This window comes from Strigops habroptila, chromosome 8 (assembly GCF_004027225.2).
Source record: "Strigops habroptila isolate Jane chromosome 8, bStrHab1.2.pri, whole genome shotgun sequence".
NCBI lineage: Eukaryota > Metazoa > Chordata > Aves > Psittaciformes > Psittacidae > Strigops > Strigops habroptila.
The window spans coordinates 27,124,464-27,268,642 of NC_044284.2; the positions used below are offsets into that span (position 1 = coordinate 27,124,464).

The window sequence follows — 144,179 nt, forward strand, 5'->3', positions numbered from 1 at the left end:
GAGAGGGGAACTGAACTCACAGGCGCCTTTTTTGTGACTTACTCTAAAACTAAAATTAACTGTGGACAACTGCAGTCAGCTGACTGCACAATTTAAAACTGATCCCAAGTTGCACTCTGTTCCATGACTCTTCAAGAGGTTAGTTACAGCCAAGGTGTATTTCAAGCCCCGACGCCTTCCCCTGACCATACTTCTAATATACTCAAAATAAGTAAAGCCTTATAAAAGGTGTGATCAAGATAACTGAGCTCTGGGCTACTTAAGATCTCCTTGAGCAGACTAAGTAAATTTATTTTCTGACTGCTTTATGGCCCCTGAATGGCACAAAGCAGGCAGCCTGTGTTCCTTTTGTCTCTGGGAATATGTGATCGATTCTCACGCACAGCTTCATTTTCATATGCAGCCTCAGGGGCAGGCTCCTTTTACTCAGTTCAAAAGGCTCACTGATTTTCCCAGTTTTTGGTGATGGAGTGAGAGAAATATTCAAGTGAGGATGGTGGAAGAATTTTTTTTACTGGGATATAGAGAGTTTATTAAGACTTCTCCCATTTTTAAAATTATAATGTTTGTATTTTGTGGCCAATGCTTGAAATTTGCTTGAAATGGGTCTATTGATAAGTAAAGATGAAGCATTCATACCTCTAGGGCTGAAATGGGATATGTTTTCTATGAGTGGCAGGAAAAGGAAGAGACTCAGACTTTCTCTAAAGAGCCGGCACAGAATACTGAAGTAGGATTGCTTATGTTCACTGGATATAGCCGTAATTTTCCTCCAAAAAAAATACAAAAGCACAGAAAGAAATACAAAAGTATTTAAAAAAAAAGAAAAATCAGAAGTCAACTGTTAGGGACAGTCATAGAAGAAGACCTTAAAAACATTCTGTGTCAGGTAATAGGATAAGCTGCTTTGAGATACTTAGATATCTACGCTCCACTGAATTGTACTCAAGAAAGTCTGAGTTCATAAGAACTGGATGCAGTAAGGAAAGTGATAATTCCCATATGCAACTCCTACTCAAGGATGTTTTAAGTGATATCTATTCTTCTTGTGTGTCTGCAGTGACAAACTCATTTCCTTTTGTTTGTTCTCCATCTTCTTATGGGCAATATGTCTAGTGAGATGCAAATGGCATGGTTTTTACTAAAATAGCTGCATGGGTTGGTACTTTCAGCTGTCAGAACTGTCTCTCCTTCCTTCCCACTTTGTGAAATACACATGCCACAGCACCATCTGCTTCACCATCGCGCAGATTTGCCACATAGGAGCTGTATTTTAATGGAAAAAATCAACTGACTACAAGAGAATTTTATGACTTTGTTTTAATTTCCTTTTATATCTCCTTTCTTCCCCCCTCCCTGCTCCCACATCCGTCCTAGGTCTCCTGAGGCACCAGACTGTGAAGCTGACACCAGATGTGGGAATGAGTTTCAAACAGCTGCGGGCTTCCCTACTGCTGCTTCCAGCTATCAAGGATTCATTTCTGCATGTGCATATGGAAAAAGCTGGTGATAGCAAGACAATACTGAATTCAGTTTTCTTCCCTGCAAGCTCCACTGCTTTCAGTATTCTCACAACTCACAAAATTTGCCACAATCACATTGCCACATGCCCTGTTTAGAGAGGGCAGAACAACTGGCAGCTGCCTTCAGCTGACGTAAAAGAAGCGAACAAAGGGTAAGAGAACACATAGAAGGAATGGAATGTATTTACACAGATCCCTCTGCAGGAGGTTGTTTATCAGATGTTATGAACTGATTTATTTATAACTAATGACATCTCCAAAAACATTGTTCTCTGCTGACCTTTACACTTAAATTGAAAGTCATGAGACCTACTCTGCCAAGTAAGCAATATAATTTTAAATTAAAATACAGGGGGAAAAAGCTTCTTGCTGTATTGTGAATCCATTATTTACTACTGTATCTCCTGCTTTTTTACCTTACTGTCTTTGCTGGTCACTATGGATAGTGATATTCTCCAGAATAACCAGTAAACCTGATTTAATATGGGAGCTGAGGACACCTAGCCCGTAATCTGACCAGTTGCTTATACTGTCAGCTCCTTATACAGGGGTTCTGTCTCTCAGTGGCCTGTGCAATGCCAATCCATTAGTAATGTTTCACAAATAAGGAATGGGTATTTGCACTTTTGCCGGCTGGTGTAGTTAGTCTTTGCTTCCCACAAAAACACAGCAAGCAATTGCCAGCCTATTTCAACCCGCTGCATCCAGTCTCTGCTGACTGTCAAACCCATTTGCACCAACATGTTAGAGCTCAGCTTACAGAACCGAGATGTTTCCATTCAGAGAGGATTGTGCCCTTTCTTTGATCCCCAGCTCTGCTCTCCCAAACAGCTTCCAGCAGCCAAGCGTAATGAGGTTCAGCAGTACGGAAAATGCTGGCACACTGGAATCATCCATGCCCCAAACAGTCAGCAAATGCACCTCACGCTGCCGTCAAGCCCCACGCTGTGGGACTGCACATGCACGTTTTGCAATTGGCTCATCATGGTCAGCGACGTCTGTCATCGCTTTCAAACTGGGATGCTTCAGGAGTCATGGTGTCCTGTCACCTTTTCCTCTCACAGTGCTAACTGGCCTCTGCACTCTCCAAGTGCACAACAGAGACACAAAACATGCTGGTGAATCTTGTTTGTTGCTGCCCATTGGAGACCTGTGCAGTAAATGGAAAGTGATGCTGTTTGCTGGAGGGATGATACAGTATTTCACATGCCTGCTGTGTCCCACGCTCTTGCTGGAGGAGATGAAGGGCTTGCTCCCTTCCTTGATGCACAGTCAATATTGCTGCTGCAGTTCCTACAGCTGTGCATCTCTGGCTTTGCAGGTACTGGGGTTCTCAGAGAGGCCAGGGCCACTGTGGCTTGTCTTGGCCTGCTACAGAAAAAGGGCATCAACCACACTCCGCTCTGTCTCCAGAAGTGAAAGCATAAAGAAGCAATCCTTCCTCTGTAGAATCTCATAACATTTCTAATATAAAGTGAAGAAATGTACCTCAGGATAGGCAGATTAACTGAGCAGAAACACCTTAATGTTAAAATTAATCCCATGCTTTAGAAGTAAAACCAGATAACTGCATACAGATAAAAGAGTTTCTGCTTTCTGCTCCCGGCTGTAATAGAAAAAGTAAAGTATTCAAGAGATAATGTCACAGCTAGGCTAAGCATTAACTAACAGCACTTTCTGTGTAATAAATACATGTTATGCTATATACCATGGATTTGATAATGGAACAAGAGATGTCTGATGCACTTATATGAGAGGAACTGGGCTACCAGCCAATATTTGAGTTCTACTAGTTATGTTCCCAATCAGAAGCAACAGGAATTAATTCCTGAATTGATCCATGTGAGGATAGAAAAGCAAAACGTAGCTTAATGTACAGAATATGTTGGCTGCATGCATTTTCATTGATCTTCTATTGCTTTTCTTTATCTGGCCTTTCTAGATCTGAAAATTTATAAAAGTCTTGAATCACAAAGCTCTTTGGAAGTGAAGCAAGCTCTATTTACAACTGAACTCTTACACAACAGATGGAAGACCCCTCTCTGCCACTGCCTTTGAGCCTGGCGCCCTTTAAAGTGCTCCCTTCAGCAGGGGTTGGTTCAGCCAGTACATATGAAACAGTAGAACCACACTGAAAAAAACTAAATGCCCATATACTTTTTTTCTGTAATGATTATGGCATGAAAGATACTACTTGGAAGACTTTAAGATATTTTCCTTTATGTTCATAAGTTTTCCAACTGAAACTAACAGTAACCAGCACTCTGAAGAAAATCTGCATTGCTGAGGTGTGAGGAGCAGTCTAAGAAACGCAAGATATGCAGCTGAAGCAGTGGCAGTAAATGTTGGCTTGTGTAAAATACAGTTTTGGGAGACCACACAGCATTCCCTTACAGTGAGTTTTAATTCAAAAGTTGAGAAGATGTAAGGAAGTTCAAGGGCTTGTCCAGCAGATTTGATGGCACGTAATAAAGGCCTCTAACCACAATAAAATGGGTTCTTAAATGTTTGAGAAGTCTCACACTGACAAACATCAAGTCAAGAGTGGCAATACAAATAAAGCGAGTAAGAACCTCTCTGAAGAAATGAGAAAAACCTGCTATATTACTTCCTTAATGTTTAACCAATCACTGACGTTTGTTTTACAGTTTTAATAAAAAATAATTTTTTCGCTGAAACACTTGAAAATTGCAACAGTTTTTGGTAACAAACTGTTTCCCTGGCCGTCTTTTAAATACAAAGCATTTGAAAGAACACCAAATAATTCTGCATTAAATTTATATAGGTGAAATGTCGCACATGGATGTGACAACTGATTCCAGTCTCTTCCATGAGATGCAGATTTCTTAATGATGCACAGAGACACACTAGATCATTTAAACACATCTAAATCTTTGTCTAATACATCGCTTTCTGTTAGAATCAGCGGCAGAATTACAGCTAAAATGACTGTTTTGTGTACTCAGAGCTCTCCCTTTCTCTAGCCTTTTGAAGTGAGAAGAATATCAATAAATATCCTTCATTGGAAGCACAGTCAGTGACTGAACTCTGCATATGAAGAGAGGCAGGAGATCAACAAATATTACATTTATATTAGCAATATGGAAGAGGGTTTCAACATGTAAGTCGCAATGAGACAAACTATGGATAACTTTGCCCTTTGTTTTCAAAATGGGTTTTGTTTTCTCTCACTGTCAAATGGTATTTTATAGAGGTCCTCTAGTGTTATATCTGGAATAAAGAAAATATGGCTGAAAGAATTTAATTTATCTTTAAAATAAAACCCAGTATGTCATTCAGACAGGAAAGCAAGCCAGGGATGAATGTTTGATATAAAAATTTATGAAACATGAAATGGGCTTTAATAGTAAGTCTGTGGAATCTTGAAACAATAGGTCTCTCTGGAGTGACAGAGTCCTATTTTTATGGTGCTTTGATAGGTGGGAAGGTCATAAAAGTGTTGTGTGTGAGGAAAGAATTAAAAATGTAATTGAACATGGTTCATAAATCCATGAAGATTCAAAAGCTACACTCTGGGTACTGATTCCTGCTGGGAAATGTTTCTATTTAGTTACATTGTAAAGGTGAATAGTAAATACAATCTTGCATCTGAAAATCTCTGGTTTCTTTTTCTTCTAAGAGATGACTTACCACTGACCTTATGTTATCCGTCATTTCATGATTATGTCTGCATTTTCCAGTAAAAACTGTTCTTCCCTTTTTTGATTAAATTAGGTTGTGAGCTCAGATTTTGATTTATATGGAGTGGCAATGCCTCATTCTTCCAGGATTAAAAATGTCCTCATTTAAGATCAGAACATCAGATGAAAGCCTTTCACAATTTTGAAAGGAATCCGTCTTTTTAGGCCAGTCACTACATCTCCGTTATTAATCATAAAGATGGATATGTATAAAAGAAGATATTTTTACATCTATACTAAAATTCTGAGAATTCTACATTGACAAATGGCTATTAATAAGAGAGGGATATAAAGAGAAAATCAAAGAGAAATGTTAAAAATGAGACCTTCTGGCTCAAAGACCCACTGCTTTTGCAGTTTCCAGCTATAAAGGGGCACTGGAGGAGCTAAGGCAGATCAAAGATTAAAACTCAAGAATCCCACTTCTTATTAATTTATTGTTTAGCAAATCAATGCACCATATTTAACAAAGCATCCACCTTTTAGATAAGATAGCATCCCTCTGGTAGTGCTTGATTACATTGAAAATGAAGCCACAGAACAAAAAACTCTTTGGTAATCCATACATGAGTTATTGCAACAGTATGGAGAAGTTTTCAGAAGATGACAATAAGACCTAAGAAATTTCATGTGAAACAGTATTTTATAGGAATCCTGTTAAAGCTGACATGCAGAAATTTCACAACAGAAGAAATACCCAATTAACATTATTGTATCAGTAGTACAATAGGTACTGTTCTGCCACTTATATGCATGCGTGTGGACACAGTGTGTAATAACAACTACAAAGACTTGTTTTGCATTGCTTTAAATTATAAACTGTGAATATATTTATTTTCCTTTTTTTCCTCATGTATTTCTAGAATAGTCCTAATTATCCTTCAGAATTTATTTTTGTCAGTGGTGATTTGGGAATTACACAGAAAATAAATTCCCATTTCTTATGCCATAGTCCTAGAGAGACTAGGACACATGTAAAAGAAGTATCTAAATAAAGAGAATTCACATGGAGGAAGGGTCTGAACCCCTGCCAAAATGGTATGAATAAAGAAGCAGCATCGCCTATTATTTTGGCAGTGCGGAAAAGCAGAAAACTTGTTTTCTAATAGAAAACAGGTTGAAAAATACATAAAATAGGTATGAAATCCATAAAGGTTGAGAAAAATCTGCCTCAAATTCTCATAATCTATCAATTTCATTACTCAGAAATTACAGGGATAAAATATAAGATGGATCCACTTTTCTGATAGGTGCTATTGCAAAGTATAGATGGCCAGAGCAAACTTAAAAAAGCTGTCTGAAGGGTTCAAAGTCATGTGGCCTGGAGAACAGTGAACTGTAACATAGTTAAACAAAGTACGTACTTCTGTGTATTTTAGCCTTCTGATTTTATAAAGCTTCTTATGTAGAAAAATTGGATGAAAAGTAAATGCAGTCAGAGAAACGAATGCACACAGATAAGACACAAATTTTATGTATTTGGGTTCTTTGTAGACAATTCAAGCTTTATTTGGAAATGTTAAGGTTTTCTTGTAAAATAATAAACTTCTGGTTCTCTGGCTAGGGAAATTAATTTTGAACATAATTGCTGCATTCCATGCAGTTCCCACTGTCTGACTCTCACACTTGCAGATCACTTTCACATAGATCATTATTCTTCAATCCAAGACTAAAAAATTTCTCTCCACCCTGATTAGCCTTTTCCCCTTCATGTGCCACAGAAGAAACCAGGTTTGATGAAGAGTTATAGGCAAAGGTGAAGGGTCTCTGCTTGGGGTCCAGACCTAGTTTTAATGAGATAATATGAATGTCTTAAAGCAGAAACTGTTTTATCTGCTATTTCTCACTTCTAAAATGCAGGATTAATTCTAACATTTCTGCTCAATCCATCTGCCCGTCCTGAGGTGCATTTATTAGTTACAGGGCAGCAACAAACAAGATTCACCAGCATGTTTTGTGTCTCTGTTGTGCACTTGCAGAGTGCAGAGTCCAGTTAGCATTGTGAGAGGAAAAGGTGACAGGACACCATGACTCCTGAAGCACCCCAGTTTGAAAGCGATGACAGGCGTCGCTGACCATGAGCCAACTGTGAAACATGCGTCCACAGTCCCACAGCGTGGGGCTTGATGGCAGCGTGAGGTGCATTTGCTGTCTGTTTGGGGCACAGATGACACCAGCATACAGGCATTTTCCGTACTGCCGAACCTTGTTATGCTTGGCTGCTGGAAGCTGTTTGGAAGAGCAGAGCTGGGGATCAAAGAAAGGGCACAATCCTCTCTGGATGGAAACATCTCGGTTCTGTAAGCCGAGCTCTAACATGTTGGTGTAAATGAGTTTGACAGTCAGCAGAGGCAGGATGCAGCAGGTTGAAATAGCCTGGCGACTGCTTGCTGTGTTTTTGTGGGAAGCAATGACTAATTACACCAGCCGGCAAAAGTGCAAATCCCTGTTCCTTATTTTTGGAGCATTGCTGACAGGCCACTTTTCTCTCTGTCAAATAGGTTACATTCCAGGATACTGAAGCTGCAGGGTTTTCTGTTTTCTTCCAGTCTTTCCTTGACTTATCCCTAGTCCCACTTTCACAGTAGTGTGAGGATGTTCACTTCTCTAGTTCCTAGGAGTCATCAATTAAAAAAACAAATGATTTCCCAAGTCTTCAGTTTTCTGCTCCTCTTACAGTAGATTAAATTTCACTGAAAGTCATCTGCCCTGTGAAAGGCACTCACAAGTCAGCCTGGGCTAAAATCTTAGCAGAAGATAAACTAGCAATCTTTCCATTATTATGCATAATCTCTGCCACCCTTTCCCTTCATGGAATATTTTTCTCCCTCATAGTTATTAAGCACCAGAGATTGAAACAGAATTTTAAAAATGTACTGATAAAAGAAAATTTAGTTCAAGTTAAATTAGAAATAGTTTCATTTGGATTGCATTGACAGACTTCTTTGAAAGAAGTTTTAGATAAAGCACATATAGGCAGACTGATGTGGCCTTTTGGAGAAAAAAGATGTATTTTTTTGTGGATTATTCAGTTTTCCAGTGCTTTTCCCCTGCATTGTTTTCACTTTTTACACCATGTATTCAAATCCAAGCAGAATTTTACCAACTGGGATTTCACTGAAAGAGAGTAGGTACCCAAATGATGGTGCCCCTTCTACTCCAGTACCTACAGCTCAAAGCTATTTGGATATCTAAAACCTCTTCAAGACAATTGGGAGTGATGCATTAAATAACTTGGTAAGTCTAATTTTGGTTTCTCATCCTGCCACATTGTTCATATCCACAATTGTGGCCATGCGCTATGTTCCCCTGAAGGCCCATTCACTTGAGCACAGTTATGCACTCCAAGGAACAAACACCTCTGCCTTGGGTTTGATGAGGCAAGGAAGGATCCGTGCTAAAATAGCAATAGTATCCTACAAAAATAAATAAAGAAAAAATGCTGAAAAATGAGACAGTTGCAAATTTTTTTCCAGCAAAATACCTCCGGCTAGACAGAAAGAAAAGAGAGCATTTCTTAACAGACACATTTGAATGCCATATACTTCTTAAAGCAATTACAGAAAAGACTGAAATACTTCTTAGTACTATAATTCCTCTGGAGATCCTTCTGTCAAAAGGATACACTAAGTGTTGTCAAATTTGCCTTTTCAAAGGATCACTTATGCAAGGCAGGATTTATTTCATTCCTCAGAACACACAATTAATTATCTGATAGAAAATGTAGGATTAGATTTTGCAGGGAATTTTCGCTTATAGTTGATTTACTCACCAAGTGTACGGCGTGCTGAAAAGAAATACAGCGGAACAGAGGGCACCGGTTACCTGAAGGGACTCAGCTCTGACGGCGGGGGCCGCAGGCTGGTCAGGACACACGGCTGCACGCTCCACCTGAGGTGGGAGACACAGTGAGCCCTTGAGGGAAGAGGCTCGTCTGAGTAACACCACTTATAGTTTGGAAGATGTGGAATAACATATAAGCACAACCCCCCCAGCTGTTCACATAGCTGCAAGAGAAGCGGAGAGGGACTGGGCTGGAAGGGTCGTGAGGAGAGTGGATGCAGCAAACAACTGTCAACATCATGTAAGAGGAATGTCTGAGGTCCGTGTGACTGTAATTACCCTGACACTGTCGCGGCCACGGTCTGTCCCCTCGCCCTATGCCCACACTGAACTTGGCCTCTCACCATATGCCCACAACCTGCGCTGCCCGTTGCCCCCATTTAGCCTGCGTGGGACTACCGACCCCAGCAGCCCTTTGCGGTGCCCTCCCGCCGCGTCTGGCGGTCCTTGCCGCCGGGGCTGCTGGGGCTTGTAGGCAGCTGCCGCCTCAGGGGGGCCCGGCGCCGCACCCGCGCCGCATGGAGAGCCGGGGTCCACCGGCCGGGTCACTTTGTGGGGCAGGCGCTGCGGGCGGCCCAGGGCGGGGAGAGCGGCGCGAGGCTGCAGCACAGGGCGAGGCCGGGCCGGCAGCCGCGGGCAGCCCGGCGGGGCCAGCGAGGGGCCAGCAAGGAGGCTGAGGAGACGACGAGGGGCCGGCGGGGGGCTGAGGGTGTTGGAAGCGCGGGGAGGGCCGCCAGCGCGGGGGGCTCGTGTGGGGTCCGGCTGTGGCGAGTGGCGGGACAGGTGCCGAGATTTCACACAGCGGCCCTTCTCCTCTTGTCTGCAATGAAAAGATGAGATCTGAGTGAATGTTTCTAGTTGGGTTTTGTTTTGTGGTGGCGGTGTTTGGTTGTTTAATTTTATTTTTATTTTTTTCCTTTAGTTCGTTTCATGGCAGTGAGCACTTTGTGACTCCTGCTTGCCCCTCACAAGGTAAGGACCCGTGAGGGGCTCCTGCCTGGCAGGGACACTGCGTCCCTCACCAGCCCACTGGCAGGGCTTTTTTCTCAGAGCAAGGCCAGGTCTCCTGATGACATAGAATCAGAGAATGAGTCACAGAATCATGGAATCATTGGAACGGACCTTAAAGATCATCCAGTTCCAACCCCCCTACCACAGGCAGGGACACCTTCCACCAGATCACATCTTCAAGCCCCGTCCAACCTGGCCTCGAACGCTGCCAGGGATGGACATATGGTGGATGATGGCTGATGAAGAGATGTACTCTGCTGAAAGACTGAATTCAGCTCTGAGCACTTTTTTTGCGGGTGGTACAAGCTTTAGATGCCACAACTGAAATTAAAGTTAAAGAGGATGTGAGTGAGAATTCATTACTCTTGCCCAGGAAGGAATTCCCATTTTGGTAACTACCTGCGTTAATTATAACAAGAGAGAGACAATCACTGAGCTCATCCTTTCATCTTGCATATTTTCTTAAAATAACAAGAAAAATTCAATTTCTTGTCTTTCCTCCTGAAAACCAGCTCCTTGGACCTCACCCTATGCTAATTTATCTTACAGACAAATCTTCTGTACAGTGTACCAGTTCTGGTGGATTCTTAGTGTGTGTTAAGCGTATGTTGACCTAGATGGGAGAGAGAACCAAGCATACAGTTATTATCCTTTTGATGCTCTGCAAGTGGAATGTTCTTTTGCATATTCCAAACCCAGTGCACTATTTCCTGTGGTTTCAGCCTAAGATGGGGAAGGGTTTAATGCTGCAATGATTTAGAATTAGTTGTTGCCCACTAAAGAGCCCTTTTTGTCTTTTTTGCAACTGGGCTAAGTCACAAAGTCTTTGGGAATCCCTCAGTGCCTGTGAAAGAATCAGGCAGCTGAGTATCTTCCTGGAAAAGGGATGAAGCATTACTGGAGCACATCAGGACTGCAGCTGTTGCCATCCTGAGCATATATATAGAAACCCTCTATTCACTACACACACGTGGGAGACAACTGTATTTGCTGGCAGCACAACTGAAGTTTGCAGTAGCTTTTTGTCATCTCTCGAGACTCTGTTGCTGCAGGAGTACTGGGGAGTCAGCTTGAGAATTCTTAATTAAAGGTGGAATTTCATTGAAGTATGTAGTTCAAGTGTTTACTCAGACTGTTCTCCAGAGGTGCATGTACTTCTGATCTGAATGAGGAGGGGATATGGCAGTGCAGGAGGACGTAATGTCACTGACCAGTGCTAATGGAAAGTCCACAGTTCCCATCCTGTCCCACTCCACTGTAGTGTCACTCTTAGCAGGGCGTTCTGATGTAATTTTCTGTATACCTGACAAATAGGCTAAGGACAGGAAGTTCAATTTTAGAATAGTTTACCAAATAGATAATCTGGTTGGGAAAATGCACTTTTTTTCCAGGTCCTGTGTTAATAAATTATTCTATAGTGTTTGACAGAGCTGTATTTGTTATGACTGTCATTGTGCATGTGATTTGCTGTTTGTGTGTAAAAATGCCTAAAGAACCACAGCTATTTCTCCACTAAAAGCCAAATGCCAAATTAAATTTCTTCTCCTTACTCCTGTAGTCAGTTCTTTGTATAATGTGCTGAAGGTCTTCAAGATAGCTAGGGTTGTATCGCCCCTGCTTTAAAGTAAAACTACAAGCCGATCCCAGAAATTAGAGAACAGGAGAATCTTGGTCTTAGGAAAACTGCCAGTGTAATCAGCTCCTAGTCCCAGGCTGGACATTCAGCTCTGTAATCACAGTTGTGGGTTTTTATCTGTACAGTTCCAGATTTTAAACTCCTTTTAGGCAGCTTTTCCTTCTCAGTTATATTTGTTTCACACCTTGAACAACATCAGTTACATGTTGAGGGATACGGCAGCATGGGCAACACTGAAAAAAACCTGATAAACACTGTGGACAGCTTAGAGAAACAAGGAGAAAGCAGAGTTTAGCTGTTCAGTGCAGGAACATATAGTTCCCTTTCTTGTCCTAAATTACCTTTCCTTGTTTCAGAAGTCCGCTAGGTGAAGGAATATGTGGTGAATTTGAACCACACTTCATGTGTGAGACAAGCCTTTGACTTGCGTGAGGGACGAGGCATGCAAGAACTGTCCCACAAAAGCACATTCTATATACTGCTAGGACAGTGATGGGCAGGAGAAGCTTGCTTTGCTGGAGTTTCCTGCGCATCAGTGGTAGCCAAATAAAAAATCATGTTACTGAGCTATGTAGTAAGATAAACAGCAATTGTCTGGGTTCACTGCTTTCACAACTGATGTGCTTAACTGTCCAGCTTTTACGAAACACTCAGTTTGCGACGTATTGAATGGTATGATATCATCTTAGTTTGTCCCTAATCCTTCTGGGCCAAGTACGTGTATTCCTTGTGCTTTTGGAGATCACTAGCCTCCATAATTTTCACTTAATTATCTGTCCTGATGTAGAATTTAAGAAGTTCCTGAACTGGTCTAGCCAGGTGTGGGGAATCATGCTGGGAAATCGTATGACTCTTGCAGGCTACAATGTAATAAAGAAAATATGTTATTTGCATTACAAGTGGGAGCAAGTCAAGCTCCTATAAGCTGGGGCCAAGATACATTCCTCATCAAGATACATTCCTTGAGTTGCTACGTGGTGTCATACAGCCTGATTCCAGGCGTGATACCGCTCCAGATAAACCTGTCGTCTGGTGCCAGAAGTTGTGGAGCCACATGCCAGACATTTTACGTCACGCAGAGCAGAACCTTTCTAAGAATTGGCCTGTTCTACACTACAGGGCAATGTTTCTCCTTTCCAGGAACGATAGTATATGTTCTGGTGCAGCTTGATTGTATTGGCAAGCCAAGCTGACAACTCGCTATATGAGCCATCCCATATTGCTGAGTTTCTTTCCCTGTGCTGTGAAGCTGGTGCTCAGGTGCCTTGAGGACAAAGGATGATGCTCAGAGGCTGCAGGTGTTCATAGGAGGAGGCTGGCACCTCTGCTGGTGGACATGAAACTTACCTTGTGGTGAAGTTTCATAGCAGGTTAAGCTCACCTTCGCCTGGGCTGCTGTGCCCTGCCCAACTTCCCTGCCCAGCTTCCCACCATCTCCCTGCCCTTGTCCTGTGTTTCCATCCTGTCCCTTCCTCCAGTGCCTGCAGTTGTGTGGTCAGGTTTTGTGCAGACTGAAGATGCTGGCACATCTATGACCTGCCAGGCCTGAACTAGTTCCCTGGTGTGTTCTCCTTGCCAGCATGAGGGAGAGAGCAGGAAGAGGTTGCTGAGCTAAGGACCACATTATGGACTTGAAGCTGCAGCCAGAAGAGCTTGTACTAATGCACACACAGATGCTGGCTGTCACAGAGAGCTGCCTCACCAGGATGTTAATAATTCATCGGTGATGTTGCTTTTTTCCAAGAGGTGCTGGAGCCAAAAGGGATCAAACAAACTGAAGTATACTGTTACGACAAAACAAACTTGTCTGTTCCTTGCTTTGTGTGGATAGATGGATGGAAGTAGATTGGAAAGCTGTCCTGATCACCTAAACTTTCTGCTTTGATTATCTTCCAGCTTGTAAATTTTAAGTAGACGGATAAATGACTTGGCACAGTGTGTAGGTGTGAGGTGGAGATATTTCAGGCATTTTTAGCTTGATCTTTTAAGGAAACGTGGCTTATTTTCTTCCATTACCTTTCTCTATACACACCATGCTTTTTAACCCATGACCAATTTCAGTTAAGTTGGAAAAAGAAGTCCTTAAAGTACCTATTTGAGAAGATCTCAAAGGTACAAATTTTGTCAAAAGAGATGATCAGGAAGAGAAAAAGTAGGATTATTACATAGTCCTTACTAGACAGCAAAGAAGCCACACAGACAACAGCCATTCTGAAGCAAATGCAGAGCAAATGCCTCAGCAGGGGTTTGCACCTTACTAGACATCAGCGGATCCCATTATAAGGCATGAAATAATAGGAAAAAAACCCCACATTACTTCTGCTTCTGGAGCTAATTGTCTAAATTCTGTATAAAACAGAAGTGGTGGCTTTTCCATATGGAGAACCTCACAGAACTTAGAAAAGGGAGGCTGGTGATTTCCTTTAGCACAGCGGTAATTTGAATGTTTCTGGTTGCTGTCTCACTGTGTGACTTTCATATGGTTGTGTTCGAATTTGTTCGTCTGGAAACCACAGTTGGAAGCAGTAAAAAGAGGTTTTGAAATTTAATTTTGTGTGCAACACCATCAAGAGATCTGAAAACAAGGGACCAGCCCTTCTGGGACAGAATGCTACCCAGGAGATTCTCTTTCCTGCTCTTCAGAGTAAGTTCTATGCATCTGCAGTCATCCATCACAGTGCCTTACCAAATGTTGCAGTATGATTTTGTCTGGTTTTGTTGTTGGTCTATTTTGTTTTGTTTCTATCTTGAAGACTATTTCTGTTTCTTCTATATGTGGGGAAAAGAATCTTAAAGCACATAGGCTAAAACTGCCTTAAAAGCCAGGCATTTCAAGTAAATTTTGTATTCTGAGTGAAGCTATACACATATGATTACAACTTCTGAAAGGTATTTGTGAGTTCTTATTTCCCCTTGGGGTAGAAGCTGGGAAAAGCAGCAGGAGTGGCTGCTCACAAAGCGAGGAGGAGAGAATGCCTGGGGGCTTTACATACCATGATCCAAGATCTGCTTACAGCACCACACTGGGAACGGATTCTGCCTACCCCAACATTTTATTGCTGTGAAACTGCCTGTTCTTCTGCACTACGACAGTGGCACTCAGCTGTCAGGTAAAAACTTTTTGAAACTGTTAAGAACTACATCAAACCCAACAAGTCTCTTTCTGTGTTGTTTCAACTCAGGGAATTTGCTATTGGAAGAACTAGTGGATAATTACTGAAAAGAATGAAAACTTCTGTATGGTTTTGCACTTGAGAATGGCAGAAGTACCGATCTGAGTTTTCCTGGCTCTTACATGTATGTTTTTTGGAGAGAATTCAGAGAGCATGGGGGTGACAGCCCTGCCTTCAGCTGCCCTGGTAATCAGTGCTCTGCCAGTGCATCTTGATAAAGGATTCAGAAGAGGCTGATCCACCTCACAGGAAGGGTGAGTAATGTGAAGCAGGGATGCCTGTGGAGTGGGGCGGGTATTGCAGTAGTCAAATGTTTCTCCTGTGTACACATGGATTTTCACCACATTTTCATGAAAAAAAACAACCCAACCAACCAACCTGAAAATCAACTTGTCCCTCCCCAGCCCGCCATACTCCACTGAAATATGGAGTTGGTTGAAAGTAGAAACTCTTGAGATAAGAATCCTGCAGCAGTACTTCAGGGCAATTACATTTCACGTTTGATGAGTCCATTCTCTAGACCACAAACAAGGTTATATCTTCCCTGATGTAGTAGTTTGTTCAGCCTGGGAGATACACTCCTCCTGTGGCAGATCTCATGGGGCGTGGGGCATGGGGCTATATTGACTACTGCTGCCGGGGCAGTGGTTTACCATTTCTGAATTTTCTATGAAAAGTGGACAGTTTTTAGACAGAAAACTTTATTTTGTTGAAAAGCAGGGGTGTGGAGAGGGTAGGAAGTTACTGATAGATCAGCAGTTACTAATAGATCAGCAGTTACTAATGGATCAGCTCAGGCTGTGTTTTGTAAGGAAGGGAAGAAGGAAGGTGAGACTCAGATGCCTTAGACATTGCTTGTGGCATAGTCTCCGAAAATGAAGCTGATTCATATTTGGAAATTATTTGACTGCAGGCAGATAGTTTAGGACATAATGTATTATGCAGATTTCTACCTCATTTACCTGTCCAATTAGACCATTAAAATGCCTCAAGCATTTGTGGCTTGGCTTTATTTTGTAGCATTTTTAAGAAAAATTCACAATCTTTTCCTTGCAGAAATCTTGTCCATGTGTTCTCTCCACCCTGGGGTTTCTGGGTGAAGACAACTGAGGTGTTCATACAGGGCTGGGATATACCGATACAAAGAATACTGGGAACTGCTTGGAATTGGTATTAATCAAAGGTTGCAGGAGGTGGTGGCTCCACCAGAGACTTGCCTGTGACGTATTAATTGAGCTACATTTTTGTGGCTACGTAACTTGTATTTTTGCATGGACATTAAATTGCACCTTGTAGGAACCTTGGCAGCCTGCATCGTAAAGTCTCACAGAAGCAGAGATGCTTTTTGAGATGCAAAATTAGGGAAGGCACGGACTGTAAACATGTTTTGCTGATTGTCCTGAACAGTATTTCAGCCTTGTATGTTCCTCCCAACCTGCAGTTATTAAACTTTGACTTTGTACAAGTTATCAAATTAATGCTGTCGTGAGAGTGTGGTACCTAGCCAGACGATGCCTGTCCTGGTTGCATAATGCAGAGAATTTTGACCAGAGTTTTAGCAACAGTGAAGAAGGGCGGGGCATGGAGGATACACACTGTAATTGAAGATCAAAGCTAATTGTTTCTGCTTCTTAATCTGTACCTGAGCTGTTCAGCTGCAAAAGGCAGAAGTGTTAGGAAGCATCTCTCACCTGGACGTTTTGTCATCAGGGAGAAGTAAAGAGGTAAGTTCCACTTTCTGCAAAATCAATTTTTGGTAAGAAAAGTCTTTCTTCAAAGATATTTGGCAATGCATTTGATGATAAGAGGCTTAGGTATAACCTAGGTTTAGTAAAAGCTGCAGGTAATGTACAGAAATGTGATGGATATAGTAAGGATATTGCTAAAAGTAGTTAATAGCAATTCTTAACTACAGAAGCATTATCTATTTTATCTCACCTGTCAGGCAGAAAAGAGTTGGGGAAGCTTGTAGAAGTAAAATGGAAAAGGTGAGGTAAAATTTTTCTAAAAACATTAGGAAGGGGCTTTTGTTAGGATAAAATCCCACTCTTGATGTATGAAGTTGTATTTAATTTATGTAGGAATAATTTCTTTTTCAGAGACCTTGACACCACCAGAAGTTCTTAACTTTTCTATTAAAAAGTGAGGAATCAGTTTTTGGGTTGTCACCTCTTATTTACCAAATGACAGGAAGCACCAGTAACTGAAATAGTCCTGTTTTCTCTTTACCTCTCCAGTTCTGTGTTCTGGTAACTATACAGTGTAATGCTTAGTAATTATCAACATTAATTTGAACACTAAGCTTTAAAATAAATCTCTGTTGCAGAAGCAGCAGGAGAATCTGTATATAGTTTCCTTTTATTGTAGTTCTGTCTGTGTGGCGTTCTGCATACTCACAGTTTGCATTCTGGCAGCACCTGAAACATAAGATAAAATTCAGCCTGCAGTAGGAGAAATCAGATTTCTAGCCAAGTTCTATGTCAAAATCCATGAGTGGTGAAGGAGAGAGGGTTTGAAATGCTTTTTGAATTAAGTCTTAAATAATCCAGTGCAAGGCAAAGTTATGAAAGTAGAGTTTGGCTCAGAGAACAGAATTGCAACAATTATTGAGTAACTGATTTCTGGAAAAAAGAAATACTGTGGAGCCTCCTTGGTAAATAAAAGTGCCAGTGGTTTAACTGACATGTTCAGAACTGAATATAGGAAAGGAAAATGGAATACAAACAAAGCCTTTTATGGGATGGGGTAGAAGAATGACTCATGTTAGTCTGTTACTATCTGACCATGTTTTATGCTTCAAAATGCATCTGCAGTCTTGGAATTTTACATCTGCTGTGGTTTTAAAACATAATTTACTAAAAATGGTCAGTATGAGCAAACTGAGTAGCATGGAGTTGCTGCACATATGATGTTTTTATGGGTTTTTTTGCCTTTTTTTTTAAGTTTTCTATTTTTATTATCCATTATTTTAATAGGAACGGCTTTCAGAAGTGGCACAAAGTTGAAGATGGATATTAAGAACATGAAGAACTACCTCTATTGGCTGTTCTGCCAGTTCGAACTAATTACCTGCAGCTATCTCATGGAGCCCTGGGAAAAAGTGCTTTTCTACACTTTCAACATTACCATGTTATTCATGGTGTTATACACCGCTTACATCTATGTCCCCATCCACATCAGCACGGCTTTTCAATTCTGCCTGCACTTGTTTGGAAACCAACATGAAAATACTGTTTCTATCGTGAAGTAACATTGGCAACCCAACCCTGAGTTTTGGATCAAAGAAGTGTTTTTCTTAACACTCCACTTTTTTGTTAAGAAACAGGTTCAGGGTGTGCGCAAACACTATTTTATTCTGCAGTAGCTCTTAATGTTCTTCTGTATTCTGGGACCCTGACAGCAAATTATTTTGCCAAAACAATTTCAATCACTCCTCAATTTATTGTTTGACTGACTGCTTCTTAAGGAGCTTTCAATTTTAAAGACTGTCTGGAGTTATGAAGCTGGGTTTCCTACAGAACCGACTGTGCTATATATCTTGTTATTCCAGGAAGAGCTGCTTGGATATGGAGAATTTTCATCTTGAGAAATTACAAGGCATACATTTGTTCTTGTTTGCTGTAGCTTTGCTGACAGGAAAGATGTGTACACAAAAGTTATTGCACAACACTATAGGACTATAAGCTGCTTCTCTAAGCTTGGTATGTATGTATTTATAGAATGATTTTATTATTTATTTCATTTCCTCAGTTATTTAGGACAATGGATTACTTGAATGTTTCATGATCATTGTGCAAATAGTGCAGTTGATCTATTAAAAACGTGGGGTTCACTTCCATGAAAATTTATAGTAAAATTCTGATATTCATGGACTTTATTAAAAAAGATCATTTTTGTTTTACTTTGAGAAGACTGATAAAGCACACACATCCTACACAGAACATGAAACTACACATTTGGTTGTGGTAGGGACATTTTAGTTGAAAAACAATAAAACCCCTACCCAAAATATGTCTTTCCTTTTTGCCTAAATCACTTATGCCCCCTCTTTTACCTTCTTTTAGACTCTACATGTTGAATAGTGTCTGAAACATGAATTCTTGAGACTGCACACTTTGTAAATAACATGCTGGACACCCTGTAATTGGGTTGTTTTCAACATCCGTGTTTTTTAAGCTTCAATCTTAGAAACACAAGATGCCTGTGCTGTCAGATGTGGAATGGAGCTGGCTGGGGATGAAGAACAATAAGAACTGGTGTTCTGTGTCATCCCAGCAGAAGAATAGAGTACTAGCATGGTGCGTACGGGGTGATGTAATCTCAACTTTGCTCCCACCCACAATGAAGTGAGTTTTCTTATAGCTTTTGAGCATTGAGATGCTCCTGGAACATCCTCTCCTTCAAGAGACTAGGATGTTATTACTGAGTGGCAGTCAAATGACTTATGAAATGAGATTTGGTCATAGAAGGCGATAAAACGAAGTGAAGACATTAGATATGTTATTTGTCATCTCTGCAAGGTCAGTTACTTTCCCCATTTATAATTAGGGGAAAATAAGATAGGATACAAAAATAGTTTATTTGGGGAAAATGAGGGCAGCTGCGCTTAACTTTACAACTCTTTTGACAGTACTCAAGTAATTTCTAAGTTTGTAAAAAATCTTCTGTTGAATGCTTTAGGTAAGAATCCAATTGTATGTTTTATTAAATAAATGTAATGGCTAAAGTAGTAAATATCTTACATTTGCTGATAGCGGCTTTCATATTCAGTACCTGTATTGCATTTACTGATGTTTAGGAACAGAAGAAGAAAACGTGTTATTTGAGTTATGTTAATTATTAGACTACTTACGAAGACAGTAATTTTGTTTCAAATCTGTCAGTCTATAATATAGATAACTAAATACTGCATTTTGCATTATATGTGCAGAAGAGGCGTGCACAAACTGCTTTGTATGCCTGTGAAGAAAGCTCGGTGGATAAGCAGACCACCACATACATGGACACACTGAATTACAGCTGAAGACTGTACACATACATCCAAAGTATTTCTTGACATTAACTCTCTCATCAGGCTGGAGAAGTAGGAACTCTTCCCCTGGGTGTGTTTTTGTTTACTGCCACCCTTTCCCCACCTCTCTCGGCACAAACCCATTTGGTGTTTGTTGTGGTTGCCCGAAGAACCTGCTGCCTCTTCTGTAATACCTGGCGTAGGATCCTGCTGGTTGAGCTGTGTGGTGTGCGTGCAGCAGCCCTTCCGCACGGACTGGCTCCTGGGTGTCTGCTGGTGACAGTCACTCCAGCTCTCCATGCTCTTCCACAGCAGAAAGATCCCAGCCCAGCTGTGAGAATAGAAGAAAGGCAGGAAAGCAACAAAAAGCCAACAAGGAACCAAGGGGCTGAAAAAAACAACCCTTCGGCTACTTGATTAATGTTACTCATCATGATCTTCTCCCTGCCTGTCACCCAGATTCTCATCTACAGAATAGGGTTTAAAATATTACGTTCAAACTCCACCTTGCAATTTCAGTTTCGAAACACAAACCTGCTTAGGCAGGTTCCCTACTGGAAGCTGCAGTCTGCCTAGCAGCCCGAGGTACAGAATTGTTAGAAGGTGGTTGTGGCTCCAGATTTGCTGAAGTCAGGCCTGTGCATGCTCATCTGGCAATGTAAATTTGATCAAGGTCAGACACGGTGTAATTTGGTGTCTATCAAAATCGCCATGCACTTCATATGTTTATCCCAGCTGTGTGAGACCAAATGCTGTCTGCCATGGAGCAGAGACTACTGTAACAGCCTGCTTCAGTATTTTTCAAGATTGTTTTCATTCAGCAGAATTTCTGCCTTCGAAGATTGTGTTCAATCAGCAGAGCTTGTACTGGCTCAGCCCTTAGTGGCCGCGTATCTTTTCCAAACCTGATGGAAAGTGTTGCAAAACTAGATTTACTAATGCATGGATGAAGCAGAAAGTGTTACAAGAGAAGTAGGAAATGCCCCTGTGGTACTATACCTTAAAAAGGAAGGTGTGGATGATGTGGAGCACCATCCAGATCACTGCTTCAATGACTTTTTAAAAGACTTTTTAAAAGGAATGTCATATTTAAATTGTACAACTTACCAACGCTGGATCAGCAAGAGTTGAAACTAAAGAACAAATAATAAACATCTGCTAAAATAAAGCTGCTCGTGCTGTTCCCTAGGAACTCTTTGATCTTTACAGCTGTAATACACAATGGCAGATTCACGGCATCCCCATTATGAAGATTTATTATTGTAGGACTTCTACAGCTGATCTCTTATTAAACTATAACTGTATTTTATTGATCCAAATAGTTTGCCTTCCTCAAGGCAATGAAGATGATGATTTTGTTCACACAAAACGTTACTCTGCTACTGACTACTGACAGTTTTTAGAGACCTCAGATAAGTTCATGCTCCTTGTTTTTACTTTTATTGCTTTGCCACTGTGATGTATACATTTTGTCTCTGCTACTATTTACATCTGAGTGTAATTGGAGTTCTTATCTGAGCTATTAATTATCTGACTTGAAAATCCTGTCTCTAAGATGAACTTGTCAGCACTTCAGAGCCTCTGAATCCTGCAGAAGATCCTCCTTTTCATCTTGCATAAATTTGTTTAGAACAATATTGAGTTTACAGCAGATCAGTTTCCTTTTAAAAAGCTGACCTTAAATTATTCGGGCCTGCTTGGCTGAAACTTTCTGCCTAACTTGTCTGTTTAGCTGAAACTACTTCATGCAACAGCTTGGTCTTCTTTGTTACAGAAAAATAGTTCTTCCTACAGTGGTGACATTTCCAGTGTGCAGTGTAAACACCATATAGAATAGTACTTATGTAGAAATTTGCCTAGATATTTTTCAGGCTACCTCTGTGTCTGCAGTGTTGGAACCTGCACGCCAACCTTAGGCTGAGGCTTCCATTAGGGAACCTTAAAGTGCCTGAACACTTCCTCTCCTCAGGGGATCCAGGGCTTCTATTCCGGATTATTTTCAATATGATCATTTGCCTTTCAAAGAAAAGTCTAAAACAAACCTAGGACTTCAAGCGACTTTCAGGGCTTTTTCTTCTGCTGCGTTCATACCAGCTTAAATATGTCAAGCTTTCATATATTAGCATAAATTAACTTCAGCAGAGGTATGGGTTAAAAATTGCAGCCCTTTATATCGCAGATCCACCCTACAAAAAGGTATGAATTAACAAAGACCTACATTAACAATAAAGGAATTAATCATAATTGTTACAACCCATGCAGCACGAAGCTTCATCATGCCAAGTGGTATACAAAACAACATGCCAAGTAATTTACATATTAAATAGTTTCCTTCTATTTCACAAAACTTGTCACTGAGCACAGGTTATTCTAAAATAATCTTCCAAGTCTTTTCAGTCCTTTGCACATCTGAAACATTTTCTTAGTTGATACGAAAAGGAACACTAGTTGTGGATTTGTGTCATACATAATTGTTTCATTTTAGAAAGCTGAATATTCAAATTACATGAAGGCACTTCTCTTTCTTTATGATTATGCTTTGTTTTCCACCATGGAACTGACATCCTGAGAAGTTTTAAACTTCACCTCCCATTTCTTACATGTCTTAACTAGGTTCCCATCCTAAGCTGATAATGAAGGTGAAGTACAGAAAACATCAGTAATTTCCGAAGGCAAATAATATTCTTTGCTACGTGGTTATGTTCTGGAACGAGCCGTAGGAAACATTGCCAAAACCCCTCTGAAACCCAACACGTGAGTCGCGCCCCTACGTTTAATTGTTCTGGGAGAATGCAGCTAAAATAAGCGGCCCTGGCAACATGTAAGTAGAGACAAATCTGCTGGCAGAAGGAGTAGGTTGCTAGGAATAAGTCCTTTAACATCAAGATCAAAGCTTTGTCTTATTTTTCCTTAGGTTAGTGTTATTTTAAATTTAAATGAAAATATTAGGAACTACATCGGCATCAAGAAGTTTTTCTGAGTTTTGTAGCCATCTTTAGAGTAGCTGAGCAGACGGCGTTTGGTGCCATTAACGTGAGGGAATACTGACATCAGGTGGACCACCACGTTAATCGCAGGCACGTCTCAATTTTTCTATGGCAACTTCTATGGAAGAATGGGCAAGCACCTGCTGCTGCACATGCAGCCTGACCCAAATGAGACCTGCACCTCTTGCCAGGACGTGGCAGCCTTCCAAGCAATGTGGATTTGGCCATTTGGCCTAGAACGATACTTACAACACACCCGACACTTTGTGTTACATCTTGAGCATGTTGCAGTTACAGCAAGAAAACTGAGTTTTTCTAACAGTACCTGCCCGCATCAGACTCAGCAATTTGACGTGAGAGGAGGTAGAATTGATACGGGAACTAATCTACAGTTTGGGCCAGAGAGAGATCACATCTACAGGTGCACTGGTCTGAGAGGATGAGCACTGTTTTACATGTGTAGATTTTCCCAAAATACATTCCCTGTTTGAAAATGGTCTGATCAGCTCACTATCTCCTTCCTCCCCTCCACTGTAACTGCAGCACTCTGACAGGAGAGAGGACGGAACCTGGGACTGTTTAGCCTGGGGAAGAGACAGCTCAGCAGGATCAGTCTGTCTTTGTACCCGAGAGGAGACGGTAAAGACAATGGAGCCAGGCTCTTCGCAGTGGTATCCAGTGAAAGCACAACCCCCAACCCCCCCAGCCAAAATCCACCCACCCAACAGAAACAACCTCTGTATTAGCCTAACTTCTTTAAGGAAAAATTAATGACAATATTCCCCTGTAATTCCCTATATTTAAGCTACTTCTAAGAGTAAAAGAGACTAACATTGATTCTACTAGAAATCACAAGCAGTTTGATAATGATTAGCGCGTACTCCTCAGCTTGCGATTCCCCAGAATTGGCACAGAAGCAGTCCTTCTAGTACAAAGATGAGCTTTCTGGCATGATTTTAACAGTATTTACAGTAAATATTTTACCTGAGTAATTTCCATCTGAACTGTATTTGGGAACCTCTGTAGTTAGGTAAGAGATTTTATGAACAGATTTTAAAAAGCAGTTAAAGGTGAAATCCTTATCCTTAGGATTTTCATCATCAATAGATAAGAAGACTTCTTTTTTTTTTTTCTATTAAATAAATAAATATCAAAAAGTAGTGCTTGCATACCCCAACCACCCCTTCTTGGGTATTTGTTTCCCCTCCATCAGACATATTTTGTGCTGTTAGATTTGACTTATGCTACATAACATTCTCCACCATTTTCTGTGAGCAAAACTTTCAGTTGTTACAAAGTTCTGGACAGCTTCTTATTTTTGATGTAAGAACTTTGAGTTTCAATACAATGATCTAAATGGAGTGCTCAGGGGAGCTACTGCACACACTGTTCACTAAGGCAACCGAACCCCTGAAGTGATTCACCATTAAGCAAAATGGGAATTCAGCACTAAAACCCCACAAAGTTTAGATCCAGTCTTGCATTTTCTGTCTCCTTTCTTCTCCCCAGTAGTTCCCCCAGGAGGATGGGGTGAGGTTAAGAAAAGGGAAACTCCATTAGCTTAAGTAACTACATCTTCCTGGCCAGGGGAGTTGGTCTGATGGGGCTGAGAGGCTGACAAAGAATTCCTTGGTTTCTCGCTATAAAAGCCTTGCTTCTGGAAGAACAAAATGTTGGCTGTTTTGAAGGACAAAACTTCTCTGCTGAAACAGAATCTCACCAGCTGGCTGTGCTTCTTTTTCTTAAATACTTTAAAAAGCATTATTTCTTTTCAGTCTCATGACTAGCTTACTGCATGTGGCGAGTACACTTCAGGTTTAACCATCATGTAACTACTTCAGACAACCCTTTTACATCTGCATCCTATTCATAAATTACTATATGTACTGCTACCACTTGGTAGTCGCTATCACACAGACCCTGTGCCAAATCTGGAACACACACGTGCATATATTCACATTTCAAAAGCAACCCCCCCATCCTCCCCAAGAAAACTAGTGGGACATTATGCTTTAACTCTTCCGATTCAAAATTCATCAAAATCTGGATGAAAATTCATCATTAAGTACTTATTACTGAAAAGCTGTGGCTCAAGAGAGATTTTCAGAAAGAGGCACAGGGTAAGTGGCAGCCTTTTATCAATTGTGAGTTAAGTAGCTTTTGTCAAATTACTCGCCCACCCGGTAGAAGGTTTGTTCTGGCAAATATTTCATTTGCTGGAACACCATTTAGGACTCTTTTGGCTCCAAACCATTTAAATGTTAAAGGGATACTGTAAACTCGAGAACCCTAAATTAGAGTTATCTTTGGTTTCAAGCACACACAGCTTACCCGCTCATTGGAGAGCTGTTACTATGTGCTACCAGCCAGCAAACAAAATGCACAAAAAGCCAAGCAATATTCTTAGATTTATGACTTGTTTGCCTAGCAGCTACAGCAGAAGATTGTTCCAGACAAGACTTGCTGAAAGATGCTTGAAACCTAATACAGACTGGCAACGGACCCTGGCGGGGGAAAGAGGGGGTAGAAGAGGGACATCTCCAATAACAAACAGGATGACAGACAAGACAGCAATACATCTGAAATTAGAGACACACTATAGAAGAAAAACATTGGAGAGGAAGGAAAAGGCTTAGATCAAACCACCACAGTTTAAAAAGAGCTTTTATTACTCCCTCTTCACCTGCCAACAACAGGAAGCTATTGCCAAACTACAGAACATAAAGGCTTCATCATTTTTACCTCTGTCAGAAAAATCACAACTCAAACTGCATCTCATCTGGATACAGAACACATCCATTGCCCACAAGTTACAAATGAAAGTTCTTCAGATTTGGCCCAATGGTCACTAGAATTGAGTTTATCTGTATCTCCCCAGCACTACTAGCAGGTGTAGCTACTGTAAAATATGTGTAATAAAACATTTAGTGCAGTGATAATTCAGGTTATGCGGCTGCATTCTCATGTACGTCTTTTAAGCATGGTTTTACGCCTTTCCTATACTGAACTAAATTTCTGTCATGAGACAAATTGTACCTTTAATTCCCAGAAGCTTTATGGATTTTTCTTTACTGTTCTACACAATAAAAAAACATGACAAAGCTCCCAAGAGTGGAAGCATAAGAACTTAGTGTGACACAAATACCCAGTAAAAGATGGCACTGCTAACACTGCCAACAGACAGCTTAGAGATTCACTCCATTAAAACTGCCTCTGCAAATTCCCAGTTTGCCCCCTTTACAAGTGGCAACAGAATAAAAAAGAAGCATGAGTAACAGGTAACTAAACCTAGCTCCATCTTTTACAATCAAAAATATCTTTGCCTTCGATGGCATACTGCCTGAGCTCAGTAAGCCTGAAGTCCTACGGATTCACATCTGCTGGGAATCTGACACTTAAACTAAATGATAAGGCAAGAATCTTGCTCACGTGGTAGGAAGCTGAACACAGAGGACTCCTTGATTATTTCTTTTCTTTGAGGCCTTAGAAGGATGTGAAGTATGGTGAAATAGAGAACGTTGCTCCAGCCACTTCCTCTGGCAATACTATAGGGAAATAGCATTGTTTTCAACCCTCCTATTACAAGCAGAGACAAACCGCAAGCGTTCTCACTTCAGCTATACAGATCCTTGATAGAGGAATTATTAATACCGTTTGACGAATCCTACCCATCTATATTTTTTTCAATTTTACATTATTAGTATTTCCCTCCTTTACACACACCAGTTATTTCAGAACATTTTTTTCCTGAAGTTAAAAAAAATGCAGTGGCAAAACTACTCTATGCTGTGCTTCTGTATTTACACAGAGTTAAATCAAATCTGTATTCACATAAACTGTTAGTAAAGTTTTCATTGAACCACTTCTGTGCAGTAACAGGAATTAGAACAAGATGGATTTAAGAATGTAATGTCCTCCTACACCACTTATGTCTTCTTTGGGCTTACAGCAGAGCGAAATTTGATTATAAAGTTAACTAAAAAATGATGGACCAAAAATATTTGTGGAGCTTTTTAATAGTTCATACCCGATGTATTAATTAGACATTATGCATATTGCTTTAATCGACTCATACAGGCATGGAATATAGTACAACATTCATTACACTCAACAGAAGTTTCCAATTTCTCTCATCAAGGGCTGCATCTTCTAGCAATCTACGGGGAAGTTTTTTGTGTGTACACAACACGTATCTTTGGAGTTCCTTTACCAAAGGAACAGAAGCTACATTCTTGAGCTTCCCCAACACACTATTGTATAGAAAAAAATCAGTATCATAACAGACTTCAACCATCGTGCCAGAAAGACTAAGACAGGAAAAATCCTTCCCATGTGAAGAAATTAAGGCAATAAACAGTAGGTAAGTATCCTACCTACAAATCTGGCAAGCAAGAACGAAATCTCTCCCTCTGGACATCCTTCTTTATCAGTTGTCTTCAGCACAAGACAACTGATTACTCCCAATGGATAACTCTGATGTTAGTCAGTTGGCCTTTACACTGCTGAAGTTTCAAGGACAGAGCTCTCTCGGAAGGGAAGAACACGTGAAGCTTATACTGCAATGCCTGCACCAGAAATTTAACTTAAATTGCTGATTCTCTAGAAGATTATACATAAAATATTAATTTAGGTCCATTACTTAGGGGTATAGCAGTAGTTATCACATCACTTTGCATGTTCATGTGATCAGTTTATATGTTTTGGGTACTTTTTCCTCAGCAATGGAATATTTATTGCATTGACTAATGCACTATTCTTATTCTGTCATCATATTTGCTCCCTCCCCACCAGTGGCATCCTCGAAGATATGGAGATCCTCTAGCATTTCAGCCAGACTGATTCGTGGAGGACCATCCTCATCTGTGTCACTCTCCACTGGAACATCTGCATCTAAAAACGCACAGAAAAAACCCCAACAAACAGATAAGCAAAGAAAATACCAATCCCAAGGAAGAGGAACTAAAAATGTAACCCCCAAAACCACCAAAATAAACAATCAACAAACAAATCCCTCCTAAAAAATGACAATCCCATGGCAATTGCACTCATGGAAGATACGGTATTATGTATCAAATCCTCCACCCAGCAGAGCTTTTGGGTGTGGGAGAAAATATGCTTTTCTCTCTCATGTAAAGGCAAGCAAACAAAACCCATCAACATCTATACAGCGCCTGTGAAATACACTGAATAACTGAACCTGTTATGCTACAGCATTTTTCTAGGCACGAGGAGTTCAAATAACCCTGAATGCAGAACTTCAGTAAAAATATTTTGACTCAAACTGTCATGATTTCATTACATGCAATTCAGTGGTTATAAAGGCCTTACTTCTGTAGATGTTGACATTCTTCCTTATGGCTTCATCTTCTTCAAGATCTTCAAGGAAATCTTGGTATTGTCTGTAAAAGATGCTTAACCTATTTACTCACTTTTCCTTTACGCAAATCTATAAAACAAAATTAAATCAAAGAAACAAAGCCCCCAGGAAGGACTGCAATCCACAGTCCTTCAGACATGCTGAAGCGTTCCCACGTTTCCAACTCATTCTTTCTACCTTTTTTTTTTATTATCACCTATTAGTTCAAATAATCTAATTTGCCTGTCCCCATTTAACTCTAATTTTTTTAACCAGTTGAACATTATTTAGGATCTGCTGTTGCTGTATCAGCTTTGTCACTGAAAAAAAACAGTGAAAAGCATATTTTCAGGTAAGAGTCCCTTTAGCTAGACAGACACCAACTGTAAGGTATAGACACAATGCTTCTGGTATTATTCACTTGTCTCACGATTTAAGCTTTTCTGCGAGAAAAACCCATAAAAGTAGCTTTTATATTTTCCAACAGTAAACCTGAAAAACTTGCAGTGTTATCTTTAAGATTGCAGGATTCAATCCGTTTCCACACCCCCTGGCCTGTTGTCCTCAGCATCCTCAGTTACCCGAGAATTGAGCAGTCAAGAGAGGATAAGCCTAAGTAAGGAGTGTATATTTAAAGCACTTCCTGCCTTATGTAGATATATGTAACATAGAGATACTGCTCTTCCAAGAACACTGGTATCAACCTCTCCTATGAGCCACCATCTTGCTCAGACAGAACCAGCACCTTTTGCTTGTGCCCCCTTGATAATCAGCACATCAACTTAGGCACTACACTGCACTTATCCTCAGTGGAAACTGAGAAGTGTTATTTCTAGGCTTCTAGATTTCTATGTGCAGTATCCTAAGTAGAAGGGACTGAAAAGCTTCACGGCAGATACTGAACCTTTCATCATCTGTATTCACGCCTTCTCTGTCCCTTTCCAGCTCTTTCAGCTTCCAGTTTCTGCGACGCTGGCGTTTGGTACGGTCATAGCTCTTCTTTATTAACACCTACAGTAAAAACCAGCACATATTTACACACTCTTGCCTTCAATGCTGCTGATGACACACTTTCAAAATCCAAACCAAGTCTAGACTTGGGCAACTGTAAAATCTGCCGAACAAATATCACAGTCAGTCTGGCACTGAGAAATTTCACACAGAATTTATACAGCATTTGTCAATTCAAAAGTTTCCAAACATTTTAGATTATGTCCTGAAGAGAAAGACACACACTTGAGTTGTAATACAGTTTTCATCATACAGTGCATGGTTATTTGAACAAGAACAACAAAGAGTAAGGTAAGTTAATGTATTATCTAACTACTAAAGCATTTAAGTGGTGAAAAAACAAGTCTCAAAATTAGATGCTATTCGCATTTCAATATTAATATCCCCTCTTTTTTTTTAAATATTAATATCTCCCACTCACTACAAAAATAATGAGTGTTCATTATAAAACCATACTTCCCAATGCCCTGGGTAATGCAGAGAACTTTGTACAGATAAAGAAAACGGTCTTACCACATCAGGAATATTGTGTGGGTTCATCTTATTGGCAAACTCATCATTTAAGTTGCAGTTTGCTAAGTCGAACCTAAAATAAAAATACTTATTTTATCCTGCCCTTTTCTGTAAGTCTACAAAATCCAACTCAATGCATCATATCCCAGGCTCTTGAACCTAAACTTCAATATCCACTGAGGTTCTGCTGGGTTCACAACAGCTCCAAAAACATTAATGTTTAAGCTTCTTTGAGAATCGTGTGACCTGCCTAATTGTCGTGGTTTGAGCCCAGCCGGTAACTCAGAACCACACAGCCGCTCGCTCACTCCCCCCCCCCCTTCTTCCTCCCCCCGCTCCCAGAGGGATGGGGAGGAGAATGGGAAGAATGTAACTCCCACGGGTTGAGATAAGAGCAGTCCCGCAACTAAGGTATAACACAAAACCACTACTGCTACCACCAACGATAATAACGATTAGTGAAATAACAAGGGGAGAGGATACAATTGCTCACCACCCGCCGACCGATACCCAGCCCGACCCGAGCAGTGATCTGGGCCTTCCGGGTAACTCCCCCCGGTTTATATACTGGGCATGACGTGCTGTGGTATGGAATACCCCTTTGGCTAGTTTGGGTCAGGTGTCCTGTCTCTGCTTCCTCCCCGCTTCCCCTCCTCCCTGGCAAAGCATGAGACTGAGAAAGTCCTTGGTTGGAATAAACATTACTTAGCAACAACTAAAAACATCGGTGTTATCAGCGTTGTTCCCAGGCTGAAAGTTAAAAAACACAGCACTGCACCAGCTACTAAGCAGGAGAAAAATGACTGCTATAGCTGAACCCAGGACACTAATCTTACAAAAATTTAGCATTGCTGTACAAAACAACTACTATCTAACAAAAAGATCTCGCCTGGTGTTTTAAAAGTTCCTCCCATATATTTGTGTCTAAACTGATATTCCAATCTGCACTCTAAATTCAATACTTCAGCTCTCTCGTTACTAACAACCCTTTTGACAAGATGATTTCCGCTAGAAACAAGTATTTCTCATATTAGGATCATCTTTTCATGGCCAAGATGGAAGATTCTATCTCTTTTGCTGATTTAGAGATCAGAACAGTTCAAAACTTTCTTGATAATATACAAGCCCATAGAGAATCCAGAGAATTCAGTCAGTAAATAATCATTTAATAAAAACCAAGAAACAGAACAGACCCCAAGACAAGGTCGCCGGGATTCAGAATGTGCCCCAAGTGAGTACAGCAGAAATACTGATGATCCGTATTCAACTCCGAGGTTTTTCGTACCCAGGCTTCAGCCAGCGTGTGCTTGAGGAAGGAAAAATAAAACACCCTTGTAATCAAACACAGCTTAACTGGCTGTGCTGTTAGAACATTTGCACTGCTGTATTACTGTTTTACATTACATTTGTAATTAAACTTGTATTTCTACATCAAGCACCAAATGCATTGGTTGCTACTTCTCATTTTTCATCTTCACAAAAACAAGGTAATGGACATGCCAACTACTTTTCACAAGAATTCCACAAAGGCTATTTCTACAACTAGACATTTGTTTTGTGGTGTTGGGTTTTTTTTTTTCCCTTCGTAACTTTCAACCTCATACAACTTTTGACCCAGAAGAAAATGTCTAGTACCAATTCATTAACTCTGATTAGAAAGAAAAGCTTCTACACTTCAACAGAAACAATTTAATAATTGAAGAGTTGCAAATATAAAACAATTTCAGTAATAAGAGTAACAAACAAAGTTTAAACTCTTCAACAGAAAGGAATTTCTGAAAGTGGAATTCACACAATGCCTGTGCAATTTCCAAACCAAACACTGTCCACATCTTCCCAAGAAGAGGTTTTGCCAGTGGCAAGACAGAAAAGCATACATCTGACTGCAAGGCTGAATGATTCAAAACAGAAATTCAGCTGAGTAGGGGAGAGAGGGGAGAAGGCAGCCTAAAACACAATCAGAGAGGAACTCTTTTTACCTTGTTGGATCTTGCTCCTGCACCTGCACCTTTTTTCTTTTCTTGAACCCGATTGATATCCATAATGATAAATTCCTCCAGTTGTTTGGGCTGGAACAAGCTATTGAAAGGATGGCGCCAGTAGGTATTCCCATCAATTTCAGCAACTGAAGAAAACAAACCAACGTGGGCAATTAATGACAATGGACAGAAATTCTTGCAAAGAAATTAAAAGGAACCATTAGGCAAAATTAAGGCAACTGCCAAATGTATTTTGTTCAAGTTTGCTATTGTAACTCAAGTGTTTAGGACACAACCCATATTGCAAACGTGAGCAGTTGAGCTGTGACAGGCAAATCATGTCTGAAGCACAGACCTTCTCATTCACAAGAATCTTCCTCCTGGATGTAATCCCTATTAGAGGCATTTTACTGGTAGAGCTTACCAGCATATACCAAAGCAGAGTGCTTCTGGTACTGAAGCAGCTAGAATCATAATCCAGAGAAAAACTAGATGCTATCTAATTTTAGAGGAATACACCTGACAAATCCAAGTACGTAGAAGAGGCAAGAACATCCGTGAACTTAACACTGAGCCTGCCCGTTTTACATAGGATACTATGGAAATCAAGTTTAGAGAACTATGTCTTAGTTTGCTATTAAATTTCTACATCAGTGATTGTACAGATAAATGTACAACATTAAGATCTTAAACATAAGACTGCATGAAATCAACAGAAAAATAAAAATAATTGTGCCAGCAGAAAAATCAGATGCTGCTGCAGTGCAGAAAAGAACCTGTAACTTACTCTGCAGAGTGCTAGGATCGATGAGGTGAATGGTACTTGTAACTCTAATGCACACACAGATCTGGCTCATGTTCCCAAGGCTCTGTGCCAGTTTTGGTGACAGACATACAACACTGTCCTGCATACAAACAGAAAATAATTTACACTCAGATTTCCTTGGGTTTTAATCAAGTATTTAGAGAAAACCAAAAGAGATTTTTAAACTTTCTATTTTCAGTTCTCCACCCAATAACTTCCTCAAAATAGTGCTATCTCCCCTTCCCATGCTTTGTAGCAAATAGACCGCTTCCCATCCTCCCAAATACACAATAAATCAGGCCTCCATCACCAAAACTAAACTCCACCCACTCCATACAGTACCCTGAAGACGAAACAGAGAACGCTACCTTGCATATTGGAACTATTTCCACGGAGAAAGTGCTTTTGTAATTGTAGACATTACTATGAATATCATGCGAGATCAAACGTTGAGATGATTTTGACCTACAAGACAAAAACAGAGCCTTCAGGCAGCAAGAAGGACATTACTTGAAAGAGGAGGCAATCAGCACTAAGTATGGCAATGAAAGTATAGAGCTACACTACAAATGCAAAAATTAAGGAAATCGAAAAATGCATGAGGGCTAGTTTGAAAATGCCTAAGGGGAAAACATAGGACTTCTATAGAAGGGATTTTGTCTGTTTTAACTAGAATGCAGGTTTTTTTACACTTTCACACACAAAATTCTTTAAAAATGAAGGATAAAAGACATTTCCCAAAAGCTTGAGTACTCAAAGCAATCAAGGAGAATGATATACCTAGATGGAACCGTACACTGAAGAAAGTCTACCATCTTCTGGGCCTGTTGCTTTGAAGAATAATAGAAATCCAGGCCATCTTAAAGAAAAGAAAGCTTGATGAACATTTCAAGTACTATGTTTTTTTCCAAATACAATACATAGGCTAAATAATCTGCTGCTTACCTGTACATAGCTACTAGCACAAGCACTCTTCCAATATAAAACAGGTTAGTCTGTTCTACCTCTAGACTAACAAGCTCCTTCACTTACCATGGATTTCTTTGATGCGAAGTGTGTTTTGATGAAGCCTGTGTTTTAAAATCAGCTGCTCCAAGTAGTAGAAAGTCTTCTTGTGCAGAGTCTAAAACCAAAAATAAAATTATTAAGGTTATTTATGAACTTTCTAGTGTAAATGCAGTGTCTCTGAATAAGTGTTTATATGAAGGGGTCATATAGAGAAAGAACAGTCCAAAGCCTATTCCAAGTAACCAAAAAGGTTTCAGAGATTTGCTCTAATTATATCAAATAATTCAGAGCTTTCGTTTCTCATTTTTGTGTAACTGGTTGCTAGAGATAGTATTTTCTTTAAAGAAAATGTAAATATTTATAAGCAATTTGTCCCACTAACGCTACCTTAAAATACAGGATATTTAGTACTTCACAAAAGAACCTCCTGCCAGCCATCATTTAAAAAGAATACACTAATAATACTGGACAGCAGAGAGAAAGTTTTTCTAAACTAGTATCTGTAAGAAAAACAAAAAAACCCAATTTGAACACAAAATGTATCACTCTGGCAGTGTGCAAGTGAGAGTCCATCTTTTTCTGAGAAAATCATCCAAATATTTGTCTGCTTAATTGTTCTGCCACGAATAAATGAAAACTCAGTTTGCCTCTACCTTTTGTCTGACTTGCACTACAGCTTTCCAGAAATCCTTAGCTTCAATCCTATGACAGTCTTCACACATTTGAGACTGAACTATATATTCCACCACAAATACTTGCTGAAGAACTGCTCCATTTATCACCTGCAAAACATAAGTTGAAAAGGTTTCTTCATTAGCCCCTGTTTATCATAAAAGCCACACAGAGGACACTGTACTCCGGTTACCTCTTTCTGAACAGTCAGTTTCAGCTTTAGCCTCTTAGAATGTGGTTCAGTCCAAATAAAGCCTGCATCAATCAGCCGGACCTGCCAGTGGGAAAGAACAAGAACTCGGCTACTGCCCACATGTTAAAAATGCGCAGCTCTAACTAGCACGAAACACAAGCTTACAGTTTATAGATCCTCAACCAAGCAATGAAGTGAATAACCTTAACTAAAACCATACGTATCAGTACACCCAACCTAATTAATAATGCTTAGTTAGGACACAGTCTAATCTACCTAAACTAATGGCAATGCAATCTCAAACTGTCATACCAGAGTAACTGAATACACTATTCAACACTATTGCTGGATGCCATGTAATGATGAACTGGGATAGTACAATAGTTTCCTCAGGACCTAAAAGCCAATTTCATCTCTAAAACTAAGAACATGCAAATTTACTGAAGCAAAAGACATTTTATATATTTAAGCACTAACCTGATAGCAAGCAGCTCAATAAGGCGATCTAATTCAAACCTTGATTACTGTGGTAACAAAACAATTTTTTTGCCTAAAACACTATCTCATATTTTTTTCCTCTGGTAAGATTCTGAACCTAAGAGATACTTTATTCAACTTAAACACATGACTTCAATTTAATTTATATACACACCAGTGCAACCCTCCTTCATGTTGTCATAAACTGGTAAGAATTGTATAAACAATTTTAAAAATGTGTAAAAAGAAAACTGTAAAATTAAGGTGCATTAAAAACACATTAGTTTCCTTCAGTTAATTATGCTCAACTAACAACAGTAACAATTGTGCAGTACACTGTATGCTCTGAAGTCACAGAATTGCACTGCAAGAGCCTCCTCAGTACACTCGGAGATTTTTTGTAAGAGCCTGTCCTTACTGCATCCTCACAAATTCTAGCATACAGCTATTTGAGATGAGATTGTCACTCTCTATGTTTAACATAAATCAGTTGATCGGCTCTATGCAGCTACAAACAGCTGCTCCATAAGGACTGAACCCTGCATAAGCTAGTGGGACCACTTTATGCAATACCAACCAAAAGACACGCCATGAAATACGAACAGGATTAGCAACTAACCTTGCTCAGCGAAGCTTTGATTTTTTTAAGACACAAAGCAAGAAGCTCTCTTGATTCTAAGGTACACTGGATCCAGGTTCCTGGAGGCTGAAGATACCTATGACACATTTGGTATATGATGTATAATGAAACATTTTACAGCACGCTAAAGCTGCTTCGGTAAATTAAATCAATCAAAAGATAAGCACATACTTCCCAGGCTTTCAACTTTAATATCAACTATGCAGCTACAATTTTTGCCTCCCTAAGCATTAGGATTCACACATTCCAAGTACATCCACACTTTTACTGCCATCCTTAACACTTTTTTTCCTTTCAAAGACCATAAATGTACTAATTTAAATGCTCTACGCCCTATATACTCACACCTTTCTACTTCCACAGGAAAAGAAATACAAGAAGTGCAGAGAAATCATGAGTCCTGACAAACGAACATATGCACCGGAAAAGGGTGCGAGACGCTGCCCCACTTCCCGGCCGCGCCGAGGGCCGGTTCCGCTCAGGCGGGGCCCAGCTGCCCACCTTTCGCACTGCTTGCAGAAGTGGAGGGTGCTCTGCTTGGGGATGCCCTCGGTGATGTCCACCTGGGCCCGCAGACACCCCACGCACATGTTGGCCGGGTTGGGCGGAACGGGCATGCCGCACTGGCAGCAGAGGCTGGAAGAGACGGAAAAAAAGTCAATCACAAACAGCATCTCAGCGGTGACAGCCACGGGAACCCTCGGCGGCAACCGAAGGTACGCGGAGGAGTTTTAATTTATTTTTTCTTCTATGGTTTTTTCCCCCTAAAGAAAAGCGACGGCCCAGGAGAGCCGCCACCTCCGTGCCCCGGTTCTTGGACACCCAGGCACCCCCCGCAGCAACCGGTCGCCGCCGCCGCCGCTTACATGTTGCCCTGGGTGGGGGCCGCCGGCCCCGCCATGTACTCCATGTCTGCGGCGGCACACGTGGCCCCGGCTTCCGGGCGTGAGGGGAAGGGGAGGAGCGCGGCGGCCCCGAGGGTGGCGGTAAAATGGCGGCTACTCGGGGTGGGTCGTGGTGTGTGAATGCGGCTTGGGAATGACAGCGTAATCACCGCGGCTTGGAAACATTAACTCATTTTTTTGTGAAAATCGTGGGCTTTAATCTATCCACCTTCTTTCCCCGCCGGGCGAGCCTGTGCTGTTCTTGCGACAAATGGCAGCGGTGGGCTACAAGCCTGACCCCGGCGTACAACCTTGTATTCTTCCAAAGGCCAACAGATTTATGTTGTAGTTATGGTTATTTTTTTATGGAAGTGTACTACATACGTTTATTAGCATGGGGACTAATCTGGCAGGTGTTGCACATCCGCAAATCCTGATGAAATTGGTGGGAGTGTGCTATCAGCAGTGCACCAGGAGGTGATCCTTTTCAACAGAAATTAAAGGCTGCTGCTAAACTAGCTTCAGTAAATACTGCTCTGAAGCAGTTTCATTATTGTTTTGATCTGTTTGTCAACTATGGCTGAACATCTCCAAATACTTCTCTGAGTGCATTTCATACAACTGAATGTCTCCACATAAGTGCATTTTAAAAAGAATTTCCAACTTTGGTGGAAAGAGTAAGAATAGGGATGTTTGGCATTAAATTCATATTACTTCTAGTATTGATTTTGAAAAGACGCTGGTTTCAGAATTAACTAGCTACCTTTTGCATCTGCTGGCAACTTCTCATCCCATTATAGGAACGGGAGTTCCTAAACTTCTCCCTTTGTTTAGTCTGAGCAATGAGATCATCTTTTTTTCTGATAACATAGATTATAGATCATACACAGTGGATTATGTGTTTCAAGCCTTGATGAATCACTCGATCTTAGATTTCTTTGATTTATGCAATACACTTCCTGTGAATTGCAGGCTGTCACCTGGCGAGTCTCACATTGCAAGAGGGGTAGGACAAAACTTGTGTTTATGGGAGTCAGATTGCCTGAGATGTCACTGGGAGAAGAATTTAATCCTAATAATACTTTAAATATTTCCACTGCAGGATTATTTTCAACTGCAGTTTTCTCCGGCTTATTTTGATGCTAATATGTTAAACCTTACCTCAGCTCAAGGCATAGCCACCGCCTACTGCCAGTTAGTATCAGAGCTACGTTCTTTCTAGTCACCAAGGTACTTTGTATTGCGTCTGCGAGCTCTCATTGCCATGTGGCTTCCACCTATCCAAGTATAATTTGTATGTTTTAAACTGTCGAAGTATTGTTAACAGTCTTAGCACCACTTCTGAAAGGTTTTACATCTTTGTACACAATAAATAAGATAAAAAGCACACCACGGAATTCCCTGCAAATTTCAGAAATGGTGGATTTCAGAACCTGTTCCATTGACTTTGACCACGTGATGGGGACTGAAAGATTTCACCATCTCTTTCTAAGGAAGATTCAGCATGCAAAGAAAAGCCAGTATTTGTGTAGTTGTTGAATGGGCAGATTTAAACTGGTCATCCTTGGCCAATAACGGTCATTTGCCGCTGTGAGCAGCTCCACAGAGGAGCCTTCAGCACCGGAGCGAGGGGCAACGCCGCGTCCCGGAGCCCCAGCTCCGAGCGCCGAGAACGCCCCAGGGAGCCCCGAGCTCTCGCCAGGCCATGCCCAGGAGCCGTAGCTCTGCTGCCGCACGCAGGGACTCACCGCGGGCGGCGCCAGGAGGGAGGCACCGCCCGAGCGGGGAGAACCCGCCCTGGGGGAGCGAGGTTTGTTGGTTGCGTGGAAGACAGCTTGCTCTTGCAAGTGATAGAGGAGCCGACAAGGAGAGCGGCCATGCTTGACCTTGTGCTCACCAACAGGGAGGGACGGGTGGGGAATGTGACGCTCCAGGGCAGCCTTGGCTGTAGCGATCCTGAGATGGTTGAGTTGGAGATCCTCAGGACAGTGAGAAGGGCATGCAGCAAGCTCACTGCCCTGGACTTCAAGAGAGCAGACTTTGCCCTCTTCAGGAACCTGCTCAGTAAGGTTCCATGGGATAAAGCTCTAGAGGGGCCCAAGACTGCTGATCAATATTCAAGGATCACCTGCTCCAAGCTCAAGAGCGTTGCGTCACAACAAGAAGGAAATGGGGTAAGAAGGCCAGGAGGCCTCCATGGATGGATAAGGAGCTGCTGAGGAAACTTACAGGGGAAAAAAGAAGCTTATAAAAGGTGGAAGTGAGGACAGGCGGCCTGGGAAGAATACAGGGATGTTGTCTGGGAAGCTAGAGACCAGGTCAGGAAAGCTAAGGCCCAGTTAGAATTGAGTCTGGCAAGGGGTGTGAAAGATAACAAGGGCTTCTATAGGCATGTAGCAAACAAAAGACAGACTAGGGATAATGTGGGCCCTCTCCGGAAGCTAACAGGAGAACTGGCTACCCTGGATTTAGAGAAGGCTGAGGTTCTCAGTGACTTCTTTGCCTCAGTCTTCACTGACAAGTGCTCTGACCACACCACCCAAGTCTTGGAAGGCAGATGCAGGGACGGTGAGAATGAAGACCTTAGGCCCACTGTAGGAGAGGATCAGATTCGAGACCATCTTAAGAACCTGAATGTGCACAAGTCCATGGGACCTGATGAAATCCATCTGCGGGTCCTGAAGGAGCTGGTGAATGAAGTTGCTAAACCACTGTCCATCATATTTGAAAAATTGTGGCAGTCAGGTGAAGTTCCCGATGACTGGAAAAAGGGAAATATAGCCCCCATTTTCAAGAAGGGAAAAACAGAAGACGCAGGGAACTACAGACCAGTCAGTCTCACCTCTGTGCCTGGTAAAATTTTGGTGCAGGTTCTCCTGGAAAGCATGCTAAGGCATATGAAAAACAATGAGGAGGTTGGTGACAGCCAACATGGCTTCACTAAGGGGAAATCCTGCCTGACCAATTTGGTGGCCTCCTATGATGGGGCTACAGAACTGATGGACAGGGGCAGAGCAGTTGATGTCATCTACCTGGACTTGTGCAGAGTGTTTGACACTGTCCCGCATGACATCCTTGTCTCTAAGCTGGAGAGACATCAATTTGATAGATGGACCACTTGGTGGATAAAGAACTGGCTGGATGGCTGTATGCAAAGAGTTGTGGTCAATGGCCCAATGTCCAGGTGGAGACCAGTAACGAGTGGTGTCCCCCAGGGGTCAGTATTGGGACTGATCTTGTTCAACATCTTTGTAGGTGACATGGACAGTGGGATTGAGCGCGCCCTCAGCAAGTTTGCCGACGACACCAAGCTGTGTGGTTCAGTTGATATGCTGGAGGGAAGGGATGCCATCCAGAGGGACCTTGACATGCTTGAGAGGTGGGCCAATGCCAACCTCATGAAGTTCAACTGAGCCAAGTACAAGGCTCTACACCCGGGTTGGGGCAATCCCAGGCACAGCTACAGGTTGGGCGGAGAAGAGATTCAGAGCAGCCCTGCAGAAAAGGACTTGGGGGTGTTGGTTGATGAGAAGCTTAACATGAGCCTGCAGTGTGTGCTTGCAGCCCAGAAAGCCAACTGTATCCTGGGCTGCATCAAAAGAAGCGTGACCAGCAGGTCAAAGGAGGTGATCCTGCCCCTCTACTCTGCTCTCGTGAGACCTCACTTGGGAGTATTGTGCACAGTTCTGGTGTCCTTAACATAAAAAGGACATGGAGCTGTTGGAGCGAGTCCAGAGGAGGGCCATGAGGATGATAAGAGGGCTGGAGCACCTCCTGTATGAAGACAGGCTGAGAAAGTTGGGGCTGTTCAGCCTGGAGAAGGGAAGGCTGCGTGGAGACCTCATAGCAGCCTTCCAGTATCTGAAGGGGGTCTACAAGGGTGCTGGGGAGGGACTCTTCATGAGGGACTGTAGTGATAGGACAAGAGATAATGGGTTCAAACTTAAAGGGGAAGTTTAGGTTGCCCAAGGAAGTGGTAAATGCTCCATCCCTGGCAGTGTTCAAGGCCAGGTTGGATGGAGTCTTAAATTACATGGTCTAGTGTGTGGTGTCCCTGCCCATGGCAGGGGGTTTGGAACTAGATGATCTTAAGGTCCTTTCCGACCCTAACTATTCTATGATTCTATGATATTTCCTCTAAATGAGTAGCATTTTTATGTTGGCTTCTGGGTAAAACCTTAGTTGCTGTAGGCTGGCACTAGCCAGAGGTCTGACATCTTAGGAACTCTTTTATATTGCATATCCTTTAAGAGAGAGTCAGATTTGATTAGGTGTGAGTATTAATCCTGCAGGCTATTGATTTCTTCTGTGTGATCACCACATGTCTATGGTAATGCCTGTAGAAAAAATGATGGATATGGGTTTATTTTTCAGCCCTGTCAAGCTGCATCAGCTTCATTTGTGGTGGTCCAGATCAGTCTTTTAAATTAATATGCTACATTGGGAAGATCGCTGTGTATTTTTGTAATTGTATGCTTGCTACTGTCTTACTGATGCTGCAGCCAGACTCGAAGGAGCAAGGCCTGGTGTGCCTTCAAACCAGACGTGACTGTCCCTCACTGCCCTACCAGCTGCAAAGGGACTGTATAAGGGCCACAGAAGGAGATCCTGGTTGGAAGAAAACAGTGCATAAGTACATTTTTGGGATTCTTCACTGTTCTTTATATATGTTGGGCAGTCACACTTGTAGCAGGCAATATGAAACTGTAGTGTGGAAACAGAAATACTGGGTTCAGGAGTGTTCCAGCTGTGATCTGGTATAAGTGACTGGGAGAACACAAAACAGAAAAATAACTATGAATGTGCCCAGTTGCTGTTTTAAACAGGCCAAAGAAAGGTGAAGGGGCTGGATTTCAAGCTGGTCTGGATATGCTGCTACATGTGTTCTCTTGTCTTAATTCTCACTCATTCTCACTGAAACAGCCATGCAGTGCTTCATGGCATATATAATACAGAAGTAAGAAAGGGGCAATAACTGCTTACTTTCCTGGAAAAAGAGGAATTATACTTCTAATGTGGGCTGAGGCTTTAAATATTTTTTTTTTTCTTTCCTTGCAAATGTCTGTGGAGCTGTTATCTAAAGTGCAAGATGGTAACTCCTTAGGACATTTCAGTTTTCACAGCTCCATTTAATTTCCCTTTTCACCCAGGAGTTATAAGACTGTGTACAGGCAGTGCCGTGAATTTAAAGATGGCTTTGTAAATTCTGGCAGCTTGGGTGATAAAGCTGTCAGGTCTCCACCACCAGCTACTCCAGTGCTAATGATGGAGAGTGGAAAGGGTGAGGGTGAAAAATGTTGTTGCCTCTTCTGTGACTGCTGCTGTCTAAAACTGTATTGGCATTTCAATGTATGACTGGTTGCATGGAGTTCTTAATTACTCCTTAGGACTCCCTAAGGTCAGAAGCATGGCAAGCAATGCGTGTAAGATTTTACATTCTTTCTTCACAGAGTTTGGGGATGGAGAGTGATTTAAATGCTTTGTCACTTTTTTCCATTTAGAAAATTTACAGGCTAGCATAAGAGTGTCTGGGAAATAAATACTCAGTATGAAAAGTATGTACTTGATAATCCTCTGCGTCTGTGTCAGAGCTCACTTGTTCAAATAGAGGAGATCCCGTGTTATTGTGGCATCACTTGAATGTTGCAGCAGTTGCAAAAGGGTAAGCAAAAAGCCTGGTTCTTCAGTGGCTCAGGTCCTACAAGCTCCTCTGTACTGTACATCTTGTCTTTGTACACCTCTGTTTTGAAAAATGTTGAGGTCCATATAGTTCCTCCAAAGGTTGAGCCCGCAGACAAAGGTTCTACAGTGAGGTTTTAAATAACTCAGTTTCTTCTAATTTGAGTTACAGAATCAGAAAATATGAACTAATGAAAAGTAATTTTTTTGCATATTGCTGTTCCATAGGCAAGCTCCTGACCCTGTTGTTGCACCAGGAATGGTCCTTGGCACTGATCACTAAGCCAGTAGAAATCTAAGTGGAAGAGAACCAGTAGTTTTTGCTGTCAGTGAGCTGTTTAGTGAATTGAGACATCTGCCTGAATCTTACCTCCTAGTGAAAGACATGTCAGTTTGCACTGATTTCTTACCTTTCCCTCTTCTGTTTTCAATGAGTATTCAGTATTATATTTATTCTATATAGTGGTTTTCTGCTCTTACTGTTTATTCTTTAGGGTCTATATAATCTGTGACCATAAGCACACTACTTCGTCTTATGCTGTATTATGTTTAATATCTATTCATTAGGCTATCCAAATATTTGACTGTGCACACTGACATTTGAATTATATGAATGACACTGAACTCATATGCAAGTCGAGTTTATCTTAAGATTTGCAGTAAATTTTGTATCCAATCTTTAAATGTACTGTTTAGTCTCCAAGTTAACTAAAAAATACTGAAGTCACAGCATTAAAAGCATCTGTGATATGTAAAGGAAAGCAAGCACACCATTTTAAAACAGTTTTAATAGAAGTTTTCTCAAATTCCTATATGTGGATAATGGGCCCTTGAGTAAATATCTGTATGTAGCTTGCATGAAAGTTCAAGTGCCAAGGCAAGAAAAGCCAGGAAAGCATTTGTGGAGCTCTGCCAGCAGAACAACTGGCTTACAGCAGCTTAATTTTCAGTAGAAACATCAATAAATAGAAGAAGCATTAAACGATAAATTCGTGGGAAAGATTTTCCTGTGATTAATTTATCAGACACCTGAGGTCACTATTCGCTCATGTAAACTGAATCCAGGAAAGGAGGTGGCAAAGCTAGCAGAGGAGCTCCTGGGACCTAGTGTGACGTTCCAACAGAGGGGTTTTGTTCTAGTCTGGACTACTGTTTTCATTAGCTGTTTTAATTTAAAGGTAAAACTCTCAAGAATTCAAGAACAAAAGCAAACACCGTGTTTTTCAATTTCTTTTTTTTTAATATTCCCTGTAAAATAAATTTGGGATTCAGAGCAGTGTGCACAGCTTCTAGTACATTCAGCACCACCAAGTCAAATATTAATAAAAATACCCTAATTTAACTGTAGAATTATATTAACTATATTCAGATGGATACATGGGAGGAGTTATGTAATAACAGTGAAACATCTGTATGATCTTTACTGATGTCAAATTCAGTTTTTAAGAGGATCATGGTGACACCTAGCCTGTATTTTTAGTTATCAAGGTCCTGAGCACGTATATGTTCCTGGCAATTTTACCCTTCTTCCTATTGCATCAAGTGATAATTTGGAGGAACGAAGTTGTTTCTATTCAGAGAGCAGACAAGTGTAGTCAGTACAACAGAAGTGTAGTCAGTACTCAGAGTGGGGAAATAGAGGTAGGGCTGCAGCCAAGTGAACTGTTGAAGGATACAAGGTGGAAGCAGCAGCTCCCTGTGCCAGCGGTTCTTGAAGCTGTAGGAGATACTCATATGCAGGAACAGATTGTGCCTTGCCTGTGTGTGGGGTGCTAACTCCCAGCTTCCAGATTCAGTGGGAGCCAGGATCTGGCTCCAAGCAGGGACCAGGCAGCAGCTTTGCTGACCAGGAGGTGTCTTCCCCCATATGCAGTCTGAAGCAGGGACTTATGCCTGCCCTGCAGGCACAACTACTCCTGAGTCCTGAGCCCTAGGAGGGATATCCTCACATTCCCTCCATAGATGATTGCTCTTCTCTGCTGTTCATCCCATCCAGCTTTGCGTTCGCAACCACAGGTTCATCTGCACCCCAGACCCCCATTTAAATGGTTTTAATCAGACATTCCCAAGTAGCCTGTTCCTTTAGGAAAGAAGGGCTCTTGTGGCCTTTTATGGGTTGGAGCTGTAAAGTTGCAAACTAATAGCTTCAGCAACACAGGCCATGCAGAGCTGTGCTTCAGCAGAGGTACTGCTGTTTCAACTCGTCTTCTGTGGTGTCAGGGAGCAGTATGAATTGGAGGAGTAATATTGTCTAATTCCACTGGGACATGACACTTCTAGGAGCTGCTTTCTGTGAGATAATCAGCACTAAATTTACTGGGATAATGCTCCAATTATTTTCCAGTTCTTGCCTATGTCTTCAGTTCCTTGTGATGAATCCAATTAGCAATCCAATTTATAGGATGAGCCACAAACATTATTACTGCTGAACTTCAGAGGCAGGAACAAAGAGAGCTGAAAAGAAACTTCTTTAAAATAGCTTTGCAACAGAGATCAGCATATTGTGACACTGCTTTGAGCTGATCAATAGATAAAATCTGTGTGTTGCATCATCAGGTTTTAATGGGCTTTGTCACAGCACATATATGGTTTAGTTTCCTTTTAAGTAGGTAAGGTGTTGCATGAAACATGCATATAAGGTGTATTTGATCCAGTGCAGGGCGTACTTCTTGAATAACATTTGAAAGAGCAGCAGCTTGTGTGCAGGCTGTGCAAGGGGCACCAGAGTGAGGGGTAAATGCTGCTGTTTGTCAGCAGAGGAGGATAATTCTCTATCTTGCTGTATGTTGAAGCAGCTGGAGTAGCTGGATGCTCAGTGCGCCAGAGGCAGAGGTGCTGGTTTTGTGCAAACCCAGTCCTGCTGCTGCTGTCAGAGGTACAGTGGATGCATGCAGCAATTTTGCACTGAAGGGCATCCTCTGCTTTCTAAATTTCTGGAGCCTTTTTAAGAATCCCCACTATGTCCTGGGGTTAGCAACAAGTGAATTTTTCTTAGTAGCCATTAAAAACCAAAATAACTCAAATGATAGTTACTTGAATTGAGCTACTTGAAAAAGGAGAAATTCTAGATTCATGAAATAAGATCTTCTCCTGGGTATTACAAGGGAAAATCCTCCTTGTGCTAACTTCTGTTCTTCAGCAGCTCCTGTCACCCATTTTGTGTTTATCAAACATCACAGCTTACTGTTTCTTGATAACCACAAACCCCAAAGGTTATAGTTAATCATCAGGACAACCCGAGCAGCTCAGCCTTTATGCTGCCCAATCAACATGCTATATTGCTAGAGGAAATATTTTGGTAATTAATTCTCCATTGCTTTTTTATACTTAGCCATTCTTCTGAGATTGCAAAATGTTCTTCTTTTAAAGAGGGGTGGCAGTTTTAGTGTGGTACCTGCTTGAGAAGCCTGTGCAGAAAGTACAGCCAATTCCCACAGATAAATTCAATTTAGCAATCACTTTTATTACATTTTTTGTGGCTTAGCATAAAAGATGGTGACAGGTTTTGATACTCAGTTCAGCCTCCTTTACCTGGGTTGGGGAAGAGCCATGGCAAAGATTTAATTTTAAGGAAAAGCATGGACAGGAGCTGGGAAGTGTTGCTTTAGTACTGGTATGTTTGTTACCTGTACCAGGATGCACTAGACCTGAACCTCAGACTAAGAAATAATTGTTTTAAAAAGGTAAATATTTGCTCATCAGAACATGATAGGAATCTTAAAGACTATGGTACAGTAGCTGTTTGCTTTCCACTTGCCTTTTGTAATCTTCCGCATTTCAGCTAGAAACATCTCATCCTATTAGTTGGCTAAAGGAAACCCGGTGAGAGGGTATGTTGTGCTCAGAGATGTGAGGCTGACAGGAAAGGGTTCATGCCACTGTGAAACCTGGATATTGGCATCAGTAAAATGAATATATTTTTGTAGAATTTATATTTTCAGATATTGGAATTTTGAGTTCCTGTATGAGAGAGTATGTGAAACACGATATGCAGCTAAAAATATATTGCACATTGTGGCTGTTAAAAACCTGTACATAAAAATAATGGATGGTGTTGACAGTTCCTAGACTTGCCTCCAGTTGGCTGGAGACAAAACCAGGCAGAGGAAAAGCCAAAAAATGGTTCAGTGAACTTGTTCTAGAACCAAACCTGTATCCCTTGTCCTTTGGCTGGGATGTGCACTGCTCCTCCTCACTGTATTGCTGCTCTTGAGGGTAAAAACAGAGGACAGTACATAAAGGGGGCCTACAAAAAAAAAAAACTGGAGAGGGACTTTTTACAAGGACATGTAGTGATATGAAGAGGAGGAATGGCTTTAAACTGAAAAAGGGGAGATTTAGATTAGATATTAGGAAGAAGTTATTTACTGTGAGGGTGGTGAGGCACTGGAACAGGTTGCCCAGAGGAGTTGTGGATGATCTGGATGGAGCTTTGAGCAGCCTGGTTTAGTGGCAGGTGTCTCTGCCTGTGGCAGGGGGTTGGAACTAGATGGTCTTTAAGGTCCCTTCCAACCCAAACCATTCTATGATTCTATGACGGGAGTATGGTGGAGGCAGAAGTTATGTGTTTCGATGTGGATGGAAGAGCCAAAGATTGATAGTTTATAAGGGAGAAGGAGAAGTAAAGAAAGGAGATGACTTTGTTGGTGGAAACGGGAGGTAAAACAAATCGAAACAATGATCCAGCTTTGCATTGGGCCATGTGGAGCCAACTGGAAAGGGTAGGAAGGGAAGATGATATAAAACTACACTGCTGGATGAATTGCCTTGCACCAGACTGGAGCGGCCTGAGATCTGCTGTATGGCTTGCCTTCCCTAGAGTGCAGCAGAGGGGAGGTGGTGAGTGGCTTTGTTTTTGTACAGACTTGATGCCTTCTTCAGTAAGCAGTGATAATGTTGCAGCAGTCAGTATGCCAACCTTGTATCACTGAAATAATCCTCTGAGGCAAGGCTGGACTGCAAAATAGTCCAATTCAAAAGAACATGAGTACTAATCTGCATAATTGTAGCTAATTTGTGCCAGAGAATGTGGACTGACACATGAAAATTGCATGAACAGCCAGGAAAGGAAAACATGGAAGGAGGAGAGTGGGAACATTCTGCTAACCCAGGGCTCTGCCAGACCACTTGAACATAGCAGCATTAAGGGTCTTACCAGTGGTATCCTGGGACAGTGCTGAAGTAGCAGGTTTGATAAATGTAACGGCAGGTAGCTCTTTCTTCTTTATTTTTTTTTTTTTTCCCCCCACTTGTGACAGTCCTCTGTGATGGTATATGCATTTTATAATTATTCATCAAGATAAATTCTCAGGAAGAAGTGTTGCAACTTCAGTGGGTTGAATTTTTCTTTCCACCACTCCCATCATGCTGGCACAGGCACGACATGCAGATCTGACACATAGCTATTAAAAGATGTCTGTGCAGGTATTGCTCAGTTATAAAATTGCAAAACCGGAACTTATTGTACGTGTGATAGACTTTTAATGTAAAGGCACTGAGTGTGGGCTGCTCTTTGTGAGTGGAAACTTCCAAAGCTGAAATGAATGCTTGCAGCTCTTGATTTATTTATGCAGTATGTGCATTTATATAAAAGACTAGTGATGCTAGTTTTGCTATTGAAGATTTCTTGGAGAAACAGGCCATGTACCCAGGGCTGCTGCAGTAAGATGCTTATTTCGTGCCCAAGTCTTGTGTTCTTGTAACAACATTTGAATGGAGTGGATTTTAGAAAGCACAGTAATTCTGAATAGGAAGCTGAGATTGAACTGGGTACAGGGCTCTGAGGTGTTTTGGTGCTACCAAAATATAGCTGTGATAAGGAGGAGCTTTTGGGTACCAAAATACTGGAATTATTGGATAGCACGAGTCAAATCTAGCCAGATGTGAAAGTCTTTAATACAGGAAACACTTTGCATTTCTTCAGCTTTTTCCACACCAAGTGTGAGACAGAATGGACAGCTGAACACAGCACTTGATGTAGGTATGCACCCTTTGATAGTGGTCTAATTCTACTTGATTTCATGAAGTTGTGCTTTTTATTCTCATGTAAGGAGAAATATTGGAAAGGGAAGTCAAAAGTATTTGTCTGCGATGTGGAGAGGGCTTCTTGGGGTCTGAGTATTTTTTACCTTGAGTTAATATCTGGTACATTCTGTACTTCCCTCTGGCAAGGCACCAGGATGTATGGAGTTGGTTGTGTCTACTTGGTTTGCACCATCTTTTTTCCAGCTGTTACTTCATAAATCACTCAATCTCTGTGCATTTGGCAGATAATTAGTGTGCATTAGGTACCAGGCTTCTCTCGTTTTGCAATTTGTGGCTGTGGAGTATGCAAAGAACTGATAGAAGCTCTTTCCTTTGCCAGCCTGATGGGTGAGGCCGTTTGCTGTGCCTTGTCACCCTGTCTTTTAATGACATTGCTGCAACCTTCTTACAGCCTTCTCCAGCATTAGGGTGCTTTGTTCTGAGCCTGGCCTCAGTTGTTTTGGGTCAAATACTCCATGATGTACATTTTACCTGCATTTTCTCTTCCTGTTCTTTTCTTTTGGATTTTTTTTTTTTTTTTAAGAAAACCCCAAACCTCATAAAATTCATGGCATGTAATAGATCCTTGAATATGACCTTGGAATAATGAGATATTTCTGAGCTACTCCATGATTATGAAGCAAAGATAGGAGCTGTCAGAAAAAATAACTGAAACAGCACCCTAGTTGACAATATGTCTATTCCTGATGCGGCTACAATTTACCTTCGTTTTCTCCTCTCTGCCCTCTTTGCTCAGTCATTGTAAGCAAAGCAGAATCTGGTTTGTTTGGGTTTTTTTCATACAGGTTTGCTAGATTTACTCTCTTCTCCATTGTGTACCTATTTCCATTCTCCTCTTTGTCCTGGTTCTTGGCTTTTTTCTCTTGCCTGAGCATGTCTCAACAGCAGGATGCGTATTTTGATGCAAAGGGTCCTCATGCATCTTTTTAATTTCACTTTTAAACCTAGACTAATGTCTTGGTAATCAAGGGGGGCTATAGTTTATATTAGGCTACATGAAGCAATTTTTACAGCCTATTTCTAGTTTTGAGCTTCTTACTCTAATCTAAAGGAGGCCTCAGTTATTTCAGTAAGAACTCCAGGACAGCCCCACTTTGGGGCTACTGAAACACCAGAATCAGCAGAGTTTATCACCTCTTAGCTGTCCTGATGTAGCAACTACTGAAAGCAGCCTCTGAAATAAGGGTGGAGTAGACACCCATGATGAGAAGTGTGAACTCTCAGAGTTAATTCTTACCTCCACCTGTGAATCATGGCCTTACAGCCAGGGAGTTTCCATGTAAGTTGCCTGGAGATACTTTCGTAACTTGGGCTCCTCAAATTCTGGCAAAATATTGCTTACTCTAAGGAATAAATATATTAAGGACAAAATTGATTATGCTTTGAACCAAGGTGTCATTATTTAGTTCAGGCTGTTCAGTTTAGTTCAGTTTTCATTCCTGTGTGTAAGATTAGAGAGTAAAAAGATGCCTGTTTCATTACAGCTCTCACTGCTGGAGTCGTGGGATGAGCTCTGTGCTGTCGTCGTGTGCTCAGATTCCAGCCTTTGGAGGACCTCTGGAATGTTGCAGGTGTCTGACCTCCCTTGTCAGCTCACAAGCGCTCAGTACACTGAATTTTCAGTTTCCTGAGGTTTGAGGTAGTTTATTTTACCAGAACATTTTGGTAATTTCACCTCCCTTGATTCCCTTGCAACAAGTATGCAACAGGGATGCATGCTGGGTGAAGTTTGCTTTGGCTGTAGGAGCTGATGATCTGTACATTAGAAGGGGTCTACCTTTTCGACTGATTCCCCAGTTTTTCAGTTTCTGATCAGACTTGGCGTGGAAGGGAGTGCTGATGTGATCTGACCGATGCACTTCAGGGCTTGTGCTGGAAAATTCTCCAGACAACTGGAGAGATTAGTGCAAGCTAAGAAACACCAAGTAATTCAGCTGGCAAAAGAGACAGATTTGGGGTTTAATTGTGATTTTGTGTCCCTGTCAGCTGACAGACCATCACACTGTCTTTCTGGAAATAATGAGGAGCTCACCTGGTTTTGGAAGTTTAGTAGGAGAGGATGTAGGAATCTCACTGAGATGGTAGGACAAAGTGGTGCATCCTTTTTTGTGCAGTGTGCTGGATGCTGGTCTTGGGGTATAGAATGGGGCTCTGTTTTTCTCCTCCCAGCAGCAAAGGTCACTTTCCAAAGAGGGTGAGTTGGGTTCAGCAGCAGCTCTTTCGTGGACTGGCAATTGCTGCTGGCAAGGCTGTGGGGCAGGGAGAAATGAGAAGCTGATGTCTCCTGCTGTCCTGTGAGCCTGTTGCCACATGCTCTTGTCTCTGAAGAAAGTAACCAATACTCCAGAAGGGAGAGGAGAGTCCATCTTTGTCATGGTTTATCACTAAATTCTGTTGTCAGTACCTCAATGCACACAGGGAGTCCAGATAAATGAATTTTTATCTTTTCTTGGCTAGGAAATTGTCTGGAGTTACCATAAAAAAATGAGCTCCATGCAAAAATCAGTTTGTGGTAGGATATCAGTAACTTGCTGATAGAGCTGCAGTTTGGTATTTTAGGAGTAAATAATTAAAATGACTTGGGTAGGGACCTACTTGTACACTGTGAGAGGACAGCACTGCCTTTAGAATCAATCATAGAATCAACTGAGTTGGAAAAGACCTTTAGGATCATCGAGTCCAACCATTACCCCAGGACTTTCAAGGCAATCACTAAACCATGTCACTAAGGGCAAACTCATCTCTCCTCAAGATCTCCCTCATGGCTGTCTCGCGTAATCTCCACTCACAGCCACCCCTCATCGGCGCCTCATAGTGGCCCACACTGTATAGCTGCTGCCCCTACCCCTCATGGCCACCCCTTATATCCCCTCAAGATCTCCCTTCATGGTCACCCCTCACGCTCCATGGCTGCCTGTGCTCTCCCCTCATGATCTCCCCTCACGATCTTCCCTCATGACTGCCCCTCACCCCTCATTACTGCCCCTGCTCTCTCCTCATGATCTCCTCTCACCCCTCATGGCTGCCCCTCACCCCTCAGTACTGCCCCTGCTCTCTCCTCATGATCTCCTCTCACCCCTCATGGCTGCCCTTCCTCTCGTGATCTTCCTTCATGGCTGCCTTTCCTCTCATGATCTTCCCTCATGGCTGCCCCCCTCACGATCTCCCCACACAGCCGCCTCTCCTCTCCCCTCACGATCTTCCCTCATGGCTGCCCCTCCTCTCCCCTCATGATCTTCCCTCGTGGCCACCCCTGCTGTCGCCTCATCATCTCCCCTCACAGCCGTGCTGCGCTTCCTTCATGATTTTCCCTGGTGGCCACCCCTGGATGTTGATAATTTTGTGTGATTATAAGAAAGTTATTACGAGTTCAGTAATATTTAATTTGAACATTAGCCTTTTCTGCTTTAGTTTTAAAATGCTCGGCTTGGCATGCTGCCACTTGGCCGCATCTTCACCCCAGGGTGCAGTAATCCATCTGCAAGAATCGGCCCAATTTCAGCACACGCATTCTGGTGCTGTGCAAGTGTGATTTGCAGTTTGTATAGTTCTGCTGACTGATACTACACCCAGCTGTACTTTTATGAGGGCTTTTTTTTCTTTTTTTTGGTTTGATTTTGGTGTTTGTTTTTGTTTTTTTTTTTTGTCTTTTTCTGGGTATGTTGGGGGTTTTTGGGGGGGTTTTTTGTTGGGTTTTTTTTTTCCTTAGCTTCCAAATAATTAGTAAAATTAAACTCTAGAAATGGAATGTTGCTGTGGTAAGAGTGAAGGGAGACAGGCACTATGTAGGGTATTCACAGCCCTTCTTGATACATGCTGTGTGTGTGCTGGGCAGGGCTAATTCTGTGTGTACAAGAAGATCAGGACAACATCTGTCCTTTACCACGGGGATCAGAGTGATTTCTGTTACATACCATTTTCATTTGTAGGCAAGTTTCAAAGAGGCATCTCCATGGAGGCATGTTTCTCATGTGTTGTAGTTTTTGCATGCTATTGATTAGTGATACCTGGTTACTGTTTTGGATGGTTTATCTAAAACAGGGCCTTTATAAAAATGATTATTTAAAAAATGTTAATGACATTTTTCACTTGAAAAAACCTTTAGGGACTTCTTGTCTTTAACCATAACTATATGAATCATTGTAAGTGGAAAAAAAAGATGTAACTTTTTTCACTGAATTTGCATTCAAAGCCAGAATCTTAAATTATAGCTAAATAACAGCAATAGTAAAATTTCAGAAAAAAAAGCGCTTGAACATCCTTAATATTTCAAAACTTCATAAAGAGGGGGTCTCATTTTTCAGGGAATTCCACGTAGATGAAATCAGACACTCAGATGATGGCCTGTCTCTACAGGTGGCTGGTTTGAATCCAGATGCTTTGAAGATGTGTAGGAAGGATAGGCAATGACAGCACCCCCCAACAACCGCGTTGGGCTATTTTGCTAGTCTTCTCTGGAAAGACCAAGAGAAAGAATGGAAATAGAGCTTTCTCTTTCTTCTATTAAGTAAGCAGTCAGGCAGGAGCCATGGTAAGGCTCTCTGGGGCTATGAAAAGGACTGGGGATATCACACTTCAAATGAGTTAGTGCTACATTTAGTCACTGCTCATGTAAGCTGAGTTTAGCTGGCAGCTGCTCATCAGAGACGTGTCTGTCCTACTGACAACCCTCCAAGTTATAAACTGCAGCTACCCTATTTCAAGCTCTGTGTTTTAGATCATGTGATAAAAGGAGTGCACCAAAATAACTTAGAAATAAGCCTGGTAGATGTACAGTCACTGGAGGTGATCCTGATCCCTCAGTTTCCTGTGCAATACCACTGCTAAGGAAGAGGTCCCTGGGAAAGTTTTTTTAATAGTCTTGGGTAAAGGCTGCCTGGAGGGGCTTCAGGAAGAAGCTTCTGGAGGTTCGTGGTCTGGACATGTGCATGTGTAGTCACCCTCAGTAACGGATCTGGGAGGTGATCCATGAAATTGGCCAGGAAACCTTTACAGCAGGAGAAATGCTAGCTTTGATTAAACAAAATTAAGAAAATTAATTTTAGGGAAGGGAGGTATGGTGCTGGCCAGCTGAGCCCAAAAATTTCCTGGCACATAATTTAATGATGCATTTGTACTTTCAGGGTGAATACAGCTGGAACTGGTTCATCTCCCTTTCTGCTTTTGTTTCATTTATCACTGTTGGATTATTGGTTCTGTTTACTCTTAACATAGTCCTTTCATTTGCTTTTTTGGGTGTAAAAACTTCCAGCTGCTGTGCTCAGCCTGAACTACAATTAGCATAGGGTAATGATGGAACAATTAACTACAATTAACATGGAGTAATAATGAAGCAGGGGAAAAGAGTGCCCTGCCAAGGTGCTTTATAAAGAGCCCAACACTATACTTTTCACAACGGAGTTGTTGCCCATATGCTGTACATTCTGAGCCATCTCCTGGTGTTACTGGCAGCTCTTTGAAATGTGACCTTGCTCCTGCAGCTTGTTGCTATTACATTAGTTTGGTGGTGCTTCTACATTAGTGTGCAGATGTAATCTGATGGAAACCTTTTTCCATCATGTATGAATAGCTTCATCTACAGGGAAAAGGATTTCAAAATTGGAGCAGAGTTTCCTAAGCAGTGGTGTGGTCTCAAGCTTAGAAAGTGGTATCCCACCTCCTTTCTCTTTTAGCCTGGGAAAAAATGTTTCTGTTCACTGCTGTGTGCCAAAAAATGCTTTGAAATCTCTTGCTGGAACCTACTAATTTTGAATATCAAGTAGCTAGAGTTATTTCAGCTTTTCTAGTAGAAAGGAGAAGTGAAAAGGCTTGGAAAAATCTCAAAAGTTTTTTTGGCAGAGAGAGGTTATTTTCAGCTGTCTCTTTCCTTCCTCTTGCCCCAGAACTTTACAATTTAGTAAAGAAGCTGAAGAATGCACACAAAGTGTTTTCACTTAAGTAAGGCTGCAGGGACCCTCCCAAAGAGAAACTGTGGCTGTTTTCCTCCATCTTCCGAGCACCTCCTGCAAAGTTAAACAAAGATAACAGGAATAATAAGGAAGAGAAGCACTTTACAGGAATCCCACCGTGAGAGGTCAGTGGAAATTCCCTCTTCCTGAACAAAGCTGTTTGCTTTAAGTTAAATGTTTAAATAGCAACATTACATTGGGGTGTGTGCTCCCTGAGACAGGAGAACCCAGCCCTTGCATACCTGTAAGAAAGTGTTTTTCCTTGTACTCCTAAAAACAGGTCAGTTGTGTTTGATGCTATTGTGAACAAATAACCTTTCTGATAAATTAAAAAATAAGATGTTACTGGAAACAGGATTGATGAGAAGATGCCATGGCGTTTACATCATTGTGTTATCTAGTTAAAAGTAGACTCTTTTGAGGATAGGCTATTGGGAAGTATTTTTGGTTCAAGCACCAACTTGCTACGTAAGTATTTTCATGTTTTCACCTCCAACACTTGGGTTGTTACTTTTAGTCTATTTTATACACTGCTTTCATAGAAATTTTCACAGGTATTTGACATTTTTCATCTCCTCCAATGCTCTTTTATTACTGTGTGATTACAGCTTTGTACCTCATATTTGCAGGTTAACAACTGTGATTAAACTGATAGGACAGCTAAGTCTTTGGCTCCCATTTGAGCCTAAATCACCCGATTCTTGTGCCACCAGCACACACATGTATTTGGTGCTTTAATTTGACGCACATCAGTAGCTGTCTGCAAGAGAATTCAGGTGCATCCATGCTCTGCTTGTACTGGCAATATGAACAGGTGGCTCAGGTGTGAGCTGGAACCTGAACACAACTAGCAAGTATGATATGATGAATGTGGCCTCTTGCAAGCGGAGACCTGTGCATCTCCAAGAGTTGCCTTCAGGACCTTTATTTTTCTTCCTCCCCCAGCACCAGAGAGAGGGCAGGTCTTGGGCTGGAGCACTAATGAGGATGAACATGGCAGTCCACACATGGATCATTTAAGGGGCTCAGAAACCTTGCCCCAAAACATTGGCAACAAAATAGCCTGTCTGCCGTGGTGTCAGCCTGGCCCACACATATCCACAGAAATACCAAAGGGTATTTATGAACAAATAGGAAATACAGGAGGAGCCGAGTCTTGCATGGAAACGTTGTTTCTGAAGAATAAAACTTTTATTTTTTTCTTAAAAAAACTGCATACACATGTTCAGATCTGTTCAACCTTCAAAACATGTCTTAGTTTCCAAACAAACTGTGTTCTTTTAAGCATGCAGGACCCCACTGCAGCTTGATAAAGAAGTTCAGAGGGTTTTTTTAATCCTGTAACTGTGCAAACATCATTTGAAAGCTATTTACATTTTTCACCTCTCACTTCTACTAACAGTAGCATCAGCTGTTAGATACATGCACTGTATAGCTATAACTTATGATTTGGCATTCACTTTTGATGTAGGTGTAGAGTGAAAACCAAATAAATCTTCCATTGTTCAAGAAACTCCCCACAGGCAATTATATGAAATCTGATTTCTTCTTTATAAAGGAGAACTCTTTAAGCACTCAGACTTCCCTGCAGTTATTAAAATATTACTTCCACTCTCTTTTCTGGATTGTCTTCCTCCGGCATAAACATGCACTTTGCTTGCCTTGGTGAATGGGAGCAGAAAGAAAAGATGTCTCAGTTTTTTATCAAAGGTGGCAGAAGTTTACTGAATCAGAGCCAGTTCTGTTTCTTTCTGTCAATTTCAGTAAACTGCAAGATTACCTATAGTATGTTTATTTTACTATCTTATAGAATCCTAAAATGGTTTGGGTTGGAAGGGACCATAAAGATCATGTAGTTCCAACCACCCTGCCATGGGCAGGGACGCCTTCCACTCACTAGACCAGGTTGCTCAAAGCCCCACCCAATGCAGCAACTTAAATGCAAAAAGACAGATTCAAGTTCATACTCCTGTTACTTTCTCTCTTCTGATTTCTTCTCCCATCTGTTAGAAACCAGAAGTCAATAACCAGTCAGATATTAGTACTGAAATCATACTGTATTATACTCATCTCCTTGTACTCTCTAACCTGGGTCAAAGAAGATGTGCGATGTTTTGCCACTGCACTCTCTCGGCAGAACTTCTGCGTGTATAATGAGCATAGTACCGCTCCTCACAGCCATCATAAACAGTCTTTGCTGTTTCATGCATGCCAGTGTGATCAAATCAGGGTGCTGAAAGGGGGAGCTGGTTGAATATTAAGTAAACATGGCATTCCAGGTGATATGTTTCATTATCACGTAGCAAAAGCTGGCCTGTGTTTCTTTTAATGGGGACTGTGCAGCCAGTAGTGCATTATTCTGATTTTCAGCTATAGTAATTAAGCAAGCCATGTTTTATAAGAGAAAATATTTTCATCACTGCAAAACTGCTTCAGAGTACACAAAACTGAAGAAGACACTGCATTTCACAAGTTGCAAGAGCTGCTAATCACTACTCAGGCAAGTTCAGTTCACAATGGAAACTGTGCTTTCAGGCTGGCCTCCAAATAGCTGGGAGAAGAACGCAAAAGCCAAGCGGACATGGATAGGAATGAAGACGTAAGCTGTGTACACCACCATAGCAAAAACAGTCACAGTGATGGTGTGGAACATGGACCGCTCCCAGGGCTCCAGCACGTAGCTGCAGGTGATCAACAGGTACTGGTAGTACAGCCAGTAGATGTAGTCCTTCACATGCTTAATATCCATCTTCAGCTTCCAGCGATTTTGAGAAGATGACCTGTAATGATAAAGAAGTCTGGATTACAGCTGCAGTGGAACAGAAGACCTGGAACTAAAAAATGATGCTGTGACCATCATTTCAGGTTTGATACCACATGTAATTGTTACATAAAGTTCAAACAGAAATAATGCATCGCTGCCATCACCAACCAGCCTTTACTTTGCTGGAGCAGAAGAAAACAGTCTTGAGGTCTAACAACTGCTGCTTGCAGTCATTGAACCTGTATCAGTTGGGCACTCCCAACTCTGAGCGTGTTGTGCTGTTCATTCTGCAATAGGAATTAAAACCACATTAGCTGATAAAGGCACAGGGTTCACGTGGAATTTAGGGAGATATGCTTTTAAAAGGGAAGACTTTGGGTCAGTGTCAATAAATGAGGATGGCAGACTCATATGCTCTGGAATAAAGATGAGATTAAAAGAACTGCTCTGTAAAAACTCCGCTTCTGATAATTTCTATTATTCTGCAATTTTTGGGAATAAGACAAGCTATGAAAGGGAAGGGAAAAAAGTAATCTCAAATAGCATAAGAAGTTGCATTTTTTTTAGCTCATTCCAAAGAAATAACATACATGACATATTAAATGAGTATTTAATGGAATTTACAAGTGTAGGAAAGATTTTCCTTTCAGGTAGTACCTTTATGCATTCATTATTCCTGTCTCCACACAGAAAGGAGAATGGCTGAGCAAGTATTAACTAAGAAATGGATTTTGCCTTCCACTGCTTTTTATTAAAATTGTTTTTCAGTATTTTAAATAATCTTTAAATTCAGGCTAAAAACATCTACTTGGAGAAAACACAGAGAGAATGATAAGCAATGGTATGAGGCTTCACAGAGGGACTCCTTTATTTTGGGGGTTGAGTTTAAGGACATGCATGCCGACCAGGTCAGCTCACAGTAAAAGGGAATACAGCAGATTTTAGCCCTGCTGGAAAACCTTCTGATGTATCATTTTGTTCTACACTTCTGTTACCTAAAATGCCAGGAACAGAGATGCTTGGACATGTCATGTCCCTCCAGTCTTGTGTTCATAGTGAGTTTTGAGTAAAGAAAAATTTTCTGTCCCTCAAAGCAACAAATGCTAGCACTGGAAAACTTGCAGCCCGTGTTTAAAATAATGATGGGACACTGATATAGGCCAAATATATTAGAATATTCAGTAGTTTACCTCCTCTGAAGGCTGTACAGTATATTCTGGTGGTATGTGAGTATTTACTGAAGGGAAGACAAATAACCAGTAAAAAGGATCCCTGATTTGTCTTGTAATAGCTTTACTTTGGTTACTGATGTGTAAAATATGTCTGGTGGATGCACTTGTTAAGTGCACTCACCTTGACGGATCGTATTTCTCCATGTTTCTTCCTTTAGGCCACTGGTAGTGCCAGTTCAACACTCCCACATAGCATGGCAAATAGAGCGCAAATAGAGCATCCTGCCAGCCTAGCTTACACCTCGCCACCTGGGGATGCTGTAAGGCAGATTTTTTTTTGCCCTTTCTTCTTTGGGAAGGCAACAATTGCAAGCTCATCCTAAGCGTGGCAGAGAGTCCAACCGAACTGGCACTCCAAGTGCCCGTCCAATGCTGTTGATAAGGGAGCTGACTGTTTTTGTTCTTTCTCTTTCATTCATGTGCTGACTCCTTCCCAGTATTTCTCCTTCCATCCCTCGGCTTCCTGTCCAGACCTCCTTACATCTGTTCCTCAGTTACTCTTCAACTCTGAGCACCTCCATGAACACAACCTCTTTTCTGGCAACAAGTGCAGTGAAGCTGTAAGCACTGTGCATTAAGAAACCGAGGAGAGACTTTTTAGCAGGGCCGGTTGCAGTAGGACAAGGTAATGATTTTAAACTAAAAGAGGGGAGAGTCAGGCTGGACATGAGGAAAAAAATTTTTACAGGAGTGGTAAAATACTGGAACAGGTTACCCAGAGAGGTGGCAGATGTCCCATTCCTGGAGACATTCAAGGCCAGGCTGGACGTGGTTCTGGGCAACCTGATCCAGTTGAAGATGTCCCTGCTCATTGCAGGGGGATTGGATTAGATAGCCTTTGAAGGTCACTTCCAACCCAAACTGTTCTATGAAAAGGAGGGAGGGTTGTTTTGGTTAGTGGTTTTTTATGCAGAAAAATTTCTGTACTTGCCTGATCACCCACCCAGCCTTTACTTTCCAGCAGCCCCTCTTCTGTGTCCTCCAACCATCAGTACCTTCCCCAGTATATCTTTTTTTCCCTCCTTCTCCCAAAGCAGTGCATTTCCTTCAGTTCCATCTTCCCCATATCTCCTGGACTACACGTCCTGGACAGGGAGGCTGCCAGCCATGCTTTTTGGGGGAAGATCGCTTCTATTTTACATCTCACAGTGACTTTCTTTGCTGTGAACAGCTTTACTTTGATGGCTTGCGAGAAGGGTCACAACTGTTTTCTGTCCTATTATGAATGGAAGATGACTCCTTTCAGATAATTTATTTAAGGAAGAACTCAAGATAGGCCTCAAAGCCTTGTAAATATTGCAAAGCCTTTAATAAAAATGGCACAGCTGGCAAACTGTGACTCACTGGGAGCCAAATGTCTCCATCTATACATTCTGCAAAAAGAGCAACATTTTTCAATAAAGAGGTTAAGCCCTTTCCTGTATAATTGAAAAGAAAACAATAAGCGTCCTCTTATGCTATCTAGGATTATGGTATTTATACTGGGATTATACCTGTGCTAGTTAAACTCACACCTGTTAAGCCGCATGGAGAAACCGTGAGACTGGAGTGCTTGCTGTGGGTGTTTAAGGCTATGAGGAGTTTATCAGAGCACTGCTGCAGTGCTTTTGAGGGAAGAGATTCCAGGTTAACGGCGCTTTCTGCCCATAGCAGCACATACACTTGTGTATCTCAGTACAGAACTGGTATAAAGAACAGCAAAACACAGGAAAAAAATTCCCCAGGCTGATTTTTCTGGTATTAGACCAATCTACCAGGCTGCAGACTCACCACTATCACTTACTAGATATTGCTGTCTTGGAGGGATACATGAATGAAGTATGAAGTTGTCAAAACCAGGACAGAAGTCATTATAATAAGGAGCAGACCTTTTGATTTATACTAAAGACCTTGTTACACTTTTTCCAACCTGGGGACTGCATTTCCATTCAGCTCAGTTACGAAGTCCTAGCAGCCAACTGAAGAACCATGCCTCTTTGGTTCTTCTAGTTCACAACACAGGGGTATAACCCCATTCCCAGGTACTCAGACACACCTGCAATGCGACTCCCTGGACTACCAGCAAGAATGCAAGCCTTCTTAATGCAGAGGTTGCACAGTCTCCAAATGAATGATAGAGGTTGAGATAAGTAAAAGACAAACAGTAAAATTACAGTCTTTGTCCTCACCACTAACAACTTTCACTGCATTTAATCTACCCAGAGACTTTCTACGTCAGCAGGACTGTCCTGGAAATGCAGCAAACACGAGAGATGTCTCAGCATAATGCAATTCTAGATGCATAATTTATAAAAGGAAAACATAGAAGGGAAAGAAAGCTATCTTAAGCCAGCTGCTCAGGGAAAGAGATATAAGAATCCACTGTTACTGTGATAGACACCTTTTCTGAAGGTACCCCATTTGCATTAAGTCAGGGCCAGTTTTAACCCTCAGCAATAGCCCAAAGCTCCCCACCTCAGAAGGTCTCGGGCAGCCTTGCCACCCAGGCCAATCGCCTTGTAGCAATAATCAAAGGGAATGGCAGCTCACTAGGCAAACAAACTTTCGAGGCTAAAAATTCTGTATTTTAAACAGGACTTGTCCTAGAGAGGCTTCCACTTAAATTTTTAAGTGCTACTGGGTTTTATTACATTAACACTGCAATCAGCTGGCACTCTGAGTTGAAAGGGTCCTGCCTTATTAGCTCATCAGTTCCCAATATTCCAGAACAGGAGAAAATTTGCTGTTATGCAGTTTTTAACTGAGCACTCATTTATCTACAAATTAGAACTTAAACATTTGGTTGTGTTGTGTAAGCACCTTTCTGTTGAGAGGCCATGGGACTGTTACAACCAGCTATGAATAAAATGAATAGAATTTAGCTTCTAAAGCCATTAAGCAACATTCAGATCATTTTCGGCAATTTCACCTCCAAGCAAAAAAAGCAAGAAGAGAAACCTGTAAAGCAGCTTTTATTGTTTTAAGTGGCAACCTGATTTTCTTGCTTGTTGACACATGTCTCTGATTAAGGCAGCTGAAAAGATAACTCATCATCAAAAGAAATTCCAAGTTTCATTTAAGAGCATGCCTAATCTTAAAGATTTCTTATTAATAACATTAGTTACAAGTGTTAGAGCTAGTGTTTAGAGTTGTAACCCAAAGTGTTAGGTCCTGTACTATATAATTTTTGATTTGAGCAACAGGGGTTTGGGGGACTTTGTTCATACTAGCAGTCTGCAGCTCTTACTGGTGTCTGGCCAGTGCCTGGCAAAAGGCACCTGCTGGGAAATTCCTGCGGAAAGAGACATTCTTGCAGGGGAACTGGAATAGACTGGTTTCCAAAGAATGCTTGAAAACTACCTTGCATCCTCAGCAGGAGCATTTTGTTGACTTACGCATACAAAGAAAAAGGGTTTTCAAGATGTACTCAGGTCTAGGTGAGTTTAGATAAAGTGGGGAAAAAGCAAACCCTGGAGCTTGAGATAGCTCCATAATCATTAAACAGGTGGTCTCTGAGGCTTTGAATGTAAAGTAGAGCCAAATGTTATAAACAAGGTAGGAAGGAAAAACAAGCAAACAATCCATCCCCGAAATATTTAATTGGCCATCTGCTGATTGCTGTGATAGCATGGAAGCAAGAGTTGGTGGGTTTTGCAGAATCCTAAGGGATTACACTCATGCTGGAGCTTAAGTAAAATCCTGCCACAAGCCCCTGAGGCTTGTATTTGGTCTCACATGCAGGATACCTACAACCTGCAGTCTCCAAATGGCAGGTGTGACAAGGCAAAACACAAAGTTGTCTGATATGTAAATAATTTCAGCTATTAGGAGTGAGCAGTCATCCCCCTTGGGTATTGAAATATATATCCTTTCTGCAAATTATTTATCTGTAATTGTTCTTACTTACTTGTAATATTATTGTGCTGAATGGGTTTGTTCTGCTGTTACTCAGGCAGACTACCCTGACTTATCCAAAGCACCAGTCTTGTCCCTCTTAATGCTAACATAACATTGGGATGAACCCATAGATGTTATGTAGACAGACATTTCTGTAAGTGCAAATAGAACAAAGAGATTCACATTCCCAGTCCATCATGCATTTGCTTTAATATGTTTTATTCAGTGAGCACCAAGCATGGTGCCTAAGGAATGAAATACAGGTCTTGTGGACCAGTAATTGGGAAGAACTTTAGATGAGGCAGCTGTTAAAATTGTGCAGAGAATCCAAACACCAGCATTTCCCTGAGACACCGTCTCAGTCTGTTCCTCTGTTGCATCTGTGCTGCTCAGATTCCCCATATGCAGCATGGCCCATGGCCGTATAGCATCATCTCAGTTTAGAAAGCTGCCTGTTACCCACTGACAAGCAGAACCCTCAGGTTACTGTAGTACTTACACATGGATGTTTAAATGTGCCCTAAAGCTTGTTTTCACAGGGAGGTAATGCCAGATAGTGTGAATAAGAACAGCAACAATAATCCCAGCGTAGCTCCCACTACGGACAAGTATGCACCATTAAAATCTGTATGTAAAGACACTTTTAATAAAGAACTTCTCAGCTCTAATTCTGGAGTAAAAATGCACAGCAGCAGTGATGCCATCTCTGGTTTCTCTTCCTCAGCATTCATCTTCCTAAATCAGCACCTCATCACATGCTGGCCGTACATTACTGCCAGCTGCTGTGCTACAGAATTGTAAACTCTTCTTACATCTGTGTTTTTGCTGCCATCCATGCAACACCAGAATGAAGTTCAGAGCTGGTAAAAGTTGATTGCTGTACATGACTCAGACATTTTGGATGTGGGTGAAAGTGGCTTAGCTGCAGCTATGTTGTTTTGTTTTTGTTTAAAATCTTCCAGGAGTGGAAACTGCAAGGCAGAAAAGGCAATGGCATATTCAGCCACATTTCTGCTTTACCTTGCACAGAGAATGAACTCTAGCATCTTCCTCATCTGTAAACACTAACCCTCCTTCCTGCCAACCTTAGTGGTAGCACACGGGTGATATTTTTTTTCTTTTAGATGGCAAAAAGTTACATAATGCATACAAAACCTAGGAGTCTAGCAAACACCTTTCACTGCTGACATAAGTACTTCCTTTTACCTTTGGTAGCATCAAACAAGGCAGGAAAACACTCACCAAGTGGCACTACAGGAGAGGCAATGCCTCACCTGCACAAGATCTGACCCAGACTTCCTTGTCTCCAGCTCTGGACACAAACCTAATCCTCATGTGCATGTCATATGTGTGCTCCTTCAACAGCTTGTCAACAACACTGTGGTCCCAAGCATTGGTTTGGTGCTATAATTTAGCTGCATCTGTAACTGGAGCAAGCGAATTCTTGTCAGGTTACCTCTCCACCTGGATTGCAGCATACCCCAGGTGATTTCTGAAATACTGTTTGCTCTTTTAATTAAGTACACAGATTGAGCATATGATGACCTACAACAATGTGAGGAGTAATATTAAATGATATATGAACTGCTGATCCTCAAGAAAAGAGAGGATTATCTGCAGCACTTGTAGGGATCCCATTTGGAGAGAGGCTCCCAACCATTCAAGCAACAGCACAACAGTTGAAAGCAGTTAATGTTTAGACTGATTTAATGCCTTAATTACTCCCTGAAAATGGTAAGCTGCTCCTAGCAAAAGACAAGTCGGGAAAAAAAAAACCCCAAAAAACAAAAACCCCAAACAAAACAACCAAATACAAACAAAAAACCAAAACCCAACCCCCCCTAACTTCGAAGCCTGGCCGATTTGTTGGTTCACTCTCCTTTACTTGGGCACAGATGAAGATGATGCAACTTCTCTATAGCAAAAACATTCTTGGAGCAGCTCTGTCCCATTTTCTTCCAAGGCCAGATTAATTTTTCAAAGAATTTTCTGTTCTTTCCTCCTCTGAAGTTTCCTCAGTCATTTTCTTACATAACTAGCTGCTTCTTACAGTTTATGTACGAACCCCTTCCTTTCCAGCTTTCTCTGGGCTGCGCATGTTCTGGGATCTCTGTCCTCCTCCTGTGACAGGACTTCCATGTTAGAGCAGAACCGGCCCTTGGCGATAAGCTCTGCCAGAGAGGGCCAGTAAATTGTCAAGTTGACATCTCAGGGCAAGCTTTCCCTGTGTTTTCATTGTAAGCCTAGTTTATTAACATGGTTTTGTACAAAGTAAGCTTCCAAATGAGAGCTCAGATTTGTGACTAGAGACCAGCAGCAGGTTTAAATTGCAGATACTGAAAAATTGAGAGTTCTCAAACTCTTCCAGGAGGTATCCTAGGGCATTTTGGCTTTGCTCTTGGTGACAAGCCCCAGTTCCTGTGGAGCTTTTCAGGTTTGGGATACGGGCTAGATCCTTCAAGGGGATTTAAGAGATTTTAAAGTTTAGAAGGTTGTGTAAACACATCACACTATAAACAAAATAGCTAAGATGTTTGGGCTTTACAAAAGGATTTACTTTCAAATGTAGTTCTCTTTTATTCAGACTTCTTTGGTTTGCTCTGAGTAATCTCTGAAGCAGCTGAAAATACTAGCCAGTCTTGGGTTATATGTAATATGAGAAGGTGAATACTGTCATAGTTATGACAGGCATTAGTGGAAAACAGGCACCAAACTCTTGTGCAAGTGCATCTCTTTTGAGATCTAATGAAAGGAAGCAGTGTTTGCACCATGCTGCATACTGATCTAAAAGGGGAAAAGAAAAATGAAGCAAGATATCTGCAACAGATAAATAGTAAAAATGGAGATTCACATTTTTCACAGGAAGTTCCTTCACAGACTCCTTCATCCCTATGAGCAAACAGTTTTGAACACAAAACTATTGATTTAGCAGAATACTCCTTCAAATGTGGGAAAAGCAAAGCCACTCCTTAGTTTTTGGAGGAGAGAACACAAGAAATACACCTGTCAGGGAGTGGGGCAAGACAAGGCTCTTCAAGGTTGCAACATTCTGCTGTGCCAATTTCTCCTGAAAAGCAGTAGGGGCTGGGTGATGTTATGCTTAACTAAAGCAGACAGCTCAGGTGAGGGGAAAGGAGGTGGTCTCCAGAGCAACCTGCTGACATTTTATTTCAGGTGCTTTGCACACGAGGCCACAGGAGCTGTGGAAGCAGAGGAGCAAGCACCAGCTACACCAGGCAGGGCAGGTTCCCCTCCACAAGGGTCACCTGTCAGCCCAACCACATAGGCTCGTCTCCTCCTGGGACACTGGTTTGGTAAATTCTTAGTTGGCTTCATACGAGGAGCATGGCTGGGCTTGAGGTATACAACTAAAAAGCTCACTAAAAATTGGACTGGCAGAGCAAGGAGCACCTGAGCCTTGGTCCTGTGCACTTCATCACATGTCCTGGATGCTTTCTGGACACAGGGATGATGGAGTAAGCATTCCCATGACCCTGAGTGGCTTCCCAGGCACCCTTTCACTCACCATATTGCCCATTACTGGTGGAACAACATACATGCTCTATGCAGAGCTTCCCTGTATTTCTCTGCTGAAACTGCGTCATGTAGAAGTCACTTCAAGGACTCACAGAATTTCTCCTAAGACATAGTTATTTGTGCCATACTCATGATATTCATGAGCCAAAGATAAATGAGCATCCCAATTCCTAAAGCATTTTAAAATACACAGTCTGAGAAGTACCATGCATGCTGATTAAGTGGAGTAGTAGCTTTTACTACAGGGATTCTCCTCTATACTATCCCAACTGCACTTATAGAACAGGGAGGTACTCCTGCACCTACTTCACACTTAAGGATTACTGGAAGCAACCATTAACTCTAAGAAAACCACTGCAAACATGAGTATTGCCATCACACTAGTATGAGTAGGACCTTCACCTTCCCTCCTCCACCACCACCACCACTCCTCACCCATTTCAACCTCTTTACTTCTGGGTGTTCAACTTGTTTTCAGTGAGCTCCTGCTAAGGCAAACCACCTTCCTGATCGCTGTATTGCCAATGCCACCGGGACTGCAGCTCTACAGCAACAAGTCCAGAGAGACCTTGCTGAAGGCTGTAGGTCCTTCTGCACCACCAGCTACCTTAAGGAAGGCACGCAGATTGACTCCTCGAGGCTTTAATGCTGCCGCCTCTGCTCGAAGGCCTCTCCTCCACTGCTCCTTACCGAGCTGCTCCTCCTGAACGGCCGATGGCAGCGCAGGTTACACGGTTCCGCTCGGCCAAGGTCACCGGCCCCTTGGTTTGGGAAGCCCTGGGAAGAACGGAGCCTCTGCCGCGATGCCCTTGGGCGGGCGGAGCATGGGCTGACCGCCGGCACCGGACTAACCGGGGCCGCGCTCTGCGGGACACCACTCAGAGCATCACCGTTCCCCGCGCCCCGCCGCGCTTAAATACCTACCGCGCTGCTCCGCCCCGCTCCGCGCCGCTCCGAGTCCCGCCGGCCGCGGCCGCACCGGGGGCCGGTCCCTGCCGCCCCGCCCCGCTCCGCCCCGCCCCACTGCCGCAGCAGCTGCGCGGAGCCAGGATGGGGAAAGCGTTTACCGGGACTTTACCGGGTTGGCGGCCGCGGGGCCGTGCTGTGCCGTACCTCCCCGCCGTCCTGCGGCTATCGGCGGCATCATCCTAAAGATGCAGTTGCGTAACGCGCTTCGTGTCCCCGCTGCGGCGACCCGGACACCAGCTGCACCAGCCCTCCCCGGGATACCGCCTCGTAGTCACTGCCCGTGCTTTGTCTCATACGCATTCTTTGTAATATATAAGCTTGTAGTTCAGTTTATAACAGTGGGTTCATGAAGGGGTGCCTGGGAGTGCAGGAAGGTGCCTGGGAGCTCGCCAGCTCGAATGGACTGAGAGGGAGAGACCTGAGCATCGCAATGTGCCATGGCACGGCTGTGAGAAACCACTGGCATGGGCCTGTAAGAAAGGTGATAATGTATCAGATGAGGTGTTCCCAGAAAAGAGATACGGATGGACAAGTACTTACAAGACTTTATCTGGAAACCTGTGATGACTACTGAAATCCTACATGACTGCTCCTGCTAACCACAAGGCTTTGGTTTTCTTAGTTTATTCTGCTCCTGGTATATAAAAGCATGATTTATTGTCCTGCTCACTGCCAAAGAGCTACTTAAAACTTAACTTTGCAGTATAAGTGAGAAATAAAGCTAACAGAAATGCTTTGTTCAGTGTATTCCCCTTGGGCAGCAGGATACCAGGATCTCATTCATGAAGCGGAGCAATTGCAGATACCGATCTTCACAGGCTGATTCTATTTCTTAGGCTTAAAAACTGTTACTATATGACACTAATTAAGTGATAAACAAATGGCATTAAGAAAGGCTGGGTTTTGTCTTGTGTTCTTTTGTTTAAGATTATGGTTTTTGCTGCTGGGCTATGGCTTCAGCTTTGGGGCCAGCGGGGTAGCACTGCTGGAGATGAAGGATCCCTGGATTGCTTCTGGTGACTTCTCCAAAATGAGTTTTGCCAGTGTAGTGTCTGTGCCCAAAACCTCGCACTGGTACTGTACCAAAAGGAACAGCTTGTGGAGAATGACCAAATTCCTTGCTGAGTACATGGGCATAAGCCAGCATTCAGTTTAAATGGACACATCAAATGAATCTTAAAGAGTGTCCTGGCTCTGAGCACAGCATGACAGGCTCAGTGAAACATCTGCATTTTCACTGGAGCAGGGGGGCTCCAGGCATTGCCGTGTGGGCTCATGCACGCTGTTTGGATGTGCTGCCAGCCTAGGTCTGGATTTCAGCAGTGCTGGGAACTGCTGGTTGTCCTGCTCCGCCCTGAGCTGTTGAAAGAGCAGCAAAGCAGCTGCTTTACAAAGCCTTTCTGTAAAAACTGCCTAAGCCAGGCACACTTGGGCATTGGGACTTAGATGTTGAGCAGGAGCTACAGAGAAACTCCCGTTGTCTTTGAGGGCAAAAATCCTCAACTTCAGTTTTCTGCACTTGAAAATGAGGGTGTTGTGAATATGGTCCAGCTGCGGGTGGGACCAGGGCTGTTCCTGGTTCCAGGTCCCTGTCTTGTTCAGCAGCAGGCAGCTCCCACAGCTAAAGGTTGTCTAAAGTCACTCACTCGAGTGTCATTAGGAAGGAACATCCCCAAAGCATATGGGAGCCTGTGAGTGTAGTGTGGTGTGCCTGTCCTCAGCCATGGCACTGAGACACCCGGAGGGGCCCTCCTCCTGCCTGGCCCTCTGGGGTACATCCCCTTCCATCGCAGAGGGATGAGCTGAGCTACGGGAGTCATCTGCTGAAAAATAAGTTTATTTTGCTGGTGTCTCTCTGTGCCGCAGAGGTGAGAGCAAATAGCCAGGAGCAGCATGAGTATGTGGCTGATGAAGCAGCCCTCTGAGGGTTTGACCACAGCCTGTTTGGCTGTAGGCACCAAGGTCTGTTTGGCTTATGGCTGTGCTCACACTGAAGAAGCCACATGCACTCACCCCCCAAAGGCAGCAGGTACCACATTGAGCCCAGAGACTGGAGCTAGCCACAGGGTTGTTGTTCTTACTATTACAAGATCTGCTTTTTACAACTAGGTGAGAACTGTGAGACAAAGAGCTGGTGCTGGTAAATTGCCTACTTTTCTGTGCAACAAACTGCCTCTCAAAGATGTGCCTTTGCTGGTAAGCTGAAGTTTGCACATTTTCTATAGCTGTGCAGTGGTTTGTTCAGCTCATTGTTTCACCCTGCCAGAGGTGACTGTCACCACAGCTCTGCCTGCAGAGCTGGTCACAGCTGTGCTCCCCAGTCTGCCTCTGGGTTGGTGGGGACCTCCCTGCAGAGAGGGGTGGTTTGTCCTGAGCGTGTGGCCATGGGAGCTGAGGTCACCTCCAGCGCAGTGGGCACACGGTATTGCTGCGCTGGTATCAGCTGGTGTCTTCTGAACCACAGAAGACCATAAAGGAATGCAAACTGTTTCAAGGGCTAGATGTAACTGCTGTTATTAAAGGTGTTCTTTTAATATTTGAGCACATTTTAATGATGCTTTAAAAATGCTCTTTCCTCAATTAATATCTTTAAAAGACACTTACACAAACAAAGCTGCACAGGCGGCAAAGGGGCAATCAGGATGTGACACTTTTGTTCCCAGCTCATACAGAGAAAACAGTGCCTCTTTCTTCTGCTGCTATTTTTATGGATGTTGACTGCAGAACTGATGCTTGCTTAGTTTTTTATCTTAAAAAATACTTATGCAGAGGTTTTGTTTTATACTTACAAATATTTGTGCCCCTCTCTAGCTCGAAGTAGAGCTCCCATTGGTCCCGGAAGATTACAGGAGCCCGCACTCTCCCTGTGCATGCAGCTTAGCTTGGTAAATTACCTGGTGCCTGAGTGGATGGTGCCTGAAATGGTAAGAGTGTTTTTGCCAGTGACAGAGCAACGGGTGGGTGTCACTTACACCAATCCCATACAAATACTTGCAAAAGCATTCTTGGTTATCAGAGCACTTGCTCCACACAACAGCTTCAGCTGTTAGGCTGTTTTTCTAAGAGGAGTTTACCAATAGCTTTCCCACAGTCTTATTATCCCCCCGATGATCTGTAACTGTCTTGCTTCACTCGGTTCCGCTGATGGTTGCATTAGAATCGTGGAATCATAGACTTGTTTAGGTTGGAAAAGATGTTTAAGAACATCGAGTGCAACCGTTAATCAAGCACTGCCAAGTCCACCACTAAATCATGTCCCTAAGTGCCACATCTACATGTATTCTAAATACCTCCAGGGATGATGACTCCACCACTTCCTTGGGCAGCCTGTTTCAGTGCTTGCCAATCCTTTCAGTGAAGAAATGTTTCCTAATATCCAACCTAAACCTTCCCTGGTGCAGCTTGAGGCCATTACCTACCTTGAGGTCCTATAACTTGTTACTTGGGAGAAGAGACCAACCCTTATTTCACTGCAATCTCCTTTCAGGTAGTTGTAGAGAGTGAGAAGATCCCCCCTGAGCCTTCTGTTCTCCAGGCTAAACAACCCCAGTTTCCTCAGCCGCTCACCATAAGACTTGTGCTTCAGACCGTTCACCCATTAGATGCCAATTTATGTAAGATGAAGGTTCAGTGTGTATCTGAATGACACACACCATCTTATCAAATGGAGAATGATTTGCCTTATGATGAATTATGGATTTGACTATAATCAAATGTTGTCTGCCTTAAGAGAAGACAGGGCTTTAGGGACCCTGCCAAGCCCTGCTGGTGTTTCAAGGACTTGTGTTTCCAGGGTAGGAACCTCACCAAGAAGGATGGTCAGAACTGCCTCCTGATTGAATTCAGGGTTAATAACTCTTTCGTGAGAAGTAGGACAGGATTTATTCTAAAGGAGGCCGTGGTTTGATTTATCATGCATTGCTGCTGAGAAAGGGAAGGCTCTTTCCCCTCACCTGCTGTTTCTCCCTGAGCTGCCTGCTCCGGGTGGTGTTCTCCACTCACTGACCTAGGAGAAGCCCACTGGCTTGCACCTTGGAAGAAATGAAAAGCAAAGCAATAAAACAGGAACAAAAGGAAAGTGAGCAAAAAAAAAAAAAAGGGAAACAAAAACTCAACTTCTCTACTAGACTAGCTGTAGCAGCCAGGGTTTGAAAGGAGCCTCCCAGTGCCTGAAAACCAGGCCTATACAATAAAAGATGAGTAACGCAGATAAGCTAGACCTAGCTGTCCCCTTCCTTGGGGTTGCCGGCCTTTTCCTCCTAACTGTTTGAACCTCAGGTTTCTCTAAGAGTCTTGTGCTCTTCATTGTAAAAATCATGCCAAAGTTATTACTTGTATGAAGTATATAAAAACAAGGGAGTTTGTTTCCTTGTCTCCCCAGGGCTGGTGCTCTGGATGATCTGCTCCCTTCCTTGTTTTACCACTAGGGATTTGTGTTAATCATTACTGGGGATTTGAGTGTTGGCTTTTGCTCCTGCAGGAAACATCCCCCTTGAGACATGAATAAAATCACTTACCTGCCATAAAGGCTAGCATAACATTTATAAAGTCAAAACTGTAGTCTTTGAATATTTCACGAGTCTTTAGGCTCTGTCACACCCTGCTGCGGATATACTTGCCAAGAGGCAAGTTTCTTTCCAGCTCGGGTCAGCGGGTGCCTGGATTGCACATCAGGGCAGGCTTCGCTGTCCAGGTGTGTTTTCTCCCATTTCCTTCTGCTAGCTCCTGCAGCTTGCCTTTGCCCCTGTGGCCTGCATGGATGCTGAACTCGGGCAGGATCTTAGGTGACTTCCATAGCAGTTCCTGTCTTGCCAGGGCGCATTGTTTTGCAACCCGACCTTGTCGTTGCATGTAGCTGCTGCATTGCTGCTGCGCTCAGGCTGGTTCCTGCCAGCGGGTGCAGAGGTTGGTTTCTGCAGTGCCCCTGCCCCTTGTTTTCTGCTGGTTATTTCACTCCTGTGTGCAGGCTTCATCAATCCTGGAAGGTAAGCCACTGGGCTGTGAGGCTGCTTGTTAGAGATTAAGGCAACTCTTTGAGGGCAAAAAGGGATGAACATTCTAAAAATAAAGACCTTAATTTTTAGCTGTCTGCATTTGTGTCACAGTCATTGTGTGTGCTGGGTATTTATATGCAAGCTTTGAATGTCTACTAAGTCATGTCAAAGTGCCACAATGATGCTTTTATTAACTCCACTATGTAGTCTGCACCTGTTCTCTGCAGATGGTAGATCATCATCTGTCTTGCAAGCAAGGTCTGAAATTTCACTTTCTTTCATGTAGTTTTACTTTGGATAAGTATATTCTAACTTTAAGCGCAGAAGGAAAATAACCACAGGGTCCTCTGCAGGCCAGGTTACCTGAGCAGAGCTAACGATGGTCCTGCAAACTTCATGAAAGAACAGGCCTGAATCCTTTTCTTTTTGCAATAGTGAGATATCTGGATATATTTTTTCAGATCTTGTCTAGCTAGCCAGGCTGTCTTTACTAATGGAAAAGAAACTTCCAGAGTAGACATAAGGCTTGGTTTGTCTGAGTTTGCAGAATATTCCTAAAAAACATCCCTAGGCTGGGATGCTGGGCAGAGGTGATGCTTTGATTATTGCTTTCATTATTGTCCTAATTGGGTGTTACTTTTCTGTTGTTGAAGGTCAAAGACTGATCTTCTTACAAAACTGCATTTAAAGTCAGCCTGACAAATTAGAGGACATCTAACTGTAGGGCAGATTGGATAGAGCAGTCACCTCTGTGGGATGTATGTGATAATGATGTGCAGGTGATTACATCTCCTCTTGCTCTAGATGAACACCACATCAGTCTATAGCTTTGGCTTTGGAAATAAGTGCAATGGTGCTTGTAAGGCAGGAAAGCCTACACAGGACACCAGGCAGGCACTGGCTGGTTGCTGGTGGCAGCAGTGGTTGGATCTGATCCTGCTTTGTGGTGCAATTTCTGTTGGAATTTGCGCAAGGTAAGATCCATGGTCTGAAGCGAGAAATTACATTTCACAGGAAAACTGCTTAAATTTAGCATACAGTGAATGTGTTTATTTAAAAGCAGCCTATCACTTGTCCTCATAAATATCAGCATTAACTGGTGTTCTGGGTAAATTCCAGTTGGGGCAACTCTGCCTGTACCCAGCTAAAGGAGGGGCTGGGTGGCATTCTGAGATCAGGTACAACAAGTAATTAGAAGGCAAAGGATTAATCAACTTGGAATACAAGGGCTGGGCGGAATCTATAATTCTGCATGAGTCAGATCTTCACATCACTCTCTGCTCTTGATGTGTCCCTTTGACAATATTAAATTGCTACAGCCAGTTTAATGGTCTGTATAAATGAGTGTGTGATCTCTTATTATAATTATAATCTTGTTATTAACCTATAGAAGTTCCGAACATGTCATAGAAATGTAGAATCATAGAATCATGGAATGGTTTGGGTTGGAAGGGACCTTAAAGACCATCTAGTTCCAACCCCCTGCCATGGACAGGGACACATTCCACTAGACAAGGTTGCTCAAAGCCCTGTCCAACGTGGCCTTGAACACTGCCAGGGATGGGGCAGCCACAGCTTCTCTGGGCAACCTGTGCCAGCGCCTCACCACCCTCACAGTAAAGAATTTCTTCCTTCTAAATCTTCCCTCTGTCAGTTTAAAGCCATCCCCCCTTGTCCTATCACTACATGCTCTTGTAAAAAGTCCTTCTTCAGATTTCTTGTCAGCCCCTTTAGGCACTGGAAGCTGCTCTAAAGTGTCCCCAGAGCTTTCTCTTCTCCAAACTGAACAAGCTGAGCGCTCGCAGCCTGTCTCCATAGCAAAGGTGCTCCAGCCCTCTGGCCATCTTTGTGGCCTCTGCTAGACTCACTCCAACAGGTCCACATCTTTCTTATGTTGGGGGCCCCAGAGTTGGATGCAGTACTCTGGGGTGGGGGAGGGAGGGGTCTCACAAGGGCGGAGTAGAAGGTAGAATCACTTCCTTTGACTGGCTGGTCACACTTCTTTTGATGTAGCCCAGGACACGGTTGGCTTTCTGGGCTGTGAGCGCACACTGCCGGCTCATAATTGAGCTTTTCATCAACCAACACCCCCAAGTCCTTCTCCTCAGGGCTGCTCTCAGTCCATTCTCTGCCCAACCTGTATTTGTACTTGGGATTGCCCCAACCCGGGTGCAAGACCCTGCATTTGGCCTTGTTGAACTTCATGAGGTTTTCATAGGCCCACCTCTCAAGCGTGTCAAGGTCCCTCTAGATGGCATCCTTTCCCTCCAGTGCGTGAACAGCACCACACACCTTGGTGTTGCTGGCAAATTTGCTAAGAATGCACTCAGTCCCACTGTTGATGTTGCCAACAAAGATGTTGAACAGCGCCAGTCCTACTATTGTTTTTGCATGTCGGTATAGTTATTGCAGATTTCTTTCTTCTTAGCAGAGTGGGTCATTTACAAGATATTGATTTCTGGTAGGCAAAGCTGCTGCAAGCTTCAGCCAGGGATGTTCATACCTTCAAGACACAACCTGTTCCTCTTCCCACCTTTGCTGGATGACTTGTGCTGTTAATTACCTTCAACCAGTAGGTAGGCAGCAATTTACGGCTGTACTAGTGAATACATGGTTTGGTCCTATAACTGGTTCCTAAGTGTTTTAGAGAAAAATGAAGTTGTTTTGGGAGTTTAGTTTCCCTCTGGAGAAAGCAGCTGTGTTTTTTGGTGGTCTGGAAGGAATGGCCCATTGAATGGAAATGCCAGCCAGTTTTCCAGCTTCTCTGGGTTGTACCCAGACACTGGAGAGCACCTTCACCTTAATTTTAATAACGTACAATTCCATCTACTATGTTTCATCTCCTCACACTTTTCTACAATGTTGCGTGAGTACAGCCAGCCTTGTGATTAGTCCTACTCATTCTGATACCAGTTTGCTATGGGAAATTTTCTTGAAATGAGCAGTTCTTACCAATAGGTGATTGTTTTGTTATTGTTGTTTTTGTTTCCCCTTATATACAGTGACCATACAGATTCAGCCTTTATTACTGCTCTGAGTGGAAATAAGTTTGAAAAGTGTAGGTCTTACAGATACCTGATTTTTTGTGTTTTATCTATTAATCACATATACTCAGTGTTCAAAAATTCCATTTTGCTCTAGAGGCTGTTGGTAAGTTACCTCAGGAAAATGCTTGTTGTGCTTGTGGAGCAGGATGCTTGGGATGAGGAGCATGATGTCTGGGCTCTGTGGGGGTGATTGAAGCTTAGGGCTGGGATGCTTGTGCTTCATCTTTGGATGGTGCAGGCTGTAAAACCATCCTTGGCAGGGCTGTTGGAAGCACTTGGAGTGCCCTCTTGTGCTGAGCCTCTGGCTGAAGCAGCAGTTCTCAACATTTTCTGAAACCTCTTGTATTATCCTTCTCCATCCCACCTTCTGCCCCCTCATTCCAGTTTCTTCACAGCTGTACGTGCCAGTGTGGAAACCCCCCTCTTTGTCTTTCAGCTCTGCTTGTAAAAATATGCTACATTTCATCACGAAGTCTGGCATATGGGAAAGCTTGCAGTTCATTTGGAGTGCAACCCAGGCTCTGTCGCCTCATTGCAAACAGCAGCTACTGCCATAGAAATCCTTCCCACTGAAGCACATTTTGCTCTTTCTCCCTTTTCAAGGCCTGCTAAGAGAGATGGGAAGGAAGTTACTCTGCTCCTGCCCTAGTCAAAAGATCTGAAAAATACAAGACATTTTAAAATTTATTCGAAATTAAATTTATTGTTATGATACATTCCCCTGTATTACTCTTTCGGAGATATTGCTGCCTTTGCTGCTGCTGCTGGTTAAGGTCCAAAAGTGGAGAGGTTTGCACAGTGGCTCCTCTCAGGGGATCTTCAGGGGAAATTAGGGTAAATATGTGTGGGAGAAAGATGGATGGTGCTTTTGTGTGTGGGAGTGTAAGCCTGCAAAGTGTGAGATACTCTTAGTTGTGAAAGTCCCATAGCAGAGCTGTGGCAGAGCCAGAAGATGCTCTTCCAGCCTCACACTGGCGTCTGCAGCTGCTGCACAGGGGACGGTGAGTGGTTACGCTTTTTGGGAGATGCAAACCCGATATGTGTCTCACTGCCTTGCAGCTCATCTCTGAGCATGCTGAGGTGTGAAATGACCCCCAAACCATGCTGTTCTTCTCACATTGCCTCTCGCCTGTTGTTAAATGAAGAGTCGTGTTTCTAGGATAGTTAATTTTCACCTTCCATGGTATTAGGCATATGTTCAAAAGAAATCAGTGGGAATCTTTCCTCTGACTTTAGTGCTGATCCAAAGTCCCTTGCATCTAGTTTGTATGTTTGCTTTATAATTTCGTAGACGCTATAAACTGCCTATAATTTTTGAGTCCAGCACACATAGAGACAATTTTGTTCCCAGATTTTTTGCTTCCTAACAGGATTTTAAGGTTGCAGCACATGCCTCTCTACAACACTGTGACCTGGGATGTAACCTTGCTTTATTACAAAACATGTATTTGCCAGAGCAAAGAAGAATTTGGGTTAAAGGAAAGTAGGTATTTCCATTTCCTTATTTCCAAGAGTTGTTGCAACACATCCAGGTGTAAAATAACCTGCAAAGAAGTCTGTGTCACTGTGTGTTGATGTGCCACAGAGGAGCAGGACAAGATTCTCTGCTGAAGAAAATTTGCTGTTGTGGAGATCTATAAGCCCTTTGTCTCATAAGATGCTTATTAACTTGGGTAGTTTCAGGCTGACTGGATTTTACAGTTTTAAAGTAGATAATGATTGTAGTGGTTAGTATGAAATAATAAGCTTAGGACAAAAGCTTTTGCTAATGCAAAGCACTTTGCCTTGGACAGTCTGTGTCCGACAGTGAGACATTGCCATCTCTTGGGCAGGTGCAGCAGGAACATAGACTTTGTTTAAAACCTGTAGTAATTAAAAGGCTGGTGGTGTAGCTGAGGACTAGGAAAGGGCTGAGTCTATCACTGAGTCCAGTGTCCTGGTATTTTAGTTGATGCTATTCCTATGTACGTATCTTAATACTTTCAAGGGCACAATCTGACTCAGAAATCAGAAGCATGGCATATCTCTTTGTGTAAAAATGATTGTAGTTACCAGGTTGATATTGCTTAAATATTACAAACTGTGAGTAATTCTCAAATTATGAGACTGGAAAAGTTTAAATATAATTACATTTGGGTTTGTTGTCATTTACCTCCTAGTGTCTGAGCCTTTTTAACAGAAGGCTCAAAACCAACTTTTTAAAATGAAATCTGCAATTTTCTGTAATCACTACGTTTGAAGAGATTAAGCTTTAAGAGTCCTAAGTTTCATCACAAAACTACAAGGGTTGGCAGTGCTGATGCCTGATTTGCTTCTCATACCACATCTCCCTTCTTGAAAAGAAAGTACATAGGCATAAGCTCCTGAATTTAATTAAATTTTGTCTTTCAGAAGGGAAAGTGGCAGGTGTATGAAGGTAGAGAGACCCTCTGTGAAATAATTAGATGAAAACGGATAATATTTGGCTTAATCCACAGTGCTGGCATAAAGGTTCTTAGAAAACAACACCTGCCCTTTGCTGATTAATAGCGTTGCTGTGGTAGTGATCCCAGCATACACCTTTGGTAAATGTTGCCTGTTCTAATAGTAAAAAAAATTCCTAAAACTTGGCAGCCAGTCAAGTCAATTTTATTTGCCTGTGGAACTTTATGGGAACTTAACATATATGAGAATAGTTGCACCTGATCCATGTAGAGCAGCAGCTGCATGGCCAAATCTTTCCTGCTTTGTTAAAAAAACCCCAACAAACCCATAAAAAAATTTAAAATTTTGAATACTAGAGTATGAATTTTTAAACAATGGTGACTCACAATTTTTGGCCATGCTTTGAACTTTGGTCATTTGGCCTTTATGGGCTTATAGGGTCCTTGCAAAGAAAAGGTGAGAAACTGCCTATTTTCTGCAAGACCCTCAAATGCTAACGCCTGTGTTGCATGAGTAGAGCTGCCAAGTGTAGCATTGGAGTGAGGGTGATATAGGGGGGTGTGCTTGAAAGAGGAGGTGTTTGGCATGATAGGAGGTACCCCTAAAAACTTTGAGGAAGGTGGGTATATGGGATGAGTGAGGCAATACAACAAAGGATACAAAAAATTAGAGACAATGTAAAGCTTTATGGTGCACTTTTTATTCTTTGAGTTCAACAATATGCAGCAGGAAAATTTCCTGGAAATACCCCCATTTATTCATTTGTGCATGTGTGTATACATATATGTACAAAATATATAAATATATCTAAACTCACTACATGGTAGTGCTTAGATGAAGAAACTCCTCAAGGTGCTCAAGGTGGTCCAAGCAGCCTGTTGACTACTCCAGCGCATCTTTCTCCAGGTGCACTGCTGCCAACTCACTGATCCTCCGTAAATGCACTTTGGTGTCTGAATTGTACTCACCAGAAGCCAGAAAGGCCTCTCGCCTCTTTAGATTGTTAAAAAAACTCACTTAAAGTTGGATGTTCATGTAAAATCACTCTCACAGTTCATCTCTTTGCAAAGATATTATCTAAAATACAATTTTATAGTTCACAATGTGAGTAGTTTTAACAGTTAAATTGTAGCTCATGACTGTTTATAGAGGTCACCGTGATTTCTACCAAATTATTTACAGACAAATATTTAGACTGAGAGAAATAAATATTTTGAATCAGGTATCTATTTAAATGTAATCTATTATAAATTGAGATACATCAACCTGCTGGTTTGTAACAGGCTATAGGTACGATGTACTTCCTTTGGGATTATTTTGATCTCAGAATAAACACTGGCATATACATCATGAAGTGTAGAGTGGCCACTTTAAGCTGCAGAATTTGTGAAAGAACACAAAGGCAGCACATTACTTCATATCAGGGTTCTATCTCATGGATTTCATATATTAAACATGAAAAAGGAGATTTCAACCAGGAAATATAATTTCCAGGAAGCTGTTGCTTTGTGTGTCCTTTAAATAGTGACAGTGGAGATCTTTCTGTGCTTCTTTAAAGACTGTACAATATGTGCATTTTTTTCTTCTTTATTTTAGCATCTAATCCTGTGCAAACAACAATCCCTGTATTTGTGGATGGGAAAAAAGTTTCTGCAGTGGTAGATGTTCTTCTGGTGAGGTACTTGCACTGCATTATCACTGCATATCGCATCTCTACTTCCTTCTTTTAGAGGTAGCCATTTTGCCCGGAAAGCTCTTGCTGGTGGTATGTTCAGCCAGTTCTCATCGATAACAGGAGCAGTGGGGGATGGTGATCAGGAAAAAGGGACCTGCCATGGGCTGGGGACATGTGTCACTACACTGGTCCCAGAGGGTGGCGCCTGGGGGGCTCCTGGGCTGCTTTGGAATCCTTGGCTGCAGCATGCAGCTGACAGAGGGGCTGACAGCCCTCGCCCCAAAGGGACAAGCTGCTATCACCAACCAGCCTGGAATTTCAGACCCACCCACCCTGAAGTATCATCTTCCCTGAAATATGGTACTGGAGACAAGGAGAGAAACAATCTCACCACTTGCTATTTGCAAAGGCACAGCTATTGAGGACTATTTTGTTTCTTAAACACACTGAAGGAAAACAGCAGTACACCAGAAAAGCTGGGTTTCTGTGACATTCCCGAGCCCGACACACAAAGGGAGACTAGGGTGAAAAAGGGGAGCCAGGTAATTTTACCACTTTTTACCTTTGGCTGTGTAGAGTTTCCAGACAAACACAATGGCCATGTTTCTTAACCAAGACCAGAGGCACCTGTAGGTCCTGACAAAGGCAATCCGTGCCCGGGACAGGGCTTGGAGCGGAGCCATGGTCTGCCCTCCGCTGCAGCACCGCGATGCATGAGGAAGCGCGCTTGTGTGCAGGGCCATTTTCCACTCCTAAAAGAGCTTCAAAAATTGGCACTGGTGTAGGAGTTCAGCCTGATGAGCTACAGTAACTCATGTGCTGTATTTCGGGCCTCTCACAGAAATAAGTACATGTTACTAGTATTTTAAATATGCATTTAGGGACTCTTAGAGTGATTGACTTGATAGAATGTAAAAGGTATCGTGAAGTTCTTATAGTTCTTAAATAACTCCCTAAATGCTTATTTATGTGAAACGGTAGCTTTTGGATCCTTCTAGACATTATATTTTAAAGTGCATTAAATCTCTATTTAGGTGTAACCGCCATCCTGCAGACTTACAAAATTTAAACAACATATGGTGTAGGGCTTGTGGGATATACTGGCATAGCCCGATGCAGGGTTTTTTCTTATCTTATTTTCCCCTCGATGTCTGAATATTAATAACACTAAATGCAATTATACTGATTTTACAGGGAGATTATTTTACTCCTTTGCATCCAGTGAAAATCCCTGTGGCAGTATTTTTCTGAAGTCAAGCATTTTAAAATCCTACATGAGTAGTAGCTCCTTCTTGTACATAAATGTTTAATTTTTACACCACACAGTATTTAATGTTCTTAACACAAATGAAAGCTACACCAGATTTTAAGCTGAAAACAGAACAACTGTAAAGGAAACAAAGATTTTTTTTTTAAATTTTAAAGTTTTATTTCTCTCAAGCATTCAGTTAATAATTCTTTGTTTTGCGAAAAAGAAGCAAACTAAATGCTGTGCACATGGGCAGACCACACACAACCTCCAGGCTTCCAGAGTGGCTGCAGTGTCCATTGGGCTGTTCTCCATAGCATCTGAAGAGAAGCATCACCAGATAGAAAAACATTTTGATCTTTTAATGTATTGCTTGCTTACAACAAGTGCTTACCTCACTTACAGCTTAGTTCTCAGTAGTCATATGTTGCATAGAAAAAATAGTCATTATTTAGGTGAAAATGTAATTTGATGACCAGTGAAGGCTCTCCTACAGAGCTGTATTCTGTCTGTTCAGACGCGTTGGTCTTAGTAAAGGGAATTCAACAATTTTTTCCTTTTCGTGGGTAAACGAGGATACATTGGGAAGAGAGGAATCCAAGGACACCCAGGAGGACCTGCATGGTGAGGACCAAAAGGAGAAAAGAGGGATCAGGTGCTCAGTGGTGAAGCAGGACTTCCTCTTGGAGAGGGCAAACTGGTCCTGGAAGACCTCCAGGCTATGAGGGGCAACTGGGTCTCAGAGGTCACATAGGACTGACAGGCAACCAAGGGAAAAAGGGGTCTGAGGAAAACAGAGGAGAAGTGGGTGGGAAGGGCTGGAGGAATCACATGGGGTCATCTGGTGTTCAAGGAGTGCTGGGGTCCAAAGGGCGCCCTGATGTCCTTGGAAAAAAAGAGGTCAGCCTGGAAAACATGGGCTCGCTGGATTTCCAGGTTAAAAAGAAGAGAAAGGACAGAAGGAAAATAGGGGAGAAAATGAAATTAAATGAAATCATAGCTTTTCCAGTTGGTCTTAACAAAAAAAAAAAAAAAAAAAAGGCAGAAAGGCTGCTTTTTATTTATTTATGTATTTTTTTCCTCAACCCAACAAGGGAGAGTTCCTGCTGGAAGTTTAGTGCAGCCCCTAAGCAACATTTAGGAGGCTACAACATACCGATAATGTAAGAGAGGAGGGAAGAAGCTGCATTTTGACTTGACGAATTTATCTATTATACTGACTCATATGGAAATATTCCCTTCCCTAATTAACAACATAGCAGAAAATTTTCAGTCTGTTTTCTGTTTAGTTCAATTGTTTCATGATAATCATAGAATCATCATAGAATCATAGAATAGTTAGGGTTGGAAAGGACCTTAAGATCATCTAGTTCCAACCCCCTGCCACGGGCAGGGACACCTCACACTAGACCATGTTGCCCAAGGCTCTGTCCAACCTGGCCTCAAACACTGCCAGGGATGGAGCATTTACCACTTCTTTGGGCAACCTGTGCCAGTGCCTCACCACCCTCACTGTAAAGAAAAAATTCTTCCTTATATGTAACCTGAACTTCCCCTGTTTAAATTTGAACCCATTATCTCTTGTCCTGTCGCTACAATCCCTGATGAAGAGTCCCTCTCCAGCACCCTTGTAGGCCCCCTTCAGATACTGGAAGGCTGCTATGAGGTCTCCACACAGCTTCTCTTTTCCAGGCTGAAAGCCACAGCTTTCTCAGCCTATCTTCATATGGGAGGTGCTCGAGCCCCCTTATCGTCCTCGTGGCCCTCCTCTGGACTTACTCCAACAGTTCCGTGTCCTTCTTATGTTGAGGACACCAGAACTGTCCACAGTACACTAAGCGGGGTCTCACGAGAGCAGAGGGGCAGGATCACCTCCTTTGACCTGCTGGTCACGCTTCTTTTGATGCAGCCCAGGATACGGTTGGCTTTCTGGGCTGCAAGCGCACACTGCCGGCTCATGTTCAGTTTCTCGTCAACCAACACCCCCAAGTCCTTCTCTGCAGGGCTGCTCTGAATCTCTTCTCTGCCCAACCTGTAGCTGTGCCTGGGATTGCCCCGACCCAGGTGTAGGGCCTTGTACTTGGCTTGGTTGAGCTTCCTGAGGTTGGCACTGGCCCACCTCACAAGCATGTCAAGGTCCTTCCAGCGTATCAGCTGAACTGCATATCTTAACGTCATTGGCAAACTTGTGAAATAATAATAATGAATAATAATAATGAATAAAGGAAACCAGAACACATTTCGGTGTTTCAGAAAATAAAATTATTGGGGTGGAGGGGAGAATGGTATCTTCCAGGAGGCCTGCTGACTTGTGAGAAATCTTGTGAGAAGTGTTAATTGTTTTTCCACACAGAAATGTTAATTTCCTTTTAGCACTTTTTACTTAGCTCAAACATAATCTAATTTGATTTTTATCTGATTTGTATTCTATGTGACTATCATCTTTTCCAGTTTGTCTCCTTAATACTTGAACATTAAGATTTTAAATTACCTATTATTACAAATGTGGTGTATTTTCTATGCTGCTTCAGTTTTCACCCTTTCCTCCATTGTTGTATTTCCAAACCAGATATTTTTTTTTTTTGGTTTACCAGTCTACCTTGTATTTGCTGGTCTAGATTTTCTATTTTTATTTGCAAACAGATGGAAGTGGAACCATCTGGGAGGTGCTTTTTAAATCTCTTTTGCAGATCTCATTGAAGAAATGTCCCATTAATTTAATGCAAAATATATTTATGTAGTTTGCTGTGTCCCTCTGTGTTTTACAATGACAGTGGGGGAGAGGATGCTGCAAGGACAACATCCAGGTTCAGAACCCCCTTGTGCCCCAGGAGGAGCATCAGATTGCAGAGAGGTGAGGGTCTCTAGCAAAGTCCTTCCCTTCCTTCCCATGTCTGATAATGATGGCAAGTCGGCATTAGGGTCACAAGGATTAATGGTTGCAAGAATGCTGTTTCCTTGGGGAATTAATTGCTTTATACTGGTTAAAGCTTCTACAGGGTGCACTGGCTTTCATATGTTTGCTTTTACCAAGCCCTGGGAGGAGCTTTTAGTGGCCCAGTAGTTAGGAAAAGATCACAGCCCTTCCCACCCATGGGTGGTGGATGTGCCAGTAGAAATCAGTAGCATGAAGACAGCATTTTTTTTAACTGAACTTCGCAAATCTCAATCAAAACCAGATACCTGCAAATATGCAAGGCTAGGAGTGTGTTTGAAATGTACTTTGAGGGAATTTTAATGGCCTGCACACATAATTTATATAAGATGTAAACCAGTAAAATGTAGAACCAGATTCCCTGAATAAACAGTGATTAATCTAGTGCTAAATCTTAATTTACACTCTCAACCCATGAGTTTTCCAAACTGCTTCAGTAATTCGTTAAGGACTGTATAATTTAAAAAGCTGCTGTTGTCACATGAGCTAATAATGCTATTCCCGACTGCTACTATTCAAGCTATTCAGGAAAACACACTAACCAAGGATTAAAGCTGTATTTCTTGCTTTAGCTTTAGTGTGCAGCAAAATATGGTGTTAAATTGAAGTCTGTGAAAGAGTAGCTTTGGTCAGTATGGAGGCAGCACTGTAACATGCAGTAATCTCAGTTAAAAATGGTTAATCTTCCCCCATTGAATAATGAAAAGCTAATGAAAAGTCTTGAGTTAAGATCAAAATAAGGATTTTATTAAAATTGGTTTGATTGCCTTTTATCTTCAGTTTATGTGTCCATGATCTTGTCAGAAACATAACTGCTGCAGTCACGAGTATTTTTAATTTCAGTTTAAAACATTTAGTCCAATTACAGTATTGAAAAGGGTTATTAATTTTTCAAAAAGAACTGTTTGGATTCAGGATCCAGCTCTGTTTTCAGCAGTACGAATGAGCATCAGTGAGTGCTGGTGCAGGTGCCATTGCAGGACCTGTGACAAGCCCATGTCCTATACAGGGTTAGAGCATCTTGCTGCAAAACTCCTAACTGATTTCTTTGGAATAGCCTGAAAAGCTGATGAATCAATCTAACCTGGTAAGCTTAGTAATAGGCTTTCCTTAATCAACCTTTTATTGCTGGAAGCTGTAGACTATTGTGCAGGAAAGGGTGGTTGCAAATAAATCGCGGAGGATTACAATCCTCTCAACTTACATTAAAGGAGAATTGATTGCTTTCTCCAGCCTGTCTGAAACAAGCAGCCTTTCTTGTCTGACAGCTGAACTTTAAGTGTACTGGTATGTAGTAAATTCAGATGATTGAATGAGACTGTTTCCTTGCTCGTATTTCATCAAGACAAGGCAGTGAAAGGCAGCCTCACATTCCTGCATTTTGTACTGCACTCTGAACCAGGTTGGGAAATCTAAGAATAAATGCTGCCCCATTTTAAGGTCACCAGGGAAGGAAATGAGTGCTGTGATTGCTGGGAAAGAGTGAGAAAAATCAATCAGCCTGTGAAATTCAGAGGGGTTATTGGTTCCAGTAAGAAGAACATGGTAGCAACTCTCCTGGGATGGGTTTGTCCCTTTTCCCAGTAGGATTTCATTCTGCCAATCCATTATGCAGCATGACCACCCGCAGGTACCCTGCTCTGGGCCGGAGGTATAGGGGGAAGAAAGTGTTTCCTTGCTCCATCTCTGCATTTCCCTGGGACAGCCTAGACTTGTGGCTGAATTCCCCTTTCAGCGTATTTCAATGCAGGCACATGCACACATGTACTCATGATGCCATGCAGCTATTTATTTAATTTCTCTTTTACCTCATCTAAACTCCCACTGCAAGGAGGGGATTGCGATGCCAAACTCTGCACACTAAATACTGAGAGAGAAACCCAGACCCTGATGAAGCAAATGAACAAATTCATGCTGAGTCTAATGGTACCAAAACATAATGTGAGTTGAAAGAGGAGTGTCCCTAAAGACCCCAAAACAGGTGTTGGGGGAAGAGACAAAAAAGTCCCAAGTGAAGAGCAATGTTCCAGCCTGGGGAAAGCTTTTGAATTTCCTCAGATTTCAATGTCACCTTGCTCCTTTCAGAGGACTTTGCCAATCCTCCCTTCTTGCCACACCGTGCAGGCTCCCATTGGCCACGGGAGAAGCTGCTACACAAATAAAACTGAATCTCTCAGAAAATAAAATTGTCTTTTCCAAAGTGCCATTGAGGTGGTGTCATGCTGGGAGCAGGACTGTTTGTAAGGTAGGAGATAGCACGTGCTGGTCATTTAGTCTTCAAGTGGGATATTCGCAGTGAAGTCATAGAATTTAAGATGTAGCGGCAATATAATTTGTCTCAAGAAAAGCTGCTGTCTGTAGCGAATGTACAGCTGCATAAGGAGTGTTTTTCCTCCTGTGTAGAAGAATTTGAAATAATTAAATAACAGAAAGGTCAGTCATCTCCCTGATATTGAAAGCTGGGAGATTTGGGTTAAATACCTGTTTTGAACTAGAATATGTAAATGCTATAATTTTAGGGACCAAACAAAAGAATAAGTGTATTATTACAATGTTATTATGGGACAATAATTATTGTAATTGCTAACAATTAGTAGAGTTTTAGATCCAATTAAATATAGATGCACTGAATGAGATATCACCGCAGCGAAGTTTAAGTCTTCATATTTTGTGTCCACTGTGAATAGTAGTCTTTCCTAGTGGGGGGGATTCAAATGAAAGATTTTGCAATCCGTGGTGGTGAGCTAAAGTCCAATATTTCAGTTTTATTAAAATGCATTTATATATTTAGGTCTAATTTTCAGAACAGTCATTATAATGCAAATCTGTTTGATGATTCCTTGCTCTGAGCTGTTAATTTTCTAAACAGACTGGTAAGGTATAATTCTTTTATTAATTAAGTTTTTATAGTATTTGACGGCAATTCATCAATCTGGCTATGTAACTGGATAGTGTCTGGTTTTAGAGCTTGTTGCAGAAGTGGTTTGTGACAGTAAACATAGAAATGGTTTTGATTTGAAAACTGATTTACCATCTCCCTGTGAAGTTACTAGGTCTCTAAAGTTGCAGTTACCTTCTGCTCTGTCTTTAGATGTGTGGAAGTTACAAGTTTAGTTATCTCCAGCAGTCATAAAATGCTCCTATATGAGCATGTTCTTCAAAAGGAGAATTTGGTACTTTTTTTTTGCTCTTCCTAGGTGGCAAATTACCCTCCTTCTCTGTGACTACAGCTGTTTCCCTGCTGCTGGCTGTAGGGTCTGGCTCCTCTCTGCCTGCCTGTGCTGAGTGCTGCCCTCCTATACCTACCATCCTGGAGTTAAAGTCTTCATGGTAAGGTTGGTAGGGGCTGTTTGGGAGCAAGTATGAGCTTAGGACAAATATCAGTGCCTGGTATCCTGTCCTAATGCGATACATGTGTGGAGAAAGGGTATTTTATCCTTTATGGGAGGCGATGGGGTGAAGAATGGGTTGAACAGCAGCAATGGCCAACAGTGATCACTGGGGATTTTGTGTGGATAATCAATTTTCTATTAAGTGATTTGGTTTTCTGTGAAAATGGAAAAAAATAATGACTTTTTCCTCTAAAATGGAATTCTTAAAGGTAAGATTATAATCCAGCCCCCAAATACCTGACTTTGAGTCAGACCACCTTTTGCCCTCTGGATGGCAAGGGTAGTCAGCATTTCTCCTGGTGACTTTTTCATGTAAGGAAGTGCCTTAGCTGCTAAGGAAGGTTAGATTACAGGTTCAGCAAGAAAGGGAGTCTGTTCCATTTGTATTTACAGGTCAGTACACTGGTTTAAAAAAGAAACAAAGATGCTTTATATGACAAGTCATCTGAGAGGCGTCATCTGTCCTATAGGAAAAAATGTGTCCTTCTGACTGTTCTTTCTTTCTGGTTCAGCTAAATCAGCACTTTAAAGATAAGAAGAATGGACCTGAAAGTTTACACTAAAAGAATATACAAGTCCAGAAAATCACTCAGTAACAAAGAAAACACCAACATAAAAATTTTGGATTACTCGATGTTCATTTTGTTTCCATTTATTCTTTTAGAGCAAAGCTTTTTATATTGTGCAGTTGTGTTGGAATCTGAAATAATTACTGAATTATTCCTAATAATCCATCAGAAATCAGGTGTTCCAGTGATCATGCAATTCTTAGTCAGTCCTTTGAACTTCTATTGATACTCATGGGATCATTTCCAACAACCTACCAGGAGCTGCTAACAAGAGCAGCTGGACAGCAATGGTCAAATAGGGGTGAGCAGGCAGGAGGGTTTGCTAACTTTGCTTTACTTTCCACATAAAAAGTGAAACTTTGTAATGTAGTCCTCCACACAGATGCCCATGTGGAGGGCATCTACTCACACAGGTCTCACACAACTACTCACACAGGTCTTCTGGCTTTGTGGGGAACATGTGAATGCAATAGAGTGCTGCGCAACAATTAATTATTGCGTTTGTCTTTTCCTACAGCTGCCAACATGTGGAGCTTGCTGGGGCCTGTCTCAGCATTTGTGATGCTAGTTGTTACCGCTGTGCATGCAGGAGTGAAGGTGACCCCAGCTATGAAGTACACGAAGACAAAGCCCTTACAGTTAGTGGGCGACAGTGCCTCTCACCCGTCTCTCACTCCTCTCATGGGGAAAAGCCCTTTTCCGGCAGCACCGGGCAGAGCCGAGTTACCCACCCTGAGCCCTGCAGCCCGAGGGGCCACCACGCTCTTCCCCTTTGAGAACTACACACTTGACACAGCCGATTTCTTCTTCAACTGCTGTGACTGCTGCCCGCCTGCTGTGGGGCCCCGGGGGCAGCCAGGGGAGCAGGGACCCCCAGGTATGGTGATGCCTGTCTCGCTGTGCTCAGCTAAAGCTCATCAGGTTGTCGCCTGCTTTTTCTTCAAGAAATGAGTCGGCAAGACTTATGCAGCAAATGCACTCTTCAATTCTCTGTCCCTGTGTCTGATCCCCTGGGAGCCAAAGATTTCCTTTCACAATCACTTTAACCATGGTTTTATGACCCTCAAAACTACTTGCAAGTAGTTTTGTATCTTTGCTGAAGGTTTATGATAAAAGCCTCTTTTTCTTGTTTTTTTTTTTTTCCCCCCCTTGGAAAAGAGGAAGTTAAATACAAAAATAATTTTGGGTTCAATTTTTAAAATAAATACTTGCCCTCACAAGAGGCGGCTCTGTATAAACACTTAAATATTTTATAAGACATACTTTGTCTCTTTTTTCTACTGCTAAAATATATATCTGTAAAGTGCCGAATTCTAATACTGATGTAATGAATAGCGCATTAGTCTGTAAATGTTCACTTTAATAGCGCTAATATTGGAGATAGAAACTACTCATCTGAGGAAAGGTGGTAAAATAATGAAATAATTTTCATTTAATACAATGTCCTCGAGAGATTTTTACTTCCCATAGCTTGGGAGGGATTGGCTAGGAGAGATGATAGTGGCTGCAGACAGAGTTTGCACTCATCTGTCTCTCGAGTGTTGATGGAAAAGTACTTGTGTCAAATTGCTTCTGTTGTGATGATTGAAGCTGCCATAGTGTGCTCCCAGACGTTCACCGGGAGTCTCTAGATTCCCAAGTGGATGAAAAAGTAAAAAAAAGATTGAAGCCAACTTGCTTGCCTTTCAACCCAGCCTTGGCATGGAGCTGTCTGCCAGGTTCCACTTTTATACTGGCAGACTTAATTCTTTTTTAGGAGAGGGGCAATTATGAAGCTGTGGAAACTTCTTAGAAGCACTCAAATATTAAAGACAGATTACTTCTGATGTTTTATGAATGTCTGAGCTCCTATGGCTCTGAGGCAGCTGAAAGCTGGTTTTAAAAAGTGTTTAACTACAGCCAAGTGAAACCCAAAACTAAGATTTAGGGATTGCAGTAGCTGAAAGGCAAAAGTGGGGGAACTATGTGCCTGACTGGGGACCTGCAGGCACGCACCCCACTAACCTTAGCACAAGCAATGAAGTGTTGCCCCTACCACCCCTCACCTGAAACTGTAGGGTTTCAGCTGTAGTGTCTGCAAGTAGGGCAGCAGGGCTCAGGGTGAACCTGTCTGTCTCACATTTTCTTTGCATTGGTTGTATGATGTCAAATAAAGCAGCCAGCTCTTCCCAGGGTGATGGAAACAGAGTTTTCCGTATATGCATTCCTCAATGACATGTTGCTTAGCTGTTATTGAAGATTTTCTTTATAAAGTTAAATTTTTAAGTTACTAAGATAATTTTGTGGATGTCATTACGTTACAGGTCCCAAGGGGGAAAAGGGAGATGCTGGTCTGCAAGGTCTGCCAGGAACCCCAGGTCCACAAGGTCCAAAAGGTTCTAAAGGAGAAAGAGGTAAAGCCCTAACTGCTTATTTCAGAAATAGATGCTGTTGTCCTCATTGAATACCACAAAATTATAAGAAAAAGTATTTATCAAAGAAAATGGAGTATGCTGATATAGATTGACGCCTTGAGAGATTTAGCTGGCGTTAGTGCAGGGACAATAACTCAGATGGTATGCACAGGTGGTATAGCAAAAGCTGCTCATAAAGATCTCACTGTAAACTGCTTGTTCGGAATGGGAGTTTAAAAACTGACTACAGTTTGCTTTGGATTAGAGATATAAGTAGGAAAAAAATACCAGGGAAGCCACAGGTGTAGAAGCTGCATTTCTATTTAAGTATCATCTCAGGAAAAAATTATCTCAGCTAATGAGAGTGATTATTATCCATCAGTAGTAACAGAACGGAAACCCTGCCCTTCATTTCAGGCTCAGAGCAGTGCTGTCCTGCTGCCACACACCACTGGTAGGATCCTGTGGCTGCCTTTGGGCACAGAGAAACACACAGGAAAGCTGATAATGGGGTACCAGCAGCAGCATGCTGTGCAATTCAGTCAGTGCAGTCTCTTAGGCTTTGATTCACTTCTTGGACAAGACTTTTGGCAATCCTGGAGTGAGAAATGCAGAACTGTCGTCATCTTCATCCTGCCATTAAACACCAGCAACTGCTTCCCAGTTGAGGTGCTGATTAGAGTCAGAAATCCAACATTCAAGTGAGTTGCAGTTGTCTGCATGATGGTGCTTGGTGCTGTGAGATTCAGCCGTGGCTTCTGAAGGCATTTCTTGAAAGCACATTGCTCATTTACAGTTTATTACTGAAGTGAGGGACACATGCAAAATTGTACCAGTCATCTTCTGTGTAATGATTGCTGTGCTGCCGACACCACCATCAATGGTATATTAATTGTGAAATGTCTTAGGAGGCAAAGGAGACCAAGGCGAGCGAGGAGTAAGTGGAAATCCTGGTTATCCAGGCAAACCTGGGCTGCAAGGTATGTAACATGGGCTGGGAAACCCAGGAATATTGTGCTGACCTTTCTTTTCCCAGTTGGTGATGCCCCTCCATCCCAAACCAATCCAATACTAATGTTTTGAATCTTTTTTTCCCCCACACTTTGCCTTTTTCTTAGGTGAAGCTGGAGTAAAAGGCAATAAAGGCAACTATGGCTTCCCTGGCCTGAAGGGACAAAAGGGGTCCAAAGGGGACACTTGTGAGAATGGGACCAAAGGAGACAAGGGAGACAGAGGGGATGCTGGAAACCCAGGAGTGGATGGAGAACAGGGTGACAAAGGTGAAAAGGGAGACACAGGGGAGAAGGGGTACTGTGGGGAGCCAGGGGGAAAAGGTGCAAAGGGAGAAAGAGGGGAAGGGGGTATGAAAGGAGAAAAAGGGAGCAAAGGGGAGATGGGAGTTGAAGGCATTTCGGGGGTGGATGGAAAACAAGGAGAAAAGGGTGAGCAAGGAAGTAAGGGTGAAAAAGGGGACCTGGGCCCTGCTGGTGTGACAGGACCTTCTGGGCCCAAGGGGGTTGCTGGCAGCAAGGGCGGCCGAGGGGCTCCAGGAAAGAAAGGCTCCCGTGGGGCAAAGGGTGCCCGAGGGGACACTGCAAAGCTCCTGCGATCGGCATTCAGTGCTGGCTTGTCCAAGCCCTTCCCTCCACCCAACGTCCCCATTAGATTTGACAAGATCTTGTACAATGACCAAGAAGATTACAACCCTTCCACTGGGAAATTCAACTGCAGTGTGCCTGGCACATACGTCTTTGCCTACCACCTGACGGTGAGAGGGCGCCCAGCCCGCGTCAGCCTCGTCGCCCGCAGCAAGAAGGTGGCCAAAGCCCGTGAGACGCTCTATGGCCAGGAGATTGACCAGGCATCCTTCCTGACCATCCTGAAGCTCAGTGTGGGTGACCAGGTGTGGCTGGAGGTTGCACGGGACTGGAACGGGGTCTACGTCAGTGCTGAGGACGACAGTGTCTTTACAGGGTTTCTTCTGTATCCAGATGTTTTTGAGACACTGCTATAGATTTAAAAGTCAAAGATATTACTGAGAAACGTGCTTTCCCCTCTGTCTGTGAGAGGAGAAATGAGCTTCAGTTTAGCATATTGGTTTAGTTGGTAGGTTTTCTGATCCTTCAACAAAAATATTTGTATTTGCAATATATGGATTAGTTTTAATCAGCAGCCCCAAGAAGTGGCACGTCCTTTGTGCAGGTGGGTGATGGCTGAGAGAAACCATTGTCCAAACACCAGAAGAACTGTCATAGGGAGCGGATTTCACACCACAGACTTCAGGTTTGTAATTAGCCTATTCAAATTATGTAATGAAACTCATTGTCCAACTGCAATTTTAATCAGGCCAGCTTCTGTAATCCTTGTGTGGTCAAAACACCTCTGGAAATCAGTACTGAAAACCACTGGTTTTGGTAAAGATTGCAGGGTTTGATTTATAGAGCTTAATCAGATGTGAACATAAGCAGTACGTTTCTTGAAATCACATGAGAAGATTTAAAGTTATTTTATCATTGAATTGGTATTATCTAGTGCTTTAGACTTGGTCATGAGTTATATAAAGGTTTGCCTAAAAGAGTATTAGAGCTATTTGATCAGAGGAAAAAAATGTAACTATTGTCGTTAGGCAAAGATATAGCTGAAACTTTCAAAAGTAACTGAGATGCATAATCCGCCTGATTAGCCTGCTCAGGATCCCCCCCATTCCTGAGCTGCTGCCAATTCAGCTGTTGCTGCAGGGTGGAGGGGGAGGCAGGCAGGTTTTGGCACTCTCCCCAAGCCTCAGGCATTGTGACAGCCCACGGGAAGTGTGGGCACGTTTTAAAAAAGCTGGTTTGCCAAAATGGAGCTGAATCTTGTGAAATAAAAATATGACATTAAATAATCTCTGGATGTCAGATTGGATATATTTCCTTATTAATGCACCTTCTGTCATTATAGTAACTTTACACCACCTTAGGCATATTAACTATGGCACACAAAATCATTCCAATCAATCTTTTTTCAAGAAATAAAACTCAAGTCCCATAGTTAGCCTTCAGTGGCACTGGGATTTACTTGGCTTCTCAGGCAGTTACAAGCCTGGGACATTTCACAGTGATTTGGTGAATGCTGGGTCTGACCCCAACATGGACAGGGTGAATTAGGCTTCCATTCCCATTGGTCTTACATTTCTTGCTTAAATTGCCATGGTGCTTTCCATACCATATTTAAATAGCATCATAAATCATGTCCCCATCTCTAATGTCTTCTTTTTATATGGCACCAAGATGAAGTGTTCTTGAGACTTTTTTTATCCAGTGAGAAAATGAACAGAAGAGAACTGCTGTTAAATTTTAAGATAAAAACAACACAATTTTAAAAGGCTGGTCCTATCTACCCAGTAAATGTAAAGGGTCCTTCAACTTGTCAGCTTTGCAGCCCTCTTTCAATATCAGCAATTCAAATGTAAGATGTACTGGCTTTGTCAAAAAGTTGGTACTTAATTTGGTGCTTAATCTGAGTTAGTTCCTATGTAGTTCAAATCCAGAGTACTAAGTATATAAAAGACGCAGATTTCAGTTTATGAATTCTCTGGCAGCTGTTAAATATTGAGGAAAACCAAGTAGTTGTAATAATAATTTTAGATTGCTGCTGTCACAACACCCTCAATTCTTTTGTTGTGCTTTCGTGCTGCTTCCCATACGGCCCCTGTAACAGATGGTGGTATATAGACATCTGACTAGCAATTTTCTCTTCTGCTGAAGTTTCTTACACTTTTAGCACAAATAACCTCTACAAAAGAAAGAATATAAAAATTCAGGTTCTCTCAAGAATCTGCTTGTTTCTAATCCTCTCCGTAAATTAACTGTTTGGTCCTCCAGAGAAAAGAGGAACTGGCAACACCGTACAACTACAAGAGCACCTGCTTCTTTCTAAAAATCTCTGCATAAAATACACTCGTGAAAGGGGGAGCCAGATTAGGAGACTTTGAGCTGCTTAAATCCTGCCAAGGTGCTCTGAGAGCAGGTTAAGAGGAGCAGCTGGAGACACCTTAGGCTGTGCAAGGTCTGAACTCCAGATCCTGGGGAAGAATGTGGGATGCATGTGAGACAATCTGACTGATTTCTAACCCCCCATAATGGATATGGGAGGGCTGTGATGGTAGTTTGTGCTGGTACCTGTGCTAAGGACTTATTTTATCATTAACCAAATACCAGTGGAAGGGATTTCTGCCTGAAACCCTGGCTGGGAAGGCAAGAAGCATTCATATGAGCTACTGAAATATCACACAGCTCTTTCGTACTAATAAATTTCTCAGGGTCTATAGCTGTGCTAGTGGTACTTTTAGTTTAATTTAAAGTGTTGATATTTATTTTGAAAACAGGGTTTTTTTTATAATTTAATTAAAATGCATTAAACAAGTATCTTGCAAAGGTGAGTGTGTTAAGCACAGTAAGGGGTGGTTTGGATAAATATGGGTCTTTGTAGAGAGGGAGTTCTCTTTATCTAATATCACATTGAATTAACAGTAATGCCTGGAAAATATTGCTTCTCTACATTACTATTTTTTCTACCTTGGTATCTTGGGCAAACCATGTGTTGTTTGTTAATCAAGTACCTTTATACAGAATAGTCCACAGCTGGGCTCAAAAATAGCCTCAAATCAGCTGAAATTTTCAATTCAAAAAAATGTACACACCTCCTCCTTTTACATGCAGAGACTCAGGTGGGCTGGTGCTTCAGTAGGCTTTTTCTGTCTTTTAAAGGCCATATGAAGCCTCCCTGCTCAAAGGGTTTCAGAGCTTTAAACACAGCAGATCTTCAGGATGGGGTGAAATGAAGAAGGGAGGCAGAGCTGCTGACCAGCTGAGTACCTCCACTTCTTGTGGCCTGAGCTTTATCCATTCTTGCCAGCTTTCAGGTAGCCTCCCCAAGGCCATCTACCTAGAAAACATCAATCCAAGCAATTTTCCATTTTAAAACATCTTTTTATTTGTTTATTTATTTGTTTCCCCAATAGCATTTGCAATCTCACTGCTGTGGGGCACTTTGATGAAGTTGCACTGCAACAACCTTCAACTGAAGCAATCTGCTCTATGGCAAGTCTTGAAGTATTAAAAAAATCTCTCATTTCTGTATGGTTTTCCTCATTTTTCATGCCCTGTCAGAACAACAGTGAATGAATTGATTGAGGATATGCTTTGTCTCATTAAGTAGCACTGCTAAAAATGCCAAAATATTTGTTCCATTTCACTTGTGCTTCTACTTAGCACAGATTTATTTTGGAAAACTAAGTGTCTCCTATCTGTGTTGCAATGGAGCAGTTTGACACTGGTATAAGAGAAAATAAATGCTCAGTGTACTAATCAGAAGAGCAGCTGTTTTCAATAACTAAGAAAAATTATTCCAAGCTGACATAAAGCCATAAAAAGCAGCTGCTTCTTTAATTAGGATGTTTAAGGCTAAATATGCAGGAGGGTTTGGGTGCCTTGCTAGTAAAAATGTACTGAAGCTCTGAGTTAGGCAACTTAGTCCTCTATGTAAAACCAGGGGAGAGTGAGGGATATGGGATGGATCATGAGCAGTCACAACTTCTTGGTGCAACCGCTCTTTCTAACCTCAGAAAACAGTATGCTGGTGGGAAGGAAAACAATTCTTGATACTTTGATAAGGCTCCTGATATAGCATTTCTTTATGCCATTGCTTTCATCTCAGTGTAGATAAAGTACCTGGAGTGGTGTCAGAGCAGCACTGAATCGCTCTCACCTGGCACAAATCATGCTGCACTCATCTCTAATGAGATTACAAAGCTGTTCCGATTTCCAGAGAAAATCACCTGTCTGCTGTTATTTTTCATGCCTTTTCATCCCTGTCTCAGATGTTACACCAATACAATAATATCAGCACTTATTTTTTTACTGTGAGGGTGGTGAGGCCCTGGCACAGGTTGCCCAGAGAAGCTGTGGCTGCCCTGTCCCTGGAAGTGTTCAAGGCCAGGTTGGATAGAGCTTGGAGCAACCTGGTCTAGCAGAAGGTGTCCCTGGCCATGGAAGGGAAGGTTGGAACGATCTTTAAGGTCCCTTCCAACCCAAACCATTCTAGGATTTTCACAGTTTTGTTGGCAGGGCTGTGTTTTTTTGCTCAGAGTAACAGAAGAGGCACCATCTTACACCAAGTAACTCTGGTCTCCCTGTGCTGCTTCTTTTTGTTCTCTGGGTTTTATTCCCTGTGCTCCTGAAAGCCATCACTTGCTTTCAGGCATCTTGGCTTGCTCACCAGCTGAGCTGAGTTTGCCCCAGAACGAAGCCCACCGGCAAAGCCTGAGGCCTGCTCTGTTGGTTACTAAAAGGGGTAATATCCCACTAGCTGAGGATGCTGTGTTGCTTTCGAAGTAGAGATTCTGCCTGGTGGCTCTGGGTGGTGGAAGGAAGGCAGATGTCCTAGGTGAAGTCTTCTTCTTCCCTCCTGGATCAATGTGCTGTGTCCTAGGCAGCAGCCAGGTAAGTGAGTGCTTGCTGTTAGACTGGTTTGGTTGAAAATTGATGTGTTCTAGTGAAGGCACACTGACTTCAAGGTAGAAATTCATAACAAGTTTGAAAACACAATATAATAATCCAAATTGAGGTATTTCAACAGAAATATGTCTTGTTTTTTCAGAGGTCTGTAACTTTGTTTACAACTTGGCTGCAGAAAGACTTTCTCCCTTGAAAGGAGAAAAAACACCCTTTGATGTGAATTAAAATGGATTATAGTGCAATCACTGCCAGTTACCTGGTATGCTTGTAAAATGCTGGAGCCTCTTAATAGAGGATATTTATCAAGCAGTGCGTAGGCTGGTATTGTTTTCTAGATATAGCCACCATTATTTATTCACAGTAAGAGCTCTGTCACAGTTTTATATGCCCTGTCTGCCAAGCTGTACCTCTGAGACTGAAGTTTCAGAAATATTATTTGAAATAGCTTCAGAATGGCAGAGTACTGCACCACACAACAGTTTAATTTAGAAATGAAAAGGGCTTGCTCTTCGTAGTGTTGCAAGGCCTGTTTTAACATCAGCTATAATCTTCTATAGACATACCTAAGCTTTGATATATATATTAAAAGTCCACGAATAATTTTTTGGGTAAATTTGAATCATTTTGTGAATTTTATTGGCTTCTTAGATTTTTTTTTTTTTTTTCCCTTTGTAAAAGAATCCTTATTCAAGTAGGGATTTTCCATCTTAATGAGAAAACTTTCTGGGTGTAGTTCCACTGGCTGCAGCCAGAACTTTCCTATTTTGTTCCTTACATGAGAAGTATCTTATTTCAGTAAGGTAAAATTGTAGATGGACAGAAAATGCATTGGCTTTGCTTTACCTAATCTTTCTCAATTTAAGCTTTGTTTTTCAACCTCCAATCCAATTTGTTTCATGTTTGAGACTCTGACTCAAGTTAAAAAAAAAAAAAAGTAATTCTAGAACTGAGCTCTCTGAATTTTTTCATAAAACAGGTATTTGCGTGAGGTACCAAGTTAATGCCTGATAGTGATGTTAGGGCCCATCAAATTAGGCAAAAAATTGCATGTTGTTTGAGGGAATAAACTCGTAAATAACTTTGTTTTCTGGTATTTGGTTAAAAAGCTCCATACAGCTGGTTTCCCAGAACTCAAATCCTTCTTATGGTCAATGGATTTAAACAAAAAAAACAAAGATTGGGGGGTGTGTCTGTGTGTGTTTAGTTAATGTAAGCCTTAAATGCTTGTATCTGGGTGTGCACCTTAATGCTTGCACAAGCCAATGCAGATAGGTATTTTGATGTCTGTATATTTACTATGGGGTCATGCATGGTAGGAAGGCACTGCTTTTACTACTGATGTTCAGGGTATCTAAATGGTGGCTGAACTTCCTGTAGACACAACCTGACCTCTAGAAATCCCGTGGCTGTGCTGTCATGAATGTTGGTGGCTGTGGCTAATAGAAATCACAGTGCAAATCCTGCTATTTGATGTACTGGGTTGCATGTACTGGCTACTGGGATTGCCTGTTCAATTCCTCATCAGGACAAGTGCAGTTATTAAATATACTTCTCATGTAAACAGGAAAAAAATAGGAAGTCTGATCTAAAGGTGCAAAGGTAGTGGGTGAGGAAGGGGAAAGGAAAAGAGGTTAGATTGTCTTCTTTTAAAAATATATGCAGCTTTTTTTTTTTTAATATGCCGGTTCTGTCTTAATTGAAGACGACAAGGTGGCGGTCTGGGTTCCCTCCTGCTGTGTTTGGTTGGATTCAATGAGGTTACTGAGACTTCTATCCCTGTGGAGTCTGGACCTGTCTGTCTAGGAAGAGAGCAGATAACAGGAGCGGTGAGCTTTTGGGGAACCTATGGTTTGGTTCTGCTTGAAGTCAATGAAGCTAATGAATGTGTTTACAAACTACAGCATGTTGAGTTTAAGGGAACATGGTGAAGGGAGCTGGTGTGTTTTTTTTTTTTTTTTTTTTAGGCACATTTAGGTTGCAGTTGTGTCCTAGTAAAGCAATGCAGGGAAGCTTGTTACGGGAAAAAGATGGAGGGATGAACAGCATTAAGAAGAACTGAGCACCAAATGCCTGTTGCACCTCAAGGGCAATTGAGGCAAGGGAAGACTTGTTTGTTTCAATGTTCTTGCTGTTGAGAGAAATAATCTAGGAACAAAGTTGGTATAGGAGTATTTACAGGGAAGGGCGTAGTATTAGCTGAAGAGGTTACAGATCAGGTTTTGGGTATCTGCAGTGTACATACATCCATTTACAGCAGGGACTAAAAAAATTTATGTAATTTTGTCTCCTTGCTGGTCCTTGGCTGTTTCCTATATCCTCACCATTGTTGTATGTGTAACAACCAAGTACATCTCTATCAGTGTTGCGCAGCATGACCAAAATATTTTTGTAATCTGTTGTAATTCTGTTTCCCTACCTCTCCCTGTCTCTTTTTCCAGGTAGGTCTTTTGGAGAAGGTTTTTGTTCAAAAATGTTGTGTTCTTATAACAGATCAGAGCTTCCAGAAATGTGTTTTTCAATGAAATATTTTACTTGTCAAGGCACAGCTTCCGAGAAGAACTCTTAATTCTTGCTCTCCATAATTCAGTACAGGGTTGGGGCCTCTTTTTCATTTACATGCTGTGTGCAAGAGCAGCTCAGCAAACCCTCAGCTGCTGCTGCTTCTAGGGCGGAACCAAATTTTTCTTCCCCCGCTAGTGCTGCTGAAAAGCGTGGGTTAATTTGGATGAAAATGGGAGTTTTTCTCCCTAAAGATCATTGCTCCTTACTCAAGATTGCAGTAGAGCAGAAGGGGGTAAGGTATAGTTTGGAAACTTAGTGTCAGTTTTGATTCCCGTTTTTCTGGTGGATGTGATGTGAAATAGATGATTAATTTTCTTTTTGACAGCCCCTCTGAGATAATAGAAATGTTTGACTCCCATTCCTGCTCCAAGGAGCTTTCAGTTCAAGTGTGTGTTGGAAGACAGAGCATCTGAAGTGAGGTTTTTAAATTTTTTTTATTTTTTGCAAAGGGGTTGGTGTGTGTGGTCTGTCTTAGCTCAGTTCTGTCTCTTTTGGGAAGCCAGGTACATGTCTGGCAGAGGAGATAACCAGACAAAGCTGCTTTTCCTTTCTTTTACGCTCTTCTGGTAGGAGATCAATGTAAATGTGTGTCTTCTGGACAGCGTAACACTTAAATGCTTCTCTCCTAGAAGGAGCCACAAGGCAGTGGAGAAATTGCTGGTGTGCCTTTTTGCCCTGGCAGAGGAAACATCTATTCTTGCTTTATTGTTAAACTGTCTCCATAGTTGTCTCTTGCCTGCCTTTACCTCTGTGCTTTTTCTTTCTATACCTAAAACCTAAGCCTATTGCTCTCTTTTGACAAATCAATAATTGTAAAAAGTAAAAATTACAGCTGTGGAGTACTGTGCTGAGTAACCAAGGGCTGGAAAACTGAAGCTTGCTATGAAGGTGAAGTCATGTAACAAGCAGTGGGTTTTATTTTAGTTTATTTTATTCACTGGATTGTGATTCAAATGAGTAATACTCTATGGTGCTTGTGTAATATTATTCTGACATTTCTAGTTATCTAAGTAAACTGTCATTGCTCCATAAAAATTTATTAAGCTATAGGGTATTCATAAATACGTGGCTAACTTAATATGATTTTTCATCAGCTTGGTATTGAAAGGGCACCAACCTAGTCAATAAAGATATCTGTCTCAGTGTCTCTTTAATTTTAAAAAGTCGATAAAATGTCGGGATAATACAATCACTTTGTGAGCTAAATTGTTATTTTTTCACTTTGGCTCTTGCCCTTTTTCTTTTAGTATTCAGCTGCATAACACAGGCCAGTAAATTGGCTTTAAAGGTGTAAAATTGGGGTTATGGAGGATAGCTTTAAAAACACATTGTAATAATTTAGATTAAATTCAGTTATGACCCTGGAGAACACATCTTGCTGGATAAAACTGTTATCAGACTGTTCAGAATGTTTTCTTTTTAAGTGAAGCGGCTTGGAGCCATGGAAAGTACAGCTGAAACTGCAGGAGATCTTGAAATTTGGAAGAAATGGTGAAATAAACTTTACAAGTTTCCAAGTCCTTAGTAAGCTCTTTGGTATCAAAACCAAATAAAATCCTTGTTAAGCCAGAAGTCATCTTAAAGCTTTCAGTATATGCACGGCATGTAAATCGCAGCTTTTCAAATTCAACATTACTGAAATTTAGCTAACATTGACTACTCTGAGCATTTGTTCTGGGTTCAGTTACAACAGTCAAAGGTGGCAGTGGTTTTCCTCTCTCAAGATCCCCAAAATAAAATAATGAAATAATCGGGGATTCATCAGCTTCCAGTGTGAGGGTGTTCAGTATTTAGAACACATGGACGTTCAGGGTGACTGCCTGCTTGCGTAGGAACCTGGACTGAACTTCAGCGAGTCATGTGAGTGAACTGTTGAGAAATCTCATGCTCCCATTACTGCCTTGCTCAGGAGGTACTTTGATCACAACAGACACAACAGTATGCACAGAGCATCTCTTAGGGATTCGTTCCTAGTGTTTGGGAAGGTCTCTGCAGGGCCAGGTGAGCTGTTGAGCTCTGGTAGAGCCACACATGCTGCATGGAAGAGAGGGCAAACCTGACCCTCCTTCAACCAACCCTTTTAGCCTCTGCTGCAGTACTATTTTTAAATTAAGCAATTCTGCTGGCTGTTCCACAGCTCATTTTCTTACCTGTTTCACATGTACCAATGTGATCTTCAGCCTCTTTGCCATAAAATGTGGATTGAAGGGCTCTGAAGTATGTGATGAAAGCTGACATTTCTCAAATTGCATAGCTGCTCTGCTTTTGAAAGCTGATGAGCAGGATGGCAGTACAGGGCTCTCTTTAGCTCTGCCTGTTTCCCTGTGGTGAGAAGAGGAGAAGAAACACCTATTCAGTAGCTGCAGTCAGCATTGGGGCTAGTTGAGATTGAACAAATGCCACAGATAAGAGCTTTTTATGAACTCCTCTGTAGTTTGTTACGGTTACTTGGGAGGACCTAATTACACAAAGCTCAATTCAAATGCTTCTCTTCTCTCTCCTTTTTTTTTTTTTTTTTTTTCTTTTTTTTTTTTTTCCCCTAGTAAAGCCCCACTGCCTTTATAGCTTTTGGATGTGGTCTGAACAGCCCAGGAAGTTTGAGGTCTGACCATGGCCACCACAGAGCCCAGTGGTCCAGCTGTCGTAAGAACCTGTGATGCTTCCAGCATGCAATTACCTGCTCTAAACAATAGATTAAACTGTCCCTCAAATTCAGCTGAAGGTAGCTCCTTGTGGCATGTTCCTCTGCTTTCCCATAGCAAGTGTAATTAATATAGCTGCAAATGAGCTCTTTCAGCAGTTTTCCCTGCTGTCCCACAAAATGTGAAAAATATGGGTCAGTGCATTTATTAGACCTTAAGAATGTGCACAGCTCTATCAGCTCCTGGTGCTTAGCAATAAGTCCTCTACTCTCCCATTAAAATGTAAATTGGAGGAGAAAATGTCTTCAGGCTGGTGGGTTTCTAACTTAGCTCTTCTGGTACTGTGTGAGAAGTTAATGCAGAAAGTGATTTTTCACAATCTCCCTCATGCTGAAAGAATTGTCTGTTTTGAGGCTGATATTTAATTAGTTCTGCTTCTCCTGGGTAATAAATGGGGAGAAGGGAGTTGATGCATATGTTACTTAACTTCTGCCTGTAATGATGACTAGAGGGAAAGACTGAGCAACTGTTAATTTCCCAACAGTTTTGGTGTGGCTGACACAGCTGTAACTGGAGGTTCCTACTTCTCTGCAGTGCTAAATATAACTGAAAGGTGGACAGCTACATCAGTGATAAGCAAACTATACCTTTAGACTGCTCTGTTCTTGAACCACCAGCCTTTGGTAAGATAAAGGGTGTAACTGAGTGCTAGAGCTTCTCACCAAGCACAAGAAATAGGGAGTGCTTTTGTAGAGTCTTGGTGATGAGACTTTCAAGTGTTTCTGCTCAGACTATTCACATTTAAAATCCATTTCTTTGAGCTAAATTTAAATAACTGTAATGATACATATCCTTGAACCCAAATATGTTTGGCATTGGGTCATGATGCTTGTTCTGGAAGCAATTTCAGGACTGAAATATTTCTAATGTTTTGGTGCTCTTATTCTTTGGCTGTTTTGTGATATCCTTGCTCCTGCAATCCCCATTCCAGTGCAGCTCCATAGCATCAGGAGGGAATAAAATACTGATGGAGGCAGGCTGAGTTGTCAGGAATTTTCTGCCTGTGTTCAGTACAAAAGCAGGAGGTTCACTTACCTGTGCAACATACCTCTCTTCTGGTTTCTGTTGTTCAAGCATCTAAACCCCTTAGGCAGCCAACTTTACAAGATACAAGAAGTCTTAACCAATGGAGATAGGCTGAAGTTCAGTCTGGTCAAAACAGTCTGTGGGTTGCATTTTGAAAAAAGTATACATCTTGACTAATATTTTCTTTGAGGCACTGAGTACTGTTGACATGTTTACCAAAACAACAGGTTTGCTTTACCAATAATCTTAACTTTCATCTGGAAATATCTGAAGATAAAACCTTTAGACCTATCCTAGTGTAATCGAATAACACTAACATGGATTTTGGTTTGAAACTCTCATTGGGTTTGTTTTCCAGGCAAAGACTGCTTGATGTTCTGATACTCTTGCTGTACGGAGAAGTGGGAAATAGCAGCCAGAGTAATAAGTAGCTCATCCTTGTTAATTTACCCAGGAGATGGAAACAGGGCAGGGACTAGCGTAACTGTCTTTCACTGCCAAGTGTAATCCAGATGTCTGACCTGCTTCTGGAGAGAATACTTAATACTCCTGCAGCTCTGGGTGGTTCTCCCCCTCGCCTTCTGTGAAGGGTAAATACCAACAGTATCTCAGCTTTTTATCCCTGTGTCCTCTTGCTGAACAAGATGATAGCCTCTGACTTACCGGAATATGCATCTGTGGATCTGGCAAACAATTTCTGGACAGGTGGGAAGCTATAGAGTCCAGGAGAATAACCTGTGGTGCATATGCTATTTCTAGACACTGTGTATCACATGTAATCTGTATTGAAAACTGAAGGTAATGACACAGCCCTGACATGAGAGATGATTAGATCATCCAGACCATCTTCTGCCTTGTCAAGGTTGCTTCCTCTAAAATATTTCTGAGAAATTACTTTAGAAAAGCTCTTTGTGGCACAAGATAACCTGCTCTGTGACGCCGCTCCTCCCCCAATAACTTTAATCTTAAATCCTGAACTTTAATATATCCTGAATATCCTATTACCTCTAGCTGCTGATGCGCACAAGGTGAATATGCACTGCATGGTGCCTGTGCAGGGAGGCTGCTGCTGCTGGCAAACATGGGGTGCATCCCATGCATGTTCCTGAGTGAACCTGAGCCTGGACTAACATAGACTTGTGTAGGATGTGCCAAAAATTATCACAATGTCAGACTGTGGTGGGTGTATGGCTCTTGCAGTGCTGGGGAGGCTCTACCAGCTGCTCACAGCACAGTGCTGGAAGGGATTAGTACATGCACAGCTGGGACCTTGACAGCCTCAGTCTTCCTCTGCAAAACTTGGGACCAGGAAATATTTAAGTGCTTGAGAAAACACAAATATATGGACCTATATGTTACAAAGGCTAGTATATTCAGTGCTTTTAAGATCTCATCTTTCTTTCATTGTGTTATAAATGCAGTCACACAAGAAATGAGCATTTAGCAGAGTTACATATGCCTGCTTTGTGTTGCCTTGGCTCTTTTTTATATTCACTTGGCATCTGCTTCTGTCTTCTGCATACTCATAGCCTTTATTTTTCATAAGGTTTTATTTTAGTTCTGCTGCTATCCTGATTATTTTCATCTCCCCAGGGCATATCTATTTGTTTGGATGACGAACTTGCTTTTCCTGTATAAATCTGAATTTCTAAGTTGCTGATCCAAGTCTCTCCAATGATAAGTCATTGTCCATCTGTTTGTTTCCTCCTGAGCTTGCACTGCAAGCTGCAGAAAGGAGGCATGCAAGTTAGGCCAGTCAGAATTGATAAGGAACTGCCTCATGCCTTGTTCTTTCTCTGTTCCTGGCTGCTGAGAAAGGACTTCTCTTTTACTAGATCTATTTTCTCACTTATCACATTCAGGTAACTTTTGGAAAAAGAATGTTCTTCCAAAAAGAATGTTCTTACTTTCCACCATAAGTAAGACCCAGGTTTCATCCCCTGAATCTGGTTAGCTTTATCCCAAAGCCACTGCTTAAACCTGCATTTTAATTTTAATGAAGACCTTTCTGCAAGTTCTTTAGGAAAAAAAAAAACCAAACAAACAAACAAAAAAAAAAAAAAAAAAAAAAAAACCAAAAAACCCCAAAAAAACCCAAAAAAACCCCAAAAAAACCCCAAACCAACCCCAAACCCAAAACAACACCAGGCAGGATCATGGGCAAAACACAAAACTTGTTTGTGAAAGAAGGTAGCTGAGGTGTGCTTTCCTGGTTGGGTGGTAACACAAGACATTATAAGCAGAAGAGGCAAGATTTGTTTTTGAATCATAATTGCTGGAGTATAAGAATTTGTTTCTGAAGTGATACATCCATGCATACTATCATCCTAATGTGTGCAGATTTAATACTTGAATTGCTGTTGTACACTGCTTGTTTGTGATGCTTCATCTGACTGCATCTTTGCAGGCTGTATTGGCTTTGTGTGGCAAGGTTTTGGTAGTGGGAGGGCTACAGGAGTGTGGCTTCTGAGGAGCTGCTAAGAGCTTCCACTATGTCTGATAGTCAATGCCAACCACCTCCAAGATGCACCTGCCATTGGCCAAGGCCAAGCCCATCAGGAATGGTGGTAGCACCTCTTGGATAATGTATTTAAAAAGGGGGGGAAAAAAAACCCCAACCCTGTGCAACTGCAGCTGGATAGAGGAGCAGAAATATGTGAAAGAAGCAAATCTAACAATACCAAGGTGAAGGAGGGGCAGGAGGTGCTCCAGGTGGCACAGCAAAGATTTCCTTGTAGCCCTTGGTGAGGCAGGCTGTGTTGCTGCAGCTCATAGAGGTCCATGCTGGAGCAGATCTCCACCTGCAGTCTGGGGAGGACCCCATGCCACATTAGGGTTATGCCCAAAGGAGGCTGTGGTGCCATGGGAAGTCCACGCTGGAGCAGGTTCCTGACAGGACCTGTGGCCCCATGGAGAGAGGAGCCCGCACTGGAGCAGGTTTGCTGGCAGGAGTTGGGACCCTGTGGGGAACCATGCTGGAGCAGTCTGCTCCTGAAGGACTGCTGCTGTGGAAGGCACCCATGGTGGAGTAGTTTGTGAAGAACTGCAGCCCATGGGAAGCACCTATGTTGGAGAAGTTTTGTGAAGGAGTTCTGTCTTCTGCGAGAGGGATGCCATGCTGAGCAGGGAACAGGAGTGTTCCCCCTGAGGAGGAAGGAGTGGTAGAGATAATGTGTGATGAACTTACTGTGACTCCCATTCCCTGTCACTGGGGAGAAGGAGGTGGAGAATCTGAGAGTGAAGTTAAGCCCAGGGAGAAAGGAGGGGTGGGTGAAAGTGTTTTTAAGATTTGGGTTTATTTCTCACTATCCTGCTTTGATTTGATTATTGGTAATAAATTAAACTAATTTCTCTAAGTCGAGTCTGTTTTGATCATGAGAGTACTGCTGAATGATCTCTCCCTGTCCTATCTCAACCCATGAGCCTTTTGTTATATTTTCCTTCCCCTATCCAGCTGAGGGAGGGGAGTGACGGACTGGCTTTGGATGGCACCTGGCATCCAGCCAGAGTCAGCACACTACACAAGCTCATCTCCTGTATTTCCTAAATAGTTAATTAACATGTTACAAACCTGTTTAAAAAGTGATGAATGGCGGACCTGTTTGCATTTTGAACAGCTTTGTTTAGACTGTGTTGGTTGTGCTGCTGTATTTCACCTGGTTATTGGCGAGGCTGCTGGGGAAGGCAAGGAACAGCAGATGGCAATGTGGTGCTACGAACGGGCCAGCAAAGCAGAGGGAATTCTGGTCTGGCTTACAAGTCCCCTGAAAAATCAAGACAACTGCTGCTGTGTCGAGCCTATCTTCGGTTCTGACCTTGGTGCTGTGGCGTGGTTGCAGAGAGGGGCTTCATGCTGGTGATGGGGCTGCATGATTGGTTCTGGTCTCCAGTGTAATTAGGTGCAGTGTATGCACTCATCTGGTTATCAACCTGTGTATAGGCTTCCTATAGGCACAGCATGCTGCTTTGTCCACCATTTTCAGGCTCACTGTGTCCTCTTTGCTGTTAGCTGATGTTTCAGCTAGGCTGGAGAGCACTGGGTTTGAGGCTGTCACAGTGGTGGGGCATTGCCTGCATGTCACATCCACTTAGAGGGTCAATTCATAACTTTATGCCCTAGAAACTGCATGAAAGGCCAGGCTTGGGTCCATGAGTGGGATGGCTCATGCTTATCAGTGGCTAAATATTATTCATGAAGAATGGGACTTCCTGATGCCTCTGCTGATATCAGCCTTTGCCTGCTTCTTCCTCACTCAGCCTTCCTGTTTGGGAGCCATCATGTCACCCCGAAGACCTATATATGACCTGCAAAAGTGTGCAGATATCTTTAAGAGGGATTGTGCTGAGAACTTGTAAATATTGATCAAATCCCTGAACTTAGCTTTGTTTTTAATTTTGAATGAATTTTTACCACACAGCATATATGTCTATGGTGAGAGCTCAGATGCAGAGAGCTGGAGCGCTAACCTCCGTGCATAATATGTGCATTACTTTGCAACTATTGCAGTCCAGAGTCTTAAGTGTGTGACCACATGGAGGACTCTGTTTTGGGTTTTCTTTTGTTATAAGGCCTGTGTTAAAAATGAAACAAAACCTAAACATCCCCATTTTTAGTGTCTCTGCGTGTGCAAATTTAGGAGGCAGAGAAGCTGTAAGTGCAATGTACAGCACTTAGATACCTCCTTGATTTGTGAGGCTTGTTGATTAATTTGACATCCAAATGCTGTTATCTTCACCTGCAACTGATTTTTGGATGGCAAATTACTGGTATGTAATTAGATGTGGTCTTTAAAAAAAAAAAAAAAGTTAGCCTTTCTGGAGCCTGAAGCATAAATAAATCCAGTGGGCTTTCAATGTGAGAGATGTTTATGTTTTCACTTTTACTGTCTGGAGAAAGAGGAAAAGATGTTCTCAGTTTCTTTGAAGGAGCTGATACTTCCCAGGTGCCTCATTAGCTCTGGAACTCATTTCAGATGGAAAAGCAAGGAGAAGAGGGGTGATGTAGGAGTTATTTTGAAGAACAAGGTTATGGTTACCAAACAAATGAAACCATGTCTGAGGCTGTGTTCTGCATGCCCTCAAATACACTTGTATGGCGCTAAGGAGTTGTTACTGGGTGTCTCTGTTTCATAGCTAATGCATGCTCAAAGCACTGGAGATTGTGCAAGGTTATGTGTTAAAAAAAAAAGAAGTAGTATATTTCCCCTTGCTTAATTCTTTGTCTAATAAGTCAAGGGAATGTCAGAATTAAACTTTTGTGCTTTGTGGACTGAAGGACTCCACTAGTATTTTGTCGTGTTGGTGCAAGAAGGTTTGGAGTCTTGGCTTTCTCAGTCAGCTGAAGAAACAGATGCTGCGAGTAGCAAGGGCACACGAATACAGCAGCCAAGTGCTTGGACTGGACAGGGGTCTTCTGAGCAATGTGACTGGAAACAGCAATATCAGCAGAAGTTATTGAAGAAGTTATTAAATGAAGAATGAAAACCAATAACTGAATGGCAGTCGTGCCTGATCTGGTGATTGACAGCTGAGAAAATACAAGTAAACCAGTAAAGATCTTGTTTGCAACACAGCGTCAGCACTATGAAACAGTTGTGCCTTCCGTTCTTCAGGAAGAGCTTGCAAGCACTGTAAGTGATTAATTTGATGGATATATTAGCTCTCTAATTTCATGCTTTTTATCTTACTTTGGAATATCTGTTCTAATTTTTGAATGAGCCGGGATTTGAATCTGCTGTAGTCTTGTGTCCTTAACTACTGCCTCCACTGTGAAGGATGACATAAGCCTCCCTTAAAAGCCCTGCCTTGGAGCTTTCCGATTTACTAAATACCTTGTGAAAATGAGATATTTCCCCTGGTGTAGCTGGGCAGAGGCATACTGGTTTTGGCAGGTGTGAGGTTAATCAATAAGCTGTTTTTATGCTGTGAGGCTCAGGGGTGGGGAAAGAGTAGTACTAGTTCCTGTCCTCCCTTCCTCAACCCCCATGTGTGCTTGGAAAACATTTGTTTTGGCTTTTCTGTCTGCTTGTAGCTCATGTAGCATCTGTTCCTGACACCTGAAGATGCCTTATATTTAAAGATGCCAATGTCCAGTGATAAAGTCTGACACTCAGCACTGGCAGGTGCTTCTCAAACCCCAGAGCTGAGTGCTAGCCTGCGTCTCCTCCTGCTCTTGTGCCATGGACACCACTTGTCTGTTCGCTTGAATAGCTGTGCAACCTTCTTCTATATTTTTTTCCTGCTGTAAGCTAGACCTTAGAAAATCTCTTGGACTAAACGATTATTAACATACAAATTCATCACATTTCCCAAATGTAATGTGTTCTTTCCATATCTTGTACAGTTTCACAACTGACTGGTGCATGTTGACCACAGGAATAACAGCTTGCTACAAACACTGTAGAAATGCAGAATCTGATCTGGACTGGGCTGTGGCCCCTGAAGAGCTCTATACTGGGGTTTTAATTCCAACTACACTACCAAGCTTCACACAAGCATGAAATAATTCTTTCTAAAGTACCTTTTATACTACACACTTCTCATTGGGCTGCAATACAATGATTTCTTAAACATGGTCACTAACATTCACACTGGTCTAAGCTATTTTAAAATAGGGTTTTTTTTACTAGAAATCTCTAATACATTAATATTCTCTGAAATCTACTAAAGCAGATGGGAGTAAGAGCAGATGAATATCTTGGTTTTGATTGAGGATAGCTTAATGGAAGTAGCCTTTAAAGTCAAATGGTTTAAAACTGATTTTCACACAGTTTATATGTATGAAAGAACAAATTCTGATTTTGTTAGGACACCCAAATGAGGAACACCACCAAAATCTCTTGTTATGAGACACAACATAAATGGTGTCAGCATACAAGACAAAAGTGATTTTAACATCACTGAGGAAATAAATTAGCTTGTGTAGAATAGACTGAAGCCAGATGTAAGAATTGTTTATGCTGAATAAGGCTTTAAGGCATGTGTAGCAGAACACAGTATGACCACCTCAACAAGGCAGCTGAGTTTTCTTCATCTCCGAGGTGGCTGTTTTACAGTATTTAGTCACTGGTTTTTAAAGGTGAGATGATTCTGGGGGGCAGAGGTAGTGTCTGTCACAGAAATTCTTGAAAACTGAAACTTTAGGGTGAGCTGTAACTCTGCTCTCTATTCCTAGAAAATCTGTGCTTTTAAGTGACGACTTTCTGTTCAGGTGGGAGGTGCCTGGCATGTCCCTCCGGACTGCCACACCCAGTTTGTCAAATGCTTTGACAGGGACTTATGTCTAATGGCAGTTCATCTGATGGAGCTGACACATGGGTTGGCTGGAAGCACAGCTATTAAATGAGTTAGGTTGGAAGACACCCCTGGAGGTTTTGGTCCACCACCCAACCGCGGCAGGGTCAACTCTGAAGCTATAGTAGCTTCATCAGGATCCTGTAGCATCATCTACGGGAAATTGGTTAACATAATAGAAGGGCAAGGGACACCCCTCACTTTCTATTTTTTCATCCTTTGCTTTCCTGTGTGATATAAATGAAATTTAGCTGTGGTATGAGGATATATATCTTCATTGACTCTCACAGATGAATTCTTTCAATCTAGGCTTTGACACTTGTTAAACATCCCAGTGGAGCACCTTATCAATGTTCTTATTGGTTCTGTAATATGACTAATAGATGGCTGTTTGTACAGTGTAACTATTCAACACATACCTGCATTTCACATCAGTGCACTAGGTTTTGGGGATAATAAATCTAGCAAACAAGTGCAGTAACAGCTTGCCTTTAAGCTTAATAAGATTTATTCATGTGACTCTAGCAGGTGAGAAGTAGTCACAGGCTCTATTGGCTGTAGCTTTATTTGCACTGCTGTTACTAAAGGTATCAAGGTGCAACAAATGCTGTTTGAAAGCTCAGAGCCTCCAAATATCAGAGTTTCACGAAGTTTAAGTGATATTTAGCATCGAAGGCTGTTCCATAAGGTTTACCTGCTGGTGACTCCAGATGAGGAATCTGGATGAAAGTGCTGAGGATCAAGAGACTTGCTTGGTGGACTCTGCAACTTTGGTTTTATGAAGAATTTATTTAAAAATACTCCTCCAGTGACAATAGTTTGGAAATACTATTTGACTGTGTGAAGTGAGTTGGAATAAATGTAGTTGCAGGATCATGTTGCTGTTTACAGCCATAGCAGTAGACCTTTGGACCTGACATTGTAGCTATGGTATTTATGAATGGGCTGGACACTCCAGATCCAGCTGTGGCCAATGAGTCACGTGTATTCTATGGTATAACAACTGTGCAGAAGGATACAGTATTCAGGTATCTTAAACTTCTTTTAAAAACTTTCCTCTCTTGCACTGGTAGATCATCACTGAGGAGTGGATTAATCACGAATTCTCCCCATGCCAAACTTGTCTTCAAAGCTAGTGATAAATATCAGACTTGGAATTTATGCTTCCAAAATGCATTGGTAAAGCTCTGTAAAACTGGACAAACAGGCTTGCAGTGAAGGGTCAAGTGTGATACACTTTGGAAGAATCTGCTGTGCATCTTGATAATACAGAACACCGATCTTTGTCTATGAGTGCTGTTTTCTCCCCAGACCTTTTTAGTGCTAGATTTGATACTGAATTTAAGGGTGACTGCTCACTAGCAGGAGGACTAAATATCTTTTTGGAAGGGAGCTAGGTCTTTGGTTTGTGGGTTTGACTAATGGGGATGATGGTATTGATATTAGATGCTGATCATGTGTTTGCTTCTGCATGTGTGCAGCTTCTGCTCTGTTACTCGTGGGCTCCATCTCACTGACTCCAGAGAGTCCTTCCCTGGCTTGAGGCACACCCATGGAAATATGAAACGCAACTTGGGGACGTCAATGTTGGCTGCCACTGGGCTACTTGCAAGCTGGAGGTGGCACAGCTGCATTGATAGTTGGTGTGGGGTCAGCTCAACTATTTCTGTATTTGCCTCTCAGAAGGTAGTTTGTAGCTTGTTTTCCCTCTTAATTTGCAATATTAATGGTCAAAGGTAACTTGGACCAATAACTTCCCATATAGTAGTGCTTTACATCCTTACTGTGTATGTGACCCCAGCACCAAAATGAGAAGTTTAGCCCACCTTCCTGCACTTGAGACAGTGTAACGAATAATCGAAATGCATTGATTTTGTTCAATTGTTGCACAAAAGGTGACCCACAGGTAGCAGGCGCTCTGCCATAAGCTTTTATGTGTGGCTTCTGAATACAGCTTTTGTACTTTGCTTTAACTACTCTCTTAACTCCATGCAAGCAGGGGTGCTGAGTACTATTGACTTTCAGACCTCTCCGTTGATATTTGCTCCACTGCCCTTTAAGAGGAGCTGAAATTTTATTCTGGGTCCAGCCCAATGGCTGCAGCAGGAGTATGCATCTGCGATGCGCTGAGGCTTGGGCTCTGCTGTGCCAAATTGTGACTCTTATTCCTGACTTAGACTTTATAGTTTAATTTGAAATTAAGCACAACTTAACTGTCAGTTGAATAGCAATAATGGAAAATATCTCCAAGCTGTTAAAGCAGTAATCATAGTTATAAACAGCCATGCCACAGACTTTCTGGCTATTTCCAAATATATCTTCCCATTTCTTATTCATTGTTGTTATCCGTGTTTACCTCTAATGTAAATGTTTCCACTCAATTGGTTGTAATTGACTCACTTTAAGGAAAGTAACTTGAAGTGTCTATATATATTCTTTCAGAGGTTCTTAAAACCATCCCTAAACCAACCAAACAAAAGACTAAATTCATATGCAATGTGATTAGAGTTATAGCATCTATTGGTGGCCAAAAAAGAGTAAACAAGAAGTAAACCAAAAAAGATCTTGGGCTCTAGAAGGTTATTTTAAAACTAAAATAAAACACTTGAGTGAAAAAGTAACTTAGAATAAAAATGATTTAAAGTAACAAACCATCAGCTTCATCAAACTAGGTGTAGAGTTAGTTATAGCCACACCTCTGTTTTATTCTGAGTAAACAAGTTATAAATTACAGGAATCTCAACTCCAGTATCTAAAGTGAACCCACAGACACCAGTATCTGAAATAAATTCAGTGCATAAAACAGCACTCATATTTCAACTCTCTGCCCCCCTTTTGTTTACAAATGAAGGTATTCAAGAGGCAATGCTTTCTTCTCCAGATAATAATGTGCTTATTAATTTCCTGGGTACTTTAGAGTTTCCCAAGCACTCTGGAGTGAGAGATACACATTCTGATATGGGTAAGCTGAAGTCTGTGGTATATGTGCCAGCTGCAAACCTAGCGCTCCAGATGTGCGCTCCCCCATGGATGGGCTCCTGGTGGAGCATTTATTTGCCAAAGGAATTGCTTAGTACCACTGGAAGGACTTTGATGAAGATAGAAAATATTTTCTCTTGTGTCATTTATGCATTAAGAAAATATGTAGTGGATACAGAAATACTTTTTAGCAATATTGGATAAGAAAATGCCCTGGCCTGTTCTGTGCACAGTTTTAATGGAAAAATAGTGATGACTTTGTTGCTACTCTTTATTGAAAAGCCAAATACGCACGAAACTATTTTTCAAGTTGGTGCAAAAGGTACAGATATTCCTTCATCACTGAATATAAGAATAATCTGTTGTACAAGCCCTATGTGTGCTGGGGCAGCAGGCTCTTGGGAAAGATGATATTCTCCTTGTCTGTGCCACGTGCTCATCTAGGCTTTTCTGGCATGTACTGACCCATGCATGTGCTCCTGGCTGCACTCTGGGCCCCATCAGCATGGGGGTGTGTGTTGGTTGTGCTTGTGCTTGCTCTCTCTAATTGCCAGTTCGTTGGATGATAAAAGATTCAAAATATACCCTCTTGCTGTCTCTTTAGGTATGATTCTGGTTGGTTCCTTAAGCTGAAGAATCAAAGAGGACTGCAGTATGAAATTAATGGGCTGGGGAGAAATGGGACAGCACTGCCTGGCTTTGGGGCTGCAGGTTGCGGCCTGCTTGGTAACTACAGCTAGAGGGCAGGGAAATAGGGAGTTAAACACCACTTTTTCCACTGATGCAACCTCTCTCCACCCCACATCAGTGCTGAGATACTGGCGTCCTGAGCAGAATGAGTGGACAATGGTTTGACTTGGCGATCTTAAAAGTCTTTTCCAACCTAACTGATTCTAAGAACTTTCCAAGAAAATAATTATAAAATAACCTTCAGGTGCCAATGCACAGGGATGGGGGAACTGCAGTGCAGTCCCTGTGCTGTATTTCTGCTCTGGTGGAAGCTGTTGCTGTCACCTGTTAGCAATTCTGCCTCACAAGTCCAAAGTGCAATATGGCAAATACTGTTTGCATGTGAGATCTGCTAGCTAGTTTTCTGTCCCTTTATTGCTTCATTGCTGGCTCTTACAGATCCCAATTCAAGAGGAAAAAAAAATCCTGGTGAGCTTTACACAGTGGCAGGATTTCTCCACTAGCACTTGCTTAATTTGAACACAAATATCTGCTACTGAAAGAGTAACTTGTCCATCCAGGAGTACTTCATCATTCCTGGGCTCCAAACCAAGGCCAGGTGTGCTCTCAGTGGGGTTATCATTCCATATTACATTGTAAATCCCTAAACGCTTTCATCCTAATGAAAAAAGTCTTTCACAGTGGACAGTTTGAAAGATGTAAAAGTTATTCTCCATCACTGGGATTTTACAGCAAAAGATGCTTTGGAGTGCTGTCTCCCAAAGCAGTCCTAAAAAATCAGCACTGCTGAAAGCAGTAAAAGTTTAGTGGGGCAGGAAAAAATCCTATACTTCCAGAAAATTATGGTTTCTTTCTATAATGCTTTAGGAATACTTCACTATTTTGCTGGAGCCAGCCCCTCCTATAAGGTCTATGGCAGATGTGAGTGGAATCGGTGTGATGGACCTATTACAATAGCTGTGCATTCATAAGTTGTTCTTACCAGGCAAAATGTGTTCAATGCACCCTAGCAGTGCTGGGATTTATGGTGAATCACTTTCCATGAGATTTAAAGCAACTTCAAATCTGCCTGAGATTTAAAAGGCTTAAAGCAGGCAAGCATTGGGGATTTACAGTGTTTGCAAAATTGCAAATGCTAGAAATGCCATTATATGCACAAGTCTTTCTTAATCAAAATAAACAAAGCATTTTTTTTTTCCTCCAGCAGAAAGCTGTAGAGCAACTCTAACTTCTGGGGCATGTGTGGCAAAACATGCAATTGAACAGAAGTCTGCAATTCCATGCCTTAGGTTCTAAGGAGCTATTTACAGCCAAACTGAGCTGTCTCATTCAGGTGTAGCTCAAATTGTTCTTCAGAGCCTCTCCACATGTATAATATGTTAAAAGACATCTCTAAAGCCTGTGGGAGTTTTTACTATCAATGTGAATGAACTTGAGATGCAAAAGGAAAATAAGATTTATCTTTGGATGTCAAACATGCCCTTTGAGGAGGACTTTTCTAGGGGGTCTCAGTGCAGGTTTGCTTTGTGAAGCAGGGAGGTAAGACTTCATTTACTGTGAGTGCTCCAGATGCTCCAGGTTATTGCTGGGTAGGGGTTTTGGAGATATGGGAAGTGAACTGATGGGACCCTGAAGTAGCCCCTTCAGATCTTGATGCGGTGATTGTCATAGCTCTCCAAGCTGTTGCTGCTGGGCTGTGCAGGGAAAGAGTTGATTACTTGCAGCTCTGGATGAAGTGCTGAGGAGCATATGGCTTGTCTGCAGGGAGCATTGCAGATGATTTGCTGTGTGTGCTGTGTAAAAATGTTAAGTTTTGACATGCCAGATTTCTGGATTGTGCTAGGAGTGGATTGCTAACTGCAATACATAAGCTTAGTAAAATCTGTAATTCCAGTCTCTTCCAAGCTCTGAGGACACATTTACAATGCCATGAGCAGGCAACTGAGCAAGCTTGTACCTGGCTTTGTCTTAGTCCATCCTGAATTGAAGCTGTGTACAAATATCCAACAATTTGGTGCAAGACTGTTCATTGTTCTTTTTGAAGTACTTGGCTGATGTTGACAAATGCTGGTGATCACAGAAAGGTGTCTGAAGTAAGGAATATTACTCACAGGTATCTTGTCCTGGACTTAACTAGGGTATAGTACCAAGTCCTATGTTACTTATTCAGAGCTGCTGTCAGGCCTGTGTTACCTGCCATGTGACATAGACATTGCAACCAAGTTCAAAGTTATGAACAAATTAATTTCTTGCTCTTGGAGGGAGCATTACAGAAGTGAGAGCAGTCTAATTTTTCTCTTCTGGAGTATGGTGGTTTTTTCTCTAAAGAAGCAACTTATAGATGTGAAATTGAGGTTGGAACAAGACAAAGAGGATTTGTACCTGGTATTTGAAGCAGGTTAATTTTAGCCCAATTTTGCCAGGCCGTGTGTTATCATTCCAGTAGCTGTTCTGAAACTTTATTTGGTCTACTTCATAATTTGAGCAGTTACTGAAACCTCTGCTATGTATAAATAGTTCTTATTTTTCCTTCTCACTGCTGCCTCTCCCTGAACATTCTACCTTTTATTTGTGCATTAGCTTTGTCAAAGCATTTCTCAACCTGACACTTTTCTTTCTGAGGTTCCAGTCTTCTATTACAGGGGCTTTTTATTGCTTTGCAGCAGGAACTTGCCACATGGTTGTTATTCTGCTCTTCCTGATTATTTCACTTCCCATCACTGACAACCCTTCAAGCTCCTGTGAATGGGGGTGTCTTCATGCCGTTTGCTTCCTCTTAAGCAGAGTCAGATCTTAATACCAGAAAAATCTGAGGGGAAACAAAATGCAAAGGATGACATTTTTGAAGAGAAGATTTACATTTGGTCAGTTCTTCCACTCAGTATGTCAGTGTCAGGATGCAGCAATGATTGATTCTCTCTGCCATTAGTCTTCATTATACTCCTGAGTAGGACTACTAGAAATCCAGCTAAAGCCATGTGCAAATAAAATTTTTGATTGCTTATCCCATTCAAAACGATTAATAAGTAATAAAAAAAGTAGTGAAGCAACAGCTCTGTGTATTGTTCTCATGTCCCTTCAGGCTGTAGACCAGCCTTCAGTGAGCTCTCCTTTGTTGTTATTGGTGGTTTTCGGAGCCAGTCACAGAATATTCCAGCATCTAATATAATTGGTATCAGTATTGCAAAGCACTTACAAGTGATTCTTTAATTTTGCATATCTTAAATATTTTATTCATGAGGACTGTACAATCCCCAAATCATATGATACATGGCAAAGCAGGAAAGAATGGAAGGTCTGTTTTAACCAAATAATGTAGCAGCAACTAAATGGAGTAGGATAATCTCTCTTAAAGGGCTTTACTATTAGACAATAGACTAATTGATCAAACCAGCTGGATTAGTCCAAGGTAAATTCAGTTGTTTTGTTAGCTTAGCCTAAACCCAGAATATTTAGTGTCTTTTTTTTTAATTACTCTTTCTGGAATTTTCCCTTCCTTGTTTCTCTTGCTAGTACTTTGCCCCACGTGTTGTTTCATCTTCGCCAAATTTCCACCCTCTGTAAGATCTCAAATTTTTGAAGTGTTAGCATAACTGCTGTAGAGACTTCTACCAGATACTTAGTGTCCTTACAGTATTCCTGTGATCTATCCTCCCAAGTTTTGCTGCTCGTTTCCTGTTTTTGTTCTTGCTAGAATGCTAATTAGTGCCTATGACTCAAACCTGCTTGTTTAGGGAAATGTATCCATCCTCAATTGCTGTGCAGTGGTGTTGCTGATGCGAAAATTTTTTAGTGTTTTCATTAAGTGTGTCTGGACTTGTTATAATTGCATGCTAACCAAAGAACATTGAGCAGACAAGGTTGCAGGGCTATAAACAACTTGTCGCTTGCAGGTGACTTCCCTCCTATTCTGATTTTATCACAGTCTCTGCTTTTCTCTCTCTCTTTATCTACCCCCCCCCCCTTGGTGTCTTGCACTATCTCATGAAAAATCATGTGCAGGATATTCAGTCTCAGTGGGCCTCAGGCCTGTCCAAGGTGGAATTTTTTTCCTGAGATGATGCAGATGTACTCACAGTATAAGTGCGTGTCTGCTTTATCTTCTAGCCTAAATGTATCTGTATCCGAAATGCCACTTGATATGAATGTATAATCACTGTGAAGAAGTAAATATAACTTCTCTTTTAAATTGTTTGAGAACAACATAAAATTTTTCTTGAGCTCATTTGAAAGTCAGTGTTAGCTTTTAATACATTCTGCAAATACATCCTAGTCCATGGATTTCTTGTGGACAACTTGTTGCAGGTATTTGAAATCCGGGTAATGCCTCTTGCTTTAACAACTAGTATGGATTTATCATTGAGATCTGCCTGGGGCATGATCCAAAGCCAGCTGTAACTGGTGAGAGTTCTTCCAATACCATTAATCACTAGAAACCCTAAGTATGCTAGAGGTCTGACTTGTATTTTACTTACCAATTTCACAGGCTTGAGCAGGGTTACAAAGACTTCAGAGGGGGAGGATGCTGCATCTTCTCCTGCAACTTGAGGATGCTCCTCATTTTGGACACATTATTTATAGCCTAATAAAACCAAACTGTAGTGTTTTATTATCTAATCAATACATCTAATCAAGTTTTAGCAGAAGGGTGGATTTATTGTTTTCATAGATTCTTATTTTATCTATCAATGTTTACAAGATGTTTGAAAAAGAAACCCCATTCTTTCTCTTACGTCTAGTTTATCAACAGGTCTCTTAAATCTCTGTCCATGCTACATTAAAAGCAGTATTGAAAAAGTGTTTGATAACTGCTATTAAATCTATTCTCTTAAATCAAGTCGACAGACATCCCAGATGGAAACTCATCTAATTCTCATAAATGCACTTTATGCACACAGGCACAAGGCATGGATACTGATATAAAGTATAAAAAAAAAATAATCCCCAAACATTGTAGTGCCAACTCTCAATTCTTCATGCCTTTAACACACTACTGTTCTTGCCTGTTCTGTCATTAAAGCAAATAACACTGGATATGGTCCCTTCCAGCTGCAAATACACAGGAAGGGCATTGGGTGCTTAGTCTCAGATTCCATCCTTAAAATACATTAAAAAAATAGATGTAACATCTTTTTTAATTGCTTGCTACTCAGTGACATGGAAGGCATCTGGAGAATTTGAAAGCCCTTTGCACACTCTCAGGAGCAAGCCCTTGGAAACTAGAATGTGGTACAGTTTTACACATTCTTGTTCAGAACAGAATATCTTTTTGCCCGTTTGTGAAAAACAGCTGTGAACCTGAAACACAGGGTGCAGTAGTGAATACTATATCTAAAGTATTGTAGCTAGTCTGCTGGGCCTTTGGAGGCTGTAGCAGTTCCTTGTAAAAATAAAATTCAGCTCATGCTCAAAAGGGTTTTGAAGTGGACCTGAGCTGCTTGAGGTGGAACTGGCTTATCTCCATAAAAAAACCTCTTGTTTTTGCATTGAGGGGGTCCCTGGTTTCCTTCTGTAGACCCTGGAGAAGGGTCACAGATAGGTTTGTGGGGTGTGAGGAAGGAGCAAAATGATATTCCTCCTTTCCAGATGTCCTGGGTCTCCATCCAAGTGAGTTTAGACTCATGGACATCAACTTCTTGAGCAAAGTGCCTTCTCGATAATTCTTTTATTGAGACTCCAGGTGTCTGAGTTTGTTAATTTATTAACATGCTAATTTTTTGTTAAAATACTGACAGATTTCATTACTCTGAGAAAAATTCATATTTACAGCAGTTTTATAAAAATGACTGTAATACATAACTTAATCTGCAGTGTAAGTGGGCTGTTCTTATCTGTTGTTCCTTTTGGTTTCTTACCAAATATTGAGTTGAGTTTGAAATTAGCAATTACTTCAAAGCAGTACTTGAGATAAGCAGACAAAAAAATCTGAGGGCTCAGGAACTGGGCTGCAGTGACTTACACATGCAGTAAACTTAACCTACTACCTAATGTCAAGTGTGGGGGTTTAAATGTTGGAGAAGGATGATCAGCTGCATGTAGCTGCTACATGTGACCTGCCTCTGAGAATGTCCCCCATGTGACAGGCTCAGTCTGAGAACTGGACAGTCTGACCCTAAATGAGGAGATAAAACTTCATCTAGGTAGATCTATCCCCCTTAGGGCATCAAGGGTAGCAAGGATCAGATCAGGATAAAAGGCCCTGCCAAGAAAGTTGCTGTCACTTAGTGGAGATGATTTTTGTACTGGAGATGCCTAGCAGAGCAGACTGACCTTTCCAGATACAGAGTACTATCAGCATCTTCTCCCAGACCTCCCCTGTGGCAGTGCTTTAAGTGGGCAGGCACTTCACAGCACTTTCTCAATGGTCTTTAGGATATGCTCTTTCTCATTTAGACTTCCTCCTTTTATATTCCCTTTTTTAGGGAGGATTTTCTTCTGTGGTTTATGTTGCTTTTGTTTTTTACCTCATGTTAAAAGCACTTTCCCTGTTGTGTGTCTGGGAACCTGTCTTCTGGTCATCTCCCTCTGAAGTCTGCCTTGACCTTCAGGCTTTCACTGCTACTTGCTGACTCTCTATCTTCTGTCACATGCCAGTTAGGTTGGGGTTACTGCTAGGACTGGCTCTGAATACCAGATTGGTATAACCCTTTTTTTTTTTTTTTTTTTTTTTTAAGTCAAAACCACCTCTCTTTTTTCAATGTTGAATAATCTCAAAATGAGAAATGTATGTATAGTATGTTATGGAGAGATGCTTTATGATCTAATTTATGGAAGTGTTTGTGGCCAAACTTATCTGAATTGATTTTAACTTTACTTGATGTCTCTATAGACAAAAATGTGTGAGAGCTCTCTTGGAGTAGCAGCAAGCTACCTGCTTTCCTATGGCTTGGGATAATAAACCATCCTAGCTAGACACAGCCTTGCTGTGTGTGCAACTGCTGGGGTCCTCCTGCAACGTTGCCACCTGGCAGCACTCAAAAGCTTGAGGTCTAGGTTGGCTAGGATTGGAGCTGTGGTGGAGCTGTGAACCTTCCCTAATGCAAGCTGGTGTCATGCAAGCAGAGTGAGTCTCTGCCCTGTGTGTAGGCAAGAGCTTCCCTTGCCCAGCATGATGGGGTACAGGTGTGGGCTTAGCAAAGCAAACAGGTATTGTGATCTTGTTTGCTGCAGACAGCTGATTCTGCCCCTGTCATTTAAAGGCATCATGAGGTTTTTTTTGTGTGTGTGTGTGGTGTGTGGTGTTTTTTTTTTTTTTTTTTGTGTTGAAAGTGGCTTTTGCCTGTAATTAAGGGTGTGTGCGGTGTTTTTTGCCGAAGTGATTATGCTGGGTTCTTTTTCCTGTAAGAGGGACATGATGGAGTCTGTGCTGCTGCAAACTCCAGAATTGAATCACTATGCTTATCTGATGCTGTTTCATGGGGGGGATGCAGTTTCATTGTGTTCATGGGGAAATAATCTGTCAAACTGTTCCTAGAAGGAAAGCAAATATCAGCCTTTAGATTGACAGGTCACTGCGTGGATATGAGCAAAGGTCTGTTGACTCTTGACTCTTTGCAGCAACAGAAAATGTTTGCTTTTTGTAGAGGTTCACTTTTGGTTTGGCAAAGGATATGTGTTCATATGGACACATGTATAATGTTGCATGGCTATCTGGGGTGCTCATTTGGTTCAAGGACAGGATCAGGAAGTGTTGCCAAGGGATTTAAGATGCCCTTCTGTTGTGCAATATTGTGTCCTATTTTTGCAGCAGAGTAATGATTTGCAGACATCTTGTATTCAACAGTTACTGTATGTTTTAATTTATGTAAATGTTGTAATTGATTCATGACCAAGAAGATGTGGCTGGATTATTAATACTCTCTCAATTGTTCTGTTTTCTGGTGGTACCTTGCCTTTTGTGGCTGAGCTAGAGTTGATCGCGGAAGTCAGACAGTAGCCTGGAATGATGTGACTGTTTTGATCCTGACTTTAAAACGAGGGCAGGTTGCCTTTTTTTCATATTAATACTTCTTGCTAAAGTCACTATAATTTTGGAAGAAACTGTAGTTACGAATAAGAGGCCAAATGCTGTGTTTTCATGATGTATTTCTGTGGTACACAGATTTAGAAAGGTCTCAGCTATACATCTGTGCTTAATGTGTTACAGCAAGCAGGTCTTGTGGTGGGTGACCTCCAAGTTCATGAGGGTAGTGATTTTCTTTTTTTTTTTTTTAATTTCTTTTTTCCTTTAATCTTTGATGGCATAATCAACACCCTTACAGAATGTCTTTTGCTTTACAGTCTAAAACCAAAATGAGTCAACAGTTAATTGCGACAGACAAACCAACAAAACCCACTGAAATCTTGGTAAAAGCACCAAACAAGATCTTGACTGAGGACCTTCTGTTCCCTCTGTAGCTGACCATTAGGGATCAGTGTTCTTGGGGTGGTTGTTGTGCATCAAAACAACCACTGAAAAAGCAAGGTTTTTTTTCTGGTGGATTTTGGTATGTGTGTTTTGGTGTCGTGTCGTACGTCCTCCCTCCCGCTGAAGATTTACCAAAATCTATTCTCATATGCAGGAAGGGTAGAAGAGTCAAAAAGCATGGAGGTCTCAAATGATAACATTTCAGAGGAGCTGTGAGGGCAGAGGAGGTGGGTACAGCCTGCACTTGCTCTCTTCTGGTGGTACACTCACTCTTCATGGCTGCCAAGGACAGTATGTGCACTTTGCATCAAACAGGGAAGATGGTCTTCTGGCTAGTAATTAACCTTGAAGTTGAGCTCCTTCCTGGGTAGGAGGCCGGAAGCATACATGGGAAGCAGGTATTCATCTGATTTTTTTTCTCTTTGGTTCTTGACATGCTGCATATTTATTTCCAGACTGTTTCTGGCCAGCAGGAGTTACTGGTACTAATGATGGGTAGACTTTCAAAAGATCCTGAATTTTAAAGCAACTTTGAAGCCAGTTCCTTTAAACTCCCTTGAAAACTTCTGCCAGTACAATTTATTTAAACATAAATAATTAAAATCTTGCATTCCTGTGATCTTATGATTATCATTCTCTATTCTTCATGATTTTTGTAATCTAGATGAATAACTTAATCTTCTGGGACAGAGGTGGACTATTCTTGTATTACTTTAAATGTCCTTACGTAGATTTCCAATACAGTTTCATACATTTAAATAATGACCTTGAGAGTAGGCTTGAGCCTGCATAATGAAACTTGTGAGGAGGATGTCCAAAATTCATGTTACATTTAAAGTGTGCAACAGGCCCTCTGAACACATTCTGCACCAAATGAATCAAATGCTTATAAACACGGGGTGTTTAAAATCTCAAATGCAATATATGTGTTTTTTAACCCAAACTTACCTCTCTTGCTGCCTTTTGCTATCACAAAAAGGTAATCCTTTTTCACTGAAATGTTAAGCCATTAACTCGATCAGTGTTTCCATGGTCTTTTACCATGACTGTACCTTCACCTAGACATCTGATAGCAAAATATCATCTGCTGTTCAAAGAGGAATTAATCTGAGCTCTGCTACTGTTATTTCCTCCTCCTTGGCCACTTGCCTGATCAAAGTCTAGTGACGGGAGGGAGCCTCTTGTTTTTCCTTTACTCAGTTTAACACAACCCTCTTGCTGAAATTAGATCCAGCTTGTTTAATAAAAAAATTGCTCTGATGCAATTCAGAAGGTGCTTGATGGGGCCCTTTGATCCTTCAGCTATTTAGCAGATTAGGGAACAGAGCGTCTTCTGTTGAACTTTCTTACAATGAACCAGTGAGTGGAAATTATTTCTTGTCTCCTCCTCCCACCTGGAGCTGCTGGCTATGTTCTGATGACAATGGCATGGTAATGGACCACTTCCATGCTGTGCAAGCAAACCTGCTGCTTTCTGTCAGATGTCCTGTGCCACCTGGGTGTTGGGGTCTCAGTTTTGTATTGCAGGCTTGCTTCCACACACAAGTGAATAGTATAGCAATAAGTTGTTTGTTGTTTACTTGTTTCTTTTTAATGTTTCTACTGAAGTTGGTGGGCCAATCCAAGGTACTGCTTCAAGCCAAGGTACTTCACCTCTCTTTTTCCCAAGCTCAGGCTCACCATGGGCACCTGTGGGCACCCTCATATAGCTCTATGCTTAGCTTGTTCTGTTTCCAGAGGCAGAGTGTGCTGCCTGTGTGCCTATGCTTCATGGTATGTAAACTAGCTCTACAATTTACATTGTGAGTCTCACAAAAATGTCATGAATCTTGGTAGCTATACATATTAATCTTCTATCTTGGTTTATAATGTGTGAAATGTGGCTTGGATGCCTGTCTCTGAATATTTACAATAACCATGGTCCTGCTTTGCATTTCAGAGAAATAATTGGTATTTGCTTGGGGATATCTGTGACTCTATTCTCTGCTTTATTTATGTGGGTTCAAAAACAATCTAGTTTGAAAAGTGATAATGTTGTCTTTACAAAGTCAGTATTTCAGAACTGGTTCACGGGGGGGGGAGAAATTAGAGAATACCAATACGCAGAGTAATGACCCTTTAATCCTTTGTCTTTAATTTAGGTCAACTATTGTGAAATAATTGTTATCTGTAACTATCTGGCTGGATAGGATGACATTCCTTTGTTGTTCATGTCTCTATAGCTCACCGCCATCTTTGTCTGTAATAGTAATGTGTTTCCAGATGCCTAACGATAGCATGCAAAGTGTGTAATACTTTTAGATATCCTTAAGTAAAAGCTATGAGTTCATATTTAATGAAGCTCAAGTGTCAGGAAAAGTCATTTCAATTATACTTCTGACAAAAATAATATTTCAGAACATGCAGAGAGATGTGAGAAATGTACATTATTTATATAGCAGCTAATAATGGAAAATATCTTTTTTCTCATTACGTGATTTAGTCTCATGAAATGGTGATTTTCGTTTTTCTGTGGAGCGTGGTTTCAGCTGCTACTCTCCTCTGAGATGGGAATAAGAGTTTCCTTCTGGAGGTCAATTGCTTTACTAGGCATCTAAGTGAAGTGATGTGACTTTAATTTTAGTGGAATTTCCTAATGTTCTGTTCTGCATGTGAAGCAGAAAGATGTTTTTTGACGGACAATAGATAATTTACAAGAAGAATTACTGAAAATGTAAAATAAATACTACTTTTAAGACCTGTTCTTGGGTGTTTGGGGGTTTGGTTGTCTGGTAACAGGGAGTGAACAGCTTGAACTGGAGAGCCTGGTCCTCATCCTGGTTGCTGCTCTCTACTCCCCAGCAGGTAAAAGGGAAAGAGTATTTTCTGTAAAACTTGTTATTTTGATGGACAAGGCAGAATGAAAACACATTCTGATCAGCAGAAAACCTTTCTGGCTTGGCTGAGAATATTTCTGCAGTTGCAGAAAGCCACATTTTATTTGAGGATAAGTTGATATTTGGCAACATCTAGTCCATGAAAAGACTGTTGTGCTGTTTGACATTTAAACACAGTCATTTCAAAATCTTCATGAGGAAAATATTGGTTTTATATTTATGTCTGTACTGGAAATATTAACTCTGTGAAAGCTCTGAAGCTGGGGTTTGTTCATGTTATTTCAGATATAAAAAAAATTAGTGTTTATGTAAGCTTTCTTGGCATCTCAACCATGGTTTCTCAGTTGATCCTTCTGGAGAACTTGTCTGGTGTGGAACAGTTGTAAATAAAAAGATGAATTTTTGTTGTAAATTGGTTTAATTAGAACCAGACCACCTACCTATGATGCCTGTAGTTCTAATAAACACCTTGTAAAAATTGCCAAGATTACACCAGTGTGGGATCTTTACACCCTGGTGCCTGCCCATAGGGAATTGCAGCTCTGAGCCTCTTAAGCCAGCATAAGCCTACCAGAAAACTTCAGCGGGAAGGATGAGGGCAGTGCTGGAAACCTTTGCAGATTTCTCCCGAAAGAATTAAAATGTATTTGCTCTTATATATTTTAACACCGAGTCAGGAAGAAAAATACCTTTGTGCTCCTGTTGATTTTCAAAAGATTGAGTTTTACTTTCTTCATGCAGATTTGTTTAAATGATTCACATTTAGCTGAAACACATGGTATAGACCTCATTGGCATAAAAAAGTCAGTGTAGTGTGGACCAAGTTGAAATTATGAAATACATGTAGGGACTGTGACAAATGCCATTTTTTGCATAAGTGCATACATCTCCACAGATTTCATACTAGAGGTAAGGTGACTTCTGGTGCATTGAGTGTGATGGTGCTTGTACTTGAGAGGTAATTCGGGATCTAGTTTAAGTGTTTACTTGTCTGGGTTTAAACTGTAGAGGGTGTATATTTTTAAGTATATTAAAAAACCATTAAATTTTAGAGGGCATATTCAGGAGAATTAGTTATTTTTATTTGTTCAGGATTTGTGGATCAAATCTTTAAACAAAGACCAGGAGCTTAATAAATGCACAATTTTTTCCTTGAATTTATTTGCTATAAACCCATTTAAAGATCTGCATATGATTAACTGTTATTCTTATTTGGGATTTGTGTGTAGAAATTCAGACTTGTTTTCTGTTAAGGAATAGGTAATACTAATAAAGTTTTTTCTACTTCCTCTTTGTGATCAAGCCTGAAGTGCTGTTGCATAAGATAATGGAAAGCAGAAGAATCCTTTGAATGGTCACAAAGTAACTGGGACATCAATCAAAGACTCAAAGACTTTGAGAAAACTCTAAACGGAGTTCAGACCCCACTGGGGAACTGTACCCTGCCTAGAATGCTTAATTAGACTGTCTACAAGACAGTGTAAAACAGATGGGTGCATTCCTATTTGAAGCTGTTTAATGCACCTTTTAATAGCTCCAACAGCATATGCAGGAACTTTTAAGCATCCTCAGCTAAGCCTTTTGTTTGGTCTATTATTTCCTTAAGGAGAATTTTAATAATGGGAATAGCTATGTTGAAGAGCTTCATACTTCCAACAGCTGATACATCTGCCTGGCATGGGAATTCATCTACAAACCAAATCTGGTTGGTTGGATGTGTAATTCAAACAACAGAGCCTAACAGGTCAGCTAAATATAATTTATTGTTTAGAGGGATATTGTTTAATGAATTGAGGTATAGACCGTATTAAATCAAGTGTGTATTAGTCATGAAACTGTTGTGTAAATGTGGAGTTTTTTTAATAATCAATTTTTCCCAACCAGCATTTTGTTTTTTTTCTGGTGAAAAAAGGCTCCTGCTTTTCCTACTGTTACGCTTGTGCTTTTACAGGAACTGTTGCAATTAAACTGTAAACTAAAGACAAATACATTTTTCTGCTGCCAAGATCTTGCCTGAGGCTCATCTCTCCTCACCTGCTCTGGCTCCAGGCTGCCCAACCAATGGATTGTGTCTCATTCTTCTGTCACTTATCCTATTTAGACAAATGTTCCCTCCCAAAATGAGGGCTGATACAAATTCCTGTCCTTAGCTCTGATAGAGCTGAGGTAAGAGCGCATCGTGATGTCTTATGTTGCAGGGGCAGACTGAAGGGTTTTCTTTGTAGAGTAGAAGGTAGGAAAGCTTTTTGTGACTTTCAGTTAACTATTTGCAAATTAGTCTATTTTCTGGTCTAGGAGCTGCTACCAAGCTTTGCAAATGCTCTGCTGGCATATGTGTGCTGTACACCCAGACATATCTGGCAATGCAGAGAAATGAGAAAGCATACCTCTCCCTCCTTCTCCTCCTCCACCCCAGGAGGCACAAGGGATTCTACCCAGTTAAGAATATGTAGTAACCTGGTATCCTTTAGCATACAACAGTCTGGGGACAAGCAGTGTATTTGTGTTCAAGAATTCTGAGAGATTTCTTTGCTTCTCCCAAGCCAGCCCAGCATCTATGAGAGCTCTGGGGGTCACTTCATTTTGCTTCCTTGCCCATGAGACTAGACAGAGGCTGATTTTGTGCTTGGGCTACATTCAAGCAACATCAGTAAATCAGTACAAAGGTAGATGAAGAGAAAAACACTGACATATTTATTCCTGGTTTATAGAACTCTTACATCGTGGTGAGTGTTTTCTTTTGTCTTGTGCCTTGCCAGCCAAGTGGTCTTACTGGATTTGTGTGGGATTTTGGTCATCAGACAAAAAGGATGAGATCTTCTGTCCTTGAAAACTTTGACTTGACTTCTGTGGATTATTGGGTTAGAGTTGTGGACATATCTTAGTTGTTGGTATGGCTGATCTATTAATTTCATTTCTGAAAAATTAAAGAATGATCCTTTTGGAATAGTTTGTTACATGCCTCTGCTAGAAGTCTATTTTCTTGAAGTCAGTTTTTATAATATTATGGCTTTTGCTGCAATATCATTTTTTCCAGCATTTGAAGCTAAAAAGAATAGTAGTGCTTCTGAGCTTTACATCTTGCTGGATGCTTCATAAGTGATTTGCATTAAAGTGTGTTTAGATGAATCCATTTTCATGAAAATGCTGGGATTTTCATGGATGAATAGGACCTAATTCTCCCTGGCGAAAACATCACTATATATAAGAGCTGATGCCATTGCATTGAGAAAAAGCAATTGTAAATAATGGGAAATTCTATTCATAGAAATATTTCTTGTCCAGAGGGCTATATGTGGTTTTCTTTATTTGTTTAACTTGCAAAATGTCTGTATTTGGAGTGAATACAGACAAGGGTTATATTTTGTTAAAAAGAGGGGCTGAATGCTTTCCTGGAGTTGACCAAGCTTTAATTGCTGAAAATGTACATGTTTCATGAGAAAACAGAGTGTGATAAACTCTGCCTGGCACAACCAGCCTGCGATATGTTTTGAACATGGGAGTTTGTTTATTTTTGTCCTGGTGGCTGTTTTGATGCTGCAGGTTTTATCATGTAGGTGTTGAAACTTTCTAAGATTAAAAGGAATTACACAAAGTTATTCTTGAGGCTTTCCTTCACCGATTTTCTAACATTTAATTCTTTTTTTAATACTGTATTATGCTTGATTTATCCTTAGTTCTTCTAGGTATCCTTCCTCTCGTTCTTCCTTCTGACACTATAACATGTTTCTTTCAATGTTTTTATAGATCAAAGCATTCTTCTTTTCCTTTCTTCCTGTAGCTGTCTTTAAAACAGATATTTCAATTAATTTAGACTGCAGCTGGAAAGGAAAGATGATTCAGGAGCACTATAGTGCTCTTGTAATTTAATGTGGGCATCTTTGAGTATCTCTATCTCACTGAATTTCAAGTTGTTAATGTGTTTAAATTTCTTTGTCATATTTATTTTCATGGAAATCTTAGGGGACACCTCCAGACAGACCAAGAAGAGCAAAGTGCCCTGAAGAAAGAGTAGAGAGGTCTTGTTTATTCAGATATAGTTTTTGAAGATGAAATGAATTTTTTAATTGGCAATCAACTCTCCAGGAACATTGTTCCATGGGTGAGGATGTCCCTTGGGACTTGGTCATCTCCTAAGCGATCTCTTGCATGTTGCTGCTGGCAGCCAACTTGCAGTGAGCTCCCCAGGGGTAAACTTGGCACACCCATTCTGGGGAGCAAAAGGTTACCCATAGTTCAGAACCAGCTGCTTAACTGAGATCACTTTACTTCATTAGAACAGCTAACTAGAGATTTGTATGTTCTCTCAATTGATGTAAGTTATCAAGCAAATCCGTAGGAAGAGGATGGAGGTGGAATCTCTTACTCTTTCTGCTTTGTCCACTATGGAAAAACTTAACTTGTCAGTAGAGGCTGCTAAGACATCAAAAGGCAAAGGAAAGATGGGTGCAGGTGGGCTTTCCATAGCATCAAAGGAATCAAAGAATTGTAAGGGTGCTCATTCCTTTTACAAAGCTACTGTTTATGAGAAATTATCAGTTCTCCATAAGCAGGGCTTTCTAACTACCTAAAGAAAATACTTAGTAGCTGAACTGCATGTAAATAGGTGTTTTTTCCCTGGCACACTTTGCCTCTGCAGTTCATCTCTAGACTCTCCCATACCATGTTCTGGCTGGGCAGAAGGATGTGGACAGCAGTTAAGAGCATATTTTGGGTGTTTGTGCCCAGAAAACATATGTATTAGGCTGTGACCTGTAGTTGTCTCCTATTTTCCATGGCATGTGTGATTTCCCTTGCTTCATTGCAGGGCCTCACCTGGTTGTTTTTCCTGGCTGCAATGCAAGGTGGAAGGAAGTACAGTGGCTTGGAGCATCCGAAGCCAGATTCAGCTCACAAACCTGTTTTTTGACCACCAGTGGTTTGTTCTGAAGACTCAAAATATGGATGTAAATGAGTGCATTTACTCCAGTCCCTTATAGAGGATCTTACTGTTTTTCAAGAATGGGTGCTTTAAGGTACTGAGCTGAGAAAACAGGGACTGTTTATAGCCAGTTCTTTTTGACCTTTTGTGAGTATGTGGGAGATATACAGCTCTGCCATGCTGGTTCTTCTCACCTGAAAACTCTTATTTAGTATAGTAGGAATATGGGATTTCTTTTTTCATTTAATCACCCTGTTGGAATAAAGCAATTTATCTACTGAGATGCTCATAACTCTGGCCTGTTGTACGCATTTCTGTCACTGCGAGAAAGTGTCTCTTAGGTAGGTTGTGAATCTACTGAGAGCAGCGCTTCAAGAAACCTAGAGAGAAAAAATGTTGAGGTGGACAACTAAAAGACACCATCTGTGTTCACACTTCCTTCATGCTGCAAACAGGGGTTAGGTCATACCCTCACAGGAGAGGAGTTATCTTTATTCAGTTTTACAAGTCCTTAATATCCTTTCTTAATTCTGATAAAACCATGGTGGTGTCACTGGCTCATTTCCACAGATCTGGTGTCAAAATCTCACAGAACAGTCATAGACTGGTGGGCAGTGTAAATATGTATTGCAATTCTTTGAAATTGTTTTGAAATTTAATTAGCTGCTACTTTGATCTGTTACAGTGTAAATAGGAACAGATAAAATAAGAAAGTGAGATAATCCATTTTTCCTCTAAAGACACAGATAATGTTTAAACTGATAAAGACAGTGTGTTTCTGCAGCTGCTTTTCATTTGGTTTGCCATCAAATATATGTATTAGAAAACTAATAGGATCATACAGTCTTTACTTGGAATTTCTTTTCATTTTACCAGTACTGTAGGAGCACTGCACTTGTGCTGTGTTTATGTTTATCTCCTTACATTCAACTGAAATTGCAATGGTTATAAGTAATCATAAACTTACAGACTTGAAAAGCTAACATTTGCTAGTTTCAAAGCAATGAAAACTGGTAATAAGTGAGGTTGTAAAAAGTCAAATGTTAATTGATGCAGAGGCACAAAGCAATGAGGCACATATTTTAGATGCAGGCACTATGTTTATCAGACTTGGCAAATTGACCACTGTGGTTTTGTGGGTACTCTCATTTCTGTTTTTTTCACCTTCATTTGTATAGAATCATAGAATTGTTTAGGTTGGAAAAGATCTTTAATATCGAGTCCAACCTTTAACTTTATACTGCCAACTTCACCACTAAGCCATATACCTAGGTGCCATACCTCCAGGGATGGTGACTCCACTACTTCTCTGGGTAGCCTGTGCCTGCCAACCCTTTTGGTGAAATTGTTTCCTAATACCCAATCTAAACATCCCCTGGTGCAACTTGAGGCCATTTACTCTTGTTCTGTTGCTTGTTACTTAGGAGAATAGACTGGTCCCCACCTTGCTACAACCTTCTTTCAGGTAGTTGTAGAGAGCAGTAAAGTCCCCCCTGAACCTCTGTTTCTCCAGGCTAAACAATCCCAGTTTGCTCAGCTGCTCCTTGTAAGACTTGTTCTTCAGGCCCTTTATCAGCTTCATTGTCCTTCTCTGGGCACATTCCAGCACCTCAATGTCTGCCTTGTAGTGAGAGCACCAAAACACAGTATTCAAGGTGTGGCTTCACCAGTGCCAAGTACAGGGGGACAATCGCTGCCCAAATCCTGCTGGCCACCTTATTTCTGATACAAGCTATGATGCTATTGGACACCTTGGCCACCTGGACACACTGCCTGCTTATACTTGGATGTCTGTCAATCAGCACCCTAAGGTCAAGGTCCCTTTCTTCCAGGGGGCTTTCCAGCCACTCTTCCCCAAGCCTGTGGGGTTGCATGGAGTTGTTGTGACCCAAGTGCAGGACTCAGCACTTTGCCTTGTTTGACCCTCATACCACTGGCCACAGCCCATTGATTCAGCCTGTCCAGATCGCTCTGTAGAGCTTTCCTACCCTCCAGCAGATCCACACTCCCACCCAACTTGCTGTCATCTGCAAACTTAATGAGGGCTCACTCAATTCCCCTTGCTCAGATCACTGATAAAGATATTAAACAGAATATGAAGAATAAGTTGGGGGGGGGGGGGAAAGGTGGTTAGACTACAGCTAAAGCCAATTGTTTAGAGAGATGTAAAAGTGCAGGTAGGACGCGAATGCCATTGCGGGTACTTGAAGTGTTTTATTTTGCAAAAAGTGGTAATCTAAAAAACAGTACCAAGTAGTCCTGATAATTCATAGAAAGGATACTCACAGCCTTGGGGAAATAAATTGAAAATCCTGTCTTAATCATCAAACTGCATTTAAATTGTGTGAATTTGCATAGATCTTGGTAAATACTAAACCCTGCATAATTCTTTTGAGAATTGCCATAGAATAATAACTATTTGTTATTACACATGTAAAACAGTTATAAAAAATAAATCAGATGTTAGAGACCATTCTTTTATTTCCAGCTCAGTCTCCTTAATAATCTGAGATGAATCACAGACTGTTTAGAATTGCTTAATGCTTAAAATAGGTTGCAGAAGTAGGACAAATACATGAACATACATTTAGTATATTTGCATTGGCCTTCAAAGTAAGCTGATTTTGCAAGAAAAAAAAAAGGCGGGGGAGAGGGCACATGACACACAAGTCATCTATCTTCTGAAAATTAAATTCTCTTGAATTCTCAATCGATGCGTCTCCATCCTTGAATACTCTCTGCTCAGCTGAGGAGATCTTTGGAGCAGAAAATAGTAAAACTCAGACCCTGTTCTTCAGATTTCTATTAGTTCAAAGCCTAGCCCTACCAAATCAGCCTAAATTTTGTTCTGTAAAGAAAAAATAACAGGCACTTTCTCACCCACTCACTTGACTTGGGCTAGGAACCCTTTGGAACTGCTTTGGTGAGTAATATGGATCGGGCTGTGCACTGAAGCTCCTAATATAAAGCCTTCAAAAATTAATGTGTATTGGGAGTCTGAAAGCAGCTCCTTAATAGTGATAATTTTTGCGTAAGAGGTGTACAGCAGGATCATAAAGATTTGAATAATGAAACAGTGAGGCAGTAAGTGATACCTCTGAGAAGTGTTAGTAATATTAGACCATGATTTTACATTTCTGTTGTGGGGACTGTATAGATGTGAGGTGAGCAAGAAACCTTAGGGTTCTTGGTAGCTCTTCAGCAATGTCAAACCCCAAAGCTCTATCACGTCTTCAAAGGCTCATGCTAGTGCTGGGAAGAGGAGTACTTTAGAATATGCTGGAGGACAGGGTAGGATGGTCTCTAGAGAAGGATCTTGTTTGCTTCTTGTTGAAGTTTATGAATACTTAATTTTTTATTTTACTGTTTTTTTAAAGCCAAAATCCAAGATATAAAACCTGATCAAAACCTCCCCCCCCCCCAAAAAAAACCAAACCCAACCCCAAGCCAAAAACAAAAAAACCCCAAATCCCAACCGATTTGATATGATTAGGTTGTCACCAATGCAAACTTCTACCCGGGTTTGCTGGCTAGCTTCCCTGCAGCTTTCTGACTTTCTGGAGAACATAATCTTGCATGAAACTCAGTTGAACTGAATCTCTCCAGTAGCGACCAGAGCAGGCTTTTGCCCTCAATATTTGCTATAATTCTATATAACTTATTTTATAGGAAGAAGGTGGGGGGTGGGAATCAACACCCCTTGCCCAACTTGCAGTATTAGCCTCTTGGTAATTTTCCCCCATCTAAATTTTTACTGCAATATACAGTCTTGATATTGTCTCCATTTTTATTTGTTTGCAACAATTACTCATGAAGGGTTAAAATATTCTCCAAGGTAAACTTGTCATTCTTAACATGTGCCTAAAGACTACTGAATTTTGAAGTGTTTGGTTTTTGGTTTTTTTTGGTTTTTTTTGGTGGGTTTTTTTGGTGCCTTTTTTTTTTTTTTTTGGTTGTCTTTTTTGGGTGTTTTGGTGTGTGGTTTTTTTTTCTTTTGTCTGAGGAGTCCAGAGTGTCACCAAACCATGGTAAAAGTTGCTGGAGAGGAAGGAGTGGTTACAGGTGTTCAGTGTCTCTGTGCCACACTAATTTCTCCATCTTCTAGTAGTTTGAGAGAGTTCTAGTTAATTGGTTAATGAAAACACAGTATTTCTTGGACTGACTACTGCTGCATGTCAAGTTATGGCTGACACTACCTAACCATGTGCAACTTTGATGTACCAGCTTCTAAAGTTTAGCAAAATATGTCATATTGAATGTTCTGACGTGGAGTTAATGTTGCTATGTCTGCAGAAATGTGGGTGGTATAGATGTGAATAAAATATCATCTGTGAATATCTTTGAGAGCTAAGTGCATTGTGAAAGAATTCTAAAAATTAGCAAAGATTTTCCAGCTGAGTCAGTCTGTCTTTATGAATTAGCACTTTAGCTGAATGTTATTCTTTGTTTCTGAAGAAGACTTCCTTATTCAAAGTCTTTTGGCTTCCTGGTGAGATGAAGTAGGCTCGAAACTGGCCAGACATGTTGAGGAGACCCATGGAAATAAATATGAGAAACAGAACTATAATCTGTCCTGTGCTAGCGACAAAGGTTGCAAACAGAGCATACTCGAAGTACACAAGTGATCCTGTTATATCAACATCTATTTGCATAGCAACACTTAAAGATTTACATTAGCTACATAATTAAGGTCTCTGTATATAAAATAGCTGGGAACACGTATTCCTGTTTAAAAAGTACCTTTTAAGATGATGAGTTTTTGTGTTGAGGAGTGTGGAGGAGAAATAATAGTGTGGACAAGAAGCAAAACTTCCAAGATATTTTTTCCAAGGTCTGTGCTGTCCATGACCTGTTTCTCCAAAGCACCTATCTGTTTGGTTTTTTTTTTTTTTTTTAAAAGCCAGACCCATACTATGTTTTCTATTTGCATGAATATATGTTTTCATTATTAATGATTGTAATTCTGGTAATCAGTTTTCTGCATGCTTGGCCTCAGCCTGCTCCATGTTACCCTGAGCTAACATTGTCAAGCTTGGACCGGTATTCCAGTGGTTCCAGGGCAAAGCAGGGAAATCCTTTTTTCCTTTAGCACCAGATGTTTTGGGGATGCCTACATCTAGGTTTTCCTGGGCTGCTCTCTTGGAGGCAGATTCTTGATGTGGAGAAGAATAAACTTTAGCAGTTAAATTTTATTTAAGCTCAGGTAGTGATTATGTGCTCTGTGCCCAGACAATTTTGCAAGGCCAGTTAATTTTCTCATAAACAGTAATTTGGGGCTTTTTTTCCCCTCCTTTTTTTTTTTTTTTTTTTTTTTTGTAAGCTATAATGACAACCTCAAACAGTTCTAAAATGCTTTAGAAAAGATATTTCATGACCCTCTGGTGTGAGTTAACATCTCCTATATGTCCTTCTTGTCTTTGATTTTGTCATTGTGAGTTAATTCACTCAAAATACCTCATTTCATTTCTCTAGGTTTTAACTTTTATAGGTTGTTTGTCTCTACCTCATCTACTTCATATGGGTTAGTTATGTAAGTTTTCATTTCACACCTTCCTGGTGCTGGTTAATATGCCATAAAGGTATCTGTCTTATTTTTTATTTGTATGTGCGTGCATCCTGATACAAGTTAATGCTCCATAGACCTGGGGTTTAAATTATTTAAAGTATGTTGGCTCTTTCTACTTTGTGTCAGTGCAAGTTATATTCAAGATATATTTTAAAATATATTTTTCATGACACAATAAAATAGCCTAATAATTCTGTATGTCAGACTTGAAATGTGTGAGTAAATATGGCATACTGTGAATATATAGTCTTAATACTTTCAGCTGTCATATGCTGGTGTTCGTAGTTTTTGTTTGTGGTTTTTTTTTTCTCGTGTGTATTGGAGCTTATGAGGAGCAGGAATGAAATAACTTTAATGATCAACAGACTGTAACTAATGTCATGATTAACTTCTGCTTGATTTGCAGGTGGGCAGTGCAGGAGCTGGCTGTAGTGGAGGTGGGGGTCACAGCGTTGGTAGGTTTGAAATACTTTTGGGACAGCATCAGGATTATGCTGAACTCTAAGAAAATTTGAGGCGTAAGATAGGGGTTGTGTGCATTAAGACAAGAGTCATTCTAATGAAATTCATTTTAACTAATACATTTTTATATATAGACTTAGTGATGCCACTAAATGGAGGAAAAAAAAAAGCCATATATTGGGAAAGTACATTTAGCACAACGATGCAGCCTCTTGACTCCAAACTGGTTAACAAAGTGATCTGCTCTGGTTATGACCAAGAACTCTGTATGCAAAGCCAAAATAAATAAAGGTATTAAGGTATTGTTTTGTTTGGAGACTCTTGGTAGAGTTTACAGGGCACATTATCATGCTGTCTAGCTATAAAATCAGGAAGCAAAACAACAGAACTTGACAGACTGGTAAACAAGGTAACTTTAGTAAACAAGACAATTAATGCATTTTCTCTGCAAACATACACAGGAGTTGAGCAAGAGAAAGCAAATTGAACTGGACCCTACGTATAACACAGAGAATTTCCTTCTGCTCCCCTTCTCTATGTGGAAAATTTTCATATTTTGGAAAATTCAAAATATTTCACTTTCCCAAGGCTTCATCATCACAAATCTCTGAATGCTTCTTTGGGATTTCAAGGGAACAGCAGGATTAGTGCCAGGGCATGAAATTTTGTGGAGGACAATGCTATTTAAGTACAGCACTGAGGTGAGATGCTTGGGTTGTGTGATTTCCAAAAATTCTAAAGAAATAACTGGAGACAGAGTCAACGTTTACAGACTGTAAAAATTGATGGTCGAGAGGCAGCAGTCACCTCTCTAAAATATAGAATACATATATATGTTTGTGTATGGCATATGCATTCCAGGGTGCTTTTTTTTTTTTTTTCCCCTTTTCCCTACTCTATGCTCATTTTATTTCTGTTTGTTTCTTTAGCTTATTTTTTTCCTTAAAAACTTGTTTTTGTTACTTTTAGATGTTCCTTTGTGTGTGTACAAGAGTACAGTATCCCTGACTGGGCTATGTGTGGCTCATGCATAAACCTTCTCATTGTCCTTGTCTCTCTTCTTTTTCATCAAAATAATGTAAAATTCATCATAAGTGGACATAAATTAATTGACTTAATGTGAGCTTAATCTTGATTATTTTTAAAATAGTACTTCCTATCATTTATCCCCCTCCTCTCAAAAGGTTAAAAAACCTTTGCAAATTCTACTGCAACATCAAAAAGTTATTCCTCCAATATCGTAACAGATCTTCTATTTCAACCTCAATTTTCTTTTCAGAGTATGTTTTGTCTTGGATTGATAATGTGTAATAGGAGGTCTATTTCTCAGCCTGTGTGCAACTGATTGTGTGCACGAGCAAAGAAAGTGAGTGAAACAGTTTTTGTTCTGTTGTGGTCAGAGGGAAAGGGATGAGGTATGAAAAGATTTAAGGGGTTTATCAATACTTGCTATTGCAGATGAACTAATATGGTGAATGAAAGCTGTTGATACAGAACGGAATTCTTACTTGACTTGTGGCTGAAGAAATATTTGTAAGAAAAATCTGCATTTTTAACATATGTATATGGTTATAGATGGTTGCTATTACACTTTCTCTTTTTTTAATTGCAGTAACATCCTAATTTTAAAAAATACACCCTAAAAATTTAAGTCAGTGGGATGAAAACACAGATAAAATCCTGACCATATATCTGGTCCACATGTAACGCACTTACAGCTCATTCCATTGTTCATGCTTTCCTGTAATCAACGAGTAATATTGTTCTGCATGTATCTACACACCCAAAAATCTAGCTATCTGGAGGTATTTGCCAGACGTCAGATTCCTTGATTGCTAACAAAAGTCAATGACAGAAGAAAATGTCACTCTAAGCTGTCTGTAATATAGATCTTTATTTAATATTTAAGTGACTCTTTGCTTTCACCATAAGGGATGCTATTATTCTGTCTATTAGTATGTGAGCTGCTTAATTTTCCCTAATGCAGAATTAAGCAGAGCAAAACTCTAGGCTTAAATTTATCCTAGTTTTATAGTTATAAAACTTTTTTGCTGTCTGAGGTGTTGGTATGCTGTTGTGCTGTGCACCTTTATGTTGAGGTGTGAAAGGGATGTATGCTGGACAATGGTAAGACTCCTCTAACTTTGTATCTACAAGGGCAAATTCATGGGCAGAGCATTTGAATTATTTTCAAAACTATATAAGAGTTGAAACAAAGTAGCATAGCGCTTATTGTGGACTGTGTTGGACATAGAAAATATAACAACTTTTATTTTTCCAGTGTAGGATTGTAATATAAACACAAGATGCCATGAAATAAATTCAATTTCCTTGCATTCCTGAGACTTCAATATTGCAGCCTTTCTTGCATGTTTTACTTTGTTTTCAGTGGGTCTCTTTACATTGAAAACTAGGTTATTTTGTGGGTACTGAAGGATTTTGTGCTATTATTTTCTTAAGGCCATTAGCAATCATATCCTATGTCCTGAGTAATGTTTCTCTCTCCTGTGAAAGTTAGATAGGGCTTTTCTACAACAGAATCAGGATAATTAACTCAGCAAAATTACAGTATGTTATCTGTGAAGTGTCAGAAGATGGCAGCCAATTTCTGCTGTTTGATCGTGATATTCAAAATCCTCCTCATTCTGCAAGAACAAAAACTCTCAGAAGAGGAAATGAGATGTAATGCTAATTTTCAGATTGCCTGTCAGCCCTGAACACATTTCTATCCATCAGGATAGTGACATAACATTGACTTCCCTAGCATTTTATGGTTAATTTGCATAACCCACAGCACCTGTACCTTCTTGAGACTTCATAGAAACTTTTCCACATGCAATTCATAAAGAACCCTGCCACATAGTGTAAACAAAGGCTACAGAAGCTTACTGTCACTGCATGACTCATTGTCTGAGCATATTATTGTACTGCTGCACAGTTTGTGTATAGCTTTCAATAAAAGTGACTGCTATAAAATCAAAGCCTTATTTTTTTTCCTCAAATACACCACACTGGTGGCATTTTATGCCTCCTTTATCTGTGACTAGGGTAATGAATACTCAGTGATAGGGTTTTTAAAGTTTTTGATGGTCTGGTGTTACATGACTAGTTAAAAAAGCATCTTTCTGTTTGCCACATAAGTACTAAATTTATCACCTCTGGATTAGCAAGGACGTGTGTCCTACTGGCTGTCCAGACTACAGGCAGAAAAAATAGTGTTAGAAAGTCCAGACTTGTAAACTGGGTTTATTTGATGGTAAAGGACTGAACTAACAGATTCGGTTCACAAGAAATTCCCAATAAGATCTTGTAAAATGAAGACCCATAGAAAAAAAAAAAAAAATTACTTCTTTACTACTTCTTCAGAGTGCATCAGTACAGTGACAGAGTGCAAAGTCTTGAAATAAATCATCTTTCTGTTGGGTGTTGCTGGGGAAAAAGGGATTAACAATTTTAATTTTATTCAGATTTGCCTAGGATGTACTCTGTACTAAAAGCGCAGGCACCAGTGCAGTTCTACCAGGATCTATTTGATAGCAGAAGATGGCTAGCCTGAAAAGAAAAGGCTTAAGCAAAAGTGAAGCAAAACTGAGAATGGATTTCTAAAAAATAGAAATAAAGGATAAGAATATGAAACGTAAATGAAGAGGACAGTGTTCCTGTCCTTGGTTAATACTGAAAGAGGCAGCCTTACTGTCTTACTCGATGCTCCATTTTAGTGACAAAATTTAAAAGGGAAGAAGGAAAATGAGTTTATTCTTGAAGGATGCTAGAAGGGCAAGGAATTTCTCTGGGAATGATTTTTGTGAATAGGGCCAAGAAAATCTGGTTTTGGGTGGTTGTATAAAGGGGTAATTAACAATGAGTTTAATGTGACTTTAAATGCAGTCTGAGATTGGGATGGTTGAACCCAGAGGGATAGTCAGGAGGCAAGGTGCATTGTATGAAGCATCTTTATCTTGTATTTGTGCTTCTGTAACACAAACTCTAGATGTGTTCATTATTGTTTAGTGAAATTAGTGAAATTCACCTCCTGCAGTCAGTTACGTACAGCATCCCTGCCTGAATTGACCCTCCATGCAATTCATTTGCCACATTGAAAGAACTGCAGTAACACAGTCTCTGCTACACTAAGGATATTTTAATTGTATGTAATGTTTCAAAACAAGTGAAGCAACAATTTGATGTAAATGATAATCCCATTTTGGTTAGACATATGGTTACTTTATCCGTGTGTGTTAGAAGAGTTTGTCTATATTCTTTATGTATAATGCATAACAATTATAATAAAATTCTAGTGGATTTCTAAACAAATTTTAGTGGATTTATCAATACATTTATTTATAATACTACATATATAGCTGTAAATTGAAAGGTAACAGATGCTATACTAGCAGAAATGCATTCCTGCAATTTCACACCACCGACTCCAAATTGTACAGTTTGATTTATTATACTGGTTCTAGCACAGATTTTGTCTCAATGGCTTCTAAACCAACTATGAAAAATTTACTTAGACTAGGCTGATTAAGGACACCAGGTTTCAGCCGTGTGGGTGTGCTCCTCAAAAATTGGTCAAACAACAGTTAGGATGTGCTCAATCCTCTTGGGTTCCAATTAAGCCTCTGCTTATCCCCCTACCTAGCAACGCTCTGAGGCACGTTTTATGTTAGGTGATCTACATAATCTATGTTCCACCAAAGTGGAAGAAAGCATAGTTGCAATTCCACTGGCACCAATGGGCATAGCAGGGCTTATGGCTGAATTAAATTTTCTCTTCAAATGCTTCTGTTCTCTTCTTCCATACATTTTTCACATGAACCACTGTTTGCATGGTGACTTTTCATAAACCATGTGATATAAAAGTCTAAAACCTGAAAAAATATTCATAGGTATGATCTGCAAAACTCTGCAGTATGATCATGTTATATGGAATGTTTTTGGGTGAGAAGTTTTCTTTTGTCTGTGCTTTCAGAATCTCTAGAAGCTCCATCTCTTATTAATAATCAGAAATGTCTCCTAACTTACTGCAGCAATATTGCTTGTAGACTGGAAAGAGCAGACTGAAGGTGAGTTCTGGTCATCTGAGAGTGTGAGTTATTGAAGCTATTGGGTACAGAGCAGCAACCTAGCCTTTTTGCTGAGTTGTTTTGTTTTGTGGTGTTGTCTTGGTTTAGTTGTTATGTGGGTTTTTTTTTTTTTGTTTTGTTTTTTTGAGAAGGGATTTATTTTTAGTGCATTTATCTTGTAGCTTTTTCTGTGGTGTTTTATCAGCAACCTAAGTCATACAAAGCGACCCACTCTCTGCCTGAAAAACTGATGATCTGGCAAGAGGTAAGCTATCAGGTTAGCAATATTGGCTGTGATACTGAACTGCAGAAGATGGAAGAATGCAGAATTTGTTTGAGAACCAGTTTGTCTACCCATGCATAGAATGTTCATTGTGGTAGTCTCTGAGTGTACACAGATGCGGTCTAAGTCAAAACCAGGGAAGGGTTACGGAAATTGAGAGCGATTGCTGCTACTGTGTTGGGTAGGGAAGGAGGGGAAGGGGTAGCTGAACAGCCTGTCTAGGCAACAGTAAGTAATCAACAGCAGTGGACAGATAGTAGAGAAAAAGGAGGATAAGGCTGAAATATAGGCTTTGAGGTCAAGTTTAAAAGAGGTACTGCCAGAATCTGTGGCTAGTTTATATAGTATGGAGTGTACTCCATACTATAGCGTAAGAAGTGCATCCAGGGTAAAAGCATGGATGTGGACAGAGTGCTTGGTACATTCAGAAGTGCAGGGGAGGAGTGAGAAAGGATGACGGTTGCAGAAAACTGTATCTTCTGAAATAGGTTGCCTCAGAGTGTGTTTTGTTCCTGGGACTACAAGAAAGGTATTTTTGAGGACTAGTCTCTCTATAATAGGCAGCCTAAGCCTCTCTTGTCAAGGAGAAGAGTATGATTTTTGGCTTTTGTTTTTTATTTTTTATTTTTTATCCCCCAAAGGAATATGTGCCAAATGTATTGAATTAAGTAGAAACAAATGGGCTTTGTTTACATTTTTGAGGGAACTTCCTAATTATGTTAGATTCAAGTGCAGAGAGTGTCAGCAAGCAACAAAAATAAACAGGTGATTTAAGAAAACTGTTAGATACCTTTCCCAGAGTGAAAGGGTTGATAGTGTATCCCCAAGTAGCAAGAATATTACAACCAAATGGGTCAAGTATAGTTAGCAATCATACAGTAACACATTTCATTTATTATGACGAACAAATGCTGTTATGTCACCTTGTCTCCTTGTAACCTTCAACTCACCTACTTAAAAGAAAAGCTTTTCTTTTATCATTTCAAAGATGTAATATAAAACATCATGTGAATGTAAACAGAATGAATACTTTTTTTTTTAAGAAGGAATTCAATTTGGATCATCTGAGGTTCTGTTTGCACTGCTTAATTTTAGACTCTCAATGTCAAGTTTCTACATAAAAGGACATTCTTACTAAAACCAGGAAGTCCTGCAGATAGATTTTTGCACATCTGTGAGCATCTCCTGCAGCATCCGATTCACTGCTTCCAATGTAAAACAAATGATACGCTTCATAACTTGGTAGCCTGCAAGGTGGGACAGAATCCTAGACTAGAGATCACTTGCACATCCAGATCTACTAATGTTATCCCATGCTGATATCCATTTCAAATCTGCTGGTGGTTTCTGCATGCTTCCCAGCCAGGATTTTCCAATATGCCATTATCATTGCCAGAAAAGTTAAATGTGAAGTCTAATACTTTTGTCCTGTCCCCCATGGACAGAGATGTAGAACAAAGTATTTTCATTTGAAGTGACTTTTGCCCATTTGAGGCTGTTATTGCATCCTTCCCCTTTTGTTTTGTCTCCAGAATTTTCTTCCTTTCTCCTCAGCTTGATCAGCCTCTCATCACTGGTGCTCTTTTCTAGTCCAGTAATAACTGTCACTGCTTTTCTTACTTTGCCTGAAGTTGTCTCCCAAAAGTGAATTCAATTTTCACTTCACGCAAAATAAATCCAAAATTAAAAGAACCCCAGACCATGAAGCACAAGGGGTTTCCATTTAATAACTTACATGTTCCTGTGTTATTTACTTCCTGAGTTTTTAAAATGTGCACAGTCCATATACCACAATGAGCCATATTTCATATTGTATTCACTGCTTTGATGTGTCTCCATTCTGATTAGAATGTTACAAGTCAATAGACTATGAAGAAGAGAGTTTAGTCTTTCATACTATTTTTATCTTAGCTGCAATATTATTTTCCAAAAAGTAATGTACTGTCCTTAATTTTGATAATGTATGATTACATCTGTTTTCAGGAGTTGAACTGGTTTATGGATCAGCATGTAACATCATTTGGTGTTGATGCTTCAACTATATGTTGATCTAGTCTTTGCCTGAGTTCACTGTTACTTTCTTTTGTATCTGTCTGATTTAATTTCTTAAAATGAGTATAGAACAAGTTTGAAACTCACTCACTGACCAGAAATTTTCAACAAGGCTGGTGTCTCTCTAAAAGCACATCAAGTAACTGCAGAACCTGCATATGTGGGTGCTGTGTGAGGAGGGTTCTGGGAAATACTGAAATTAGTTTCTTTCTTGAAGTTCTTGCATGGCAATAGAGATGAATGAAGGGTGTCTTTGTGGAATATAGTTCTCATCCATCATCAAAGGAGTAAAATTTACCTTTCTCAGATGAACTGCTAAGTTTTCCTCTTCATCATCCATTTCACCAGTAGTAGCTCCCTGCTGTTGCGGTAAGGCAGGACTAAAAGATTATCAGCAAGAGCTGTGACCCTATGAATTTCAGAAATTTGTTAAAGGTCAAGTGAAAAGAGGTTTGGTTCTCAGACAACGAAATACGCTCTGTGAATGAACATTCAGTTTTTGCGAACACCTCAGACAGCACTCTTTCTCTGCCTCTGAGCATTAATCTTAACCTAGCAGCATTTCTCTCATCATCTATCTTCTGTTAAATACAAAGTTGTGTGGTTTTTTTTTTCTCCTTTTAATTATGAGGGCACAGTTGCAGACAACAGCTTGTTACATGCTGAACAAGGAAGTGTTGTAACCAAAGTGTTATCTCTTAGACATGAATATGTTTAAAAAAGGGTTGACAAACATGACCTATGAAGAATATTGAAGAGAATTAATAACTTTAAAAGGAAAAAGGTATTTTGTTTTTAAAGTACTTTTTTGTTAACATTACCTTACTGATATATTCTTTAAAAACACCTGTGGTCTCTGAGGTCTTTCCTCCCATTAGAAGCAATGTGTCACTTTTATGGATTTCAAAGGAATGCTCACACCCTGTCATTCTGAAAGGTGGATGTCTGGGGTGCTAAATATTAGCTGTCTGACAGCAGGTTTCTTTCTCTTCTAGGTGAATGTCACTGGGGAGTATTTATTTCCTAGAGGAGAAACAGCCCAAGCTACCCCTTCCCCCTGCCATATTAATCCTTTCTAGTGAAAGAGCTAGATTTCCAAGTCTAAACATAAATCCTAAATAAATTCAAGTCTCAGCATCTCGCCTTTTTATGGTGGAGGTGCTAAATCCTGTTGGAGAACTCAGAGTACTTGGAGTTTTCCTTCAAGTGTTGCGTCAGTGGGAAGATCTTTTCCGTTATAGTAGGAAACTGCTCAGAATAATCCATAGATGAGAAAAGATATTGCTGAAATAATTTTCTTAATTTTTAGTGAATTAGGAACAAAACATGTATCTCCTGAAATGTTAAGCTGTAGCATGACCTGCTTCCTTTTTTGCTTAATAAAAATTAACATGGCATTTAAATTTCACCTTACTGTTACTTGTAAGCCACTGCTCTCTGCTAGTCAGTTCAGTGAAGAAAGGAAAAGATTGCCCTAGATTTGTTTTGCGCATTCTATCATGTATGGTGATTTCTTTTTCATTTGTGTAGGACTATGGCTTGAACTCTGCAGTTATTTGATGAATAATGCATGAACTAAGCCAAATCTTGGCTAAAAGTCACAAACTTTAGACAAATGGAAATATATACTCTAGTTTCTCCCA

The 144,179-nt window shown here is 41.2% G+C and overlaps 4 protein-coding genes across 9 annotated transcripts; 2 read left to right on the forward strand and 2 right to left on the reverse strand.

The window, feature by feature from the left end:
* Window positions 1-13,801: 13,801 nt before the first annotated feature.
* Window positions 13,802-19,497, forward strand: LOC115612068 (serine palmitoyltransferase small subunit B-like). The gene is made up of 2 exons (XM_030495891.1): window positions 13,802-16,611; window positions 17,863-19,497. The coding sequence occupies exon 2, from the start codon at window positions 17,895-17,897 to the stop codon at window positions 18,135-18,137; it is 243 nt and encodes an 80-aa protein (XP_030351751.1). The 5' UTR covers window positions 13,802-16,611; window positions 17,863-17,894; the 3' UTR covers window positions 18,138-19,497.
* Window positions 19,498-25,531: 6,034 nt separating this feature from the next.
* Window positions 25,532-36,509, reverse strand: NMD3 (NMD3 ribosome export adaptor). Its single transcript, XM_030495093.2, has 15 exons — window positions 36,406-36,509; window positions 36,041-36,175; window positions 35,519-35,615; window positions 34,423-34,503; window positions 34,211-34,339; window positions 33,582-33,672; window positions 33,330-33,408; window positions 32,918-33,014; window positions 32,532-32,649; window positions 31,745-31,890; window positions 30,959-31,071; window positions 29,766-29,838; window positions 29,146-29,252; window positions 28,214-28,284; window positions 25,532-27,775 (listed from the first exon to the last, which is right to left on the reverse strand). Exons 1-15 carry the CDS (start codon window positions 36,447-36,449, stop codon window positions 27,642-27,644), a joined length of 1,515 nt encoding a protein of 504 aa, XP_030350953.1. The 5' UTR covers window positions 36,450-36,509; the 3' UTR covers window positions 25,532-27,641.
* Window positions 36,510-49,713: 13,204 nt separating this feature from the next.
* On the forward strand, window positions 49,714-92,035 carry OTOL1 (otolin 1). Of its 4 annotated transcripts, XM_030495095.1 has the most exons (7): window positions 49,728-49,786; window positions 54,030-54,220; window positions 85,995-86,127; window positions 87,276-87,635; window positions 89,062-89,151; window positions 90,060-90,131; window positions 90,270-92,035. In XM_030495095.1, the coding sequence occupies exons 4-7, from the start codon at window positions 87,284-87,286 to the stop codon at window positions 91,163-91,165; spliced, it is 1,410 nt and encodes a 469-aa protein (XP_030350955.1). In that variant the 5' UTR covers window positions 49,728-49,786; window positions 54,030-54,220; window positions 85,995-86,127; window positions 87,276-87,283; the 3' UTR covers window positions 91,166-92,035. The 4 variants fall into 4 exon arrangements, with proteins under 4 accessions (XP_030350956.1, XP_030350955.1, XP_030350958.1 ...); XM_030495096.1 differs by lacking the exon at window positions 54,030-54,220 and having other exon boundaries at window positions 49,714-49,786; XM_030495098.1 differs by lacking the exon at window positions 85,995-86,127.
* Window positions 55,252-66,722, reverse strand: SPTSSB (serine palmitoyltransferase small subunit B). Of its 3 annotated transcripts, none has more exons than XM_030495099.1 (2): window positions 66,429-66,722; window positions 55,252-56,875 (listed from the first exon to the last, which is right to left on the reverse strand). In XM_030495099.1, exon 2 carries the CDS (start codon window positions 56,842-56,844, stop codon window positions 56,602-56,604), a length of 243 nt encoding a protein of 80 aa, XP_030350959.1. In that variant the 5' UTR covers window positions 56,845-56,875; window positions 66,429-66,722; the 3' UTR covers window positions 55,252-56,601. The 3 variants fall into 3 exon arrangements, with proteins under 3 accessions (XP_030350959.1, XP_030350961.1, XP_030350962.1); XM_030495101.1 differs by lacking the exon at window positions 66,429-66,722 and adding an exon at window positions 66,112-66,399; XM_030495102.1 differs by lacking the exon at window positions 66,429-66,722 and adding an exon at window positions 66,195-66,382.
* Window positions 92,036-144,179: the final 52,144 nt, after the last annotated feature.

Excerpts from the sequence above, each read along its gene's own strand:
- LOC115612068 (XM_030495891.1), top strand. The coding sequence starts at position 17,895 with ATGGATATTAAGAACATGAAGAACTACCTCTATTGGCTGTTCTGCCAG.
- NMD3 (XM_030495093.2), bottom strand. The coding sequence starts at position 36,449 with ATGGAGTACATGGCGGGGCCGGCGGCCCCCACCCAGGGCAACAT. Across the intron at positions 34,504-35,518 it reads TCAAAGCTTCGCTGAGCAAG|GTCCGGCTGATTGATGCAGG; the intron begins GTTAGTTGCTAA and ends TCCCACTGGCAG. Across the intron at positions 34,340-34,422 it reads AACTGACTGTTCAGAAAGAG|GTGATAAATGGAGCAGTTCT; the intron begins GTAACCGGAGTA and ends TATGTTTTGCAG.
- SPTSSB (XM_030495099.1), bottom strand. The coding sequence starts at position 56,844 with ATGGATATTAAGCATGTGAAGGACTACATCTACTGGCTGTACTACCAG.
- OTOL1 (XM_030495096.1), top strand. The coding sequence starts at position 87,284 with ATGTGGAGCTTGCTGGGGCCTGTCTCAGCATTTGTGATGCTAGTTGTT. Across the intron at positions 87,636-89,061 it reads AGGGGAGCAGGGACCCCCAG|GTCCCAAGGGGGAAAAGGGA; the intron begins GTATGGTGATGC and ends ATTACGTTACAG. Across the intron at positions 89,152-90,059 it reads AGGTTCTAAAGGAGAAAGAG|GAGGCAAAGGAGACCAAGGC; the intron begins GTAAAGCCCTAA and ends GAAATGTCTTAG.